The 137,804-nt window shown below is 58.6% G+C and overlaps 5 protein-coding genes across 21 annotated transcripts; 1 reads left to right on the plus strand and 4 right to left on the minus strand.

The window, feature by feature from the left end:
- Positions 1–19,860: 19,860 nt before the first annotated feature.
- On the minus strand, positions 19,861–31,758 carry CAPN10 (calpain 10). Of its 2 annotated transcripts, none has more exons than XM_060106914.1 (12): positions 31,515–31,758; positions 29,081–29,212; positions 27,744–27,940; positions 26,740–26,957; positions 25,073–25,214; positions 24,384–24,550; positions 23,896–24,116; positions 22,929–23,131; positions 22,588–22,843; positions 20,797–20,996; positions 20,504–20,549; positions 19,861–20,223 (listed from the first exon to the last, which is right to left on the minus strand). In XM_060106914.1, the coding sequence occupies exons 1-12, from the start codon at positions 31,638–31,640 to the stop codon at positions 20,194–20,196; spliced, it is 1,938 nt and encodes a 645-aa protein (XP_059962897.1). In that variant the 5' UTR covers positions 31,641–31,758; the 3' UTR covers positions 19,861–20,193. The 2 variants fall into 2 exon arrangements, with proteins under 2 accessions (XP_059962897.1, XP_059962896.1); XM_060106913.1 differs by having other exon boundaries at positions 20,797–21,027.
- Positions 31,759–39,156: 7,398 nt separating this feature from the next.
- On the minus strand, positions 39,157–49,150 carry RNPEPL1 (arginyl aminopeptidase like 1). 5 transcript variants are annotated; one of them, XM_060106383.1, is made up of 11 exons: positions 48,547–49,150; positions 45,051–45,191; positions 44,372–44,505; positions 43,751–43,867; positions 43,336–43,571; positions 42,996–43,109; positions 42,471–42,613; positions 42,011–42,119; positions 40,846–41,076; positions 40,631–40,773; positions 39,157–40,101 (listed from the first exon to the last, which is right to left on the minus strand). In XM_060106383.1, the coding sequence occupies exons 1-11, from the start codon at positions 49,072–49,074 to the stop codon at positions 39,808–39,810; spliced, it is 2,190 nt and encodes a 729-aa protein (XP_059962366.1). In that variant the 5' UTR covers positions 49,075–49,150; the 3' UTR covers positions 39,157–39,807. The 5 variants fall into 5 exon arrangements, with proteins under 5 accessions (XP_059962366.1, XP_059962367.1, XP_059962368.1 ...); XM_060106384.1 differs by having other exon boundaries at positions 42,501–42,613; positions 44,372–44,523; XM_060106385.1 differs by having other exon boundaries at positions 39,157–40,147; positions 42,501–42,613; positions 44,372–44,523.
- A 3,728-nt stretch (positions 49,151–52,878) lies between these two features.
- On the minus strand, positions 52,879–54,621 carry DUSP28 (dual specificity phosphatase 28). The gene is made up of 2 exons (XM_060106544.1): positions 54,118–54,621; positions 52,879–53,961 (listed from the first exon to the last, which is right to left on the minus strand). The coding sequence occupies exons 1-2, from the start codon at positions 54,508–54,510 to the stop codon at positions 53,851–53,853; spliced, it is 504 nt and encodes a 167-aa protein (XP_059962527.1). The 5' UTR covers positions 54,511–54,621; the 3' UTR covers positions 52,879–53,850.
- On the plus strand, positions 54,097–81,602 carry ANKMY1 (ankyrin repeat and MYND domain containing 1). 12 transcript variants are annotated; one of them, XM_060106537.1, is made up of 7 exons: positions 54,097–54,267; positions 54,851–55,030; positions 55,762–55,886; positions 70,676–70,844; positions 71,749–72,221; positions 73,666–73,882; positions 74,182–75,631. In XM_060106537.1, exons 4-7 carry the CDS (start codon positions 70,713–70,715, stop codon positions 74,623–74,625), a joined length of 1,266 nt encoding a protein of 421 aa, XP_059962520.1. In that variant the 5' UTR covers positions 54,097–54,267; positions 54,851–55,030; positions 55,762–55,886; positions 70,676–70,712; the 3' UTR covers positions 74,626–75,631. The 12 variants fall into 12 exon arrangements, 10 of the variants coding, with proteins under 10 accessions (XP_059962520.1, XP_059962518.1, XP_059962519.1 ...); XM_060106535.1 differs by having other exon boundaries at positions 54,097–54,256; XM_060106536.1 differs by having other exon boundaries at positions 54,097–54,256; positions 54,903–55,030.
- Positions 81,603–82,577: 975 nt separating this feature from the next.
- Positions 82,578–112,204, minus strand: GPC1 (glypican 1). The gene is made up of 9 exons (XM_060106811.1): positions 111,814–112,204; positions 89,888–90,046; positions 87,392–87,783; positions 86,627–86,792; positions 85,739–85,869; positions 85,533–85,652; positions 85,300–85,433; positions 84,765–84,940; positions 82,578–84,400 (listed from the first exon to the last, which is right to left on the minus strand). Exons 1-9 carry the CDS (start codon positions 111,977–111,979, stop codon positions 84,165–84,167), a joined length of 1,680 nt encoding a protein of 559 aa, XP_059962794.1. The 5' UTR covers positions 111,980–112,204; the 3' UTR covers positions 82,578–84,164.
- Between the last annotated feature and the right edge of the window lie 25,600 nt (positions 112,205–137,804).

Genomic DNA, 137,804 nt, shown 5'->3' on the forward strand with positions numbered 1-137,804 from the left:
GCCCTGTCGGCTTGCAGTGGAATGGAGCATCTCTCCCCACCTCCCTGCCCCACGGCCCTCCCATCTACTGGCCCTTCGGCCAGCTCCCTCCCAGTGGAGGGAGCTGGGGCTGCTTGAGGGGGGGGGGGGGGGGCGGGTCCTTTCCTCAAGTCCCACTGGATCCCCGGGGCTCCGAGAGGCCTGGCCCATTCTCGCTGCCGGCTGGCCTCAAAACCATAAAGGACCCTCCTCAGAGAAAGACTGGGAAGGACCCCGCTTCTGGCACCCACCGTGGAGCCCCCGGAGCCTTGGTGCTCAGGCTCAGACAGAGCCCCCCACGCCTCATCCCAGCACCCTCCTCTCCTGCTTTGCACCTGCTAGGGAGCCCACGTGGCAGGCCCGTGGGTGGTGGTGGTCCAGGCGCAGGTCTGAAGGAGGGTCTCTCCTGCCCCTGCCTCCCAGCCCCCCGCCCCTCCGAACGTTTGGGGTTTGAGAGAAAAAGGCTGCTGGCAACACCTGCAGCTGGGAGATGCTCACAAGGGTGGAAATTGGCATCACTACCCTATCTAGGTGAGCCTCCCTTTGAGGGAAGTGCCCCCCAGGAGGCGGAATCACTCCAGCGGAGGCTGTGGATGTGGCCCAGGGCCCCGACCGCACCGCCACCCGGAAACCTCACTGCTTCCGGGAGCCCCAGCTTCCTCACCTTGGGTGACAGCGAGGCCCCTGCCATCAGGGTCCAGGAGGGGACAAAGCCCTGAGAGTGGGGGATTCAGGACCCTGGCCAAGAAAGAGGACGAAGGACCCTGAGGACACTCAGGTGGGGTGTCCTGAGCCGGGCAGTGTGGCCACTGGCCAAGGGTCTTGACCCACCCAGGCTGTCCTCCCCAGGCTACATACACTCTGTGTCCACTCTGACCTCACTCTACACTACGGTCTGCCCCTCTTCTGTGCCCACCCTCGCCACCCCACACGTGGGCAAACGTGCTGGACTCGGCTGGCGGGGGGGCGGGGGCAGGGGAGATGGGCCAGGTGGGCATACCCAGCACGGGGGGAGCGTGCGCTCACATTGCGAGGCTTCACAGAGGGCAGGTCAGGACCTGGAGGTTTCTTGAAGGAGGAGGCCCTGGAGCTGGACCTGGAAGGTGGGAGGAGCGGAGAGGGGGAGGGGCTTCCTGGAAGATGGAAGGGCGCAAGCAACGCCTGCCTGGGCACTGGGAACAGAAGGCGGGAGATGGAGCCGACAACCTCTCTTGCACAAACCCCAGAACAGCTGGGCGGACAGGGGAGCTTGACTGCCCGAAGGGAGATGTGGCCATTGGTGCAGGCGGAGGGAGACCCTGTGCAGCAGGCACCTCCAGAGCCTGACGGGCCGGGTGGAGGCTGGTCTTCCATCGGGCCTCTCAGCCTGAGGCAAAGGAATGCCGGTCCCACCGCTCTGCCTTTAATCTAGTATGCTGATTCTTTGTTCTTCGTGGATTCTGCATTATCTCTGATATATTAAAATATTGCACTGAAGGACAGTTTATCTTGATTACTGACTTCCGTGGGGCCCCTTAGATGTGCCGGGCCAAGGCCTCACTTGCCTCACCCTGGCCCAGGCGCCTGGCCTGGAGCGGGGGGACCCGAGGGCCCTAGGATCAGCCTTGGGCCTGGCATCCCTGCAAAGCTGAGAGAGAAGGCGTGGGCTTCTGTCACTGCAGGCACTTTCTGTTCCCCTCTTCTCAGAAACCAGGCCTGGGAAACATCCCTCCCACCTCCCGCTGGTTTGGCCAAAAGCCAGCCTGGGGGCCCTGTCATCTGCCCCTGCTGTCACCGCAGTGGGGCAAGGCGGGGGTGACTGCAGGATGCCACGCGGGGAGTGGAGGAGGATGGGGGCACACCCCTCAGGAAACTGAGGGGCACGGGGACACGGCTGGGGGGAGGGAGAGGAGGTGGCCGGTGCAGGTCGTCCGCGGCGGCATCCCCCTTGCCCTCCTCCCGCTGGCCGGCAGCCCTGCCCTGGGCCGCTCGCCTGCTCTTCCTCGCAGTCCCTTCAGCTTTGTCCGGGGTCCTCACGCCAGCCACTCCTGAACCGCTGCCGGCCCTGTCCGCACTGGGCGGGCTGCTTCTCCCCCACAGGCCCTGGGCCCGGGGTTTCCCCTGAGCCGTCAGACCAACCTCAGCTCCCCAGAGGAAGGCCGGGAGAGGCAGGGGACAGACCCTTCCTGTCTGGGCTGCCCCTCGCCCCCTCCTCTCCGGCACCGTCCCCCCGTCACCCCACCCGGCAGCCGCTGGCCTCTAGGAGCCCTTCTCTGCTGGGTCTGCCCCCACCGCGTGCCCCCCCCAACCCCACGCCGGCCTGGTTCTTCCCAGCCTCGCTCCCTTTGTCTCCCTGCAGATTGGTCTCTCTCTCTCTCTCTCAGGGGCAGTAGATGAGCCCAGGCCCCCGGCTCTGCCCCCAGCCTCACAGCCCCTCAGGGGACCCGGCGGTGGGATCCACAGACCAGAGGCATGGCCAGATGCGGCCTTGTGGGCCCAACTGCCCGCCACCTGGGGAGAGCCACCTGGGCAAGGCATCCTTCTGTGACTGGACAATGGGAATCGGCCGGCAAGGGGACGAGGCCAGGAATCAGCCCTCTGTCCTCGGGCGCCTTCCTGGCACCTTGGCTGGCCTCTTGTCTGCTGGAAGTGCACTCAAGTGTCACTGGCTGGGCGACACAGTGGCTGGAATTGGACAGGAGCCGGGGAGTTGATCCTCATGGGGCAGGAGACCTGGGGTTCTCTGTACTAGACTCCCTACCTTGATATATAGTTGAGCTTTCCCATAATAAAAAGTTTATAAAAATAGAGACACAGGTGCGTGGCTGGGGAAGGGTCTGCGTTAGGTGGGCAGATGAGGTGGCCGGTCAGCCAGGGGGCATGGAACGGGAGGGGTTGCCTGCCTGAGTCCAGCTCTTCGGCCCGAGGTGCCCTCAACCCGAGACTTGCTCTGTGCCAAGCCTGGCACTCACCCGGCTGCCAGCGCAGGGTCTCGGGAATGACCCATGACTCATCTCCGTGCACTGCCCGCTGGCCAGGCGGAGAGGGGACGGCACCACAGAAGTGGTTTGAGGGGCAGGGAGAGCCAAGTCCTCGCCCGCGTGGGCGGAGGGGAGCGGGCGGGCACGCGGCAGTTGGCAGCTCTGCCACCCGCCTCCCTCCTAGACCCCACCTCCTGCCCGCCAGCCCCACCTGGCGCAGCTACAGACGCCGCCACGGCCAGCAGGGGCCCTCCTGCGGAAGGCCTCCAGCCCCTGCCCCTGTGGCCACCACCTCTGTCCTTCCACAAAGCCACTGCGTGGCCTCTGAGACCCACCCTGCTCACCCTGCCCCTCATTCGCTCATTCGTTCACCCACTCAGCAAATGTGGCTGAGCGCGGAAGGGTGCGGGCAGGAGGGCAGGACGTGCCAGAGCCTCAGCAGCGGCCCTCAGGGCCTGGCTGTGCCTGCAGACAGGGGGCAGGGAGGCCAGCTTCCATGGGCCACCTTTGGAAGGGGCCACTGTGTCACCCGCACGGGCTCGTGTTTCCCCCTCAAACGGTGGAGTCAGTGGGACGCAGCCAGAGAGGGAGAGCACCGGGCTTGGAAACACCAGGAAGGACGTGGCGGCCACGCCTGCCTGCCCTCGGCCTCTGGCCTCCACTGCCACCCGGTCCCCACCCGGCCAGTGAGCCTACGGGGGGCAGGCTCTGAGCGGCCCAAGGATGGCTGCCCTGTTTCCAGGAACGAGCAGGCACGTCGCGGGGGGGGGGAGCCTGTGGTCCTCTGGTCAGACAGCCAGCACTGCAGATGCTCTCCGGGCTCTGGACTGTCCCTCCATCTGTGACCACCACACAGGCCAGGGGCCCGGCGGACAGAGGCCATGGGTCCAGAGCACACACTCCGGTGCCCTGGGGCGGGCATCCCTGGCGTCCAGCCGTCCCGATGCCCCTGCTCTCTCACTGCAAGCTCCCCCACCCAGTCCCCCTCGTAAACCCCTGGTGTCCCCAGACAGACCCCGCCTCAGCCCTCCTATGCTCTGCAGCCCCTTCCTTACCCCCGTGCTCCCTTTGCCCTGGGACCCCATGGCGCCCAACAGAGACCAAGCCAGGGATGTCCAGTCCTCTCCCAGCTGGCTGAGAGCAGGGGCGCCCGACGGCCCACCGGGCCTCCTCTGGGACAGCTCCCAGGCTGCCCACTCTGCCTCCTGCCCTGAACCCCGGGACCCCTCCCGCAGGGGCAGTGGGTGGGCCATGGTGCTGCTCCAACCGCAGGTTCCTGCCTGCTCCAGGGCCTCCTTCCCCTTTCTCTGCCCGGGGTTTCTCTGCCTGGAAGGCAGCTGCTGGCCCCATGATAGCCCCCCACCCGGGACGCCACATCCCCGGGCGGCCCTCCAGCACCAGCGCCCCGCCTGGTCTCGGGCTTCGCAGCAGAGATGGCCATCCCGGCCCGCGCTGCCCTGCCTGGGCATCCCCTGCCCACTCTCCGCCCTCCTTCCTCACCAGGTGGCCAGTCCTCTGCAGGGGCCCCCACCGCCCAAGAGCAGCTCCCAGGCCCTGTTCCCGGCGGCGACCTCGGGCTGGGGAGTCCGATGGGCAGAGAGCAACCCAAGTGTGTGCCCAGCACACATCATCCTTGCCTTAAAGTCAGCAGCTGGATTCAGAGCAGGAGGGGGCGCGTCTCCCTTGAAAGGGTCCTGTCTGTCCATGAGGAGTTTCCCCCTTGCCCCCTCCCCTAAGGGCAGCCGGCCTCTAGCTCAGGCTGGTTTCAGCCAGTCTGTCTGGGGCGAGCCCAACTTAACAAGCACCCCACCCATCTATGCACATGTATGTATATACACATGCACGTACAAACACATGCAGGTACACACACATGCACACATACATACGCGTGTGCACATGTACATAGACACACAGACGTAATCACAGGCACAGATACATGTATACACACATATGTATACATGCGTGCATGTATATGTACATGCACACACACCACAGCAGTTCAGGGCGGTTTCACGGGCCCTACCCTCGCACCTGCTCACCCTCACCTGGGCCACCAACCTCTGCTCTTACCTCCCCCACCTGCCCGTCCTGGGCCCCTTGCTGCAGGCCTGCCACCCCACCCACCAGCTGTTTGTTTCCCCCCACTATCTGCTGAGCGCCCTCTGGCAGCCCCTGAACCAAGCAGCTGGTCAGAGTCAGTCTGCACAGCCCCATGTGGTGGGGTTGCACTTCCAGGAAGTCAGTACTGGGGCAGATTGATCAGACTGCAGGGCTGTGGAAAGCTGCTGGGGTTGCTCCTGTTTAGATAAGCGGCCAGGAGAGGGGTGGGGCCTGCAGAACCTGCCCTGGGGTGGTGGGGGCGGCTGGCTGCAAGAGCAGCTTCCGGAACAGGACAGAGCACGACTCGACTCGTGAGACCGGTCCCTAGGGAAGCGCTGCCGGCGGAGAGGATGGGCCCCTTGTCGGCCATGGTGCTGCGATGCCTCCCCGCTGCACTTCCCCCTCTGGAGAAGCCTGGCCTGAGTCTGGCTGACTGCTTGCCTCCCCTGGTGGCCCAGCCCTCTGCAGAGCCTGGCTAGAGGACAGTACAGTGCCTCGGGCCCACACGTTGTCCCAAAAGACGTCTGCACACACAGTGTCTGCTTCTCCCAACCCCTCCTCGCTCTGCCACTGGGATTTGGGACCCATCATGGTCAGCACATAGAGGCATCCTCTCTGAGGGCCCTCTGGCTGCCATGTTGTAGACCCAGCAGGCCCTGGCAGACCACCTTGTTCCATCTCCCAGCAGCATTTGGCAGAGATGAACCATCCCTAGTTCTTTACTTCTAAAGTGTTTTAATGAAACGTTAACTAGCTCTAAGTGCACACCAGGTACCTGTGCACAGGTAAGGAGGAGGCCCTCAGATGGCCTCTGAGGCCCCCTTGCATACTGTCTGCATCTGGCAGCAGGACCCAGGGCACAGGCTAACTGCTGGGCCACTGCCCTTCTGGCTCTGTGACGGTGGTGCACTCGCCTTATTTTGTTCTTTCCTCTCTGGCTTATCCTCTCACATCCCTGTTGTTCTCCGTGTGGGTCCCTAACTTGGGGTTTGCTGGGGTTTAGTCCTGGGCCCTTTCTCACCCCATCACACACTCTCCATACAGATTCACCCAGTCCTGTTGATTCAAGCATCACCCCTATGCCCTGACCCCTCTGCCAGCTCCAGCCCAGACCTCTGGACCACACATGGACTGTCCACAAGGCATCTTCTCTTGGACATATAACAAGCACTTTAAGCGCAACTTGACCAGAACTGACCACATCATCAAGCCCCTTCATCATACTCCCACGCTGTAATCTTGCTTCAAAGTTCCCCATCTCAGAGAATGATCCCTCTTGTTGCCCAGGCCAGATATTTGAGTGTCATTCTTAACACACAAATTTCCCCTCCCTCCTACATCTAATCAGTCATTGATAAGTTAAATATGCAGATTGTAAGTCCAATAGCAATCATTGAAAAGATAAAACAGGGAGGCATAATAAATAAACCAAAAGAGGAGATAAATGGAATACAAAACAAAGTACTCAATCCAAAAGTGGGAGGAAAAGAGACAAAGAATAGATGAGATAAATAGAAAACAATAGCAAGATGGTAGATCTAACCTAATCATATCAATAATTACATTAAATATAACTGGTCTAAACACTCCAATTAAAAGGCAAAGATTATCAAACTAATTAGAAAAGCAAGAAGTGACAATTCACTCTCTAAATGATATACACTTTAAACAGATAGATTAAAAGTAAAAAATGAAAAAAAAGTGAAAGAATGGAAGAAGATGTAAAATGAAAACACTAATCATAAGAAATTTGGGATGGCTGTATTGATATCTAAGTAGACTTCAATACAGGGACTCTTACTGGAGATAAAAAGGTGACACTTCATATTGATAAAAGGATCAACTCAGAAGAATAAATAGACAAATCCACACTTACGATAGGTTATTTTGACACTCCTCTCTCAGTAACTGAGAAAAAATTATTAAGGATATAGTAGACTTGAACAACATCAAATGACTTGCCCACACCAATGTCCACAGAGCAGCATACCCAACAAGAGCAGAATACCCATTCTTTTCAAGTGCACATGAATAGTCTCCAAAATAGGCTACATACTGGGCCAGAAAGCAAGTCTCAAAACAATTAAGAGGATTTAAATCATATAGAATATGTTCTTCAAATACAACACAACTAAATGAGAAATCAGTAGCAAAAGATATAAGCTATCTAAAGAATGCCCAAATATTTGGAAATTAAGCAACGTAAGTATAATAAGCTCAAGGTTAAATAGGTAATCAAAGGGAAATCAGAAAATATTTTGAACTAATTAATATGAAAACACAACTTATCAATATTTGTGAGATAAAGCTAAATGCAGTGTTTAGAGAAAAACTTGTAGCTTTAAGTGCTGATACTGGGAAAGAGAAAAGGCCTAAAATCAGTCATCTAAGATTTCACTTTGGGAAGCTAAACAACAACAACAACAACAAACTAAACCAAGTAAGTAGAAGAAAGGAAATAAGAAAAGGTAAAAGTAATATAATAGAAAAATAACAACAGAGAAAAATCAATAAAATGGAAGTTAGTTCTTTGAAAAGATCAATGAAGCTGGTAAACCTCTGGCTAAACTGATCACGAAAAAAAATCCAGATAAAAGATCATTCAATCCTTGATCAGCTGGAGGCAATGGAACTCAGACTGGATACAAACAGACTGACTTTAAATCCCAGTGCTTGCCACTTATACTAGCTGTGGCCAGATGATCTCTGTGTTCCTCTTTATCCGCATTTTGTAAAATACACATAATACAAGATTATGTATTGGAGCCTGAATCAAGATGGCAGAGTAGAAGGACGTGCTCTTACTCTCTCTTGCGAAAACACCAGAATCACAACTAACTGCTGAACAGTCATTGACAGGAAGACACTGGAACTCACCAAAAAAGATACCCCACATCCAAAGACAAAGGAGAAGCCACAATGAGAAGGTAGGAGGGGCGCAATCACAATAAAATCAAATCCCATAACTGCTGGGTGGGTGACTCACAAACTGGAGAACACTTATACCACAGAAGTCCACCCACTGGAGTGAAGATTGTGAGCCCCACGTCAGGCTTCCAAACCTAGGGCTAGGGCAATGGAAGGAGGAATTCCTAGAGAATCAGACTTTGAAGGCTAGCGGGATTTGATTGCAGGACTCTGACAGGACTGGGGGAAACAGAGATTCCACTCTTGGAGGGCACACACAAAGTAGTTTGCACATTGGGACCCAGGGGAAGGAGCAGTGACCCCATGGGAGACTGAACCAGATCTACCTGCTAGTATTGGAGGGTCTCCTGCAGAGGCGGTGGGTGGCTGTGGGTCACCATGAGGACAAGGACACTGGCAGCAGAAGTTCTGGGGAGTACTCTCTGGCGTGAGCCCTCCCAGAGTCCGTGCCACTAGCCCCACCAAAGAGCCTGCAGGCTCCAGTGTTGGGTCGCCTCAGGCCAAACAAACAACAGGGAGGGAACCCAGCCCCACCCATCAGCAGTCAAGTGGATTAAAGTTTTACTGAGCTCTGCCCACCAGAGCAACAGCCAGCTCTACCCACCACCAGTCCCTCCCATCAGGAAACTGGCACAAGCCTCTTAGATAGCCTCATCCACCAGAGGGCAGACAGCAGACGCAAGAAGAACTACAATCCTGCAGCCTGTGGAACAAAAACCACATTCACAGAAAGACAGACAAGATGAAAAGGCAGAGGGCTATGTACCAGATGAAGGACCAAGATAAAACCCCAGAAAAACAACTAAATGAAGTGGAGATAGGCAACCTGCCAGAAAAAGAATTCAGAATAATGATAGTGAAGATGATCCAGGACCTCGGAAAAAGAATGGAGGCAAAGATCGAGAAGATGCAAGAAATGTTTAACAAAGACCTAGAAGAATTAAAGAACAAACAGAGATGAACAATACAATAACTGAAATGAAAACTACACTAGAAGGAATCAATAGCAGAATAACTGAGGCAGAAGAACAGATAAGTGACCTGGAAGACAAAAATTGAAGACAAAGAAAAATTATTGAAAGCAGCAAGGGAAAAACAACAAATAACATACAAGGGAACTCCCATAAGGTTAACAGCTGATTTCTCAGCAGCAAATCTACAAGCCAGAAGGGAGTGACATGATATACTTAAAGTGATGAAAGGGAAGAACCTAAAACCAAGATCACTCTACCTGGCAAGGATCTCATTCAGATTCGATGGAGAAATCAAAAGCTTTACAGAGCTAAGAGAATTCAGCATCACCAAACCAGCTCTACAACAAACGCTAAAGGAACTTCCTTAAGTAGGAAACACAAGAAAAGAAAAGGACCTACGAAAACAAACCCAAAACAATTAAGAAAATGGTCATAGGAACATACATATCGATAATTACCTTAAACGTGAATGGATTAAATGCTCCAACCAAAAGACACAGGTTTGCTGAATAGATACAAAACAAGACCCATATATATGCTGTCTACAAGAGACCCACTTCAGACCTAAGGACACATACAGACTGAAAGTGAGGGGATGGAAAAAGATATTCCAGGCAAATGGAAATCAAAAGAAAGCTGGAGTAGCAATACTCATATCAGACAAAATAGACTTTAAAATAAAGAATGTTACAAGAGACAAGGAAGGACACTATATAATGATCAAGGGATCAATCCAAGAAGAAGATATAACAATTATAAATATATATGCACCCAACATAGGAGCACCTCAATACATAAGGCAACTGCTAACAGCTATAAAAGAGGAAATCAACAGTAACACAATAACAGTGGGGGACTTTAACACCTCACTTACACCAATGGACAGATCATCCAAAATGAAAATAAACAAGGAAACAAAAGCTTTAAATGACAAAATAGACCAGATAGATTTAATTGATATTTATAGGACATTCCATCCAAAAACAGCAGATTACACTTTCTTCTCAAGTGCACACGGAACATTCTCCAGGATAGATCACATCTTGGGTCACAAATCAAGCCTCAGTAAATTTAAGAAAATTGAAATCATATCAAGCATCTTTTCTGACCACAACGCTATGAGATTAGAAATCAATTACACGGAAGAAAATGTAAGGAACACAAACACATGGAGGCTAAACAATATGTTACTAAATAACCAAGAGATCACTGAAGAAATCAAAGAGGAAATCAAAAAATACCTAGAGACAAATGACAATGAAAACACGATGATCCAAAACCTATGGGACACAGCAAAGGCAGTTCTAAGAGGGAAGTTTATAGCTATACAAGCCTACCTCATGAAACAAGAAAAATCTCAAATAAACAATCTAACCTTACACCTAAAGGAACTAGAGAAAGGAGAACAAACAAAACCCAAAGTTAGCAGAAGGAAAGAAGTCATAAAGATCAGAGCAGAAATAAATGAAATAGAAACAAAGAAAACAATAGCAAAGATCAATAAAACTAAAAGCTGATTCTTTGAGAAGATAAACAAAATTGATAAACCATTAGTCAGACTCATCAAGACAAAGAGGGAGAGGACTCAAATCAATAAAATTAAAAATGAAAAAGGAGAAGATACAACAGACACCACAGAAATACAAAGCATCCTAAGAGACTACTACAAGCAACTCTATGCCAATAAAATGGACAACCTGGAAGAAATGGACAAATTCTTAGAAAGGTATAAACTTCCAAGACTGAACCAGGAAGAAAGAGAAAATATGAACAGACCAATCACGACTAGTGAAATTGAAAGTGTGATTAAAAATATTCCAACAATAAAGCAGAAACTAACACACCATTATAAAGCAATTATACGCCAATAAAGATGTAAAAAAAAAAATCTTCCAACAAACAAAAGTCCAGGACCAGATGGCTTCACAGGTGAATTCTATCAAACATTTAGAGAAGAGCTAACACCCATCCTTCTCAAACTCTTCCATAAAATTGAGGAGGAAGGAACACTCCCAAACTCATTCTATGAGGCCACCATCACCCTGATACCAAAACCAAAGATACTACAAAAAAAGAAAACTATAGACCAATATCACTGATGAATATAGATGCAAAAATCCTCAACAAAATACTAGCAAACAGAATCCAAAAACACATTAAAAGGATCATATACCATGATCAAGTGGGATTTATCTCAGGGATGCAAGGATTCTTCAATATATGCAAATCAATCAATGTGATACACCATATTAACAAATTGAAGAATAAAAACCATATGATCATCTCAATAGATGCAGAAAAAGCTTTTGACAAAATTCAACACCCATTTATGATAAAAACTCTCCAGAAAGTGGGCATAGAGGGAACTTACCTCAACATAATAAAGGCCATATATGACAAATCCACAGCAAACATTATTCTCAATGGTGAAAAACTGAAAGCATTTCCTCTAAGATCAGGAACAAGACAAGGATGTCCACTCCTGCCACTATTATTCAACATAGTTTTGGAAGTCCTAGCCACGGCAATCAGAGAAGAAAAAGAAATAAAAGGAATACAAATTGGAAATGAAGAAGTAAAACTGTCACTGTTTGCAGATGACATGATACTATACATAGAGAATCCTAAAGATGCCACCAGAAAACTACTAGAGCTACTCAATGAATTTTGTAAAGTTGCAGGATACAAAATTAATGCACAGAAATCTCTTGCTTTCCTATATACTAATGATGAAAAATGTGAAAGAGAAATTAAGGAAACACTCCCATTTACCATTGCAGCAAAAAGAATAAAATACGTAGGAATAAACCTACCTAGGGAGACCAAAGACCTGTATGCAGAAAACTATAAGACACTGATGAAAGAAATTAAAGATGATACCACGAGATGGAGAGATATACCATATTCTTGGATTGGAAGAATCAATATTATGAAAATGACTATACTACCCAAAGAAATCTACAGATTCAGTGCAATCCCTATCAAATTACCAGTGGCATTTTTTAAGGAACTAGAACAAAAATCTTAAAATTTGTATGGAGACACAAAAGACCCTGAATAGCCAAAGCAGTCTTGAGGGAAAAAAGCGGAGCTGGAGGAATCAGACTCCCTGACTTCAAACTATACTACAAAGCTACAGTAATCAAGACAATATGGTACTGGCACAAAAACAGAAATATAGATCAATGGAACGAGATAGAAAGCTCAGAGATAAACCCACACACCTATGGTCAACTAATCTATGACAAAGGAGGCAAGGATATACAATGGAGAAAAGACAGTCTCTTCAATAAGTGGTGCTGGGAAAACTGGACAGCTACATGTAAAAGAATGAAATTAGAACACTCCCTAACACCATACACAAAAATAAACTCAAAATGGATTAGAGACCTAAATGTAAGACCGGACACTATAAAACTCTTAGAGGAAAACTCTTAGGAAGAACACTCTTTGACATAAATCACAGCAAGATATTTTTTGATCCACCTCCTAGAGTAATGGAAATAAAAACAAAAACAAACAAATGGGACCTAATGAAACTTAAAAGCTTTTGCACAGCAAAGGAAACCATAAACAAGACGAAAAGACAACCCTCAGAGTGGGAGAAGGTATTTGCAAACGAATCAATGGACAAAGGATTAATCTCCAAAATATATAAACAGCTCATGCAGCTCAATATTAAAAAAACAAACAACCCAATACAAAAATGGGCAGAAGACCTAAATAGACATTTCTCCAAAGAAGACATACAGATGGCCAAGAAGCACATGAAAAGCTGCTCAACATCACTAATAATTAGAGAAATGCAAATCAAAAGTACAATGAGGTATCACCTAACACCAGTTAGAATGGGCATCATCAGAAAATCTACAAGCAACAAATGCTGGAGAGGGTGTGGAGAAAAGGGAACCCTCTTGCACTGTTTTGTGGGAATGTAAATTGATACAGCCACTATGGAGAACAGTATGGATTTCCTTAAAAAACTAAAAATAGAATTACCACATGATCCAGAACTCCCACATGATCCAGAACTCCCACTACTGGGCATATACCCAGAGAAAACCATAACTGAAAAAGACACATGCCCCCCAATGTTCATTGCAACACTATTTACAATAGCCAGGTCATGGAAGCAACCTAAATGCCCACTGACAGACGAATGGATAAAGAAGATGTGGTACATATATAAATGGAATATTACTCAGCCATAAAAAGGAATGAAATTGGGTCATTTGTTGAGACGTGGATGGATCTTGACACTGTCATAGAGTGAAGTAAGTCAGAAAGAGAAAAGCAAATATCGTATATTAACGTATATATGTGGAACCTAGAAAAATGGTACAGATGAACTGGTTTGCAGGGCAGAAATTGAGACACAGATGTAGAGAACAAACGTATGGACACCAAGGGGGGAAAGTGGCAGGGGGTTGGTGGTGGGATGAATTGGGAGATTGGGATTGACATGTATACACTGATAGGTATAAAATGGGTGACTAATAAGAACCTGCTGTATAAAAAAATAAATAAAATGAAATTTAAAAATTCAAAACAAAAAGAAAAAAACCCATAAATTACTAATATCAAGAATGAAGGGGCTTCCCTGGTGGCGCAGTGGTTGAGAGTCCGCCTGCCGATGCAGGAGACACGGGTTCGTGCCCCGGCCTGGGAAGATCCCACATGCCGCGGAGCGGCTGAGCCCATTAGCCATGACCGCTGAGCCTGCACGTCCAGAGCCTGTGCTCCGCAACGGGAGAGGCCACAACAGTGAGAGGCCCGCGTACCGCAAAAAAAAAAAAAAAAAAAAGAATGAAGGAGGACAGACACATCACTTAGATCCTACAGACATTAGAAGAATAATAGGGAACATTATTAATAACTTTACGCAGAGACATTTGACAACTCAGTTGAAATTCACAAATTCCTTGAAAGTCACAACTTGCCAGAATTTGTACAAGAAATATGAAATTTGAATAGCCTGTATCTATTAAAGTTGTTGAATTTATAATTAAAAATCTTTCCACAAAGAAAACTCCTGACCCAGATGATGTCACTGGTGAATTCTATCAAACATTTAAGGATGAAATAATGCTAATCTTAAACACTTTCTGAAAATAAGGAGGAACACTTCCCAACACATTTTCAAAGACAAGATTTACCCTCATAGCAAAACTAGACAAAGATGTTATTACAAGAAAACTACAGATTAACATCATGTATGAACGTAGACACAAAAATCCTTAATAAAATATTTTTAGCTCATTGAAGCCAGCAATATAGAAAACAAATAATCCACCATGCACAAGTATCCCAGGATTGTAAGGTTTATTTTAACATTAGAATGTCTATCAATATAATTCGCTAGATTAATAAAATAAAGGAGAACATAATCCTCTTAATAGGTGCAAAAAAATCATTTTACAAAATTCAATACCCATTTATGATAGAAACTCTCAGCAAACTAGGAATGGAAAACAGGTATGCTCAAAACCACAAAATATTGCTGAGAGAAATTAAGCTGTCAAAAATGGATAGCTACACCATGCTCATGGATCGGAAGGTCCCAGTTCTCCTCACGTCCATCTGCATAACCAAACCTATTAAGTAAGCATCAAACATCGCGTCCTGCGGGCTTTGCTTTCCAAGCAGCCCACAGCACTGCCCTGTCTCCTCCGCGCCCCCCGCCTGCCGGGACACCCTCCTGTCTCGCTTGCAAGAAAGCAGCAGCCTTCTGGTTGGTCCCCTCCCCACAGTCATTCCTGAGACTTCAGCCAGAGACAGATGTCAAGTAGGCACACATGGGGCTCACTGCCCAAGACGCGAGACCCCAGCTCCTGGAACGGCCTCGGAACCCTCACATGCTTCTCCAGCCTCAGCTCTTGCCTTGTTCCCCGAGCCCACTCCCCGCACTGCAGGCACAGAGAGCTTCTTTCCACTCTCTGAGGGTGCCCGGTTCTTCTGCCAGCCCCTGCCCTGCACCTGGCTGACCCCAGGCCAGTCAAAGACCACCCAGCCCCACTGCCACCCCCATGCGTCACCTACCACCTCACTGTCATGACTCTCTGGGTGACCTGTGTGCAGACGGTCCAACCTGAGTAGCCTCCATGCCTGGAGCTGCACATGCTCACAGAGGGGCTTCAGAATGAAGGGACTTGGGGAGAAAGGTGGTGGACAGGGATCGCAGATGCCGGCGGGTCCCATCCGTGGGGCTTGGGGGACGAGGGCTGAGCCCACAGGGACATGCACACGTATGCCCCGGCACCCCGGCATCCTATCTGCCCAGGCCCCGGAACCTGCAGGGGACCTGGCCCGGCGCTCGACAGCGCAGCCCCAGCCCAGCCCCAGCCAGCGCTGGCTCCTCAGCCGGCAGCCTCACCTCCTGGGTGATTTGTGAAGGGACCAGGAGTCAGCTGAGGACAGGTCCTGGCCCTGTGTGTGGGGGGGGGGGCGCGGGGGGGGGACGGGGCAGTGGGGTGGGAGGCGGGAGGCTTAGGAAATCGTGCACACGAGTGCCCCTGACTAAACCTCCACGGCCACTGGTCCCAGGGTCCCCGAGTGAGCAGGCTCCCAGGCCATACTCGGGGCTGTGCAGTCTGGGCAGATGCAGCCTGTACTTGCCAGAATCAGAGAGGAATGGCCTGAAGGTCGCTGCACAGACTGGACCACCTCCGGGCTGCAGCCAGAACCCTGGAGACAGATAGGGCCTCAGAGCTGCCGAGCTGAGTACCCCTGGGACTGGTGGGCCCAGGCTGCCCCCAAAGCTTGTCCTCTCAACTAGAAAAGACTCTTCCTCTGATGGAGCAGCCATGTCCTAGGCCACGTGTTGTGGTCATAAAAACTCAAAGTGTCCCCAGGAACAAAGTGACTTTTCCCTTCACTTCAAACGGCAGTAAAAGTTAGGTTAAATCTGTTAAACATTAGGGAAGAAAAAAAAATCAGTAAAACTAAAAGAGGCACATGGGACACGGAGCAAGGCATACTTATGAATGGAGAGAGGGGGACAGAGAGAGAACAGGGCCTGGAGCATCTGAGAGCCTTGGCCCTGGCCTGGCTGGGCCTGTGCAGCTCACTCGGGCCCCATCGTGCCTCCTGCTCAGGAAGCCCTGCCCCGCCGGGCCCCCTCCCTGACAATCTGCTTTCGGAGCACCAGGATCTCGATACTCACCCCAGAAGCTCTGCTGTCCCCAAGGCTGACCAGGCCTAGGGAGGGAGGGAGGATGGTGAGAGAGAAGATCCAGGATCAGGGCTGAGTAGGACTCGGTTCCCACCGAGGAGGCACTGCCTGCTATGCCTGGAGCAGGAAGTGATTTTACCACAGAACTCAAGCAGGTGGCTCAGGGCAAAGTCTGCTGGGAAAGCCTGGGAAAGGAGGCATCCTCACCTGCACACCCCCTGGCCTGCCCATCTGGGTCATCCAGGGCCGCGGCACATGGGAGGGAGGCGGTCTTTACCCAGTGGCATGTCCACAGAACAGGGACCCCAGGCAGGGCCTGGCTCTGGACACAGCCCTGGGCTCAGCACAGGGCACTCAGATTGGTGTGGGTTTCATGGAGCCCAGGTGGGCCCAGAGTAGGGTCCCAGTCTGTGTCCGTCAATATAGTGGAGGGTTGAAGCAGCAGTGGGCGCCCCTGGGGGCCCAGGCCGTCCCAGAGCCTGCGGGGGCCCTGCCTTCTGCAGTCCCCCCTCAACCCGAGGGATCCTGCACTGGGCCTGGGGGGCCAGCATCAGACATATATTAGACAAGGCCCGAGGTTTCTAACTCATCAGGAGTCCCACCATGGGCGGGAGGGGGCACGGCCACCGCAGCTGGACGGGCTCAGACCCTGGAAGACCCCAGGGAGCAGGTCCCCTGCCTTCACTCCCCTCGTCGGCAGACCTGGGCTGCGCCGGACCCAACCAAGCAGACGCATCCAGACCCAGGACTCCAGGGCAAACCGTAAGGCCAGAGCACGGACACGGGGCACCTGTCAGTGTGGCCAGGGCCTGGACAGCGAGGACACTGGAGCCCAGAGGACAGAAGCTGCTCTGGCGGTGGCTCAGCTAGGAGGTGACCGTGTGGAGTGGAACTGGGCCTGCCTGGCTCCTGAGGCGAAGGACCCCCTTCAGCTCGGCCGGTGGGCGGCCACTGTTAAGGGAGGATGTAACAGCTGGCACAAGCCTGGGGCCGACGGCAGGAGGGCGCCTGGTGCTTGGGGCACGGAGGGCACCCCCAATGGCGCCCTGCCTCTCAGTGCCCAGACTCTGCTTCCTCTGGCTCGGTAAACAAGGCCAGCGCCCACCACGCCAGCTGTGGCCTAGAAGCCCAGGTGGTGGGCGCCTTCCCATCTGCAGCAGCCGTGGTCCTGGCCTTCAAACGACCCTGCCGTGGGACCCAAACGGGGCCCTTGCCCAGCGAGGGACCACGACGCTCCCCAGATGGGCACAGCGAGGGTGTCCGGCTGAGGGGAACCGCGAGTCACCCCACAGGCTCCTGGGGAGAAGCTGGCAGCGTCCCGCCCTCTGCCCCGGGAAAGGCCCACCCCTGCCTTCTGGGGTTCTGGGAGTCCTGGTGCCTTGCCCAGGGTGGGAGGCCGATGGTGTTGGGGCAATTGGCAGCATTTTACTTTTCAGGCCCCTTTGGAAGGGTGGAGCTCCGCAGGGCCCCTGTCTGAACCCTCACGGGGTGAGACAGTGCACGGGCTTTCCCTATTTTCACGTAAATGAAGTGCCTCGAAGCAAAGCAAGTGGGGAAGGGAAGGGGATCAGTGGATGACAAGAGTTCAGACGCGGTGGCCCAGCTCGAGTGCGCCCCCTGGAGGCCTCCCCAGACCGCCCCGGTGGAGCAGGGAGCCCCAGGCTGGCCAGAAGGAGAGGTGTCCAGCACACAGCAGGGCCATCGGGTGAGCTGGCCGACTGCAGAAGGGCTTTGAGGCTGGGCAGGGACGTGTGGGTCTGGAGGCACCCCTCCACACCCCAGCCGATCTCGGGACCGAGCTCTTCAAGGCAGTGGCGGCTGCAGAGAGCACACGCACCCTGTGAAGGCTTAGAAAGTCCACTCCAGGGAAGCCTGCGGCCGTGGCTCAAGAATCAGGAGCAGCCTGTCTCAGTCGCTGCCAGGACAAAACACCGCAGGCTCGGAGGCTGCACCACAGACATTGATTTCTCCCAATTCTGGAAGCTGGAAGTCCAAGGTCAAGGCACTGGCCAATTTGGTTCCTGGCGGAGGCCCCCGTCCTGCCTTACAGAAGGCCGCCTTCTGTGTCCTCACGTGAAGCTCTGCTACCTCTTCTAAGGACACCCAAGTGGTAACCTGCCGGGGACACTGAGCCGGGCGGGGTGTAAACACCCTGCATTTAAGCCCCATGTGGGACTCTGGATGCACGTGTCAGACCTCCCCTCCTTCCCTTATAAACATCCTGCACCCAAACTTGTTTTCGTGTTGGCCTCCGAGGTCCAAGAAGAGTTGATACCGTGGGGTTTGGAGCTGGATCACCCACTGCGCCTGGCGACAGAGGCCTGCCTCTAGTGGCACAGGTGGTAGGCTCATACCATCCGGGGGTTTGAGATACACGGACAGCAGGGTGACAGGGCAGGTGGCTGGGGGCCAGGTGTGAGGCCGCCTCTGGTCACTTATGAAGAAGCTCCAGCTGCAGGGCAGAGAGAGCCAGGCCTGGGCCCACTGACTGCAGAGGTGGCTGGGCTCCAAGAGGAAGGACGCTCCCCCAACAGCAAGTGTGCACAACAGACTCCCCCAGATGCCCCCACCCACCTGGCCCTTAGGCCGTCTACTCATTGGCTGCGCTCAGGGAGAGGGAGGGGACGTCCAGACATCTGAGCACCACTAGGCATTCAGGTCCTGAGTTGACACTGACCTCTGGCGCATCCTCGTGGGCCCTGCCAGGGTGGGACACAGGAGGCTGTTGACAGTGGAATCTTGCCAGGACCGGCTCCCAGCAGGCAATGGCATCACTTCCTGGTCTCCAAGCATGTAACTGGGATTCAAACGCGCAAATGACCAACACCCTCTCTGGGGTCAGAGACGTCAGTCAGGAAGGCCAAAGGCGAGACTGAAACCATCACCACCCACCCCAGACAACAAATCACAAATGGTACCTTGGGGGAGGGTGGAGACTGGGACCCCCCGTTTGAGTCTCCGAAGACCCCGGGGTGGTCCCGTCAGGAGTGGCGGCCCCATCCCAGCTCCACTTGACTCAGAACTCAGGGTTCCCAGGACAACTCCTGCTCCCTGAGGGCAGCATCAGGCCCAGCAGCGCTCCGTGATGGAGCAAGTCAGGAAAGATGAGGAACAGCCCACATTTTTGAGGAATGGAATGGGCACTGGCAGTTTTTTCCAAGAAACTATGTTGTAATACAGGACAAAGAGACCCAACTGGCTAGACGCCCCAATCATGGTGACAACACGGTGTTGAAGTCAGAGGAGCAAGATGGGGCAGGAGAGAAACCAGGCCAAGATCGGGGCGCCAGAAATGGTTAGGGTTGAGGGGCCCAGGGGTCAGAGGCCTGCGGGCTATCCCCGCCCAAGTCAAGAGCCAAGGACCTCATCCTGCACCTCCTAGAAGGAAGCAGGAGGCTGCTGGGCACTGGCAGCAGCATTCGCACCAGAGCCCATCGGCTGGCAGACCAGATGACTAGAAGGCAGCCAGACGGGGGGCCCAGCGTGGACAGGGAGTCAACGGCAGTGTGCTGCTTCGGCCACTTGGGGACTCCCGTGTGCTGCCCTCCAACTGTCCCTTCTCACTACCCACCTCCTCCTTCCCTACACCAGCCCTGCCCCTCTCGGGCCACCTGGCCGCCCACCTTGTCTCAGCAGCCAGGCGGGAGCCCCTCACCTGCTCCCCCAGTGACAGCCAATGAAGCTGGCTGCCTGAACCAGGACCCAGTCGGAAGCTGCTCAGTGCTAATGTTTATTTATAAAGTTACGTCCTAAAAACGTTTCTAATAAACAGTTTTAAACAAGATCTGTCCCGATGCGCCGTAAGGCCTTTCTCCGGGGCCAAGGAGACAGGGCGTGGAGGATTTCAGGGAGGCTCTGTTGGCTCAGCGGCGTGGAACGAAGGGGCCCACCCTGAGTTTTTCTTGCCCTTCCTGCAGCACCTGCCGGGACGGGGGCTCTTTGCCAGGACCCGCTCAGGCCCAGCCGCCGCGGCCCTGGCGTGTGGGCCACTGGGAGCCCCTCAGACCCCTGGTCACCGGAGCCGATACGCAGGGTCACCCGGTTAGGCTTTCATCACTGCCACGAAGGAGGCCTGCGGGAGGAGATGGCGAGGGCTGGCGGCACTGCCCTGGTTGGAGGGGTGAAGGCCCGCCCTCACGCCCTCCGGGGGCTATCACTGCAGCCCCAGCTTCTGGGCCCCGAGCAGCTCTGCCTGGGGCTCTCAGGGGAAGAGACCAGGGCACCTCGTGTCCCAGGGCACAGCCCAGCCTTCAGGGCGGCCGCTGGGAGGAGCTAGGAGGGGGAATTAAGACCCAGGGCAGTAGGAGGCCCCAAAGCAGAGTGAGCTGGGCCCTCTCAGGCCCCGTACGTACCTCCTTGAGAAGCTGCCCCAGCATCTCCTGGCTGTGAATGGAGCGCCTGTGGGAGAAGATACCGCTGTCACCCCTCTGGGTCCTCCCCGCGCACCTGGAGAGGCAGCCACGCTCCAGGCCCGTCTGCTCTCTAGACGGCGCACTCTCCTCCCACAGGCCTCTGGGCTCTGCCAGGACAGTGAGAGCTGGGGTGTGGGGGGCAGGCGGGAGAGAACCAGGGGCACTAAGATGCGGAGGACCACGGCCCCCCGACCGACACACACACACACACACACACAGCCCCGGTGCCCCACCTGTCTATTCTGGTCTCCACGGTCACTGTGAAGGCCCCCTCTGTGTCCGGCTGGTAGGTGGAGGGCACGATCCAATAGGTCCCCTCGGACAGGTGGCAGAGCCGGCTGACCTCCTGGGCGTAGCAGTGCGGCACACAGCTCAGCAGAGGCTCCTGGAGCAGCCAGGAGGGCGCATCCTGGCCCCCGCCGTCCGCTGGGACCTGGGGGAAGCCCGGGCTCAGACCGGACGGCCTGCCCGTGGGCGGACCACATCGGCTGTGCCCACCAGGACGGCGAAGGCAAGTCCCCTATCTCAGCCTTGGCCTCGCTCCCTTCCCAGGCAGCACCGCCCTGGGCTGGGAGCAGCCCGGTGCAGTCTGCTTGGACCCCGTCACACATGCCAGGCCCCCGAAGCTGGACTCGCCGCTCACCGGGCCCCCACCACCCGAGGGCCCCAGCCTGGGGATCAGCAGAAGAAGGCCCGCCCTCACGTCCTCCGGGGGCTATCACTGCAGCCCCAGCTTCTGGGCCCCGAGCAGCTCTGCCTGGGGCTCTCAGGGGAAGAGACCAGGGCACCTCGTGTCTCAGGGCACAGCCCAGCCTTCAGGGGGGCTGCTGGGAGGAGCTAGGAGGGGGAATTAAGACTCAGGGCACCCAGGCCCCCACTGCACAAGCCCCTGCCCTGGGACTCATCTCTTTGGCCCTGGCACCGGCACTTTTTCGAAGCGCCGGGGGGGTGCCCCAGGGGTGGCCTGCAGTGGAGCGAGGCTCCAGAGTGCGTCCTCAGCCGTTGGGATCCTGAGGGCACAGAACCTTCCCAGAGGAGAGCCGAACCTCCCCTCCCCAACGTCGTCTGTACCGCAGGCTAAGCGTGCCCAGCCCCAGGACGGGCCCCTGATGGCATAGCTCCGGGCCATCCTCCAGCCCATGCCCTCCTCGGGCACCTGCTACTGCCCAAGCCCATCTTGAAGCGGGGTCCCCAGGAGGAGCAGGGGAGCCACACTGTCACCATGGGCTCTGGGTTTGCGACCTCGGACCTCTGGCACTTCACCTCCCCGCTTCCTCCAGCTACATGTGTGCTAGGTGCATCCTGCTCATGTGCCAGGAGGGGAAGAGCAGACTGAGGCCGGGGAAGGCGCTCAGGGTGGCGTTTGTGACTCCCTGGTGCTCGCCTGGCCTCCACTGTCTCCTGCCACCCTTAGGTAGAGCTTCAGGCCCACGTGAGCCCGGGGGGCAGCCTCTCCTCTGCGGGGACAACCGGCACACTCCTCCGAGCTCCCGAAGGCCGCCCCCCACTCTTACTGCCTGGGACTCGGCCCCGCACCTCGGCCTCGCTCTCAGCTCCTACCCCCAGCTCTGTCTTCTCTTTCTGATCTGAAGACCCTCACTCGGTGGCGCAACCGTCCATCGCGTCTCAGCAGGCGTGGGCCTCCCCTCCGTCCCTTTCCTGCTGGTCCCCAGAGCCCAGGCCCTCGCTGGTTCCAGACTCAGGCATGGGATTTGGGGTGGGAAGGATTCACGCGGCTTCAGGGGGCTCCTGCTGGACAATGGCACCCTCTGCGCCTTGGCGGGCCTCCCGGCTGGAGGTGCAGTGCTGGGGGCAGCTTAGGACACAAGTGTCCAGCTCTTCTGAGCCCGGGCGAGTGGACGAGGGGCTGCCTGAGCTGAGCTGTGACCCCCAGTGAGCTATGGACTTTAGGAAACCTGGAAATGAGTCTTGCGTGTGACTGGATGACGTGGACAGACCCCGGGGGGCCTCTCTCCCCGACCCTGGCTCACCCCACCCGGACGCCCGGGAGCAGGGGCGCCCACCTGGAAGATGTGGAAGCCGATGGGGAGGCCCTCGTGGTCACGGCAGTGCTGGTGCAGGGTGATGCGGACGCAGCGGGGGCCTGCGCCCTCCGGCACCAAGAGGGGGAAGCGGGGGTTGGTGGGGTAGGAGGCAAAGTTCCGGCTGCCCCCCGCCGTCCGGCCGACTCTCCAGGAGCCCCGCAGCCTCACGGTCTCCCACTCGCCCACGGGCAGGGCCTCCCGGGGGGCAGTGCTCTGGGCTGCCGGCTGGATGGCGCTGCCGGGGAGACAAGCACAGGAGGCGGCCGTGGCGCGAACGCACGCGGCCCTGCCCCAGTCCCTGGCCCGCCCGCCGCCCTCACCTGAGGGAGACTCTCCCACTGGAGAAGACCCGGAGCAGGAACCGCCCTGGCATGTCCTTCAGGAAGGTGCTGGGCACGGCCAGGTAGTAGCCCGGAGCGAGCTCACAGCGCAGGTGGACCTCGCGGTCGTACGCGTGGCACGCGGTGCCCGCCACAGGGGGCACGGACAGGGCCCTGGGCAGGCTGACCCGCCGCTTCTCCACCTGCAGGGGAGGCCCGCGTGCACCCGTCACAGAAGGGCCCCCCTCGAAGCACCCAGGCCTACAGGTCCCCCCAACCCCGGTGAACCCAGGGCTTCCCCTCAGCCCTGGGGTCAGCGGCTCCGTCCCACACGGGAGCCTGCAAGTCCTCCTGCTCTGGGAGGAAACAGACAAATCCAGACAGGGCTGCGCCTGCAAAGGCAGGTGGCTGATGCAACCTGGGGACTGCCAAGCAAACGGCTTGCCAGCAGTTTCTGCACGAGGAAAGCAACGCCAGGCAGGCCGTGGCCGCACAGGGACGGGGAACAGTGCGATGTGAGTTGTCAGACCCCGTCAGGACATACAGGGTTAAAAACCAAGCGACTGGGCAAGCCAACAGGCAGCGCGGTCCTCTGTCGGCCACCTTCCTGTCCCCTCAGTCTCCATCAGGAGCCACAGACCTACCCTCAGACAACCTACGAGAGCACAACAGCCCCATCCCCGTTTTGTAGGGAGGGGACCGAGGGAGGTCCCGGGCTGCCCCCGGCAGCTCTCCTAACACCTCTGCCAGCTCTGCTAACGGCTGCTTCTGTGTAGCTTGCCTTTGGTCAAAGGGTACACCCTGGGCCAGGCGGAGGGAGGTGAGTCCTGTGGACTCAGATCTGAGCGGGGTCTGTGGGAGGACAGCCGGCGGGGGCGAGGGGCACGTCGGGGGCTCCCGGGGCTCAGGCCTCCTCACCCCTGTGCCTGCATCCCACAGAGCGGGGTGCCAGGCCCGGGCGGGTTACCTTCCAGATGTGCAGGCCCACGGCCTGGTAGTCCCTGCCTGGGTGGCCCGCCGTGCGCAGCTGTGGTCTCTGCAGGACGGCCATGTATACCTCGCTGGGTTCGCAGACCCGCAGCCAGAACTTGGGGTTGCTGGGGAAGCCACTGTTGTTCCGGCAGCCTCCCGCCGACTGGCCCTTGACCCAGGCCCCGGGCAGCTCCTGAGTGTGGCACAGCGCCCTTCCTGGGCGGGGACCCCCACGTCAGCCGCAGGGACAGGGTCCCCCTCACGCCCCCTGCACTAGCAGGGGCCCCCCACCCTGCCACCTGTCCCCTCAGGGCAGGTGGGGATGCGACCATCGCTCCGCCCTGAAGAGAAGCCAAGGGGCAAGAGGGGTGCCCAGGCGCCCCGTGGTGGGACGCGGTGCCTGCTCACCCCGACTTCAGAGGCCAGTCCGTCCGGGCCACTGAGGCCCCACGAGGGCTCCCCCGGGGCGCAGGCCTCCCCTACCTGAGTGGAGGCTCTGCAGGTGGCCAGCCTCCGTGACAGGGAAGCCGATGGTGAGCTCGTCGAACTCCCGCAGGAACTCGTCCTCCTCCACCCAGAACTCCCCGTCCTGGAGCTGCGACAGCAACTCAGACTGGGCCACCGACTCCACCCGGCTCCACCCTTCACCCCTGGAAGGAACCTCCCTTCAGCCGAGGCCTCCCGCCTGAGAGCCACAGCAGCGCCCAAGCAGCAGGGCGGGAGGCGCCCCTGCCGGGCTGAGTGGATGACAGGGCGGCGTGGGGTGCTGGTCCCGCTCTGCGACCCTGGGCCGGGTAAGGGGAGCGGTCCCGGGCCAGGTCTCGAAGCTGAGCTGAGGACTGGGCGCGGGCGTTCTGTGGGTCTCTGTCACCCGCAGCCCAGCAGGGCACCCGCCAGTCCGTGGGTGCCCTCAGGGCAGGCCCCGACCGCCCCGGGTCACCTGGGTCGCAGGGCCCAGCGCTAAGCCGGCCTCAACAGGCCATCTGGGGCCGAGCACAGAGCACGGTGGCCCATGAGCAGGAGAGCAACCAAACCCTGTCCTGACCACGGCCCGGCCTCAGACACCAGGCGCGCATGCCGTCAAGGCGGCTCTGGGCTGCCCCTCGGGCCCCACACCCCTCCCCCCGCAAGACCAGCACGATGACCCAGAGTGCACCCTCGCCCGCACTCACCCCTCTCTCCAGGGCCCCTGCCAACACCGCCGGCCCCAGGGGTTCTGAATCCGCAGCAGCAGGATGCTCTGACCAGCCTGACCCCGGAGCTCTTGCAGGTCCGAGACAATGAAAGCATGAAACTCCCCCAGCGCCCTGGTACCTGGGTGAGGAACAGCCAGGAAGTCCTCAAACCGAGCAGACGCACAGGTCCGCCTCCTTCCGTGGGGCGCCCCAGCCCACCCAACTGCGGCTGCACAGGCACCCGGGTCCCCGCGGGCCACCAGGGGCTCCTTTCCTGACCGCTGCAGACAAGTCGGCTCACGAGTGGCCTTATGCAGCGTGAGTCACAGTGAAGGACCTGGGTTTAGACTCTGGCTCGGCTGCCACCAGGCCTGACAAGTCATTCCCTTCTCTGGGCCTCGGTCCTCGCTGATGATGAGGGAGGTTCTCAAAAGGGCTGCTCCCAGCACTGTCACGGGCGGGTCTGTGACGCCAGAAACTAGAGAAAAACCTCTTCTCGGCGAGGCCTGCTAGGGGTCAGGGGTGTCAGGTAGTGTCTGAGCAGAAACCGGTGGGGAAGGCTGGAGGCCAGCGGGAGACCCTCCACCCGGCCAGAGGCCTCGGGGCAGACAGGCGCAGAAGTGGAGGGGCCAAGCCGAGACTGGTGGGAGGGCAGGTGGTGGTCCAGACCACCCTGGAGCTGCCACTCTGGGGGTCCCGCCCACGTCCCCAGCCCCCTGCCACTTCGGTGGGCTCCAGCTGCTCTCCCTCTTTGCCTGGGGGTTCCCCCAAAGCCTGAAGTGCCTAGAATTAGCCTTACCCCACCCTGGGGGCAGCTGATACTATACAGGCCACCCTCTGAGGCAGTGTCTCGCACAGCGTCCCAGCACAGCACTCCGTGGGCTCCCCTCACCCCCAAAGTGTGCTTCCCCAACCCCATCCTGAGGCCTGCAGGTGGGCAAACCAGACCGGGGATGTGCTAGCCCTCACGCACGTGCCGGGCAGCGTAACAGTCAACACATGGCAGTTTATTTTGATGTTCTTATTCTTCGGACAAAAATCCCATTAGGAAAATAATCCTAGATATGAAAACAATTGTGCATAAAGATATCCACTGCGATGTTATTTATAATAGCATAAAATAGGAAAGACCTTCAATACCCAACATCAAAGGAAGGGTTAAGAAGAGCGCAGCAGATACACTAATAACATAAAACATTGACAAAGTTTACACAGCGAATGGTATATAATATAGAATATAAAACATATACATCTTTCTGAAAAAAAAAACTGAGAAAGGGGACTAAAAAGTCAAAGGTAGTCAAGTCTGAGTGATTTTTTTCTTTCAACGGATTTCTTTCAATGAGCAGATATATTACTAAAGTGAAAACCTGAGTGTCGATTTTGCCAGGTTACCAGCTGGGCCAGAGATGGTGCCACCACCTGGTTCCCAGTGACCCCAATAGAGGCTCCCGTCTCCCCATAGGGGTAAGCCCTGGTCAAGGGAAAAGGGGACACTTCCCTCCAGAGAAGGACGGTCAGTAGGGAAGGTCACACACTCAGACACCAGTTCCAAAGGTCCTGCTTTCCACTGAGCCCATATAGGACCACAGTAACAAGCTCCGTACAGGAGGAGAGGGCTCAGGTGTGCAGGCCCGCCAGGCCGCTGCCCGCTCCCGCCCTACCTGTTCTGGGGCTGAGCACCGAGCAGCTCAGCAGACAGCGGTCCTTCAGGCCGAGCAGCTGCCGACAAGTCCTACGTTCCGCGCCCCTGGGCCTGTCCTGCTGGCCGCTGGTTCCTGCCATGTCCTTCAGGTTCCACCTTTCGGCCAGGCCACCAGTGAGGTCCACCAGGGCGTCAGCCACCTGTCCCGCCCACAGGTGCTCATAGGACCCGTAGACCCTGGGGAGACAGCCAGGAGGGCGTGAGGCTCCGGCACCAGGCCCCCTGCCCCTCTCCTGCCCCTGTGGTCTGCCTTCTACCCACCTCAATCGCCTCTCTCTCCTCCCCTCTTTCGCTCCCACCCTGTCCTCACCAAGTCCAGACACAAGCTCGCCTCCAAGGCCATAAGGGACAGCACCCCGCAGGGCCCTGCGGTCTCTGCCCCTGTGGGGCACCAGCGGGAGGCGGGCACAGAGGCTGTGAGCTCCCACTCCTGCGTCTCTCATGATCAAGGGCCTCGGCCCCGCCAGCGGCAGCAGTGGAGGACCCCCTCCCACCGCGGAGGCCTGCCTACCGGCCCAGCGCCTTTCAGCGCGGCCATCAGCACACTCGGGAGGAAGTCCTTGGTCTCAGGACTACGATAAACGAGCATATGGTACCTCGGTGGCCTCATTCCTTCCCAGCAACCTGCACAGAGGCCGCCTGTCCCCAGTGGTGACACAGATAGACGGAGACATTTCTCTCGCTTGTGTTTGAGGAAAGAGAGAGGAAAACACACACCCTCTTTCTGGAGGCGAGGCCTTCATGCCCGACTTTGAAATGAGGGCAGGGAAAGAGGGAGTGGGCAGAGGGGAGAGCAAACCTCAGGCCAAGCCTCAGGGTTTCTGTCTCTGGACGGGTCGCCCCACCCAGGACTGGCCACCAGGCCCTAGCTGCTGACAAGGACGCTGCAGCCCAGGGCGAGCAGATGTGCTTCCAGGGCCCCCAGCCCGCCTGGCCCGGCCCCTCCGCCCCCAGCATGCGTACTTGGCGTAGACCTTCTCCAGTAAGGGAAGCCAGAACACATCCTCCCTCTGGCACCGGGAGAAGCAGAGTCTCCCTGCAAGACAAGGCAGACGGTCATCTATGGTCACCTCCACCCAGCGTCCAAACTGCCAAACTCGACAGGTGAAGGAGCCGCGGTACGTCTGGTCGAGCCAGCTCGGCTGTCCCGGAGGAAAGACCTGCCGCGCGTGGGGAGAGGCAAAAGGAGATGGTGAGAGAAGCCACCACGCGGCGCGCTCCCAGCATCCCGAGCAGAGCGTGACCGTGCGGAACGGCACCCTCCCGTCACGCACAGGATTCCACCTCCCCCGACGCCTGGCTGGCAGTGCTTGTGCAAAAGCCGCTCACTGGACAGAAGACTAATAGACCTTTCAATAAAAGATGCTAGGGCCACACTGAGTGAGCCGACTGTCTCCCAGAGGTCAAAGTTGACCATTATGTCCTAGTGTCCCCAATAAGCACGTGACCTGAATCCAAAACAAATGTGACTTTTATAGGCCTGAGTGACCCAGTTCTCGACAGAGTGGCTGGTGGCAGGTCACCACAGGCACAGCGACCCCCTGGCTGGAGCCTGGGACCTCAGAAACTCTGACAGTGCCTGGCCCGCTGTTCACTGCTGGGTTTGTGATTCTGGCCTGATGCTGAGAGACAGAACGGGCTCTGGACCCAGACGGCCTCGTTTGGGCCTGGCTCTGCCCCTTACTAGCTGGAAACATGACAGTGGTTTTAGTGCCCTCGTTTGTAAGAAAGGGTCAAAGCCAGCAAGGCCTGTGAGAATGAAAGCGAGCAACTGGGGTGGGCTTAGCACAGGGCCTGGGACATGGGAGCAGCTCGGAAAGGGGTCACCACCGTCAACACTGTTGCCTGTATTGGTGACACTTAGCGAGGCCGTGAGGGCTCCTGGGGAAGGAGTCTGACAGGCCTTCTATAACTGTGGTACCAGCTTAGCATCGGAAACAGTTTTAATCACCTTTTGCCAATTTATATTCAAAACCTGTTAAAAAAAAAAAAAGCAACCGCAACTAGCTAGGAAGCTTACTCCAAAGCAGCATAGGACTTCTCTGCCAACCCTTTCCTACCCTGGGCTGGCATGTTTGTCTTTTTATTCCAAATGCCTGCCTGACCCAGGGCTCAGGAGATGGCAGAGCAGGGCAGAAAGCATCCCTGCTGGCCCCTGTGGGAGGGGGTCACTGCGTCTGCGCCTCGGAGCCCCCGAGGGCCGAGCCCCACAGAGCAAGAGCTTGGCTGCCTCCTGCTTCCTTCCAATGCGGGCAGACAGGAAGCAAGGGTCGGAGAAGAAGCCGCACTGTGGCAAACACCTGGTCCAGGAGGTGCTGGCTCTTCTGCAGGGCGGCGCAGGCGCACAGGAACCAGCAGTCCCCTAGCAGCCCTTGCTTCACCTGTCCTTCCTGAGCGCGATCTGCAAACAGCTGGGGCGTGGCGCAGATTTCCTGAAATAAAGAAAATCGTCCAGAATTACTTCATGCCTGTGGCTAGCTTTAAGACTAAGAACACAGGATCTATGTGAGAGGGGCTGGGGAGGAGCTTTTCTGGTCATCCACATTGCCTAAGAGGGGACGGGAAGCAGCTGGCTTCTTGCAGCCAGTATCCGTCAGCCCCTCCTGGCTTCAGATCATCGCATCCAACTTAGATTCTGGGGTCCCTGTCTCTGTCCACCTTCCTTAATTGGCAAAACTCCCAACTCTGGATGAATCCTACCCCGCCTTTCATAAAACAGTGCAATGTTGGTCTAGAAAACAGTTTCACTTTAAATTCATAAAGGCAAGTCTCAAGTGGGTCCTCTATACTGTTTCTCTAAAAGGCTCAATTTTCTACACCCTAGACTAGTTTACCCCTTCTCCTTCCTCCTTCTCTTCTCAAAACACCCTCGTCCCTCAGAGCGGATGGCCTCACCTGACGCTCCATCAGACCCCCCGACCCGACCCCGTTCCTGCCCTCAGTATCTGATCGCTCCCGCGATCCCCGCCTCCTTCCTTCTCTGCAGGCAGGATCCCACCAGCGTAAGGCACGGGAGAGGACGTCTCCTCTTCTCTAAGATGCTGTCCCTGGGCACTATTTCCCCTCTAGGCCCCTCACTGACCGACTTCTCAAAAGAGCTGCTGCCCTACTTCCTCCCTCCGGCTTCTTGCCACATCTCGTTGCTTCGGAGCCAGCCATGCCCCCAAAACCGCTTTCATGAATGTCACCTCCGTGTCGTCACCTCCAACGGCCATCCTCTGTCCTTGTCTTTCCCAACACTCGGCAGCATCAGAGCAGTGGCTGCCCCCGCCCCCAGCAGTCCCCTCCTGGCTTCCATGATTCCAAGGGCTTCTGGCTGTCCTTTCCCCTCACTGCCTGCCACTTCTCAAGTCTACCTGTCAAGGCACCTGCGGTTCCTCAAGGCTCGGTTCCAAGCTGCCTCTTCTTCTCTGCCCGTACTTTCTCCTGAGGTACCCTTCCAGACCCTGGACAGTGAGCCACCTGTTACGGTCCCAGCTCCCAGGGGAGCATCTATAGCCCAGGTCTTCCTGAGCTCCCGACTCTCATATCCACTTGCCTACTGTCAGCTCCGCTTGAACCTGTGAGAGCAAAACCCAAGCCTACATTTCCACCCCTAGCTCTCCCCCACGTCCCAGTTTCCCCAGCACATCAGCCGGGACCATCATCCCCCCAGGTGCTCAGGCTAGAAATCTAGAAGTCATTCTTGGTCGCTCTTTCATCCTCACTATCTACTGCCAATCGGTCACTAAGACCTATCAATCCCCCCTCCAAAATCTCTCTCAAATCCATCCACTCCAAAGCCCCATCCCAACGGCTGTCACACTAATCTGAGCTCCTTCATCTTTCTCCAGGACCACTGCAATGGCCACCTGCATTCTTGCCCCAACAATCCATTTCACACCTGGCAGTAAGAGTGAGCTTCTTAAAACATAAATCAAATCGAATCACTCCTCTACTAAAAACATTCTAATGGCCTCCCATTGTCCCTAAAATCCACCCCCCCACACACACTTTTTTTTAACCCAAATTCTACCGGCATGGCCGATCAGGCTCTTTGGCCCTTGGCACCTCCATGCCCAACAGGCCCCCTCAGTGTTGCCCACGGAAAGCACCTCAACAGCCAGAGCCAGGTCTGGCCTTCTTCCAGGGCTGGTGCACGCAGATGTCCCCACTAAGACTGCATACACGCAGGGAGAGACTGTTCCTTGGACAGTCTTATTCAGCTGATACACCGTTTCTAAAGATATCAGCATAGCACTAGGCCAGGGCATCCCTCTAAACTGCCACCTTAAAATAATTACATCTGAAAGTTCAAGTGCACGAGGTCCAAGACAGGAACATGCAGAGCAAAACGGCTTTGCTTTGTAGGCTCAGCCTGGCCCTTCCAGAACACCATGAGAAACAGAACGAGACCGCCTGTGGCCAGAAGAGCCACGCAGACTAGAAGCTCTTCAAAGCAGACGCAAGTGGGGCTGAGTTTGCGTCTGTTAAAACGCCCCTCTCGCTGTGCCTTGAATCTCCTATTGAAGGGAGCTCTCGCAGGTAGGGGCCGTAAACTCGGGTCCAGCACACCCCGAGTGGGCTGGGGAGGGGGCCTGGGAGCCCACTCAGGAGGACAGCGGCGGTAGACCCTGCCGACCGCCGTGCACCCAGCCCCGGCTAACCCCGGCCGCCGCGCTCGCACCCCTGCAGGAAGGAACACCTGGAGGCCTGGCGCGAGACCCGTGAGACCCGCGCGCCCCCCTGCCCCACCTGGGGCCGCCTCCACGTGATTTCCTCCCGGAACTGGGCCAGCGGCGTGGAGAAGCTGGAGAAGAGTGAGGAGTCCGAGGCCGGGAAGGCAGCGTCCCGGAAGAGCTCCCTGGCCGGCACCCGCATCTTGGGCACCCCGAGCTCCCATCTGCTGCCGGCGCCCCGGTGCCGAGCGCAGCCGAGGGGGCGCGCAGCCCCGGAGGGAGCGCGAACCTGCCGCGGCCCCGCCTGCCTCGCGCCTCCCCCGTCCGGCCCGGCCCCCCAGCCCCGCTGGACCCACAGTACCACCCGGCCCCGGTGCCCGCCCGCTCCGTCGCCCCGGTAACCGTCGATCTAGGCTGCAGCCAACCAGGCGCGTAGCCCCTGATCACATGACAGAACGGCCCAATCCCACTTGAGCGTTGGGAAGTCCGCGCCAGATTCCCAGCCCCTCAGGGGGCGTGGCTCTCGATCTAGGCTCCAGCAAAGCCGGTTAGTCGCCTTGGCTGCACTTCTCTTTCCACGGCCGGGGGGCTCGGGGGTATCTCAGCCGAGACTCACACCTGGGAGGCCGGCAGAGTCTTGTCCTCGGGCCGGTGTGGTTCGGGTCGGGGCGTCGGGACTACCTCCTGAGGCTGAAGGGACCAGAGAGGCAGTCTCGGCCGAGGTCGGGCCACGAACTACAGGTCCCAGCATGCCGCGCTGCCTCCAGAATGCACTTCTTCCGGCGGGGGCGGTGGGTCCGGCCACCTGGTGTCGGGAGAGCCAATGAGAGACGCGGGAAGGGGAGCCGTGGGCCGTCAGGGACCGTGTGGTGTCCGCCACTGTTGTGGTTGTGTGCTGGGGTCCTGGGGAATGTTACGGCCCCGGAAGGGCCTTCCCAGGCCTGGGAGGCTGCCTCAGGGCAGGCTGGGATCAGACGCGCTAGATCCTGAGCCGGGCAGGCGATGAGGGTGGAGCATACTCCTGGTCCCCAGATGGCCGGGCATCTGGTCCTGGTGGGCTGGACAGTGGCCCTCTGGTGTTGCGGTTATAGCTCATGGCCGCTCAGTGCTGCGGGTTGGTGAGGGCAGTGACTTAAGGATCTGCTCAAGGATTCACCTTTGCTGCAGGAACCTGCCCTTCCCCGTCCCCATTCCCAGGAAGGCAGGCAGGCAGCCAACCAGAGGCTTATTCTCTGACTGCCTCTCCAAGCCTGCTTCACTGTGGCTGGAGCCTTCACAGAGGGCCGCACAGGGGAGGAGATGGGGTGGGGTGGGGCACAATCCTTCTAGGACAGCTCTCTGATACCTGCTAGAGCTTCTCAGATTTTGTATCCCCAGGCCGCTTTTGCCCAGCCTCCCAGATAGGAAGGGTGGTCAGATCGAAGCCCTTCTGCAATCCGATCCAAAAAGTCCCTACTGATGAGGAGAAACGGAGCCCGGTCCAAGAGCCCCTGCCCCGACCTTCTTGCTCCAGAGCCCCCGGTTGCTGTGACAGCTGCGCCTTCTCCCTCCGAGAGGCCCAGCAAGGCCTGCACGAGCAGCAGCTGCTAGTGGTGGCATGATACGGGCCATCTTGACCCCACCGGGCCCCAGACCCCTGGTTTGGAGGCCTAGGGTCCTCATCTCTGCTGAGGTTCTAGAGAAGGGAGTGACCTCGTCGTCTGACATCTCTCTCTGGGATGCTCACTTCATGACCCTTCCCCCCCCCCCCCCCCCCCCGTGGTGCTGACTCTCCCAGATGTTTATGGCAGGCTGGAGGCTGCACCGTGGCTGGATGGAATGAGGAATGGCCTGGGCTCTGCTTCATGTGGGTGTCCTGGAGGACTAAGACAAACTTCCCTGACCTGGGGTGTTGGGCGACTGGTCTGCTCCAGGTAACACACTGGGGTGGTGAGCAGCGGGCTGGGGCCAGCCCAGGATCTGGACTCGAAGTGGGGGCCTCTGCTGTGCCACTTACCCAGGCTCGCAAGCTCTGGAGAGCAGGCAGTTTCCTGTGGGCATGTCGGTGTCCAGAGCTGGGCCCATGCCCAGAGAAGGGGCCAGGAGACAGTTGGCGCTGGGTAGGCAGCAGCCCAGGTCTGCGGTGTTGCTTTGTGACCAACACTGAGATGGCATGAAGGCAGCTCTCCTGTCGGCCTGCGGGCACAGCTCCTCCTGGGCCACACTGACCCCTACAAGCCCTGTGGTGCCATTCCCCACCTCTGGGTGCAGACATGACCCCTTGGCCAATTAGCAGTAGTCCCCTCTCCCTGCTGGGCCCACTCCCCAGCCCTGTGCAGAGTGGAGCCTCTGGCCTGTGGGTATCAGGAGGCGTTGGAAGCAGCCTGGGGTGGAAAAATGAGGAGGTGTTCTGGGGGCAGCTGGTGCACAACCCCAGTCTCCACAACCGCAGGTCCTGGGATGGGCAGTTATTTATAAAGTCTCATCTCAGGGCCCTCGCTGTAAGGCGGGAACACCAGCTCCATGTCATAGCGCTGTTTGACGGTTACAAGTGAGACATCGGGAGGCCCCGTGGAGCTGGAAGAAGGATTGGCCTCGGGCCCCTCAGGTTAGGAAGCTCTTGAGACATGTTCTCAGTTACACTGACACGTCTGAATTGCAAGGCGGTTTCAGGCCCACAGAACAGTGAAGGCCACGTGCCACCCCAGGCAGCCCGAGATTGACTCGTGTCCCGGGCCTGCGGGCAGTGGGATGCCTGTCTCTCTGAGCAAGCCCTTCTCTCCGGGACTCTCCTCCTGAGGGGACGGGACAGATGGGAGGTCCCCTACCTTAGCAAGGCCCTGGGCCCGTAGGACCAGCCTCCACCACGCACATCCCAGAGCTAACTCTGGCCTCTGAGCACTGAGAGACGGTGGGAGCACGGGTGTCCGCCCCAGCGGGGCCGGGAGGCATGCAGAGCAGTAGTCCAGGGCCCCCGAGCCAGGAGCACCCTGAAGTCACCTGAGCGAGAATCACCGGAAACCTGGCCCTGCTGGGCAGCTGTCCCAGCTGCTCTCTGGGCCCGTCTCCAACTGCAAAACCCACAGCACAGAGGCCCTGGGGCGGGCTGAGGATTAAGTCAGAAACAAGGCTGGGCCTGGGCCGAGGGGCAGTCAGTGAGGGCCACAAATGTGGAGTTTCTCTGTGGGATGGTCTTAGCTGGGGTGGAGTGGGAGTGGGTCCTGGAAGCGTGGGTCTCTCCCCTGCCCGTCTAAAGGTTCCAGCTGAAGGAATCTCCCCAGGGAGGGCTGGAACAAAGCCATCTGTGTCTTTCCTGCAACCTGCAATCAGTTCAACAGAAGTGAGGAAGGTTCCGCCCCGAAGGGCTTGAAGGGTCAAATGCATTTGACAACAATGAGACGTGGAGTTTGTATGATCCTCACGCATCTCAGAGGTAGGTGTCACTGTCCCATTTTACGACAAAGAACCTGAACTTCAAAGGGAGGAGGTGGCAGCCCAGGACCCCACAGCTATATGTGGGACGGAGCCAGCGTTCCGAGACCAGGCAGGCTTAGGTCGCTTTGCTTGCTGACAGAGGAATGGATTCTTTTGGGGGTGATATTTTAGATTAAGTTTGGGGTTTTTTTAAACCTCATTGTTAAAAATAATACATGCTCCTTATAGGAATTTTCCCCCTTAACTACTGCTCCAAAATGGTCCTGTGTTCTTAAATTTTATTTTGAACACAATACAGGTAATTTCTTCCTTGACTTCAGTCCTCTGAGTTAACTGTATTTCCAAAGTGGGATATTTTCTGCACTGCGGGCATTGCATTCACTTCAGGTCCTGGAGTCTGTCCCTCTCTGCTTGCTCATGCGTTTTTTAACAAGGGAGGTTTATCTGGGCCTGGGTGGGTGGGTGGTAGCGCTCTCAGCACCCTGCCCTGTGCCCATTAGAGCCTCTAGCAGATGCTGGGCTAGCCCTGTGGGCAGCCTTGGCACACCCCATGTTCAGGGTCCTTGCCCTGCTCTTGGCCTTCACCCTCCCAGGGTCTGGTCAGTGATTATTTAGAGAGAAAGTGAAGAAAAAAAAATACAAACCCTTAACAGCTGACATCAGATTGCTCTTGGTGACAGGACAGCCCGTGTTAGCGAATGTGGGTTAGGGAGGCTGCCTGGGGCGTGGCAGCCTCAGGTGGCCCAGCCCTGCAGGGGAGGTCTGATGGTGGGTAGAGGCGGGCAGTGGCTAAGGAAAGGAGGCTGGAGTCCCGGATGTGTTGAGAGCAAGGATGCCTTGATCACTCTGAGCTTCTTCGTGCGGCCCAGTCTTTCCATGACCCCGGGTCTTGGGCGAATTCTACTGCTTCGCTTTTCCTGTGCACTTTCTCTTCGTGAGGCCCTTAGCTGATGCTAGGAGCGCTCTTTGATGCTCCAATCCGTGAGCCCTGTCTTCATTATGACCATTCTTCTCGGGTTGCATTTTTTTTTTATTTAAAAAGTTGTCCCGGGCTTCCCTGGTGGCTCAGTGGTTGAGAGTCCGCCTGCCGATGCAGGGGACACAGGTTCGTGTCCCGGTCTGGGAAGATCCCACGTGCCCCGGAGCGGCTGGGCCCGTGAGCCATGGCCGCTGAGCCTGCGCGTCCGGAGCCTGTGCTCCGCAATGGGAGAGGCCACAACAGTGAGAGGCCCGCGTACCGCAAAAAAAAAAAAAAAAGTTGTCCCTTTAAGAAACTTCCAAGGTCTCTGACTGGTTCTTTTTCCTGACTCCCGGTCATCTCACAGGTGCCTATTCCTGTCTTAGGGTTTAATTCAAACCACCCCCACCCCGCCATTGTGTGGCTGAGACGTTAGTTGTGTTCTGATTACTTTGTTAGCCCTACTTCCCTGGAGGTCAGTTTGGGCCGGTGAGTGTTGGCCGTTGTGCACATGGTTGGTGCTCTCCTGGGTGGGTGCTTGACTGGGCCTTACCTTTACATCTGAAGTTCCACCCAAGGCATCTGGCCTGAGAGAGGGGGGCTTACCCCCAGTAAGTCCCAGTAAGAGTGGGGGAGGGGAGATAAATGCCCCCAAGGCAAGTCTGGACTGCACAGGACACGGCTTGAAGGACTCAAGATGCCCATACCTGGACTCCAGAGAGGCTCCAGGCAGCGCGGGGCTCTAAGCCCAAACCCTCACGCGTCAGCTCTCCACACACCATCTCTCCTCGCTGCCCCACCTTCCTTGGCCCCAGCAGATCCGATGCTCACGGCCACTCCCATCCCCATCCTGGACATCACCCACCTTGGCCCCATTCTCCTGCCTGACTGCTCCCCTCTCTGTCCCAAAAGTTCTGTCTCCCAGCACTGCCCGCAGCCCCTATGGTGGTCAGTACTGCCGGTGGCCGAAACTCCCCACCTCCATGCACGTGGCAGGAGTGGACAGACGGGGCGCGTGGCCCCAGCGCGTCTGACTGCTGGTGTGAGCCCCTTCACAGCCCCACCTCTGGCGAGGTGCTTTCGTCCGTCAGCATGGGTCCTTGAGGAACGAGAGACAGGAAGCCCACACCCCCGCCTGGCCTGAAGCAGACACGAGGCACGAGTGAGAGAGAAAACGTTGTCATTTAAAACACTGGTATTTTAGGGACTTCCCTGGTGGTGCAGTGGTTAAGAATCCACCTGCCAACGCAGGGGACATGGGTTTGAGCCCTGGTCCGGGAAGATCCCACATGCCGCGGAGCAACTAAGCCCGTGCGCCACACTACTGAAGCCCATGCACCTAGAGCCCGTGCTCCGCAACAAGAGATGCCACCGCAATGTGAAGCCCGTGCACCGCAACAAAGAGTAGACCCCGCTCGTCGCAACTAGAGAAAGCCCACGCGCAGCAACAAAGACCCAACACAGCCAAAAATAAATAAAAAATAAAATAAAATAAAACGTTGGTATTTTAGAGCTGTTTGTTGCCAGAACACAGACATTGGCCCCAGAATAGGTGTGAGGCTGTATCAGGACATAGGATGCAGGCTGGGGGCTGGCATGGGCCCATCACTGGAAGCTGTGGTATGCAGCCACAAAACATTTGGTAAAACTCAACCGTGACGACCCATGAGGCAAACGATGTCCAAAATAACTCACAGGTCTGATGGAAGAGGTTGGGAAACCCTGGCAGCCTGTGTTGGTCACAGGCTGCGTTTGGCAAGACACCATGAGAGACGGGCTGAAAAAACATTCCCGGTTTGCAAGCTGGGAGGAAAAGGAATCGAGAAAGGCAGGAATGCAGGGACTCATGGGGTTGAGAGGCCACCTGCTCATCCCAGAGGGCAGATCAGAGTCAGGACAGTGTGGCAAGGACAACACCGAGGTGTGGGTGTCACTCCAGTGAGACTGTGGGGCTTGCTTCTGAGGCTTGCAAAGTCGGGCGAGGCCGGGGGTGGGGGAGCGAAGCAGGCGGCTCGGGTGTGGCTGCGCGCCCACAGAGACCACGTCAGGACCTTGGGGGACCACAGTGCTTTTGAGAGTTGCACTGCCAAAGAAACCAGGAAGCTGGGACTACAAAGTTTGTGACTCGAGACTAGAAAATGGCCTTGGTGGGGAAGAGGCCGAGGAAGCAGTTCCGCCCCCCGAAGAGGGCTTGACACATGCCACAGTCAGGCGTGGCCAGTTAGACAGGAGGACGACGGATCCTTCCCAGGGCAGAGCCAAGGGCCACAGAGAACCCAGGACTGGGGGAGCCTGGCCCAGGATGGGGCCCCTGGCGGGGCCCCGAACGCTGCTATGGGGGGGGGGGCCGCTGGCGTGTTGCTGCTGCCACCTGATCCCTGTTCCCCGTGGGCAGGTGACTGGCCTTCCAGCTCACGAGTGGCTGGGCCACGTGGAGCCCCACCGGGCCCTGCTGCTGGGACAGCCCCCCGAGACCTTGGGCCGTGACTGGATGGGGCCAGGTCACCTCCTGGCCGCGGCAAGGGGGTGCGGTGGAGGAGTTGCATCTTGAGTGCAGGAAGGAGAATCAGTGGGACATCTGGTGACCTGGGGGCCGGATGTGGCAGGGCCAGGGTTGCTGGCCCACCATTGGCGGTCCTCCCACGCCCTGGCCCCTTGGGTGGGGGGGGGGGCTCTGTGGCTGGGTCCGTCCAGTGGATCAGGTGACATGTCACTGCGGGGCCGGAGCGTGTAATGCTGGTGGGAGACCCACACCAGAGGCGTGCTGCCCCATGAGCCCAACCCCGCGGGCAACCGGGAGGCCCAGGGCCCGACCACTGCCCTTTGTCGCAGTGGCTGCATCAATCCCAGCGCCCACAGCTTAGCCATCCTTCGTGGCGATGCCCCAAGTGGAGTCCCCAACCTCACTCCCTCTTCCAAGCCCCACCAGTACCTGCAGCCTCGACTGCACCTGTGCTTGCAGATGTCCCTCCTTCTCCATCCCCCAAAGTCACACTCACCTCTTCCTTTACTCCAGTTTGGGATGGGGGACCACTGCTGAGAAAGGCCCACAGCAAGGGTGGTGACAAGTGGCCTCCCTGCTTTGGTGTTTGGGGGTCCGGGAGGGGAGGGGCTGGGGAGGGTGGAGGGTGCCGCTGGTGCTCAGACCCCCAGGGCTGCCGGGCAGGATTGGGGGCTTCCGAGGGCAGAGCTGGGATGGTCAGGAGGGGCTGGGGGGCAGAGAAGAGCCTCAGCCCTACCCAGCCCCCCCGGCCTCTGGCCTGCGTGTCTGGCGGTGACCAGCTCAGGACCCCGCCCCATGGCAGCTGGGCAGGTGTGAAGGAGCTGGGACGAACAGGCCGGGAGGTAGTTTGCAGAGTGGAGGTTTAATGGGACAGTCACGGTGACCCTGCACAGTGGTCGCCCGGGGGGCCTGGCTCTAAGCACTGGGCTCCCCAGGCCTCTTGCAGCAGGGTGGGCCTAGAAAGAGCACCAGCGCCGCCTGCCCCTCCCTGTGTGTTATTGCTGCACTGGCCCCAGGCAGCCCCAAGACAGACTGTCCTGTCCCACTCCCCCTGGGGCCTGGGATCCCGTGTTCCCTGAGGAGCTAAGGCTTTCCGGGGGGCCCCTCCCCAGGGACATCCACCCTCTCCTCGGTGTCCCTCGCCCCCCACACGGAGGGCATGTCTGCGTCCTCTGCCGGAGGCCAACCGAGGCTGCCATCCCCGGGGGTGGGGTGCAGGGTCCGCGGGGAGGAAGCACGCTGGAGGGACAGCGTGGCCCGGGCCCCTGGCAGATGTAAGGCACGGTGTGGCGGTCGCCATCGACCCAGGGGCAGCGCCTGGCAGTCAGTGTTGAGACAGGAGGGTGTGGCGTGTGCTGGCCGCTCCAGGCCTGCAGTGCAAGAGGGCTGGGGAGACCAGGTCCCCGGGCCTTGGCCGGCCCCGGGGGTGCCCCCAGAGAGCCTGCAGGAGGGGCGCGCAGGCCTAGCAGAGCTCCCGGCCAGGCTGAGGCGCGGTCACGGTGGGCCGGGGCCCAGAAGGCACAATCGTGGTGTCGAGAAGTCAGGGCTAGGCAGACACGTTGACATCCCTGAGAGAGATGGCGCTGCCGGGGGCCTCGTCCCCGAGCAGCAGGGCTGGTGCGTCCGCGTCCGCCTCTGAGTCCGCTCCGGCCCCGCCTTGCTCCACGCTGGGCTCTGTGCCGGGGCCCAGGCCCTGGGACAGGATCTGCTGGATGGTCCGGCGCAAGTTGGGGTGCAGCCGGCCCTGCGTCTGGTAGAAGACCTCCAGGGCGAAGGACTTGAGGGCGCCTGTGCAGAGGTCCTCATACAGCGGGATGGTATACATGCGGGACATCTGCGGGCGGCCGCTTGTCACACTGGCCGCTCCCCGGCCCCTCCCGCCCGCGGGCCCCAGGGCTGCACTCACACTGCCGCAGGGGGGGACCCACTGTCCTTGCCTCCACCACTGCAGGCCTCTGTAGAGGCCCCATCTCCAGGGAGCTCGGGCTAGGGGGACACTGCCGGGGGACAGCTCTGGGGAGTGGGGAGGCCGGGCCCCTGCAGGCCTGGGGCCCTAGGGCCTCTGAGGAGCTCAGATGCCCCAGCTGTCCACGCCCAGGGCCCAGTGGGCCCAGACCCCCACCCCAGACTCTGCTCCCAGCCTGGCCCTTGGGCACCGCCTCCCCAAGGGCCGGCGGGGTCTGCGCTCTTCCCCCCACTGCCAGCCCTGACGCCACGTCTTCCCCACCCCATTCTCTGGGATGCCCAGTCTGAGTGGGTGGGGGCGGGGGGGGGAGGGGAGAGGAGGGGTGGGGCGGGCCCGCTCTGGTGGCTGCACCTGGCTCTCAAGGAAGCGCCGGACCCTGTGGAGGTCGGGGTAGTAGTCGTTTCGGACGACGATCTGCAGCCAGCGGATGCGGATCTCGGCGTTCATCGAGTCCAGCAGGGAAGAGTAGCACTTGGACAGGCTCATCACCACCTCTGCCGGCCACAGGCAGGTCAGGCCAGCCGGCCCCTCCCCTCCCCCACCACCCCGGTGGCTGCAGGACTCACCCTGGGGCAGCGGGGACCCATCCAGGAGCCTGTCCAGGAAAAGCGCCGTCTGGAAGGTCCTCCACTTGGAGATGTCGATGGTGCTGGCGGAGGCGGCCGCCTGGTCCAGGGGCTCCGCGGTCCACAGCTGGAAGAGGGCCTCCACGGGCCGGGTCAGGCTGGATCCCTGAGACAGGTCAGGCTCGGCCAGTGGGGGGCCCGTGGCATTCAGCCAGCGCTCAAACTCCAGCCCTGCAGGGAAGACGCCACCCTGGGGTCCCGAGCAGGCCTGCCCAGGAGACCCCAGACCCCGAGGGTGTGCCTGGGTGTGACTTTCCGGGGCCTGGGAGCCCCGAGGGTGGGGGCCGTCTGGGGAGGCCGGGGTCACCTCTAGCCCCTGCCGCTCCAAACCACTGCGGTGGCTTCGGCGAAGGGGTACACAGAGGCTCGAGCTGGTGACTGAGGGACCCCCGGCCCCTCCATGCCTCTCCTGGGTAGAAGACAATGAGGCGCTGTAAACCCATGGAGGGGAGGTGGCAGGATAGGCTCTGCCCCACGAGTGGGTAGGGAGCACCACCCTGGGTAAAGCATGTTCCTGCTTCAAAACCCTGGAGCTCGGCAGCCGTGGGGGCAGGTTCTGCCCATCGCCCACTCTCAAAAGCCCTCGGAGCACTTCCCAAACCTTCCCAAACACAGGGTCCCCCTGCCCACACCTCCCAGCCACACCTCACTGCCCTATAGCAAGCCCTGGCTTCTCCCTAGACGTCAGACGCTCCAGTCTCTTCTTTGGCCCCCAAGCCCTTGGACCAGGGACAGCCCCACGAGCCTCACAAGCAGGCCAGCTGCCTTCAGCTAGCTCTCAGGCAAACCTCTCTCCGTGTCGCAGATCCTGCCCCAGGCCCTTTGCACAGCTTCCGGGGACCTCTTTCGGGGACTGCTTAATCAGGTCTGCCTGGCCTAAGTGCCACCTCCACGCTGGGAAGCACACCCTCCTCTCTGCTCCTATGGTGTCCAGCCCGAGGCCACACTGTCCAGCGAGGGTGGCTGCAGGAAGGACGGATGAACCCGAGGGCAGTTCTCCCAGGCAGAGGGGTCATCTTGTGCGGTGGAGCCCACACAGCTGCCGCCTCCCTGGCAGGCCGAGGCGCTGGCCGGCTGCGGACCCGCGGCGGGCGGCGGGCCTCACCTGCCCGGCAGTCCACACTCTGCTCCTTCAGCTCTGGGAAGAAGGTCAGGAAGGAGTCCAGCAGGTCCTGGGCTACCACGCTGGTGAACTTGTACTTCTCCACGTAGGCCTGCTGGGGCAGGGGCAGGGCTCGGCAGGCCTCGGGGCTGGGCACACCATCACCATCCCACCACCCGCCCCGCAGCTGGGGCCTGCACAGCCGGAAGGGGCCCCTGCACGGAGGCGTCTGCACAGAGCGGTGCGCAGGGCCCAGGGCGGCGCGGAGGCACCCACTGCTGCCACATGGGCCCCGTCAAGTGGTCAAAACTGGGAGGGAGGGACAGAGAGGAGAAAGCACCCCAGGCACTGCCCGGAGAGAAGGCTGCGTCCCAGCTCCGCTCACAGGCCCCCGCCACTCCAGCCTCACCACCAGGAGACAAGGGCAGCCCTGGGCGCTGGGGCAGAGATGAGGGGGGCGTACGGGGCCTGTCTCGGGGAGGCGGCTGCTCACTCGGAGAAAGCTGTCAAAGCGCTGGGGATCCCCGCAGAGCTGGGACAGGTAGTACACGAAGCAGTAGCCCTTCTCGTAAGTGAACAGATTCATCAGGTGGCTGGGATTCACTCCTGCAAGGGGAACACCCGTGGCTCTGGGCAGTGCCCCGACCCTCCCACGTCCCGAGGGATGGGGGCAGGATGGTGGTCAGGTGCTGTGTGGAACGGGAAGCACTGAGGGCCTCCGTCCCTCACATCTAGATGTCCCTGAAGTGTGGAGATGGGGCCCGCCCTACCTGGGGGGCCTCAGTGGAGACCTCGGTCCACACACCACGGTGACAGGTGCTCAGAGCCCGTGAGAGGCAGTGGCAGGCTGTGGGGCCCCTGACCTGGCCTCTGCGGGGAGGCCACGGTGGGGACAACGACGCCCGGCCAGAGTTAGCCTGGGGTCGGCAAGGAGGCCCTGCAGGATGACGTGTCCAGGGCCCGGGGCAGGGCCGGCAGGAGCGGGTACCTGGCTCCAGCTTGACCTGCAGCTTGCTGACTGGGCTGTCCTCACCAAGGAGCTTCATCTGCCTGTGCAGGGCGTCCAGGCGGAAGGCTGTCTCCAGACAGGTGAAGGCAGCACCTGGACGGGGCAGGTGCGAGGCTGCTGCCCTTGCTGCTCCCTGCTCTGAGCTTTGTGGAGACGACCCCTGGCCACCCGGCTGGACACACGCACGGCAGGGGGACCACGCCCCGTGGGCCAGGCTGGGCTCCCAGCCCCGCACACAGTGCCCGGATGGCACTGGTAGCCCAGCCTGCATGAGGCCACGGCGGTACCCCCGCCGGCCCTCCCCCGGCCCGGGTGGTACCGTAGGTCTCGGTGGTGATGCGGCGCTGCGCATAGGTGGCCAGGCCCTCACTCAGCCACATCTCCTCCCATGTGGCGTTGGTGACGGCGTTGCCGAACCAGCTGTGGGCCACCTCGTGGATGACGTCGATGATCAGGAACTCGTCACTCTCCAGGATGGAGGAGATGATGAAGGTGAGGCAGGGGTTCTCCATGGCCACGATGGGGAAGGAGGGGGGCAGGAAGACGATGTCATACCTGCCCAGGGTGGGGGGCGACCGTGAGAGGGCCGGGGCCCGGGCAGTGAGCATCACTTCCTTCCCAGGAGGTCAGACAAGGCCCCCCACCATGGGCTCCCGTTGCTTCCCGGTAGGGTGGGGACTTGCCCTCTGACCCCTCTTGCAGTCAGCCAGGCTCCCAGGGGCCCCAGGACGTACCTGCCCCACAGGTAGGGCCCGTAGAGGCGCTCGGCTGCGCTCAGCCACTGCTCCACTGCGCCTGACAGCTTGCTGGTGGCCGTGGGCAGGAGGCACGGCTCAGCCCACACGCGGCTCCTGTCACAGGGGCGAGGGTGGGTGGGGGCCGACCAGCCCCCATCCCTCTCGCCCCACTAGGCCTTCCCTCTGCTTCTGGGCTCCAATACCACCTGCACCTGGTCTGGCCTGGTCCACCGCCCAGCTGCTGCCCGCTGCCCTGCCTGACTCACTGCCACCACGCAGGCCCTCCCCACAGCGGGGGCCGGGCCACACGCGAGGGGCTGCTGGCTCCTGTCTCTGAGTCGAGGGGGCCCGCACAGGCGTGAGGCTATGTCCAGCGGCGGCCCGGCCCGGCGGGAGGACCAGCTTGTGCAGCCCAGCCTCCAGGTCTGGGGGTGCACAGGAGTGAGAGAGCTCCTCTCTCACTGGCAGGGGCGGCCCCGGGGAGTGGTGCCATGGCACGTGGGGTCCTCCGCCGGGCGGCTGCAGACGCGGGCCGCACACCCGGCCCACGGTAGGACCTCCCTGAGGCCTGGACTCCGGGCAGCAGCAGCAGCTGCAGGAAGCAAGAGGTGGCCCTACCTGGGCCCGATGTCTGCTGGCTGGAGGTCCCCGGCCACGAGGGCCACGAGGTAGGCGGGCACGGGGTGCTCCATGTGGAAGCGGTAGACGCCCTCCTCCTCCACGTAGGTGCTCTGTGTGGCACTCATCAGCACCTGCACCCCCGACGGGGCCTGTGTTCGAGGAGGCCCCACCCATCAGGGCACCCCGTGTCCTCGATGGGGAGCCCCACGCCCCGTCAGGGCACCCCGTGTCCCCAGTGGGAACTCCACAGCCCGGTCAGAAGCCCCACATCCATGGTAGGGACCGCCACGTCCCCGATGGGAAGCCCTGCCACCTGGATCAGGTAGCCACGTCACTTTCGGGGACCCTCTCAGCCCCATCAGGGGTCCCCCCCCCACTATTCGGGGAAACCCACGCTCCTGGTCTGCACACCTCTTGCCCCAGTCGGGCGTCGGGTGGGCATAGGGGTGCTGCCACGCTCAGGCCAGGAGCCCTGGGACCCAGCGACTCCGTCTGTGCCCTCCCCTCGTCAGGGTCCTATTGGCTCCTCCTGGGTCCAGGACCCCGACCCTATCAGGCTGCCCCCTCCTGCACAGCGAGGAGGGTGGGCTCCTCCTAGAGCAGTGGTCCCGGTGGCAGCTGGGGCCAGGCTCGGGCAGGTAAGAGTGCGGAGCGGGGCCTGCTGGTGGGCGCTGACCTTGACGACGGCCGAGTAGGTGCACTTGACGGCGGGTGTGTCGAAGCACGGGAAGAAGGAACGGTTGCAGACCGAGTGGCCCTGGGTGAAGACGAAGGGCTTGGCACTGCCGTAGGTCAGCTCTGGGTCCAGCCACCAGATCTGCAGTGGGCGGTGGGCAGGGTATCAGCCGACGGCTCCTGGGCTCTGGCCAGTGACGCCCTCCCCATCATGTGGGCTGAGGTCTCCTGGAGACCAGAGCTGCTGGCTGACGGACCTCACTGTACCAGTGAGGCGGGGGCCCCCGAGGCACATAGGGAATGGGGGGAGCCTGGGGGCCCTGCCCCACAGAGAGCAGCACGTGGGGACGCCAGAACACCCCTGCCAGCCCAGCCTTGATTCCTGAAAGCCAGGCAGAGTTCCTGGAGAGGGCAAGGCCTTGGGAAGTGGCCCCAACCCCCCTGTCCTGCTCAGGCTTCCAGGCCCAGGGCTGCTGGGGCAGCGGCTGGAGAGGGAGGGAATAAGGAAGGGCCCAGGAGGGGATGGCCTGACTGGGCTCGTCCAGGGCCAACAGCAGCTCCTGGGCACCATCGCTTGCCCACCCTGGGCAAGCAGGGCAGCTGACACAGAGTGTGGCCTGTGCTTCGCCACCAGGGCCAGGCCTCTCTCCAGGTGGGAGGCCATGCACCCAGGGAGTCCCCCAGCCTGTGCCCCTCACGCCAGCTGCCAGAGGGAAATCGAGACGGTCAGAGCACCCGAGTCCAAACTGTCACAGGCAGGCGCGAACCCGGTCTCAGCCAGGAAAGGGAGCCAGGAATGTGGACGTGTGGGGAAAGCAGTGCTTCCCGGTGACCCCCACGTACGCCTGAGCCCAGGGCCACCCCTGGAAATGGGGCAGCCTACAGGGAGGGACCCCCCGTGGGGAGAAGGGCTCCCGGCCGGGGCCTGTGGGCAGGGAGCTCAGGCTGGGCTCGGGGGGAGGGCCGCTGGGGCCACGGCCGGAGCACTGTGGACAGACCCCGCAGCGGCCACCGGCGCCCAGCCACCCACCTCCCGGGTGGGGCAGCACAGGCGGGTGCCTCGCTCATCTGCAGGACGGACGGGGGCCTCCGCACAGGACCTGACACCACACACGGTGTCCTCGGGAAGGACGGCCGTCGGGGGTGGGCGTGGGCTCAGGGCGGGAGTGGGGAGGATGCCCTTCAGGGCTTCTGCGCAAGGAAATGGCCCCCGCCTGGAAGATGCCTCCACTGCACAGTGCCGGTGGCCCGGGGAGGCCACGGGGGGCCGAGGATGGGGGTGCTCTTCGGTGCCGCGCCGCCTACCTGCTTCCATGCCTGCCGGACAGTTGCCCTCTCAGCCAACCTCCCCCCAGATGCCAAGGCCAGGCCCCACCCCCACTAGGGAGCCCTCCCTCGCACCCTCGTGCCTACCACTGCCCCCAGCCTCCCTAGGGCCATTTCAAGACACTCCCTCTCAACTCCGGCCAAACATTCCAGGGTCTCCAGGAAGGTCAGCACGGAGCCTGGGGGAGCTCCCCCAACCCAACCGCAGCCATTCTGTGGGGCCCCAAATCTGTTCTCACGCCCCCTCTGCCAGGATGACACGATCATTGAAGCCAACTGGACTGTTCCTCGTCCACTTCAGTGACCGAGCGCACGCAGGTTCTCCCAGGGCCGTTATGGAAGGACCCCAGCCCCCTGCAAGTGACAGGTCTGAGCAATCCAGAGCTGACGGTATCCACAGTTGCTGGCCACTGGGAGTTGTCCATGCTGAGACCACAGAGGTGGAGGACCCCAGACCCAGTGGGGCTCCCTACCCCGCAAACCCCAGACCCCAGACCCAGGAGGGGGCTGCCTCTCCTGCAGACCCCAGATCTTAGCAGATGCCCAGGCTCAGCAGGGCTGCCTATCCAGTTCCTGCAGACCCAGCCAGACCACTGTCAGCGTTCACAGACGTCTTCAAAACTTCCTTTGGGCCGCTATGTCTCTGTCCTCTCCCGGTGAGGAGTCTGCAGTGGTATCTTCCTTTTCTGCTGACCCCCAGGGCTGCCCCAGATGTTCAGAAGGCCTGTCTGGGGAGCCTGTTCAAAAATGCAGACTCCTGGGCCCTGCCACAGAGCTTCCTGGGGCTGGGACCCAGGAATCTGCATTTAATGAGACTCCCCCCACAGTGGATCCTTCTGCAGGTAGCCCTTGGCTCATGCTGGGGACAGGCCCCCATGGTCAGGCTGCTGGGGATACGGTCAGGCCAGCAAGGGTGGCCTAGTCCCACCACTCTGCCAGTCTTGGGTGGACCAGACACATGGGCTCCAAGTTCGCAGATCAAGGTCAGGGAGGATCATACCCCTTTGTTCTCACGGCTGTGGTGGGAGGCATACATGCCGCTGTCAGAGACCCAGGCTACCCCAGCAGATGCCAAGCCAGCAGGCCAGGGGCCAGGCCAGCACACCCACGGAAGCTCACAAAGGAGGTGAGGTGGCAGCTGAGGGCTCCTGGGAATCATGCAGGAAGCCCGTAGGTGTGTGTCTGCTCCAGGCTCTTCCTGTCCAGGTGTCACCTTGATGGCTCCTGACCTGATGCCTCTGTGCCACCGGTGCATCACCCTGTCCATTTACCTGCCGTGGGCACTGACACATGGAAACTTCTGCGGGCTCCCAGAGCTACGTGTATGGTGTGTGTGTGTGTGTGTGTGTGTGTGTGTTTGGAGGGGGGCAGTGTCATCAGTGTGCTGTCCACATGGAGACCCAGGAACCCCCATGCTGCCAGAACGGAAGGCCCTGCTCCATCCTGAAAGCCCTCTTATGGTGGAGGGGTGCTGCAGCCACAGCACCCAGCCTGGGCCACCCAGCCTTCCTGCTGAGCCCCTGGGGCGGCAAGTGCTCCACGTCCAAAGCCCTGCAGAGCCTACGTGTGTCTGTGTTGGGGACACGGGGCAACCCTGCCGCCGCACCCGCCAGTCCCCACAGGGCCTGAAGCATTAGAGCCAACCCGGGTCTCTACGCCTCCCACTCCGGCAGGTCCGTCCCTCTTGCTACCTCCAGGGAACAGTCCTCTGAAGGCCAGGTCACACGGAGGCCCTTCCACATCTGACACTGCCTGGCCTGCTTCTCAGTGCCAGGCTCCCTCACATGTATGGCTTGGCGTGTGCTCACCAGAAGCTCTCCCTGTCCCCAGGCAGGGACAGCCCCTGCACACCTGAAAGGAGAGGCTTCTCGTGGTGGCATGCTGTACCCTGTCCCCACGGTCCAGGGCCAGCACCCAGGCTGTCGCTCGGTCAAAGGTTCCTAAGGGCTCCCCGGGCACCAGCTGGGAAGCACTGCAGGCACCTGGACAGGACTCCGGAGCCAGGTGGGGAAGTGCCAGGCCGGCCCCATCTCTCCGCAGGTGCCTCAGGCGCAGAGCCCACATTAACGCCCCCCTAGCCTGGCGGCAGCGCGGGGAGAGGCCGCCTGGAAACGACCCGGCGACCAGCCCACCGCCCCAGAGCCCACCCTGCGGGGGTGGGGGGAACTCACGGCGGGGGCGTCGGTCGAGGTGTAGCGTAGGATGACCTGGAAGGGCTGGTGCGCCTGCAGTTCAGGCGGCAGTGTGACGGTGAGGGAGGAGCCGTAGTCCGTGAAAGGGTCCACCCTGAAGGCCAGCGGGCAGCATGCGGGCTCCGCGCCGGGCGCCTCGGGGAAGGCGGGCAGCGGGGGCGGCGGCGCGGGACCCGGCCCGGGTGCAGCGAAGGCGAAGGCGCAGGGTGGCTCGCCGGCGGCGGCGGGAGCGCGGCGGAAGGCGGCCGAATGCAGGCGCAGGGCCGGGTGCGCGTCGAGCACGAGCGCGCGGGGCGCGGGTCGCCGCGCGCACAGCTCGAGCACCAGGCAGCCGGCCAGCTCGCGCGCCTCGGGCCGCAGCTCCAGGCCCAGCTGCAGGTGGCGGAGGCGGAAGAGCTGCGCGCTGGAGGCCGAGGCCACGTCCAGGGCGGGCGGCGGCTCGGGCGGCGGACGCGCGGGCGCGGCCTCGGCGCCGGGCGCTTTGCGGCAGCAGCACTGCGCCGCCATGGCCGCCGCGCTAGGTGAAATCCATGGGCGGCGGCCGCTCCGGGCCGCGGGGAGCGGGTGAGGGGCGGCGGCGGCGGCGGCAGCGGCGGCGGCGGGGCGAGGGCACAACAGGAAGTCGCGCCGGGAGCCGCCCGGCCCGGCCCCGCGCCGTGCGCCGCCCCGCTCGGGCTCCGCTCGGCCGCCGCCGGGGGCGCTGTGCGCGGGGAGACCGGGGAGCCGGGGGCGCAGTGAGCGGGGGCGCTGTAAACCGGGAGAACGAGGAGCCGAGAGCGGGGCTAGGGCCGCGAGCCCGGGGCGCTGTGCGGGGCGGGGGAACAGGGGAGCCGGGGGCGCTGTGTTGGGGCCGGGGCCTATGTGCCAGGGCTGGGGCCGGGAGTCGGGTGCGGTGCATGGGGCTGCGGCTGCCGTGTGCAGGTGGCCGGGGCACTGTGCTGGGGGGTGGGGAAAGCGGGAGTCGGGGGTGATGGGCGGGGCGCTGTGTGCTCGGGGTCCGGGGCGCGCCGGGCGGAGGAGTGGCCCTGCGGTCTCCCCACCCCTTTGCGCTTCCTACCCGGCTCGCGTCTGGGAGACCCCGGGAGTCAGGATGCCCGATCCCTCAGCGATGCTGCGGGCCAGGTTCTTGGGGCAGCGACTGCTGGGACACCTGGGTCAGGGAAGCTGAGAAGTGTGGCGTCTGGAACTCAGTGTTACTCGTCCATTCGGGAACCTCTGGCCCCAGGAATGATGGAATGATTTCCATACACCCGAGCCACTCCCCTGTGAGACCAGTGGTCTGTGTTACGTGCCATATGGTACATGGCGGTGCTCGAGAACCTTAAGGCTGTGCTGTCAGATAAGTGTAGCTGTTTATATTTAAATTAAATTAGAAGTTCAGTTTCTCAGTTGCACTAGCCATATTTCAAGGTCTCCGTGTGTGTTTGGAGGATAGTGTCTGGCTAGTGGTAGCCATCCTCGACAGAGCAGATATCCCATCATTGTAGAAAATTGCGCTGGACAGTGCTGCCTTGAGGCCTGTTGGGGCCCTGGAGGAAGACTGTATAGGTGAGTGCTGGGCAGTAACAGGACCTGGCCTGCCTGTCCCCATTCTACCTCGCCCAGGCCCGTCCAGAGACTTAGGCCCGGAGGGGATGCCTGCAGACCAGCGAGGGTGCTCAAAGAGGGGGATCTCGAAGTCATGGAACCAGAGGGGCCACCAAGATGTTGCTGTCATAATCACATAAGAAGTCAGACCCTTAGGGAGAAGGGGCTTTTTGGCCTGGAATCCCACCCACCTCTCTCCCCTGACCAGTCTCCCTGTGGCCAAGTTGGGGCCTGACTCAAAATGCACTTGACCTCGACGGCATCCCCGAGTAGTGTTTGATCCTTCTGGGCTCAGTATCCCAATCTGTCACCCATGTGACCCTGCCTGCCCTCCTCCCCGGGTGGGGGCCTGGGTGGGAAGGACGCCTGAGTGGGAGGACACATGTTCACTGATTCGGAGCACCGGCACTGAGGCATCTCTTCGGTTTTTCCTATGTGCCATCTTAGCTGGGGGGACACAATCTCCTTGTCGGGGCCCCACCCCAAACTCGCCAGTCACCTGGAGGAGGGGTTTCAGTCCTGCGTCCGAGACTCAAGAGGGAAGAGAACTGGGGTCTGATCAGTCCTCGAGGCCTTCAGGTGGCCCAGCGCCTGCCCAGGTGCCAAGGGCAGAGTGCTTTAGATGGCACTTCCAGTTTGACCAGCCTTTTGGAGCCACCCACCCCCACCAGGCCGGTGGGGCTGGAGTCAGAAGACCTTCAAGAGGACTGTGTGTGGGCACCCACACTAGCCTGCCCTAGGCACCCGCAGGCAGGTCTACCAGCCACCTGTACACTCAGGGTAAGTTAACATCAGGGGGCTTCTCGCCCTCCTGGTCCCCTGGACTTGGGTGAGCAGGGATTGGGTCTCATCCCTTCTCTCCCGGGCACCTCCCAGCAGCCAGTTCTGTACACAGAAGGGGTGGAATGGGGCAGTCCTGCAGGTCCAGAGGAGCTGTTACCACTTCTGCCCACCCCCCCAGCGGGGGCGGTGCCTTCCACCCCACATTTTTGTAAGGAACCAACACAAGCCAGTCTTACAGGAGCCAACAGACCTGTTCTATAGTATTAAAGGCAGCCCACCAAGGCATTTGTGAACTGTGAAGGCCACAGGGCTCGTCTCCACTCTCCACCCTGTCCCTGTCCTGCAGAGGACAGTGCCTTCAGTGCTGGGGGACGGGGGCACTGCCTTGCTGACAAAGGTCCAGGGTGGCTGCAGTGTAGTCCTCCTCTCACCCCACCCCAAACCACTTAGGAGAGAGGAACCTGAAAGTCGGGACTGCTAGAGGCTGGGGTATCTCCCATAGGACTTTTCATACACCAGCCTTTTGATGATCAAATCCTGGCTGGCTTGGGTGGGCTGATGCAGCTGACACTCCACCTGCACCCCAGCTTTCCCCTGATGCACGTGGACTAGGTACCCCTATTCAAGTGCGCTGGCACTGGGAGGGGAGTGGGTCCCTGGCCTCACTTGCCAGTGGGTGGACACGGAGGCAGGAGGGCTTCCAGGAAGCCTGTGGTGTTCAGATGGGGGCTGTGTTGTCCCTGGGTCGGAGGTCCTAGGCATACCTGGGCCTCTGGTGGCAGCCAAAGTTGGATGGTTCTCAGAATGGAGCTGGTGGGACAAAAGGCTGATGTGACCCACAGATGTCCTTCAGCCTGGCCCAGGCTCTGACATCCTGGCAGCCCTGTCACCCAGGGCCGGGTCAGCAGGTGAGGGGGTGTGCCAACAAGGATGTCATGAGCACACAGGGTACAAATGTGGGCTCGGGTCCTGGCTCCTGACCTCCTAGCTGGGCAAAGTGCTCAGCTCACCCGAGGTTACAGATGGAGACACTGGAGCCTCACCTGCCACGTGGAGGCGACAGCAGGAGCTTGTTTATGGGTTGATGAAAAAGTGACATTAGCTGTGAGGGGCTTGTGGGGAGTGAGTGGCAGCTGGCAAGCCTTCCAAAAATGTGTGAAAGTCAGGTTAGCCACGAAGAGCTGCATTTGGGTTATGACGAGGGCTGTGGCTCTTGGATATGGGGGCTGCTGTCTGGTGACATCGCACCGGGCTGGGTGCTGACCTGCAGGGTGTGGTGTATGCTCTGAGCCAGGGACCATCACAGCTGGAAGCCCAGATGTGCAAGAGGGTTGGGGAGGAGGAAGACCCTTTCACAACCGCCCCAGTGCCTCACTCACAGAGTGTGAGCTTCCCATCCCCACAACTTTGGGCTCTGCTGGGTCAGAGGTCTTCATCTGCAGGTAGTATGCTTCCATTTGGGGACACACCTGGACAGGAGGCTGAGACACTTAACCATTTGGGGCTGCACAAGCCTCAAATCAGGAGTTGTTCTGCTGGGTGAGGTGACTGATCCTGACTTTTTTTTTTTTTTTTGGCCGCACCATGCAGCTTGCAGGATCTTAGTTCCCTGACCAGGGATTGAACCTGGGTCCCAGGAGTGAAGGCACCGACTCCTAACTACTGGACCACCAGGGAATTCCCTGATCCTGACTTTCAAGGGGCAGCAGGGCTTTGCTGCTGCTCAGGGGGGCCAGGAGGAGTATGCTGGAACTCAGGGCATTCTCCTGATGCCTCCCAGTACTCCCTGGTTGTATGGCAGAGGTCACAGAGGCCACAGCGCCAGTGTAGGCAGGACCACTCAGGGCTCTTCAGGATGAAGGCTCCAGACACCTGACTAGGAAAGACCAGGACCTGAGGCATTGGCTGAGGGTCAAGGAAAATGATAAACATCAACTGCAGTATTTTATTCATAACCTTGTTATGTATATATTTGTATATTAACCAGGGATTATATTATCTGTAACTCATATGTGTTACCCAATTTTTCCTTTACTCTTTCCCCACTATCTTATTTAAGGAGTGTTGGTGGTGATTAATTTTCTAGTATAGTCTTTAGGCTGTAGTGTGTCCAAGCGGGGTGCCTCTGAACCAGAAGAGGAATCAACAAGCTCAGACACATGGGTGGTCACTGCATTGTTGACATGACCTTGGCTGCAGGATGTTAGGCTGGGACTCACTGCTATTGCTGAAACTGGGAGGCCAGTAAGGTAGGAGGTGGGTACGGACACTGAGACCCCCAAGGGTGCCCACATTGGGTGGTCTGTCACACAGCCTCGAACCCTCACTATGTGTCACAGCAGCTACAAGTCTGGAAACTGGGCCTTCACCAGCTGGATCCCATGTTGCGTTTTGTGATGGGACCAGTGTGAGGTTTTGGAAAGCCACTGTGGCTCGAGCAGGTGGCAGGCATGAGGTTCTGCCAGCAGCCCCCCAGAAGTCACCCACATCAGAGTGGCAGGCAGCCAGGAACAGGGTGGCGGGTCTCCATGACTCCTGTGCTTCCCCATCTCCTGACCTTGGCTCCTTGGCCTCCATCTCTCTGTAGTAAATGTGTTTCTGGCTAAAATTCCTCAAGTGGTTTTGATGTTCCTGACCAAGCTCTGTCTAATAAACCTGCTGACCAGGGGAGGAACGGTTCTCAGTTCTCTCCTCGGCGGACACACCCCTGCCCTACCGTCAAGGGGGGACAGAGACCTTCAGGAAGTTGCAGAAAATAAAAAATCCGTGGGACGTGAGGCAGGAGAGGACAGACCACCCTCCCGTCGGTGCATGAACTACCTCTTCCCACCCCGAGGCTGCAGGAGACGCCAAGCGCCCCGCTTTGGGGCTGGGCCGTCCTCAAGGGCTGACCCATTAGGGCTCAGTCGGGCCCTAGGGCTCCCCGGGCAGGCGGGACCACGACTGCAGGGCCTCCTCGTACTTCTGAAGCTGGGACCAGAAGCCCGGGTTGGGCTCGGCCACCGGGCGGGCGCTCTTCACAGTCTGCAAACGAGAGGCTTTGGCTAGACACCGCGCAGCGTTGGCTGCAAGCTCCACTGCATCCCCAACGCCCGGAGGCCCCGCCCCAACAAGCGGGCCCTCCTCGAAGCCCCGCCTCTTCCCGCCGGAAGCCCCGCCCACGAGAAAGTCCCGCCCTACCTGGAAGGCCTGCTCCCGCGTGAGGCCGCGATGACGCATGAGGTAGGCGGTGCAGACGGCGGCCGAGCGGCTGCGGCCGTTCTTGCAGTAGACGAGGCAGGCACCACCGGCGCGCAACGCGGCTTCCATGGCGGCACAGGTAGGCTCCAGGTGCGCCAGCAGATCCTCAGCCGGGTCGTCGAATACGGGCACGCGCAGCTCCGTCACGCCGGGTGCGCGGGGGCCGGGCTGCTGGCGCGAAACGTTGACGCACAGGGTGATGCCCGCGCGCGCCAGCAGCTGCGGGGCGGCCGCGGCCTTCGCGCTCCCGAGGAAGAGCGAGGGGGTGACGCGCACGAATGGCGGCGGGGCTGCCTTGGCGGCCCCGCGGCGTCCGGCTCCTTCCGCGTCCATGACCGGCCCTTGGGCCCCCAGCCCGGGTGTCTATTTTAGGCCGTCGGGAGGCCGGCTGGGCGCCCCCGGGTCCTAGAGGCCTCCGAGGGGCGCCCCTCCCCTTCCCGGGGCGGGCCCTGTAGTGGTTGTGCACGAGCGGGCACGCCCACGAAGCCCTGGCCGCCTCCTCATTGGCCAGGTCTAAACGGGAGAGGCCTCCTCTGATTGGCTGAGGCTGGGGGTTGCGGCCATTGGCTGGCCTGGTGGCCATCGGTAGAGTCTGATTGGCCGCAGTGAGGTGGGCGGGTTCGGGTTGCTGGGAGGAATGGGCCTCCCCTCGCTGGATACCAGAGCCCCGCAGGTTGCAAGCCGGGAGATCTGAGAGTAGCTGGTGCCTGTCCCCGCGAACGTAGAGGTTTCCAGCTGGTCGGGGCTCGGGGAGGTGCGCTTCTCAAGCTGTGACTGATGTGCAGAGGAGCAGGCGACCCCGTCACAGAGTCTCATCTGGGCACTGACCAGTATCCTCCGCATCGTTTTGTAGGTAGGCCCCTTAATAACTGCTTCTCTTACAACCGCATCGCCAGGTGAGGTGCCCTTTAGTATAGCTTTATGTATATTCCTTTTTGTTATCTGTTTCCTAATAAATCACCCTGTGTAATTTCTGCATTTTATTTTCCCTTTTATTGTAAAACATGGTTCATATAAAATAAAGTATTTACCGTTAGCTTTTCATCATTTTTTCATAGACCAATATTTTTGTTTTTATTTTTCTCAATTATTATTATTTTTTGCGTTACTACTGTAACTTTAAAGAATTAATACCCTTTAATTACACAGTTGCCATGTAAGAAGCCCTCTTCAGTAGATTATTCTGAGGTCCATTGTCTTTCAGGGGCCGGTTTCAGTGAAAAGTTAACTGTCTTCCAGTTCTGCATGCATCTAGTTATTGCCATTTCAATTCTATTCTAATAATATGAAAACATTTTTTCTGGTTCATCTGCATCATTTACTTAAGATTTGCGATCCGTTCTATCAGAAATTATTCTCCAGTACACCCATGCCCACCCCCACCCCCCCCCCACACACACAGAGTACTCAATAAACCTGACAAAATGAACCGATACAGTCTCTCTGGGTGACCTTGATTCTCTCCATTCTAGCCAAAGCCACCAAGCATTGGTAACTGTCAGATCTTTTTTGCTACCTGGGGCTCTCCCTTTAGCTAAAGATTCAAATGTTGGTGTGTAACCAGGTCTTCACTGGTCTTCACAGGTCCAGACATCACCTATGTAGAGGCCTTCTCAGCATCCATTTCCTTCTTCTGTGGCCTAAGGAAGGATTCTGACTTTCCTGGGATGGAATTCCCATTTTTCCCAGAGTTCCCGGGAGCCATCCAAGTAGGTGGAGATTCCCTGTCCCCCAGCTCCAGAATCGGGCTTCTGATTACGTCCAGTGAGTGACGCCTATACCCCCATGATTGCTTCAGGAAAGGGCTTGGGCTGCCATATGAACCAAAGAGGAAAGAGGGTCTTGGAAACCTCTGTCCTCTCCTTATGACCACAAAGGGAAGCCAGCCTTGGTTGAAAGCACAGCTGAAGAAACGGTCCTCGAAGATATTGTTGGACCACTGACGCAAACCAAACCTGAAGAGCCTCCAACTTCTGGACTGTTTGGTTTCCTGAGCCATCCAATCACCCTTTACTGTTGGATATTTGAGGTGGATTTTCTGTTCCAAGGCCTCTTAACTGCTAACCTCAGACTCCTTCACACCATTGAGTTAATGAATCGGTAACAAGTCATCCTGAGTATCTCAAATCCATTCTCTCCACCTTGATTGCTGTGTTTACCCTTCCAGCCTTCCTCACTGTAGCCGGAATATGCTTTTTAAAGCGGTGCTTTTCTGAATGTTGGTCCTGACTCAGCAAGTTGTGATCCGTTAGTGGGTTGTGAAATCAATTTTGTGGGTTATGACCTATATTTTATCTTTAGTAAAATGGTATAGAAAAGAATAGACTACATGAAAATATTAGGGTGCGTGCATGTAGCAGAGTGAGTTTTTCCTCATAATTTTTTGAGTTATGTTTGTACTGGCTCATGATATGAAATGGGGTATTACAATGGGTCCCAGGCAACAAGTCTTGAAACCTGTCAGAGCACACATCTGACTGCACCGCCCTCCTGTTTAAAAATGTCTTGCTGCTTCTGTTTTTAACCTGGCATTCAAGGCTCCTCCTGCTTTGTCCTGTCCATCATTCTTTCTCTCTGTTCCCTTGTCACCTACACATTGGCACTGACCATCTACCTCGACAGGGATTAAATTATGAGCCGCTGCAGCTGCTGACCTTCAACACCTCCTGACAGGGATTCAGGGCAGAGATCAGGAATGTGGCGCTCTGTACTCTAGGAAAAACTGGCAGAACAGTTCTTCAGATGGTTAGATATTTTCAGGAGAAGATTTCATGAGCCCGCTTCTTGCATCTCCTCTTATGTAGAAAAGCACTAAAATCCTTCATGGTGACATCTGCTCCTCGCGACGAGCAGAAAACTTCTGCAAAACATATGTGCTTGATTGCATGTACTCCCCCTTCACCAACATCACATCTGTACTGACCTCCCCGCTACCTGTTCAGAGCAGTTTCTCCGAGCTCTCTGAAATGCTGCCTCCTGGGGTATTGTCCTCATTTTGCCCCCCAAAAAACTTAACTCATAATTCTCAGGTTGTGCTTTTTCTTTTTTCAGTCGACACCACCTGCCCACCACACCATGGCTCAGTGGTTTTCAAAGCGTGGTCCAAATTTCAGCAGCATCTGGGAACTTGGTAGCAATGCACATTCTCAGGAGTCCACCTACTCAGGACCTGCTGAACTGGAAATCCTGGGAGTGAGACACAGGAAGCTGTGTGTTACCATGCCCTCCATGTGATTCCGATAAAAGATAAAAACGTAACCATCATTTAGTTGATCTAAAAAGTCATTTAAAGCAAGATTTTTACCCACTCCCTTAAACATTGTATTTTGACCTACTACCTGTCATGTATATCCACTCACTTTCCTCTGATGAGTCATGAGCACACATATACATCCGCTCACTTTTCCCTGTGGGTCAGCTGAGGCGTTACTCAGTGGCACTTGGTGCCCGGCCGTGACTTCTGGATTCCCTTGCTTTCCTTCATGTGAACTTAAAAGCACTTGAGAAGCGATCAGCCAGTAGAATCCTTTTGGAATTTTTAAAAATATTTTTTTACTCACAAATCTTTTACAGTGCCTCACATGCATCTAATTTGATTGCAATTTTTAAGTGGCTTTTGTTGACTTTTCAAAGCCTTCAACTGAATTTTAATAGAAATACCACTCTTCTTCCCCATGCACAAGTCATCAGCCATATTTCACTAAATTTCATAACTATGATAGCAGGTTCAGCTGGTATTTTCAGATTTGCTAACACCATCACCGGTCATTTGAACAGCTAACTTGCTGAAAGCCAGTCGTCTAAAGGTCAGTTTGCTGAACTACTAATTTGCTGATTTTTACCAAGTTTATTCACCAAAAGCTTTAAAAACTAATATTCTTGAATATTGTCGATGAATTTAATATATTTTTCCTATGAAAACATTCTTTTGGAATATACTCTTCAGCATCATTATAAGACTTGTATCAGTTTGTGGAAATAGGGCTTTTTAATCTTTGTATGCCTGGTTTTTAAAAATACCAGTGCATATATTCTTATGAACATAAGCAGAATTTCAGCATTTCATACTGCATTTTTTTCCAGTTTATAGAATTTTCCAGAACACCTTTTTTGGGCCACATGTTAGTATTTAGAATTGTTTCGCCAGCCTCAGGAAGTTGTCAGATTTGCTGAAACAAATAGTTTTAGCTGCTGTTCAGTCAGTCTTTTATTCTGGGTGATATGTGAGTTTCCTAGAGTCAATGTAACAAAGCATTACAACAAACCCATAGGCTGAAAACAATGGAAGTGTATTCTGCCCTCTGTGTTTGTGTCTCCAGATCTCCCTCTCCTTGTAAGGACACTAGTTGTTTGGTTTGGGGCACACCGGAATCCAGTCTGACATCTTCACTTGATTGCATCTGTAAAGACACTGTTTCTGTATAAGGTCATTTACAGGGGTTAGGACTTCAACTTACCTTTTTTTGGGGGGGGGGCACTGCTCAACTCAGCAGGTGGGATGGTTTAACAGGAAGTTTTAGTTGACTGCTTTTCTTTCTCTTTTCACAAACAAATTTTAAAGACAGCACGGTTTGTCTCTGCTTAGCTTCGCAAGCTGCAGTTGGAGCAAAGCAAAGACGGGACCTGAGGGGAAAGGATAAGAGGTAGAGAGGGGATCTAGGAACCAAGGTGGTGCTGGGGGGCTGAGAGGGGAGCAAGGGAGAAGAAAGAGGTGAATTGGGAGACAGATCGCAGGGTGGAGGAAGTGCCCCTGGAACCCTGGGATCCTGGCACAGCTGCCTTCCCACCACTCCAGCTCGTGGGGGAGGGCCTGGTCATCAGGTTTTCGTATCCCTTTCCCCTGTTCCAAGGGGCAGTCTGTGTCGAGAACCCCAACCCCTGCGCCTCCAGAGAGCCCCTCCTCGCTCGCCCTCCAGGAAGCCACAACTGCTTCAGTGGCAGAAAGGCCTCATGCTCTTTCCCACCCTTGTATTTTTGCACATACTAGTCCAGTTCCCTGAAATGCGCTCTCTCTTCTGTTGAGAGAGCTCCTACTCATCCTCTGAAACCCTACTTAGGAATCTTATCCCCATGAAGGTTTCCCCAGTGACCCCTCGGTCCAGACAGCTAACCCTTCTCTCCCAGTGACCCTCGGCACCTCCCTCACCTTGTTCCCCAACCAGGCTGTGAGCTCCCGCTCGGTGCCTTCCACAAACACTAACTGAACGGAAACGACCAGCTTTGGAGTCAGGCAGGGCTTGATCAAGTATTGGCCCTACCACGTCCTAGCACGTGACCATGGACAAGTTAATTTATTCCCTGTGCCTCAGTGTCCTCAGGTCTCACACGGGGCCTCTGCGTTCTTCCTGGGGGGCGTTGGGAGCTTTTAGCGCTATGTCCCCTGGGGAGCCCCTGACCCAGAGGCTGACCCGTCGTCCTCTGCTTGACTGCAAGATGGGTGTCTGAGGTGGAGACCGCCGGCCCAGGCTCAGCAAGCCGGGTGTGAGGGTCTGCAGGGCACCGGGTGCAGGTCGGGGTTGGCGGCGGGCGGTCGTGGCCCTGGGAAGGAGGAGCCTGCTGTCTGTGGCCCCAAAACGTGGACCTCCTTTAAGGTCGCAGGAGGTTCCTGTGGTTCTAGGGACACCCCTGGGGCGCTGGAGGTTGTTTCCCTGGGCGGTTCCAACAGGATCAGGGCGTCCGCCGTGTTAGGGGAGAGGGCCTTGTTCGTCTGAGGCCCATGGTGCTGTGGGCGGTTCTGGGGGCGCCTGCCAGGAACCCTGAGGGCGAATGTGGGTCCCCGGCTTTGCTCCCAGGTTCGAAGAGGAGAGACATGGAAGATCGTTATTCCTCAATCTCATATTACGAAATCCCAAATGCTGGCAATTCTGAAAACCAGGTGGAGGAGGGGGGCAGTGTGTCTGCTGCTGCCGGGACCCCGGAGAGCTCCATGCTCGGCACCAAAAGGCGTGGGAACCCTCCCCAGGGTTGTTCCTTCTGAGGGTGTGGGAGTCTGTCCTGGCCCCTCTCCTTGGCTTGTAGATGGCTGGCTGCTCTCTGTGTCTTATCATCATCTTCTCTCTGTGTGTCTCCCTGTGTCCAAACTTCCCCCTTGTAAAAGGACATCAGTCACATTGAGGTCACTTTCATAACCTCATGGTAGCTTGATCGCCTCTGTGAAGATGCCGTCTTCAGATACAGGCACACAGTCAGGTCCAGGGACTTAGAACTCCCAACATATGAATTTGGGTGGGGGGAGGGGGAGAGGAACACAATTCAACCCATAACTACAGGTAAGAAAAAGAAAAACCAATTCTGAGCTCCCAGACTTTATCGTTGTTGCATGTGTGTCTATCCTTCCTGGCTTCTTTCTACAGACGAATAACGATCTGGCAAAGAGAGATATTTGTGTTTGCAGCAGGCCAATCCTTTCTTCGTTGGGCAGGTGCTTTGTTAAGCCTCTGTGGCTCGTGGCTGGCATTTGAGGCTGGCTGGTGGAGGGGCTCAGTCTGAGGGTTCCCATGCGTGAGCAGCCCAGCCAGGCCATCAGCCTGACGGAGGCACAGGTCTATAGGCCAGAGACACCTAGAGAGCCCTTTAGAGTTGGGAAGGAGGTGGGGGTGGGTGTGAGGGGGTGAGAGGTGGGTCTACTTTTAAGTTAGTGCTTTCATCTAGCAAGAGCAGGAAAGAAGCAAACCTACCCTGGCACATGCTCCGCCCCCTGCTGTGCACCTGCCCATCCTGGCATCCTCCCATCAGTCTGTCCATCTTGCTAGTCAGCTTGCTGTCCCTCAAGCTGCTCTCAGATCCCTCCCCTGGCCCAAAGCTCCCTGTCCTTGTCCAGATGGAGTGTCAAGCCAAGGAGAGAGGCCAGGGGAGGGGTGCACTCTGGGCTGGGGGAGGAGACAAGGCCCCCCAGTGCACAGTTGGAGTGGGGCAGCCATTGGGCTCCAGGCAGTGGAGCTGGCCTGGGCTGGAGAGGGCTGCCTAGCCCGGGCTCCAGGGCACTGCAGCCGTTACCCTTGCCAGACAGACATGGCTGCACACTTAGTGCACTTTCCACTTCTCTGTGACCCTGGTGCCTCAGTTTCCCTCTCTGGAGAACAGGGATCGCTGTGCAATTGGCCTCGGGGGTTGCTGGTTGAAATAAGATGGTGTGTGGATCTCGGTACCCAGTGGCCCTGAGACCTTCAGCCAGCATCGGTCTCCCCTCCCCCTGCTCTTCATCTTCCTAGATTCATCCGGGAGGCCCCGGAGGGAGAAGAGGGGGAGCCCGAGGGTCCCCTTAGGGAGCAGGCCCTGAAGGAGGCCTACATCGAGCTTATCTAGGGTGTGCAGGATGGCAGGACGGCTGCATCTACCAAGGAGAGTTCGGCCTGGACATGAAGCTGGGATGCGGAGGATTCTCTCGGCCCGCGGGTGAGGCAGGTAGTTCCTGGTGCTCCCCTCTCCTGCCCGGTTCAGCCAGCCACGGCCTGTCCCTCTGCTTCTAAGAGGCACGTGCTGTGAGCTTGTAGATCCACCGATGGGAAGGATGCTAGGCAGACGTCCTTCCTATTTGAGAAACACCCAGAGAGACTTCTGAGATCACGTCTGGGGTTAGCCTGGGTGTCCACAGGCTGCAGCTCGGGAAACTGTGACTTCAGAAGATAAATTCTTATTCTAGGCAAATATTTTAGAATTGCGACTTACTGTCGTGAGTGGTATATTTGTATTGATGAAATTGCCTTGTGTTCAAGCTCAAACAGAAAAAGTGGATCTTCCGAAAGGTCAAAGTGCACTTTTGCGCCCCTGCAGCAGGCAGTGCCAGGACCTCAGTGGGGACTCTGAGGGGCCCGTGGCAGAAGCTGTTGGCGCCACCTGGCGTCCCCAGGAAGGTGGAGCAGCCATGCGTGTGGCAAACCCGGGGGTGTGCTGTGGCCTGGGGGCTTAGTGCGCCTCCCCCAGTGGGAAGCTGGCTTCTGAAGGCTTCCCAACAAGGTGTTGCATCCCTGCCAGCTGCACGTGTGCTGGTGGAGGATTCTGCCCTGCTTGCAGGGTTGTGTGGCTCAGTGGAGACTTAAGTGCATCTTTTGCTTGCAGATAATAAAAACCGTCTGGAGGCGCTGTAGGGGTGTGTGCGTTTGGGGGGGGGTTGGAAAAGCATCAGAGGGCAGGACACCTGGCACTGAAGCTCTTCTGGGAGGCCAGCGCTGGCTGGCACAACCTCCTAGGGGCTCTGCCCCTCTCTCTTCCAGGCTTGGTTCTGCCTCTGGGGCCTCGGTTCACCTGGTTTTGGTGCCCAAGGCTGGGGGACCTCGCCCAGCCCCTCACCGCCTGCACTTAGTCTCCCGAGTTCAGGGGAGAGCGGGGCAGGGAGGCGAGCGGGCGTCTTGGGCTGGAGCCTGGGGAGCGGTGGGGGCAGGGAGCGGGCAGCGGGAGCAGCAGCAGGCAGAGGCGGAGCTTCTGGGCCCCCCGCCCAGTCCCACCTGGAATGCGCCCCCAGCTCGGAGGAGCCTCCAGACCTCATGTGAGGACAGAGGCCGGGACCTGAGCCTGTGCTGAGCCTCTGCCAAAGAATGCACGGCATCGTGACCCCGATGACCCAAGCGTGGATTTTTGTTCAGCATCTGTTTCTTTAGTCCTTGGCTAGTTCCTCTTTTACCCAACACTGTGGTGTCCAGTGGCCAGACAGCCCACGTTCCCAGCTATGGTAGGTTGGGGCCCACTGACGGCTCCTCCTGGCCCCAGATCCTCGCCGTGCAGGGGGACCACAGCAGGTGGAGCTTTGTCACTGCCTGGGGGGACGTCTGGGTCCACCGAGCAGATGCTCCTGCAGCCATGGCAGCTCCTGAACCAGAGAGGCCAGGAGGACGAGAGGGCACGCAGGCCGAGAGCAGCGGCTTTAAACGTGTCAGCTGCCTTTGAGGAACGGGCCCAAGCGCATCAGTCTGGCTGGTCAGATGAGGCTCCGGCGCTGTGTGGAGGAAGGATGGAGAGGTTCCTCCAAAGCTGCGCCCTCCTGGGAGGGGACAGAAACCCGCTCTCCTGCAGGCGAACCTGAGGAGCCCCCGGGGGGTGGATTCTCCTTACAGCTCTACACAAATGGTCTGCAAAGTGGGACTTTTTTCGGTTGGGTAGACTCTGATAGGCGCCCCCCAAATCATACAAAGGGAATGACTGTGGGCAGCAGATGGGCCGTCCCCCGCCCGGCGCCTCACTGCTCACTGTGTCCCCGCACTGGCCAGGAGGAGTGACTGGCAGGACCAGGTCCCCCCACACGAGCCTGGAAAGGACCCTTGTAGGCGGCTGTGACTGCAAAGTCCACCTGCGGGGGTCACGCAACCTCAGGCTTGGCTGGATCCAGCGACTCTATCAGGCCCTCTCTCTCCCATCTCCACGTGGGCGGCCAAGTTTGACCTTATGCCGTCAGGCAGAAGGGGGTGGTGTCGGTGTCACTCCTTCCTGCAAGAGAGAAAGGGCCCTAGTGGACACTGGTGAGAGTCGGGGATGCGTCCCGTGGCCAAACCCAAATCAAGGCTGGAGGCGGGGATTGGGAGCCCTTCGCTTCGCCAGGCCTGGTCACGTGTGCCAGGGTCTGGGGTCAGTCCTCCATCCACCTGTGGGGACTCGTCTCCGTCACCAGAGGAAGATAAGGGGCGCTAAGCAGGCCGCAGTCACCGTCCCGCAGGCGCAGGGTGGCCTGTGAGCACGGCCGCCGGCCGCCTGAGTGCCCAGCCTGCCTGCTTCTGGCAGAGAAGGCGGCTGTCTGACTCGCATGAGAGTCAAGTCTAGTGACTGAAAAGTGCTCGGAATGGACATGGCGCTCTGTTTTCCTCCTGGGGCCCCGGTAGAGGGTAACCTGCACCACACTTCCCCCCCGCCCGGGGCTCGGGACTGGAGCACAGACGGCCCACGTCCATGGCCTCAGGAGCGAGCAGTCTTAAGTCAGGGCCACGCCTAGCGGCCCCCCACTCGCTGGGCCAGCCTGCTGCCATGGACCTGAGCGGGGGCGACGGGGTGAGAGCGGAGCCTGGCCTGGGGCTCCCGAGTGGAGACAGCTCCCACCCAAACCTAGGCAGTGCCGACACCTCCCCAGACTCCCCCGCCTGAGCCGGGCAGGAGGGAGCGTGGCTATCGGGGGGCCGAGCGCCTGGCACCCACTCTGGATGACCTGGGTGACCCCTGGCACTTGAGGGGGGCCTGGTGGCCGGCCCTCTGTGAGCCGAGTGCAGCCCCACAGTCCCCGTTCACTGCGGCCCAGGCCTGGAGGCTCAGCTGGGAGGGCATTCCGGAAGGTTCTGGGGCGGGGCGGGGAGGCTCCTCCAACAGAGCCTCTACGGAGCTCTCTGTTCACAGTCCTACCACGGGCAGTTCTGCTGGGACCACCGCCACGGCCTGGGCACCTACGTGTGGCCGGATGGCTCCAACGCCACCGGCACGCTTTACCTCGGCGCCCGAGAGGGCTACGGCACAACGTACCTGAAGGAGAGGCTCTTCCAGGCGAGGGGACGGCCCTGGTGTTCAGGCCACTGGACAGCAGCACAGGCGCTCCCGGGGAAGATGGTTTATTTGACGAGAAGTAGCTTTCTTGGTCTTAGTGAGTATAATAGTATCATCGTAAGGCACAGTCATGAGGTGCGTGAAAAGAAAATGAAAACAACAGGAGAGGAAAATGAAAGCTGGTCGTTGTTCTGCTCCCTGGAGCAGGGATGCGCTAACAGCACATTGTGTATCCTTGGGTTGAACAGTAACTTGGGCTTCCCCGGTGGCGCAGTGGTGGAGAGTCCGCCTGCCGATGCAGGGGACGCGGGTTCGTGCCCCGGTCTGGTAGGATCCCACATGCCGCGGAGCGGCTGGGCCCGTGAGCCATGGCCGCTGAGCCTGCGTGTCTGGAGCCTGTGCTCTGCAACGGGAGAGGCCACATCAGTGAGAGGCCCGCGTACCGCAAAAAAAAAAAACAAAAAAAAACAAAACAGTAGACTCACCGAAAATAGTCACCTTTGTACACGTAAACTGGCTCAGTCTACACTTATTGCTTTGAAACTTGCCCTTTTTCCTGGAGAAGATTCCTGGTTTTGCAAATAGAGATACCTCCCCCGCCCCCATCTTATTCATTCCAGTAAAAGCCACCCACTTTAGCATACCGTTCTGGAAGTTTTGACAAGCATAGAGCTGTGTGACGACTACCACAGTCAAGGTGCAGAACAGTCCCAGCGGCCCCAGAACATTACCCCGTGTGCCTTTGGAGCAGGTCTGCCCTCCCACCCCCAGCACCCAGCTGTCGCGTTTTTGCCTATAATTTTGCCAGGTCATAAGATTGTCATCTGTGTCTTCTGTGTTTATGGTTTTAGCTCTTACCTGTAGGTCTGTGTTTGAGTTGATTTTTGTGTTTCGTGTGAAGTAAGGCTCCCTCCTCCTCCTGCACGTGTGAATGTCCAAGTGTTCCAACTCCATCTGCTGAAAAGACTCACCTCTCCACTGCCTAGCCTTTGCATCTTTGTGAAAAATCACATCTGGAAACTATAAAGCGTCGGTGAATGTAAGGGATGATTATTGTTCGTAATGGTTGGCTTTTTTTTTTTTTTTTTTTTTTTTGAGTTGTAAGAAAACTTAGCAATTGCCTGATCCTTGGATTTTGAACCTGGGAACCTTGGATTGGAGGTGTAGATTCCCAAACTCCCTGAAATTGTGTGCAGAAATTAGTGGGAATGGGCATTTTAGGGGAATGAGGATCCATCACCAGCAAGTTCTCAGAGGGGGCTGTGACCCAGAAGAGTTAAGAACCACAATTGCTTTGTCACAAGGAGGAAACTGAGGCCTAGATGTCATTTGGGACCTGTCACTACCAGTTTGAAATCTCTGTTGAATCCCTGGAATATGTGAGCTGTTCTCTGCATAGTGGATATTCAGGGTAACGACACTCCACTGTACGGCTTCTATTCTGAGTCTTTTCACCATGGGTTGCCTGAAGGGTGGTTGACGCATATGGTACGGTGGCCCCCAATATAAAGCAGCTGAAAGAAGGAGTGGATGTGTTCTCTAGGGTCAAGAAGGCTGTTTCATCTTTGGGCCAACAACTTATCTTCTGGTGCCTGCCGACCTTTCTGACTGTTTCACTGCCCATTTTCCGTGACCACGGTTGCCATCGTTGCTTGCTTCTATTTTATATTCTTAGTTTGTGTGGTTGGTAGTGAGCAGGCTTAGTTTTAAACGGTGCTGCCAAGTCCAGCTAATTAACGGTGCAGGTGGGTTTTTAGCAAGCTGGCTGACTGGACAAACTGAACCATGCATGGAATTCCTGAAGATGTTTGGGGGTTCGTCTTTATTAATTGAAGGTTAACATTCTCTGACAACTTTTGTTAGAACTTCGGCTGAACCTCAAAATCAGGTTGCAAGTGTTTCAAACCTTAACTTTTTCCCGGCCTGCTTTGTGTATTTGCTTTGCTTGCAAGTGTGTTTACTCAGATGGCCAAAAGGCCAGTCTTTGCTTCTTTGTTAATTGTCAGCTGCTTTTATCAAACTCCAGGCCATTATCCAGCAAACGCCAGAGAAATGTTTGAACACTTGGATTTCAAACATTTTTTTCAGTTTGTGGAGTGGTGCTTACCAGTGGTACAGTTCTAAGCAAGCAAACACAAACCCACGTAAGTGTTTTGTCTGTTAGGTATTAGCCGGTTCTGCTATTTCATACAAACATCTGGAAAAAATCCATTGGCTGTTCTCTTTACCTAGAGGGCAGAGACAAAGGATCTCAGTTCCAGAGAAGTGACTGTTTTGGAGAAAGATGTGTTGGTCTTTTAGCTCTTTTGTAATTAAATCTGGATGTATCTCAGAAGAATCTTAAGACTGTGGTGATAAGATGCTTACCTCAGGAGAAAGGAGGAAAAAAACAACTGGAACCCAAAGCTTGAAATTCTGTGACAAAACATGAGCTGTCCAGGATAGGAGGTTGAAAGGGTTTCACTACAGCGTTCTGCTCTCGCTGGAACAGATGTCTTTCAGTGTAGTCACGGTGTGGACTCCAGATTTCCAGATTTTCAAGAACTGGATCTGGGACCTGGAAGAGATTATCAAAGTGTGGCAGGAACTTGGGAGCTGGATTTTTTTAGTTTTGAATTTGGGGACTGTTGTCCTTGCTCTGAGCAAAGAGACCATGACAGCTGCGCTGTTACTGGGCATCCGGAGACCCGAGGTTTCGCCAGACCCTCAGTGCAGACGCTGGCGAGGCTCCACCCAAAGGGAGCTCTGCCTACAGATCTGACACCTGGAGTTTTGCCCATGGTGATTCTACCACCTTACTACTGAAGAAGACATCATTCCAGTGGACCACTGTGACCCAGGAGGCATCCAGCGAATCATCATGATGTGGCCTTCACCTCCACTCCTGTCCTGTTCTACCCAGATTCGGCACAGCCCTTTGTAGGGAAGTCAACTCCTCAAGCCAAATAGCTGAAGCTATTTTATCACAACAGAGGCTCAGTTTCTTCCATGAGTGTGCATTGCGTTTCTTCAGTTAAAGCCTTCAGAGACACATAATAAATTTGGACCAGGGGATTTTTAGTTATCAGCACTGTCTGAAGCATGGCAACATCTTTTTGAGAACCACATCGGACCATGCCCCACTATCTTAAATGACTGAAATTCAGGAAATATCTAACCTGCACCCCATTCTTTTTCTGTGTCAAATCTGTAGTAGCCTGCTGAATGAGTAAGCAGATATTCTGACCCACTGGGATTAAAACAAAGGCACAGGGCTTCCCTGGTGGCGCAGTGGTTGAGAGTCCGCCTGCCAATGCAGGGGACGCGGGTTCGTGCCCCGGTCCGGGAGGATCCCACGTGCCGCGGAGCGGCTGGGCCTGTGGGCCATGGCCGCTGAGCCTGCGCGTCTAGAGCCTGTGCTCTGCAGCGGGGGAGGCCACGACAGTGAGAGGCCCGCGTACCACAAAAAAAAACAAACAAACAAACAAAAAAAAAAACAAAGGCACAGTGAACTCACAGCATCTTCTTTGGGATTACTCAGGAACCAGAACTTTTCACACAAATGGAAGAAATTCTACCAAAGAATCCGTTTACCTAACAGCATCTCACAAAGCTCCAATCAGATTCCACAAAAGGCCTCTTGATACATCCAGCACTTTGTGAGCAGCTTATTCTTGTTGTTAAACCAATTCGATGGTTGGTCTTCCAAAGGCTTTGTGGCCATGAAGCCCTTAGAATGAAAACTTTATGGAAGCCCAGAGTAAAGGTGAAGCTGCTCTGGAGGAAGCAGAAGTGGGGGCCTGCAACCTGCCACAAGCATCTTACTTTACCACCATGGCGACATCTAAGGAGACTTCTTTACAACAACTGGAATTCTTCAGAACACAGTTTGAAAACCACTGCCCTAGACAACAGTATGTTCGACCTGAATGGCATTCTGTCCTGTACCTCTACCCAACACCGCCCATGTTCTGTTGATGCTGAACATTCTTAGGAATTCTTACTGTGGGTAAACTCAGAAAAGTGCAAGAAGATGGGCATATCTTTGCCCCCCAGAGTAGTCACATGGGCTGAAGGTGGTATCAAATGGACATAGAGTAATAGCCCTCTACCTGCAGATAGACTTCCAGTGATTCCTGGATTTGATATAGTCAGAGAGCAATTCATACATACTCTACACTGACAAACCCCCTTACCCAGCTTCTTTCACAAACACCAGATGCTCTAGTGGTGCTTGAGATACATGGCCTTGAAGTCTTGATCCTTCTTGGATACATGAATCACCAGGTATTGAAGCTGGTGTTGATGTCGTCTCATTGAGGCCATATTAGACCAGCTGTACATTGGACCTCCCATCCTCAGCCATGGTACTCTACTTTGTGTGCAAGGGATAACCATAAACGATGAAAGCAGAGTTCAAAGCCTGGCAGCATTACCTAAAAGGGTACCAGGTTATTATTCATCTTCTCAAACTATGTCACTGTCACTCAACCAGTGGCAGTTACACTACTTCTTGGTTTTTATTCAGTTTAACTGCTGTTTCCAGGATAAATGAACTAATAACTTTTTTTTTTTTTTTTTTTTCGGTATGCGGGCCTCTCACTGTTGTGGCCTCCCCCGTTGCGGAGCACAGGCTCCGGACGCGCAGGCTCCGGACGCGCAGGCTCAGCGGCCATGGCTCACGGGCCCAGCCGCTCCGCGGCATATGGGATCCTCCCAGACTGGGGCACGAACCCGTATCCCCTGCATCGGCAGGCGGACTCTCAACCACTTGCGCCACCAGGGAGGCCCCTCGAACTAATAACTTTTGAAAAATCGCTAAAACAATTCCTCCATCACTGGCATATCTGCCTATTCTCCAAAATTATGAATACTCAGCTCTAACTACATGTAATACCTGATCCACAAGAGACAATCTCTGAACATCCTTTCTCGTGTGTGTGATTTAAAATGTGGCCATTTTGAACATTTTCTTCCAGCCAATGAGAGATTTTAAGATGGGTCTTCTGATGTCTGGTACCATTAACTGTTGGTGTTAATGATGTTTGGAGGTAGGCCTTTTGACCAGGCCATGATGGCTTACTTGGTGGGCATCTCAAATTGCGTATCATCTACCTTTTTGCTGGAAATGTAGACTGACTTGAAATCTACAAAGCCTGCAGCTAAAAAATTTTTTTCCTTTTTTTTTTTGCGGTACACGGGCCTCTCACTGTTGTGGCCTCTCCCGTTGCGGAGCACAGGCTCCGGATGCGCAGGCTCAGCGGCCATGGCTCACGGGCCCAGCCGCTCCGCGGCATGTGGGATCTTCCCGGACCGGGGCACGAACCCGTGTCCCCTGCATCGGCAGGCGGACTCTCAACCACTGCGCCACCAGGGAAGCCCTGTTTTGTGATTATGGAAAAATATGTTTTTTCCAAGTCAAATCCGGCAAGCAGGGTCCACCCCGAGGAGTCTCTTCTCTTCCTTCTTGGCCCCTCCCTGGTCCTTGGTGATCACCTTTGTAGTTTTATCTTTGTGTTTACAAATGATGGGCAAGCGTGCACACACGATCCACCCCGCAGGCGGTGCGCTGGGCGCCCTGTCCGCCACCTGCAGTTACACCTGGTCCCAGAGGCAGCCTTGCCCTGTCCCAGCGACTCCGGAAGGACTGATGACGCGGGGCTTCCCTGAGTCTCTGGTGCAGCCTTCCTCACTGAGGGTTCCACGTTTTTGCCGGGGATCTTCGGGGTGCATTCCTAGAAGTGGGATTGTTTGGTCAAAAAGAAAATGCATATTAAGAAGAAGTTTTAAGCCAATGGTGTTTTGCTTCCTGTGGACATCTCCTTTATTTAACCGTCGAGGTTCCTGGTGTTACTCTTTGCTGTTCACATACACTTGTGAATATATTACAGCACTGATGAGCTGGGATTACTTCCTGTGACAGACTCCTAGGAGTGGGGCTTCTGGGGCAGGGGTAGGAGCTCCTTTGGGCTCCACAGACCTGGGGGGCAGCCACTTTTCCAACCACCTGCCTCCCTGCCCGTGCCCCCTTTTCATGCCCCACCTCCAATCTTTCTTCCAGGCTCCCACCTCCTCTGGGACACTCCGGAGCTTCCCGGATGAACGAGCACCGCCCCCCTCCACCAACCACTTTCACAGACTCTGGTGGCATTTCTCGCCCGTCGCCGTTCCCGTTCCACAGCTTCTCCCGGAAACACCCGCCGCCCCAGCCCAAGCCTTTGCACCATGAGGTCATCCTTGCACGTTTTATTCCTTCATTTCATTTTCTGCCTCTTGGTCTGGACTGCCAGCTTCTTGTGGGCACGGCCTTATCCCCACGGTGCCCAGCCCCAGGTTTGAAGCCAGAGATGCTCCATGGGCCTGCTGAACGACGGAGAGCCCCAAGAGCAGGGCTCACAGGTGAGGGGTGAGGACACAGCTCCAGGGGGTGACATGTGTGTCCCCAGTTTCAGGCCTCCGTGCCTTTGCCTGGGCGTTTCCTCTGCCCACCCGGAGACCTCCAGGCACCCTTCAACACCACTGCAGGGAAGGTGCAGCCGCTCCTCCCCGCCGTGCTCCCTGCACGGAACTCTTGTCCCCGGGCTCCCTTGCCACTCAGAGCTTCTCCCCGAGGCCCTCCTGGCTCTCCCCGCTCCTCACGTCCTCTGCCCGGCACTGACACCGCCGTCCCCAGCAGAAGCATCAGAAAGGCCCAGCGATGGCTGCACTCTGCTGGGTTCACGGGGAGCAAGGCTGAGCTGCTCTTCCTCTTCTTCCTCCTCGGCTCACACCTGCCGGAGTCTGACTCGGCGCCTGGCGCTTCTACCCCGAGTGCTGCTGTCCCAGCCTGGTGGGTGCCTGGGCTGGGCCCACCATGTTAGAGGAGCAGGGGCTGCCCTGAAACTAGCCCATGCTCGGCATCCCCGACAGGCTTCCCTCGTGAGACCCTCAGTCACGCGCTGCCTTCAGTGCTTTTGTCCTCCATGCGTCCATTCCGACCCTGTGCCTGGTGCATCCTCAGCCTCAGTAAATCTTTGTTGATTGAGTGAATACATTTCTTAGGAAGATGCTTTCTTCTTTTGATTTTAAGAAACTGGTCTCAGAGTATAGGCCCTGCTGAATATTCCCTTTTGCCCTCTGAATGTTGTCCTGCAGGGGCTGTACAAAGCAGTTGAACGGTTCGGGCCGGGCGTCGAGACCTACCCAGACGGCAGCCAGGACGTGGGGCTGTGGTTCCACGAGCACCTCATGAAGCTGTGCGTGGAGAGGCCCGGCAGCTTCTCCATCCGCAGCTACCCCGAGTTCTCGGGCTTTGTCGCGCACATGCCTGCCGGAATCACCCTCTCAGATGAGGAGAAGCTGGAGTGGGCCCTGCAGGAGGGGCGGGACCCGTTCTCCTACGACCGTAAGCGGTTTCTTCTGAACGACGGCCTCACTCTGCCTCCAGGAACGCACATCTGCTCCGCTGGCGACAGCCATCTGCCCGTGACGTCCTCTTTCCGCAGAGACTTGGATGCCCGCATCTCTCTCAACGACATCCCTCCGTTTGCTGAGGACGGAGAACCCTGGTTTATCAAAAATGAGACCCCTCTGATGGTCAAAATCCAGAGGCAAGCTTACAAGTTCAGGTAATCAGGCCCATCTTCATTCCTCATCCTCACGCCTGGAAGGCCCTCCTGTCCTCTGACAGGTGCGCACTCAGGCCTGGGTTCCTGAAGGCCTCTGGCGCCTGGCCCAGCAACTGTCGGCGTGTTTTGCCAGACTGATCTTGTTTGACTGACTGATGCAGCCCAGTGATGAAGGGGGAGGTGGGGAGCCTGGCCTGGGAGCTGGAACGCACTGCCTGAGTGCCCAGGGCTGAGGGGGAGCAGGGCAGGAGGAGGCCAGGAGGCTGGCTGGGCCTCTGGCTTTTCCAAAGATGGCTGGGGAAAGATGGAGCTTCTCTGTTGGTCTCCAAAGATCCCCCCCTCACGCCCCTACAGCTCTGGGAAAGTTAGCAGCCCCTTGAAGAAAACTTATCTTTTAAGTTACAATTTTCGAGAATATTTTAATCCCTTTCCTAAACTTTGTCCTCAGATATCTGTGAACTATTTTAGAATGCATGTTTTGTGAGCACAAGTGCCTCCTTATCCATGCATCCATCTACCCATCCATCCATCCATCCATCTGTCCGTCCATCCATCCACCCATTCATCCATCTATCCATCCATCTATCCATCCACCCATCCACCCATTCATCCATCCATTCATCCGTCCATCCATCCACCTACCCATCCATCCATCCATCCACTCATTCATCCATCTGTCCATCCATCCATCTATCCATCCACCCGTCCACCCATTCATCCATCTATTCATCTGTCCATCCATCCATCTGTCCATCCATCCATCCACTCATTCATCCATCTGTCCATCCATCCATCCATCCATCCATCCACCCATCCACCCACCCACCTGTCTACCCATTCATTCACCTGTTCATCCATCCATCCATCCATCCATCATGCAAACATCAGCTGAGCCTATAATTGCTGATGATTGTTGAGTACAGAAGCCACCATTAATCCACAGGTTCTTGACTGTGAAGGAGGTTGTGTGCACACAGGAGGCCCCATGTGTGGTGAGCAGGCCGTGGGACTTGCATGTTCTCTACTCAAAAAGAAAAGTGAATGAGCAGAGATGGGGTGTGGGTGCTTGGTGTTGAGTGCCAGACCCATGTGTGTGCCTGGCCTCCCTCCCACCCAGACGCCTTCTGTGAGAGCCCCTTTCCCAGAGCACATGGGTAAATCATGATGCATGGGGTCTACTTGCAGCTGTTCCTGCCAAGGGAAGATGCTTACTTAGCCAGAGCATCTTCACCTGTGGGCAGCATGTCCCATGGTGGCCAGCTAGCAGTGGGGACCCAGGGCTCAGGGTGCCCCAGGAGCGGACTGCAAGCAGGGAGAAGAGGGCCAGGGTGGTGCCGGGCCAGGCATGAGAGAGGAAGTGTGGAAGGGAGGGTGGGCCCCCTTGGTGGCAGGGGTTGGGGTTCCAGAGCCGGTCTGCCACCACTGAGGCTCCCTGTGCCACCAGGAATAAGAGGGCTCACACCAGCTGGAACATGGGCTCCATCCTGGAGGGGAAGTGGAGTGGCTTCACGCGCCACGGGCCTAAGGAGCGGCTCTCCAAGGAGATGATCCTGAAGGCCCAGGAGGGGAATTACGACTGGATTTACGGGATCCTGAGGGACAACCTTGCCAACCCCGATGCGGCCGGCGCCAAGGGCTACACAGTGCTCGCTGTGGCTGCTGTGAGTCCTCCCCCGCCCAGCAGGCTGCAGGGTGACCTTGCAGGAGCGCTGACCTAGAGGGTCCTGGGAGATGGGTCCCTCGCATGGGTGCAGCTGTCCCCTCTCCCCTTGCCGCCCTGTGAAGCCCCCAAGTGGGATGGATGTACGGGGTCAGATGGGATACGGGTAGGGGCGGCGTGCCTTCCCCAGGCGCAGCTGAGAGCAGGTGTCCTGCCTTTGAGCTGGTATGGGCCTCCCTGGGCTCCCAGCCCTCCCTGAGGGCGCCTGCTGTCCTCACCAGGTTGGCCTCCTCCCTGCAGGTTCACTGTCACGTTGACATTGTCAGCCTTCTGCTGGACAACGGGGCCGACGTGAACAAGTGCACGGATGAGGGCCTCACGCCCCTCAGCATGTGCTCCCTCCTGTACTACCTGACCGGGTCCTTCAAGCCCAATATTGCCAAGAGGACGGTGCCCGAGCCCCAGGTCAGCTCATGGGCCCCCGCGGCCCGGCCGTGGCCCCTGCTGACAAGGGCACCATGCGGAGGATGGCACTGTCCATGGTCCAGTAGGTCGCGGGCTGGTCGCGGGCCCTGGAACCTTTTCAGGGGGAGCTGCGTGCCCGGTTCCACCGGGAGGGCATTTCTAGACGTGGGTGGTCTGTGGGCCCCATACCCGCTGGTCTGCAGGGATGTCCCTGCCTGCGGCCTCTGTGCCCTCCCTCTGGGCTTCAGGGACAGGTGGATGGACTGGCCGGTTGCCTAGCATGGGGATGGAGGGTCTGGAAGTGGAGAGGCACAGGCAGGCGCTCACACTCACTCACCCACGGACACGCACTTATACACACTTGCCCACACACGGTCACTCCCCATGACCACACGGATGGATACACACACACACACACACCCCGGCACTGGGAAGCTGTCACTGAAGCAGCTGTTTCCCGTCACCAAGTCCTGACGACACACAATCTCTAGAGGGCCGGGCTCCCCTCACAGTGTGGGCTCTGATGTGGCCAAGTACAGATTTTTCCTAAAAACATGTTCTTTATATGAATATGCAATGGGTTGTTTAGTGTTACTTTTTCCATGTATTACTAAGTACTTAAACACATTTTTCAGTCTTAATCTGTAAGACGCAGACGTGGATGGATAGAACCCACGTAAACAAAGCTCTTTGTGGGCCTCAAAGAAGTTTATGGGTGCCAAGGGGTCCTGAGGGCAGGCCATTTGAGCACCGCTGCTCTAGCCTGGCCCGGCCCCTCTGCTGCCACAGGCTGTGCGGTTGGTCAGCGAGACCTGCCAGGCCCCCGCCTGCCCCAGCACTGGGCAGTTCTCCACGTTCTGCTCTCCGCTCGCCTCCGCCCTGCCCCACCCCACCCCCAGCCCCTGCAGGCCTCAAGGACCGTGAGATAACACTGAGCACGTCAGCACACGTGTGATGGGGCTGAGGGGCGGGGGGGAGAGAGAGATTGAAGAATAGTTGAAGAAAGAGTGGCTGAAAACTCCACAAAAGTGCCGAAAATGTTGATCTATACATCTTAGAAGACAAAGGAATTCCAAAGGGTAAATGCAGAGAGATTCACAGACACATGATAGTAAAATTGGAGAAATCCATGGCCCATGAGAAAATCTTGGGAGCAAGAAGAGAAAAATGACTCATTACGTATGAGAGGACCCCATGAGAGTAATTGTTGACTTAGAGGCTGGAAGATAGTGGGATGACATTCAAAGTGCTAAAAAAAAAAAAAAAAAATTCAACCAAAATTCTTAAATCCAGCAAAACTATCTTTTAAAAATGATGGCAAAATAAAAACATTCCCTGTTCAACAAAAGCTGAGAGAATTTATTGCTAGCAGACCTGCCTTAAAAGAGATTCTAAAGGAAGCTCTTCAGGTTGAAAGCAGCCAACTGAGAATCCTATGTCCAGAAAAGGTAACTTTCAAAGATGAAGATGAAATAAAGGCATTCCCAGATAAACAAAACCCACTAGTAGCCTGGCCTTACAAGAAATATTAAAGGTGTTCTGAAAGCAAGTGATCAGGTGAAAATTTCTGTTTACATGAACACAAAGCACCAGCAAGGATGATTATAAAAGACAGTATAAATATTTCTTGCCTTTCCTTATCTTATTGAAATAGCAATTATATAAAAAAAACAGGTATATAGTTTCTACTTCTGGCATGACAGCATGAGGTGGTCCACAGACCCACTTCCAAGCAAGACTGTTGAAAATTATGATAATTTAAAAATCCAACCATTTAAAGTCTTGGTAAATGGTCTAAAGATCATAGAGCATAACATTTATTGAAGAAAATCAAATTTGGTAAGAACAGAGAATCTGTGGTATTCAGATCTCCCTTTCCCCTCATCTCTGAATATGAGGGCTGTCTTTCTGGGAAGGGTAGATGTCAGCAATTCTCATCCTGTCCCCAGCCACCTGACTTCGGTGCTAAAAGTTTATCAATTTTGTTTATCGTTTCTAAAACCCAGCTATGTTCTTTATTGATCTTTTTCTTTCTTTTCTTTTTTTTGTCTCTATTTCATTTATTCCCACTCTGATCTTTATTATTTCCTTCCTTCTACTAACTTTGGGCTTTGGTGTTCTTTTTCTAATCTTTTAGGTGGAAAGTGAGGTAGTTTGAGACTTTTGTTTGTTTGCTTGAGGTAGGCCAGTATTGCTATAAACTTCCCTCTTAGAACTGCTTTTGCTGCATTCCATAGATTTTGGAAAGTTGTGTTTCTATTTTCATTCATTTCAAGGTGTTTTTTATTTTATCTTTGGTTTCTTCATAGGCTCAATTTTTTAGTAGCATGTTGTTTAGTCTCTACATGTTCCCCCCCCCAAGTTTTCTTCCTATAATTGGTTACTAGTTTCATACCATTGTCAGAAAAGATGCTTGATATGATTTCAGTCTTCATAAATTTGTTAAGACTTGTTTTGTGGCCTAGTATGTCATCTATCCTGGAGAATGGTCCATGTGCACTTGAAAGGAATGTGTTTTCTGCTGTTTTTGGATGGAATGTTCTATAGATATTTATTAAGCCTTTTTGGTCTAATGTGTCATTTAAGGCCACTGTTTCCTTATTGATTTTCTGTCCGTATGATCTGTCCATTGACATGAGTGGGGTATTATGGTCCTCTGCTATAATTGTATTACTGTCAATTTTCCCGTTTATGTCTCAGTATTTGCTTTATATATTTAGGTGCTTCTATGTTAGTTGCATATATGTTTGTGAACGTTACATCCTCTTCTTGGATTAATCACTTTATCATTATATAATGCCTTTCTTTGTCTTTTGTTATAGACTTTGTTTTAAATTCTGTTTTGTCTGATATGAGTATTACTACCCCAGCTTTCTTTTTATTTCTATTTGTGTGGAATATCTTTTTCCATTCTTTCATTTTCAGTCTGTGTGTGTCTTTAGTTCTGAGGTGAGTCTCTTATAGGCAGCATATGGATAGGTTTTTTCTTGTAAATCCATTCAGCTACGCAATGTCTGTTTAATGGAGCATTTACTCCATTTACATTTAAAGTGATTGATAGGTATGTACTTATTGCCATCTTGTTACTTGTTTTCTGGTTGCTTTTGTAGTTCTTCTCTGCTCTTCTTTTGGTCTCTCTTCCCTTGTGGTTTGATGATTTTCTTTAATGTTATGTTTGGTTTCCTTTCTCTTTTTTTGTGTGTATCTATTGTAGGCTTTTGGTTTGTGGTTACTGTGAGGTTCATGTATATCTCTATCTCTATGTATCTATGTCTATATCTATCTACATATCTCTGTATTTATCTGCCATCTATCTAATTTGTTTCAAACTGATAGTCATGTAAGTTCAAACACATTCTAAAAACTCTACATCTTTTTACTCCCCCACTCCACATTTTGTTTTTGATGTCATATTTTACATCTTTATGTGTATCTCTTAACTCCTTATTGTAGTTAATTTTGTGACTTTTGTCTTTTTTTTTTTTTTTTCTTTTTGCGGTATGCGGGCCTCTCACTGTCGTGGCCTCTCCCGTTGCGGAGCACAGGCTCCGGATGCACAGGCCCAGCGGCCATGGCTCACGGGCCCAGCCGCTCCGCGGCATATGGGATCCTCCCAGATCGGGGCACGAACCCATATCCCCTGCATCGGCAGGCGGACTCTCAACCACTGCGCCACCAAGGAGGCCCCTGACTTTTGTCTTTTAACCTTTGTACTAGCTTAAATTTTAAGTGGCTGATCCACTGCTTTTACTATATATTTGCCTTTACCAGTGAGATTTTTTATTATTATTTTATTTATTTATTTTATTTATTTTTGGCTGCATTGGGTCTTAGTTGCGGCATGTGGGATCTTCGTTGAGGCATGCAGGATCTTTTGTGGTGGTGAGCGGGCTCTTCATTGTGGTGCGTGGGCTTCTCTCTAGTTGTGGTGTGTGGGTTTTCTCTTCTCTAGTTGTGGTGCACAGGCTCCAGGGTGCATGGGCTCTGTAGTTGTGGCACGCGGGTTCCAGAGTGCATGGGCTCTGTATATTGTGGCAAGCGGTCTCTAGTTGAGGCACGCGAGCTCAGCAGTTGTGGTGTGTGGGCTTAGTTGCCCCACGGCATGTGGGATCTTAGTTCCCTGACCAGGGATCAAACACACGTCCCCTGCACTGCAAGGCGTATTCTTTACCACTGGACCACAAGGGAAGTCCCAGTGAGATTTTTTTCATATATTTTCTCATTTCTTGTTATGGTCTTTTCTCTTTTGCTTAAAGAGGATGCTTTAACATTTCTTTTAAGGCTGGTTTAGTGGTGACAAACTCTTTTAGTTTCTGCTTGTCTGGGAAACTCTATCTCGCCTTCAGTTCTGAATGATAATCTTGCTGGTAGAGTATCTTTTGTTGTAGGTTTTTCCCTTTCAACACTTTGAATACGTTGTGCCACTCACTTCTGGCTTACAAAGTTTCTGCTGAAAAATCAGCTGATAGCTTTATAGGGGTTCCAGTGTTTGTGACTCTCTCTTTATCTCTTGCTGCCTTTAAAATTCTCTTTATCTTTACCTTTTGCCATTTTAATTATGATATGTCTCGGTATGTGTCTCTTTGGGGTCATCTTGTTTGGGACCCTCTGTGATTCCTGGACCTGGATATCTGTTTCCTCTTTCAGGTTAGGGAAGTTTTCAGCCATTATTTTATCAAATACATTTACTGCCCCCTTTTCTCTCCCTCTCCTTCTGGGACCCCTATGCCGTGAACATTAGTATGTGTGATGTTGTCTCAGAAGTTCCTTAAGCTGTCCTCATTTTTTTTTTTTTTTTTTTTTTTTGCGGTATGCGGGCCTCTCACTGCCGTGGCCTCCCCCGCCGCGGAGCACAGGCTCCGGACGCGCAGGCTCAGCGGCCATGGCTCACGGGCCCAGCCGCTCCGCGGCATATGGGATCCTCCCAGACCGGGGCACGAACCCGTATCCCCTGCATCGGCAGGCGGACTCTCAACCACTTGCGCCACCAGGGAGGCCCGCTGTCCTCATTTTTAAAAAGAATTTTTTCTTTTTGCTGTTCTGATAGGGTGATTTTCACTGTTTTGTCTTCCAGGTTGCTTATGTGTTCTTCTGTATCACCTAATCTGCTGTTGATTCTCTCTAGTGTATTTTTCATTTCAGTGTCTTCCTCAGCTCTGATTGGTTCTTTTTTGTATTTTCTAATTCTTTGTTGACGTTCTTACTGTGTTCCTATATTCTTTTCCCAAGTTTGGTGAGCGTTTTTCTGGACCATTGCTTTGAACTTCTTATCAGGTAAATCACCTGTCTCTGTTTCATTAGTTTTTTTCTCCTGGGGCTTTATCTTGTTCTTTCATTTGGAACATGTTCCTCTGTCTCATTTTGTTTGACTTTCTCTGTTTGTCTCTGTGAAATTATGCAAAACAGTCACCTATGCTGGTCTTGAAGGCATGTCCTTGTGTGGGAGTGTCCCCGTGCAGTCTGTGTGTGCCCAGTGGCTTTGGTGGGAGAGCTGGGTCTGAACTGAGCATGGCCACACCTTCTGGGGTGCACTGGCAGCTGCCACACATAACACCTTATACACTATTCCAGTTACCCCATTGTCCAACGTTCTCAGGGTGCTCTCTCTGGGTGGTAGGTAGTTTTTGGCATGTTGTAATTTTTAAATTTGCTGATATTTTTTTTTCTTATTTGCTGGGGATTTGCTATTCCCTCTCTCCCTGGGGGAATCACATTCTGCCTTACATTGGGCGAGCTCTGTGGGTGCTTTTGTATCTGCTCCTGTCATCAGCTGAGGACCAGTGGGACTCTGATGCTGCTGGGAGATGCTTCTGCTCAGAGCTCTGGCAGCGAAGCTTTCTTGGCCCCCACTGGCCAGCAGGGAGAGCTTTTTGTTCCTTCCACAGTCCAGGCCATACAGGGCTGCCAGCTCCAGCTGCCTGTCCCATGCCTGTCTGCTCACCTGTGATGCCCAGAAGGGAATGTTTCTGCATCTGATAACCACTCACACACTCACTACAACCACACAGGGCCTTTCTTTTTTCTTTTTCTTTTTTTTCTTTTTTTAAGTGCATCAGACGTAGCTCTCCTGTGACCTCAGGTAGCTGTTGATTTTATAAACACTTTGATTTTGCCCAACATTTCAACATGTCTGCCAGGAAGTGGGTCATTTCAGCTGAGGCTACCATGTTGCTGTGACTTCTTCAAAGTAGACATTTCTTAATATTTTCTCCTGTTTCTTGATATTCTCACGTCGGGACAGTCGGTCTGATTCCCCAGGTCAACGCTGCTGCATATTTTGACATCTTTGGCAAGTTCCTTGCTGGTGTGTTTCTCTGCTTTCCCAGGCTGGGTATAGAAATGGGTTTATGCTAGAAACTCTGTAGGTACCTGTCCTTATTTTCAGGCCACACGGAGAGGAGGAAAATGTTTAGGGTCACTGAGGTTTCACTTTCGAGGGTGGGGTCCTGTCTAGAAGGAGTCCTTGCTGTGCAGAGGGAGGGTCTGCTGGGGTCTCCCGGGATCCCACCCATGTGCCCCATCTTTGATGGCTCTGTCACGTGTCTTCACTTTCTAGTAGGGACACAGATGCCCTCATTCTAATCCTTCCATTATTCACTAGGGTCTTATGGTTGGGGAGTCACTTCTCCATCCTGGATGTGACTAGCACTTTGATTATAAACATCATTTCTAGACAGAGGGCTTGTCTCCAGGTAAAGGAGTGCCGCGTGTCACCTGGAGGGCAGCAGAGAATGCATTCCCGCATGTGTATGCAAACACTGGTGTATCTGAGTGTGTGCATGTGTGTGCACTGCAGACACACACGCTGGCTTTGCCTAGGCCACCCACAGGTAGCTCCCTGTGGAGCTGGCTGATCTCTGCGTGGGTTGGTCAGGATGTCTGTGGCTTCCTGGATCCCCATGAGGAATGAATGGGGCCCAGGAGCCAAGGAGGGGGAGCCTGTCACTGCCCAGCACCTGGCCTGGGGTGGGCAGGGCTTGGGAGCTCAAGGGTGGTCTGGGGCCCGGCCCAGGGCAGGGAGGGCCCAGTGCTGCAGGGACAAGGCAGAGAAACCCCTGAGGTGGGCCCCCTCCCTTCGTGCTCCTGACCTGTCGGCTGTCACCTCACCTGTGGACTCCTTTCCCCCACAGGGAAAATACATCCAGCTCTGTTCACAAGGAAACCCTTGAAGCAACGTGGCAACGAGCCACGAAGTCTGAGACCCTGAAGCTGCCACGCAAGTCGAGGTGCTTATATTCCACCTACAGTCACAAGTGAGCGTCTGGGCGCCGACCTGCGTATACGGGGCTCTAGGAGGAGCTGGGGCAGCAGGAACTGGGACCGCCCCAGGACTCGTGGAGGGGTGGGCAGGTGAGCACGCGGTTGTTGCCCGGCAGGTGTCCAGGGAGGCCTGAGCTTCGCCCCAGGCCCAGCAGGAGCTGCAACCCCTGCGGGACTCCCTCCGTGGAGCTGCATTCTCCTCCCAGGGTGTGCTGCCTGACCCCCCGCCCCAACCCCGTGCTGGGAGCCCAGCTCCCTATGCTCATGGGGCCCAGGGTCCTGGCTGCTGGTCCTTCAGTGCTCCAGGGCCCCAGGTGACAAGAGAAGCTTTGCGGAACGTTTGACTGGCAGGCCATCGTGGGCTGCGACACACAAATAAAGTGACCCTCAGTGGCTGCCGCCTCTGTGTTGCAGCCTCTGGCTGAGGGGCCGGGCCCTGCCCTCGGGGCGGTGCTGCAGAGGCCGGTGTCCAGGTGGGGCTGCAGGGCCCCCAGGGGGCAAAGGTGGGTCTGGAAGCTTTACTCAGGGATCCCACGGGACTGCCTGGGGAAGGGCAGGGTGGCTGGGTGAGGGTCCGTGCTCTGGTGAGAGAAGGTGTGGCAGGGCTCTCTCTGTGGCGCTGGGGGCTGACTGGACCATCAGGATGTCCCACCAGGCTTGACCTCAGGAGACGCTGGTCCCCATGCTCTGACCTCCTGGGCATCTCTGAGACTACTTGGCAGGAACTGGTAACGGGAACCTTCCTGGGCCATGTGTCCGGATGTGTGTGTACAGAGTGGGGGCGGTGAGGCTGGACGGCAGGGGGACCCCGGTCGGGGGCAGGACATGCACTGCAGCCGTGGGCCACACCGCCAGGCGCGATCTGTGTCTGAGCCCCTCCTGACCTCCCAACCAACCACGGCCTGCGGTGCACGGCCCACGGCTCACCCTTGCAGCCAGGCTGAGCACAGCGGGATCACTGCAGCCACACGCAGTCTCCAGCCTTTTATTCATACGAGGACTCAAAGAACACACGTCGCCTGCTGACGCCGTGCAGCACAAGGAAACAGCAGGCCTGGCCGCTGCCTGGCCAGTGACTGTGGCAGGGCCGCCCCTTCCAGAGATGCAGGTAGGGCAGGGCCAGAGTGCAGACCGCTCTGGGGCCGTCCATGTGTAGCTCAAGGGTGGGTGGTCACTGCCCCAGAGCCCCTGAGAGTTCAGCTAGCCCTCACTCGCAGGGAAGGAGGCCCCAGGCCCAGCCCCCTGCCCAGGCACGACAGGGTTACGATGGGGTGGGTGTGCCTGTGAGGCTGGGCTGCCGGCGCAGTGCAGGACCCCACACATCCCAGAAGCCCTAACCAGTGGCCAGGGGACCCCCAGCCCCGTGACGAAAAGCAAAGCAGCGCAAAGCAGCCTTCTCAGGGCCCGGGGGCTGGTTAGGACCACTTTCCCTGGCCATGGTGGCTCAGCAACCCCCAGACCCTCAAGGACCACCCTCCCTTGCCCGGCTCCCTCTCTCGCCAGCCCCTCCCCAGGCCCTGCAGACGGGAGGGCCCAGGAGGGTGGGCCCACAGGTGTACGGAGGGGCGTGGACAGCCTGAGTGAGTGGGGGTGCGCCCAGACCCCAGTGCCACGGACGGCCGCCCAGGACCTTCAAAAGCATTTCGGGAGGAGCTGAGAAAGCAGCTCTCGGTGAGAGGACGGGAAGCGCTTGAAGAGTGTACACGTCTGGAGAAGCCCTTAACTGTCAGAGCTCCCCGGGCCCCGCAGCTGGCGGGGTCAGGGAAGGGGTGTCCCTCCGGCCTGCAGAGCCGGGTCTCGCTGGCCCTGAGCTAAAGTTTCACCAGCCACCCAGCATCCCTGTGGCCAGGTGACAGCCAGGGGTCACCTGCAGCCCTGGTCTGTGTCGCCCTGAGCTGGGACTGGCCCTGGGTCTGGGCGGAGACGGGCCAGGACAACGGCAGGTGGCGCACCTGCACAGCCCAAAGTCCCCGTGTGGGCCGCGGGCCCACGTGGATGGTCAGGAGCCGAGGCCCAGCCCTGCACAGACGCAGCTGAGAGGTGGCTGGGGGGGTGGTGGTCAAGGTTCATGCGTGATCTCAAAGGTCCCGTTAGACCCTGGACGGCGGGAACCCCGACGCCCTCTCAGGGATTCTTGGGCGCTGGGGGTGGGCCTGGCTTTCAGACACCTGGAGCCCCCGGTGCTCGGCGGGGCAGGCGGGAGAGGAAGGCACGGCTCGCGCTCCGGCGGGACACTGCTCGGGCCGCCTCCTTGCAGGCCCTGGTGCTGCCGTGATGGCGCAAGAGCTGGGGCGAGAGACGGCACTGGCATCCCCGAGGTCCCTGAAATGCATGGCTTTTGGGGACGCTGTTCCCTGCTGACCTGAGGACCTCATAGAAAACTAAGAGCCAGGGTGGCTGGCAAAGCCACTCGCCTGGCCCCCAGCACAGTCAATGCCGCGGTTCCTCGCCGACCCTTCCTGTCCCGCCCCGGGGGCTCTCGGCCGAGGGAGTTCAATACCGTCTGGTTCGAGTTTTGGCAAAGTCAGTCCTTGGCCTCGGTCCCTGGGGCCGGGCAGTTACCGCCACCGGGGCCTGGCTGCTGAGAGCACCAGGGGGAGGACGGAGAGGAGCAAGAGGCACGTGCAGGGCTGGGGGCAGCCCGTGGCTGACGTCTTCTGGCCCTCCTGCTCGGAAAGGCCGGGCAGGGCGTGGCTCAGGGGCGTCCGGGAGCTGGAGCTCTTCTTGCTGACCCTCCGGCCACACTCGTCATCTGGGCAGCCCTCGCCGCTGCCTGAGCCGCTGCCGTCATCACCTGGGGAGGAGAGGAGGCTCCAGCGGGCCCGCCCAGCCCTGGGGGCCCCGAGAGCCGCGTTCCCCCACCTGGGCCTTGCGGGCCGCTGATGCCAGCTCCACCCTGACCACAGCACCCCGACCCCCTGGGCCTGCCGAGGCTGGGAGGCCATCCGGGCCGGGTCACAACTGTGCCTGGGGACAAGGGGCAGGGGGACTTTGTGACCACACCCGGGCAGCGGCAGCGTCCTCAGAGCCACTGTGGAGGCCCAGGGGCTGGGAGGGCCCCGTCCCCTGCACCCTTCCCCAGCTGGGGGTGCTCCCTGGCGTTCCGGCACCAACCCTAGGCTCTCAGCCCCCAGGCCCACCCTGGGCCCTGCTCTCACTGGCGTCCTGGAAGTCCACGTCGTTGCCGTTGTAGGCGCTGCGCAGACGGTTGGTCATGATCTTCAGCTGCATGATCTGCTGGCGGATGGTCATGTCGGGCTTGGTGATGTCCACCTCCACCTCGGGGTTGTTGATCTGGTTGGCCAGGCCATCACCCATCACCTCGGGGAGGTACCTGGAGGCCGGGAAGGCAGGCCCTGGGTCACTGCCCTGCTCCCCGCACAGGGGCACTGCCCCGGCACGCCTGCCCACTCCCCTCCCCCCGTCAGGGCAGTGGCAAGCCTGAGACCCCCCCAGAGGCTTCAGGGGCCAACGGGAGCCCGTGCAGACCCCACCGCAGCGGGGCGAGGATGCGCTGAGCACGGCGCCTGCTGTGGGGAGCTGGCACAGGGCGAGGACTCAGCCCTCATCCCAGCTCTGGGTCCCGCTGGGTGTCCCACGTCAGGTATGGCCCTATGCACACAACATCTGGTGCCCTAGACCGGCGAGGGGCCGTGGAGGAGGGATGGACTGTGTCAGCCAGGGGTCACCTACCGACCCTTGGCCACCCCGTTCCAGCAGCGGTCATCACTGGCCGCACTCATGGCCAACTTCTCACTGCACAGCGTCCCCGGGAGGCTGATCCAGAAGTCCTGGGCATCTCGGAGCTGGGCCTTGGCCTCGGAGACCTGCAGGGCAGCAGTCAGGCCACCGGGCACCCCGGCGCAGCCTGCCCTGGACCCCCAACCGCGCCCACCCGGGGCCTGCCCAGCTGAGGGGCCACTCACCAGCTTCTGCAGTGTGCCCGCGGGCGGCTTCTCTGGCAGTGCCAGCTTGCCCCGGCGCCTCTTCTCCTCAGGCTCGGGGCCCTGGGGGTTCACCTTGGGGTTCCCGCAGCCCTGGATGACCTTGGGGGAGAACGCAGGGGTCCTGGAAGGGTACGAGGCTGTATCCGGGGCGCCCCCCCTCGCCCACTGCACGCCCCTGCCCGCACCTTGGCCGTGAGGGTGTCGCTGTTGTCCTGTAGGGTGCTGATGGCCTCTGCCAGCCACAAGTGCACGCCGCCGATGACGCTCTCTGCGCCCGTCGGGCCCCAGAACTTGTCTGTGATGAGCACCATGGAGTCTGGCACAGGCGTGAGCACACACACAGGGGGCACTTTGTACGTACGCGCACTGGCTCACCATGTGCTACCATGCACACGGCAGCTTGTACGAGACGATATATCTGCATGCCGGCTCACTTCAGGCCAGCCCGTGTACACGTTAGCGCCTGTGTGTGTCGGCACACGTGCAGGTTGAGCACGTGTGTAAGCTTACGCCTGTCGGCACATGTACACCTGGCCCACCACACGCCTATGTTACCTCACACATTTTCATGTTGGCTCGAGGCATGCCATCACACATCCATGTTAGCACGTGTCTCAGCATGAGTGTGTGCTGGCCCACGTGTCAGCACGCGTTAGAACTTACATATCTCAGTATACAGGCACGCTGAGCCCTCCCGTCAGCCCACGTGTGTCGATATGGATGCACGCAGGCTCACCTCACAGCAGCAGGTACACACACTGTGGTACATCTGTGTTGGCACAGCTGCTTGGTGACCCACGTCACGTCGGCACACCTCAGAGCTGGCCCACCCCAGGGCAGCAACACACACGTTAACTCACGCACGTGTTGGCACGTATGCGCTCGGTGGGGAAGGGCAGGACTGTGACCCCTCGGGGCTCCCTCCCGGGCAGCTGCCCACGTTGCACTCTGTTCGCGACATTCAGGGGGCATCTTGTTCCTCGCCCCAGGGACTGCCTGCTCCAGAGGACAGGCCCGGTTTTGCATGCCCCCAACCCCCCTTCCCGCAGGTGGGGGCGGCAGTGGGAGCTCACCCAGAAGGTTCCTCCACTCGGCATCCAGGTCGGCCTGGTTGGCCAGGCAGCCCTTGAGCACGTTGCGGCAGTAGTCGGGGCAAGGCCGGGCGCCGGGCACCCCCAGGCAGTGGGCGCAGTACACCAGCTTCATGACGGCCCGTGAGCACTCCGGGCTCAGGGGCACCTGGGGAGGCAAGGCAGCCTGAGCGCCACCCCGCAGCAGGTGTGCAGCCCCACAAGGCGCGCCGAGGTCCTTCTCAGATGACCAGCAGGTCTGCTGGCCGTGGTGGGGCTCCGTCTAATAAGCGATACGCTCACAGAGCCGCGACTCCCCGGGGCACGGTGGTCACGAACCCTCCCAGGGAAGCGGGAATACCGCCCACCACGCAGTTGAATGGATGGAGGCTGGGGGTGACTCGTTAGGGACCCCAGTTGGGGTGAAGGTGGCTCACGATGCCCTCCCACACCCGACGCTGGTGGGTCTGACGCGAGCGAGCTGCCCGATGGGGCCAGGCATCCCCGCCCCAGCCTCGGAGCACGCATTTCCCTCATCTCCCGTCTCCCGTCCACCTGACCCCTGGAGCTGGCTCAGCATCCAGCCGCGGCCCTCCTCCCTTCCCTTTCTGCCCGGGACCGGCCTGGCAATCGCTGCCCGGAGCAGAGCTCACATGCTGGATCCTCCCACCCGCCCGGGGCCGGGGGCGGAAGGAGGCACGGGGAGGCCCAGAGCCCCGGGGTGGGGGCGCGGGGATGTGCGGCAGGGGGCGGGGCCTCCGCGCGCACCTGGGCCACCTTCCGGACCACGTCGCTGGCCACGCCCAGGCCCTGCACAAAGGCGCGCGCCGCCACGAAGGCGCGGGTGGCGCGCAGGCGCAGCTCGCGGGGGGCCTCCCCGAAGGGCCGCAGAGGCTCGGCCTGCTTGCCCAGGCAGTCCAGGTAGTCGTCGGGCAGCAGCAGCTGCGGGTGCAGCTGCCGGAAGAGGCGCTCGAGCAGGCGGGCCCAGAACTCGGCCAGCGTCTCCTCCAGGTGCAGGTTGGCGCCGCGGTAGTAGAGGCGCAGCTCGGCATACAGGTCGCGGAAGGCCTTGGCGTTCTGCACGTACAGCTCTCCGAAGGCGCCCGGGAAGGCCTCGTGCAGCGCCCGCTCCGAGTCGTTCAGCAGGCGCTGGAAGTGATCTGCGCGCGGGAGGCGGGTGTCAGGCCTTCCCGGAGTCCCCTGCCCACCCCGCGTGCTGTGGCAGTGCAACCGGCATTAAGGGGGCTCCGCCGGGGACCCCCGGTGCTCTGAGAGTCGTCAGAGCCTGCACGGGCCCTGGGTGCCCGCTCCCACCCTGGGTGCCCGCCCCCACGGGGCTCTGAGACCTCCCCCTCCTGGCCTGGGGCCTGGGCATCCAGAATCCATTTCTGAGCTGGGCCTTGAGCAGGGGACACACGGTGCCTCAGAACCCCACGAGATCACCTGGCAAGGGTCTGTGTGGAGGGGCAGGAGGGTGCTCTGAGTCGGGGTGGGACCCACTGGGGGAAGAAGGCCCAGGGTGTCCCTCGCCTGCTTTCCCTCCCAGCAGCTCTCCTTGCGTCCCTCCCCCTCCCCCAGCCTCTCTGTCACCCAGCCAGGCCCCCTGCCCTGGGGGTGTGCCTCTGTGCACTCTCCACCCTGCCCACCTCTGAGGCTCTCCTGGGCTTTCTGCCCTCCCCCTCGTCCTTATCTCTTTTGGACACCCTCCCTCTGGTTTTGGAAGCTGGCCAGCCTGAGGGTCTGGAGAGGGTCTCCTGCAGCCCTCGGGATGCACCCAGAGTCTCGGACGGGGGTGCCGAGGTGGGGCATGAGCGTGGGCCGCAGACCCCTGTGGTTTTGGGGAAATACCTCTGTGCCCCGTGTGCTGAGAACGAGGCCCCCAACGCCGTCCACCCCTTTCAGCAGGGAGACTGCAGGGTCCATAAGCACACAGACCGTCCACTCAGACGCTTTCTCGAGAGCTGTGGCCAGCCCTCCCCACACAGGCCCAAACTCGGGTGTCCAGGGACACAGGGCCAGGTTGGCTTTCCTCTGAGGCGTGGTGGACATTAGGCCTCTGGCCCTCGGACCCGTGTCTACACTCACCCCACCCAAGACCCTCCTGCAGCTCCGGGGGTGCCCCTGCAGCTCCCCAGGTGGAAACTGGGAAGGAGCAGACAGTCCAAGTTCCCGTCCAGCTCCCGCCACGGGACTGCGGGTCCTGGTCCCCACCCCAGCCTCCGGCCCACATGGGCAGTCTGTAGCTCATCACTAGCCCAGCAGCACACGGGGTGGTCACGGGGCCCCCAACCCCATGGCCAGCCCCCAGCCCCATCTTTTGAGCAGGGTCCTGCTCTGAGCCAGGCCCCTGGCAGCCGGCCCAGAAGGTGTGGTGCGTGAGCGTGGGCCCCGCATCCTGGAACACAGCCACCGAGGCCCGGCTAGACGCAGGTCCCAGGCGCACTTCAGACAAAGGCTCTGAGACCCCTGCCGCTGCTGGCCAGGTAAGGACTGCTCCTGAGGCACGAGGGGCGGGGGGAGCCAGAGCAGGCACGACAGTGGGGCTGAGGCGCGGGGCGGGAAGGGGCACGCAGAGGGGCGGGTGCAAAGGACTCTCGGGGTGGGGGGGGCACAAGTGGGCCTGGAAGCGGATGAGGAATCGCTTTTAACACAGATCAGTGTCCCGAATGGATGCTGTGCAGGCTCTGACATCAGCTGTGACTTCCGGGGCCCCTCCCACCGGCGCCCGCCTTCCCCTCCGAGGTGCCTGCTGTCAGCGTCACAGCGTCCTCCCACCATCCCTTGTTCAGGGGCCCAGACACGACGAGAGAGCTGGTGAGGGGCTGGGAATAGATGACTGACACACACAGCTGACCTGGAGGCTCGAGGGCCATGGCAGGGGCCCTGAACTCCTCGTGCCTCCACCCGGCACCCTGCAGTCCCGGCCTGTCCCCCAGACCTCAGTTCTCGCGCTGAGCTCCCCAGCTCCAGACCACCTGGTGGCCAGTGCCAGCCTGTCCCTGGCAGGTGCCTAGGAGAGCTCTGGAGGGCAGAGGGTCCCCTCTGAGGGCCTGATGGAAAGGACAGGCTGGCTCTCCCCAAACGTGCATGCCTCGGGGTGGACAGAGACCTGCAGGTGACTCCGAGTTCACGGATCCCCCGCTCAGGCCCCTGCACGCGGCCAGTGTTCTGCTACTACGTCCCCTCTGACCCTGCCTCACTGCGAGAGGCCCCCAAGTGCCCAGCCCCCCGCCGTGAGTGTCCTGCGGCCCCGGAGCCCCTCACCGTCAAAGCCCCGCAGCTGGGCGGCCAGTGTGGCCTGCAGGGCCCGGCCGCCGTCCAGGAGCGCCGTCTCCAGCTCGGCCCGGCTGCGGTTGGCCAGGTTCTCCTCCATCTCGCTGGTGCAGCAGGTGTAGCCCTGGGGGCAGATCCGCAGGTGCTCACCTGTGGGGTGGGGCTGGCGTGAGGGAGAGGAGGGCTATGGGAGGGAGGCTGGGGGGCGGGGCACCAGGAGAACGGGCCTCGCGGGCGGTGGGCTCTCCTGCACAGAGGGGACGTGGGCAGCACACAGGTGGGGCTGCCTGCCAGGGTCGGGGGAAGGCAGGCCCGGCTCGGGGCAGCGCTTAGGGTGGGCCGTGCAGCTCTCAGCACAGGACACAGGAGCAGGGCTTCCTTTGCAGAATCCCACCTCCAGCCCCCTGGGGCAAGCCCCAGTGGGGATGGGTGTAAAGCAGGAGTGCAGAAGGCTGAGCCCCAGGGCAGGGCTGGTCCTGCCCCAGGGGTGCTGTCCCCACTCAGCTCCTTCCAGCCCTCCACGCCCCCTGCGTGTGAGGAGCGCCGCCCCAGGGACCCTGAGCAGCTCAGCTCACGCCTGGACCTCAGCACAGAGAGGCCTCAGGTCCTGCGTGGGGGGCACGGGGGGCTCACAGGAGAAGTGTCCAGGCCTGCCCGGCGCCCCTCCCTGGGCCCAGGCTGAGGACAGGGAGAGGAAGGGATCCCCGAGGGGCGGGGCAGGACAGCCCCAGCCTCCCCGACCCCAGTCCGGGGTGCCGGCTCCCACTGAGGACAGCAGGCCCTGCATGCTGGGCAGGCCACCCACCCAGAGCTCCGGGCCGGCCAGAGGCAGTGGCCCTCCAGGCCGAGGCCCACCCCGTCAGGACAGCCCGGGCACAAGTCTGCTGGGGCCCTGCTGCGAGACCCGCACACACCCGGCAGGACACACCGAGCCCCTCAGGGGTGTGCACCCTCCTCTGTACCCTCAAAGCCACCATCACCCCCGTGCCACCGCCCGGGCGCGGGCTCCCGGCAGCACTGCTTACAGCAGCGCTAGGATGTGACTGAGGTTGCTTCCACCACGCTCGTGGTGCAGGGCGCACCTTTGAAACTGTGCTGGTCCCAGTTCTGAGGTGGGTGTTGTGAACCCACTTTACAGACCAGGAAACTGAGGCTGGCAGAGATGAGAGTTCCTGTCCGAAGTCACATAGTCAGGGGCCAAGTGGCTCAGGCCGCTCGATTTCAGGCCCCCACGGCCACTGGGCTGCCTCAGAGCCCCCCAGGCCCACTCCCCACAGGCCGCAATTCCTGCCTCTAAGCAGGGCAGGGCACGGAGGGAAGTGGACTCAGGGGTCTGACCTGGACACAGGCTGTGTGGGGCTGGGGTCGAGGGCTTGCCCGGTGCAACCAGCACGGTTGCAGGGGGTCGTGGAGCAGCCTGGGCAGAGATCTCTGGGTCCTGAGGCTGCCCTGAGGGGTGGGGGGCTGCAGGGTGGGCAGCGGCCTCCAGCGGAGGCCTTGCGGCGGGGAGAGGGGTGGGTAACACCAAGTCATTCTCCGCAGGCTGAATTAACCCTGAAGAGCCTGCGGGGGTGGCTAGGTCACACTTAAGTCTGAGCGTCTTCCTTTCCTACACACGCCCCGGGGAAGCAGGGACAGGTGCGGAGAACACAGTCGCCCTATGGCCCCTCTGCAGCTCTGTGCCAGTCAGTGTAACAGCCAGAAGAGGGCAGCGGTGCCCCAGGCACGGTGGGAGGGGGAGAGGGGCGCTGCACACTCGGGTGGCACTGAGGGAGGCGTCAGGGGTCGGTGGGGAGGAAGGAAGGTGGGGGGGCAGAGGCGGGAAGCGCAGCTCCCTCCCTCTTTTCCCTCACAAACCTGCCCCCAGCTGCCTCGCCCCCGGGGCCTCCAACCCTGCTCCCAGGGCCTGCTGTCTAAGGGGCCCTGTGGCCTCCACCCTGGAACAGGGTTGACTGTGGGGTAGATGTCAGAGCTCGTGTGCCTACGCCCTGCAGAGCCCCAGGCCCGCGGGGTGGGGAGTCAGGGGTCTGGGACCTGCCCCCTGCCCCGGGGCGAGTCAGGCCTTTCTGGCCACGTGCGGGCCTCACGGGAACCAGCTGGGGTGGAGGGACAGAGCCTGGCTCCCCAGGGCCTGGCAGAGAGTAAGCACCCCCATCCCTGCCCTCCTTCCTTCGGGGGGTGGGGTGGGTGGGCACCTCCAGGCAGGGAGGGCTGGAACCCGAGGACGTCCCCAGAGACAGTTCTTCCTCAGCTGCCCTTGCTGATGCTGACCCGTGGCCCTGGACCATCGCCAGCAGGGGGCAGCTCACAGAGCAGGACAAGGGTCCTCCACCCGGCGTCCCAGCTGGCAGAGCCGGGCAGATACTGGACCCGTCTGCCTGATGGTGGAGGCTGTGCAATAGGGCCGTGTGCACCCAGCCTGGAGGGGCCTGGGCCCCGACCGCCCTCCCCCTGGCCTCCCCTCCAACCGCAGGGGCCAGGAGAGCACCCTTGGCGAGGACCCTCCCCTGCTGCTTGGGACCAGCGGGCGGTGGTGGTGCCGGGCTGGGGGTCGGGGGCTGAACTGGGGACATGCCCTGGGGCTGGGAGTGGCTGCAGGTGCCAGCCTAGGCTCAGCTGTGACAGGCACCCAGGCCAGGCTGGATGGGTCACGGGGCAGTGGCGGGCAGACAGGAGAGGCAGGAGGGTGCAGGCTGCCGAGCTGCAAGCACCTGCGGGCCACAGGGGCCGGCGGCCTCCCCAGCTGGCTGCCCTCCCTCCCGAACCTTCCATTCCTGAAGGCAGGAGAGAGGCGAGGACAAAACACCCAGGACCCCCTTTTCTAAGGCCGGCTCCTTGGCACTGTCGGGCCCACCCACCGCTCACAGCCGTGAGCCGCCCCCCCTCACCCTTAGCCTCCCTGCCCCTCCCCCGCCCCCGCCGCCTCCTTGCGGCACCTCCTCAGCCCTGCCTGGCCACCTCGTCCAGCCAGCCCGGTGACCTGCGCTGTTCCGGCCGCCCCAGCACAGCCCCCGTCCCTCCCTCCCTCCTCGGACACACACGGGAGTGAAGACACGGAGCCAGAGCCCGGGCGCCGGCCTCAGGCCCCGGGCAGGCTGGGCTGAGGGTCCCCGAGCCCGCGGCAGGGCAGATGCGGTGGCTGGTGCTAGTCGATGGTCAAGGCACTGGCCCAGCTCGGCCTGGGCCCGCAGGTCATCTGTCGGTCCTGGATATCAGCTGGGCAGAGGTGGGCTCTGCAGGGCACCTTCCCAAAAAGCAAGTCTGTTCCCTGATCTAAGCCAAACGGTTGGAGGAGGGTGGGGCCTGCCAGAGAGGAGGTGAGCTCCCTGACCCTGGAAGTGTGCAAGGCAGGCTGATAAAATCCCCCTCTTGTCATTTCAGACCTCCACCCCCAAACCTCACCTCTTCTCGGCTAAATGCCTGGAGAAAGGGGGGCACTCGGGCCAGGCAGGAGGGCATGGCTGGTGTCCCGTGCATCTTAGAGCTGCCCAGTCCACCCCTGCGGTCACCCCCCCTCCGCCCTTTCCCCTCCCCACTGGGAGGCATCAGCCTATCTGCTCTTCCCACTGACCCCTCCCATCTGCACTGAGGCTTCTCCCCCAGCTGGCCAGTGATGGCCCCTCCTTTCTGCCTCAGTCTGTTGCTGCTTTTTCAACAGCAGACTACATCCTTCTAGAACTCTCCCTTCCCTCAGCCTTTGGGACACCTCCTCCTCTCGTGATCCCGGGTTTTTTGGGGGGAAGAGGGGAGAGCTCTTTCATGGCAGGTTTGCTCCCCCATGCCCAGTCTCTTTAGAGCCTCTCCTCTAGGCCCGGCCCCCAGGTCCCAAGTCTCCAAACCCCCAGCCGCTCTCCCCAGGTTAAAACACCTGCACTCGCTTCCTAACCGCCCCCACCCCCAGCAGTTCCTTCTCTTGCTGGATGGCAGACCACGTATCCGCCTTCTTCCCCCCATACTCAGACCTCCTGGGGTCACCCCAGATTCCGGCTTCTCCTCAGCAAGTCCCATCAGCCTATGGCTTAAACACCTTTAAGCCTCACACCTCCTGCCACCTGCTGACACAGCCGCAGTTCCTCCTAAGGGCACAAGCAGCCTCCTGATGGCGTTCCCACTCAGCAGTCCCCCCACCGGCTCTGCAGACCCAGTGCTTTAGCCCAAGACCCCATCCCAGCAGGGATCCCCATCACCAATGCTGGACGCAGACCTCATCCGTCCGGGCCCAGCCTGGCAGCCGCTCCTGACTGGTGGCCCTAGAGCCCTCCCAAGGAGGCTGCAGAGGGAAGATGGCGCCACACCAAGCCCACCTCTTCAGAAGCTTCTGCAGCTCACACGAGTACGCAGACCGCCTGCTCAACTTGCCTTTACAGCCACGTCCCAGATGCTCCGCACCAACTAATCCTGCCGCCCCTAGAATACTCTCGGCAATTCGGTGTAGGCAATTAGCCGCCCTGGCCTCCCAGGACGGTGCTGGAATGCAGCTCTGTGGACAGTTCTAGGCACCCTGGCCTCCAAAACACGAGGGAGAGGCCCAGGTCTGGAAAAGCAGTTAGGGGGCTGCGTCCCTACCCCTCCCTTCTTCTCAGCTCTGGACCCCAGCCGGCCTGCTGAGGGGGTGGGGCGTGCAAAAGGCTTTCCCTAAGCACGTGACCCTTCTTGGGACAACTGCCCATGCCCACTCCTGCTCCTGGACCCCTTCCAACTCCAGTGGGCGTTGCAGGAGCCTGCTGGCATGTCCACCAGCCTGCTGGTGGGGGGCACTGGACAAATAACCCGAGGTCCCCTGGGCACCACCCAAAACCTGAGCTCCAGACCTCCTTTCCTCATCTCCTCACCCCGCCCCCCCCACCCCGGCCCCGACCAAGAAGCGTTTGTCCCTGGCCAGTCTCTGTGGCAGGGTCACCCTGAGCACCTAGAGTCTATGCAGGGGGCAGCCTCAGACCCACCCCGGACGGGACATTTCAACCACCATCCTCCCCCGCTCCTAACGCGGCGACAAAACCCGTAGCCCCTCCCGCCCCGCCCCCAGCGCGCTCCTCTACCCCTCGCCGGCCGCCTCTCCGCCGGCCCTAAGCGCCTCCACCATTCCGGCCACGGGACAGCATCACCAAGGCGGCCCTCTGCCGCCGCTGCGGAGCCTCCGTCACGCACGGGGACCGAGTCTGAGGGGTCTCGGCTGCGACACCTCTGCGCTCGGCGGGAGGGGTCCGCCCCTCAGGCTCGCCAGGGCTCCCGCTGCCCAGGGGCTGCGTCGCTGGCGGCGGGACAAAGGCCGAGCGCCCGGGCGCCAGTCGCTGCCGGCCAGGGACCGAGGGCCCCACGCCGCGGCGCAGGAGCCGGCGCGCGAGGGTCTGGAGCGGCGGCCGAGCTCCTGGCTCCTGGCGCAGCGAGCGGGGGGCGCTGGCGCAGTGGGCGCGGCCGCGCAGAGAGCAGGGGGGCCGCGCCGCCGGGGCCTGCGGCAGGCGAAGGGGGGCGGGCAGCAGGGCGACGCGATTGGCGGGGAAGGGGCTTGCCGCAGTGGGCGCGGCAGGCCCTGGCGGGGGTGGCAGGAGAGGGGGCTCGCAGGGGCTGCCGCAAGCGAAGGGGAGGGGAATGGGTTTGACGGAAGAGGAAGGGGGGCTTGCTTGCAGGAAGAGATGGGGGCGGGGAGGGGGGCAGGGGCGCCGCGGGGATACAGCGGGAGGCACGCGAAGATGGGGTGAAGGTGGGGAACTGAGGGGAGGAGAGGTGGATTGGTGATGGGCGCACTGAGGCTGAGGGATCGATGGGGTGGACACGGACACTGGCGGGGGGCTCATGATGGGAAGGAGGTGGAGAAATGGATGACGGCGCAGACGAGGGCTTGTGGTGAGGGTGAGAGTGAGGGCAGGGTAGCATGGACTGAAGGTGGGGTTCTGGCGGTGGTGATGGGGGACGACAGGGCTGGAGATGAACATGGCTAGGAGGAGGGAGTGGAGGTGAGGGTGGCGGGCCTGCGGATGGAGATGCGGTGGGCTGGCGGAGATGGAAATGGGTATAGGGCGGGCGGCGGGCTGGGCCCGGGCGGGGTCACCGGCTTGGATCCCAGCTCCGCGGACGCCGCTCGGGCTTAGCCCGAAACCCCTTCTCGGCGGCGGCTCCGGCGGCGGCGTCCCCAGTGCGGTGGTGGCGACGGCGGTGACGGTCCGGGCGGGCGGCGCGCGACGCCGGGTGCGGGTGCGTGGGGGTCTAGGGGTCCGCCCGTGGAAAGGCGGAGGAGCAGGATCGGGCTGGAGGGCTTGGAGGAGGCGCGCGGAAGCGCAGCCGAGCGGGACCGCCTGGAGGACTCCGCGGCCGCCTCCCAGGGCGCCACTGCAGCCGCACTGGCGCGCACCGTGGAGGGCGGCGGCTCCCCGTGCGGCGACGCGCCTCCTCCCGCAGCCCCCGCCCCGCTGCGCTCGGCACCGCCCCCGTCTCCCAGGAAACCGCCGCGGCCGCCCCGCACCCTTCCCGCCGCCGGCTCGGCAGCCGCGCTCAGCCCCCGAGCTTCCCACGGCCAGGGGCCCACCCGGTGCCCGCCAGGCTCCTGCCGCCCTGCCCTACGGGGGGCTGCTCCCCATCTGGAGTCTGGTGCGCAGGGGAGCCAGGGCCCATCCCAGAATGGTGATGGGAGGGGCGTCAGCTCTCTCCTCCGAAGGAGAGTGGCAGCCCACTGCCTGAGAGTCCCCTCTCCGCATGACAACGACCAGATCCCTACTGCTGTCTGGGCACTCAAGGGCCACCATCGGTCACTCCCGTATCCTCTCCCCGCCCTCTCCAGCCCCCAGCCTCTGGCCTCAGGGACCTGGGCCTCCATCCTAACGTCCTGATCTGCTTCCCTAGGAAATATCAGACCGCGCCTGGCCACGCCCTCCTCTGGCTCAGCCACCTCCTCCTCCTGGATCACCCTGCCACACCCAGGACCAATCCCCTCCACTCGCTGCAGCCCCAGCCCTGCTCCTTGCCTCCGCAGTGCCTGACAGACCCACTGGAGAAACCACCCACTGAGGCCCCCCTCCCCGCAGTGCCGCCGCGCCGGGTCCCCCCCTCCCCCGTCCCCACCCCGGACAGCCTGCACAGGGACACGGAGACACGTGCTGCACAGGTAGCTCTGGAGCGAAGTGCCCTCTCCAAGGCGGCCCAGAACACTGAGGGCCCCCGAAGAAGGGGGTTCCACCAGGTAACTCACAAGGCCGCTCTCTGCTGCCTGGTTCCTGCTCAGGGACCCCCCCCCCCAGCAGGCCACCCTGCCGGCAGGCACCGGGCTTGGGGGTGCCTTGGCGAGGCGGTGGGCCCCCCGGATGTGGGCCTGGAAGCAGCTCTGGCTCAGAGGCCAGGCCTCTTCCCACTGGCCTCCCCACAGTGCTTCAGGGTTCAGGGCTCACACCGTGGCCTCAGAACAAACTGGGGATGAAGGGGCGTCTTCTGTGCCCGTGACCCCAGGTCTTGGTTGCAGGGCAGGGGCCTCTCTCATGGATCCTGGGAGTGAGATGCTCCCTGGAAGCCTCACCCACCAGGCCAAGCTCAGCGCTGATTTCTCATCCTTGGCCCAAGCCAAGCTGCAGAGGACACTCACTCAGGACTCTACATAGCCATCCCTGACAGGGGCTGGGTGGGAACTCCTGGGCTCCGTACAGCTCTCCCATTTAGCTTGTCCGTCCACCCAACCTCTGGGCCAGGGGGGCAGCCCAGGAGATGGACTGATGCTGCCTGCCTCTGCCGTGTCCACCGGGGAGATCCTGGAATAGCAGAAGGGGACACTGCGGCCCAGGGGTCCTCTCAGCCAGTTTCCCCCGAAGACCCAACGTAGGCCCATCCATCCACGCCGGGAAGGCTGAACAGGCAGAGGGCACAGACCCTCAGCTGGGCCAGAATATAGAGCAGACCCCTGGGTGCCACTGAGGGAGCCCTCGGGGGCAGGCTGAGTCCCAGGCCCACGCCCAGCACCGGCTCCATAAAGGGGAAGGAACAGAGAGGCTCAGCCGCTCACCCCCAACTGAGCACCAAAGCCTGGCAGCCATCTCCAAGGTCACGGCCATCCCCGCTGGCATCCAGCTCCGATTGGCTGCTTCTGCTAGCCCCTCGATCTCACGCACCCTTCTCCCTTGCCCTACTCTCTTTCAAGGCCCATTCACCTCTCCCTTCCTCCAGGAAGCCTTCCAGGTCCCTCTGGGACAAAGCACCTGCCTAGCCTCTAACCTCCCTGAGCATGGGCAGCCCTCCCTGGGGGCTTTCCGACTGGCCACCCTTCCCAGCAGCAGCAGGAGAGCTGCTCGGCCTGCTGGTGGGAGCCTCTTCTCTCGCCTCTCTGCCCAGCACCCACGCTGGACCTGGTGCTGAGTAACAAATATGTGTAAAGAAAGGGTCTCTGTGCAGTGCTGGCATTCAGGGAAATGAGGCTTAACACCGGCGCTGCCCCACAGCCGCAGCCGCAGACCTCCCCCTCCCCTGGAAAGCCAGCACCTCCCCGACCCGAACCCTCCCCAGAGGCGGCATGACAGCCAGCTGCGTGCTGCTGTGAGGGGGGCCTGCGGGGGTGACTTCACAGTCCACAAGGACTCCCTTATCCTTCCAGAGGCCCCAGCCACCTCCTGATGAGATGGAGCTCTCACTGGGTGCCTGCAAGGGTCTCAGCCATTTCCGGGTTTGAGAATCCTTTCCTCTTCACGACAACTGCTCTCTCCCATTCTACTGCTGCCAGCGCCACACAGGGAGCTAGAGTGACATGCCCAGGCGACTCATCTTGGAGTGCTGCAAGGGACACAGAAGAATCCTGGCCTCCCCCGCCTCTCCCATCGCAAGACCCCCCTTGATTCCAGTCCCAGGGGAATTCCTGAGCAGGAGGGCGGCGACTGAAGCAGGAGCAGACACGCTCTGCCACCAAGCGATACGCAGACGGAGCCACCCGGAGGGCCCTGGAGTTCTCAGGTGGGACGGTCCCCAGCTGCTGACTCAGCACGCCCGCCCAGGCAGCACCTCCGGGCTCAGCACACACCCAGCTCGCCGGTGTCGGGGCACCGAGCCCAGCCCCAAAGGCACGACTGTGAGGGCGTGCGCGCAGATACAGCCAGGACACAGCTAACTGTGCATTTCAGATACACGATGCATTATTTTTCAGAATAGAAGTATCTGGCCCCAAAGAACTGAAAGCAGGGACTTGAACAGAATCTTTTCCACCCCTGTTCACAGCAGCATTATTTGCAGGAGACAAAAGGTGCAAAGAGCCCAAGTGTCCACGATGGGTGAACAGATAAACACAACGGGGCACGTCCATGCAACGGACACCATGCAGCCCTGAGTCACGAAGTGCCGACACACACCACAACGTGGATGTACCCTGAACACATGATGCTGAACGCGAGAAGCCCGTCTTGACACGACAAATACTGTTATGCTTCCACTTAAATGAGGTCCCCAGAGGAGTCAAATTCATAGAGACAGTAGAATGGTGATTACCAGGCATGAAGAGAGGGGGGTGGGGGGGGCGGTGAGTGTTTAATGGGTATGAAGTTGGGGAAGGTGGATGGTGGTGACGGCTGCACAACAGTGTGAATGAGCCTAATGCCACTGAACGTACACTTAAAATCATTAAAACGGTAAATTTTATTATGCATATTTTACCACCAAAAAAGCACACAATCCCCCCTCCCCAATATTTGGGACATACTTATACTAAATATGTGGAGCATACTTATACTAAAAATGTATTTGTTGTTTATTTGAAACTTAAATATTCAGGACATACGCTATAAAATTATTAACTATCTGAAATTGCAATTTAACTGGGTCTCCTGTAGTTTTATCTGCTAAATCTGGCGGCCCGGCCCTTTGTGGGGCGTGGGGAGAAGCCTGACCGAAGTCACTCAGGCTCCCCACCGGCAACTCCCCGCCACACGTGGGCATGCACACATGTGCATTGTCTTGCAGGCTCCCTGGACGAGGGCCTCAGACCCTGCCCACGCCAGCGGCAGGAGGGCAGAGGTGGATGTCAGAGCAGGGTCCGCCTTCCCACAGCCCCCGGCCTCCTTGGAGAATGGTGGGCCTCACCATCTCAGTCAACAGGAAGATACAATTATCCCCATCTCACAGATGGGAAGACTGAGGCTGGGGGGCTTCTGAGACTTGCTCCATGTCTCAAACGTGTTGCCTAGTGCTGGTCTCCTTCCACTGGCCCGAGTGCCTCCCTGTCTTCACTGAAGGGAAGGAAATGAAAGTGCTGGGTGCCTGGGGGCCCACCAGCAGCCCAGAGGTCCCAGGTACAGAGATGAAGGCTCCTGGAAGATGAGGGCAGAGTGGTGGCCTGGCCACCCTGCTAGCCTGCACCACCCCGTCAGTGGCCAGAAGCTGAGACCTAGGACACCATCAGGCAGCTGGGCAGGAGCCCGTGGGGCCAGCGGCCATGCCCCCGCCACCCCCCCACCGCACGGGAGGGACACCTGTCGGGACACTCCTGCCAGCAGCACAAACCCACCAGAAAGGGCCCCCACCAGCCAAGCACACAGAGGGCTCCCAACCTGGAGCAGTCGGGTGACCTCGGCATTTGCCCGCTTGTCCGGCTCCCCAAAGATGGGACCCTGGCCTCTTGTGGGTCCTGGGGGCCAGTGGGAATGGGTGGGCCAGCCTATTTCCTGACCTCTACAGCTCAGTCTCTCCAGGGTGGTCAAGCTGACGCATGCATCAGGGAAGGGCCAGGTCTCTAAGCAGGCCGTGAATTCTGCTCCCTTAGGCACCCAGTGTCTTGGTCTCCGCTCTGTTCAGCCACATCCAGCAGGCAGAGGTGGGACGGTCCCGCCCAGGGCAGTCCGATTCCTGGGGCAGACAGCCCCATCCCCAGAGAGGGGTCAAAGGGGCAGTGACAGGCCCCACATGACCTGGGCAAGGAGAGGCCCCTTCTGATGCAGGCTGCCAGGCCCCTAGGCTGGCCGTGGGCTGACCATGAGTGGGGTCCTGCTGGCACTGTCCTCCCCCCACCCTCTAATGTCTCTGTAGAGCCTGCAGGGCCTTCTGGGCCTCTGCTTGGGACTCATGTCTGAATACCAGCTGCCACCCTCCAAGGCTGCCCCAAGAGCCCTCCTGGCTGGCGGCACGGCCCTGTGCTGGGGCGGCACTCCCTCATCGCGGGCTGCCCCTCCAGGAGGGGCCTGCAGCCAGCTCTTCTTGCAGTTCCCAATTCCTCAGGACCAGGGCCAGCCAAGGGGGAACACGGGACACCACGACACAGCACCACCCAGGAAGCAGCAGTAGTGACCGGGGAGCCCCTCCTCTCCCGCCGGATCCCTCTGACCCCAGTGCTGCCCCTGGGCCTGGCCGGCGCAGGCTGGCCTCCCTCCCCACCAGGGGGCACTCTTCCCCACAGCCACCTCTGGAGAAAGGATGGGCCTGTCCCCTGCCGTGATGCCCCCCAGGACACAGCCCCATGCTGAGCACTCCACACGAGAACCCAGTTTCACAACCACTCCACACAGCAGGTGTTGCTACCATCCCCATTTTACAGAAAAGGATTCTGAGGCACAGAGACATTCAGTAATTGGCCCAAGGTCACACAGCAAGGGAGCATGGCGCCAGACCTGAACCCTGGCAGCAGGATGGCTGGGTCCAGGAGACCAGGTTTTGGCTTCTGCTAGGGCTCCACCTCTTTCCTAAGACATACGCCACTGGGAATGGCCACTGGATCCAAAGGACAGGACACTGGCCCTGGGCTAGGGGTGTGGCCTTGAAAACTCTAGGTAGCAGAGGAGGTGGGGGCTGATTCCTTGGGCCAGGAATGCCTGGGGTGCGGGGCCCAAGGCAAGAGCCCTGCAAGGGCAGCGTGGGACCCTCGGGCCAGGAGGGGAGCTGTGGCCGAGCAAGCGCCTCAAGCCCTCAGGGAGAATGGGGCGAGAAGGCCACGGCTCACAGCGAGGGTGGCCAAGCGGCATGTGGGCCAGGGGCCGCCCCAGGCTGGGAGGGGTCTTCGCTGTGCGGTCAAGGAGGACATGTATGATTGCAAACCGCATGCGTTGTGTCTAAACCCACACATTGTTTCTCGTCACTTATAACTTACAAAAGTAACACGTGGTCACCGTGGCCAGCAAAGCTGCAGCTCACGTGAAGCCTCTGACACCCGTCCAGTCCCTGCACGGATGGCATTGTGGCTGCATTTCAGCACTGAGGACAGCGTCTGGCACACAGTAGGAGCTCAAGGAACACCACCGAGTGACTCAGAGAGACTGATCTCTGTGTCCCTATCACCCCCACCTGCAGGCAGCTGGCCGGGCCCCCGCTCTGCCCCAGGGCTCCCGTCCGGTTCGCTGGCTCTCATGGGGCAGACATGGGGCTCCACCGGCCCTCCCGCCTTGGCTGAGGGCCCAGCCTGCTGCCCAGAGGCCTCCTCTTCTCTGGGCCCTGGGCCTCCTTGGCCACTGGCTGAAGACTGCGGACCCGTTCACAGAATAAAGAAGTAATGAAGTAAAAAATTACACAGAGGATCACGAAGGAAGCTAGCTGCAGTGCTGCAGCCGTCGGAACATTATAAACAGGCGCGTGAGGTGGTGTCCATACACTTTCCTATGAACATCCTGCAGGCCTGATGCCCATCAGAAACTCAGAGCTGTGGTGCGTGGAAACGGTACTTTGAGATATTTGCTACAAATGTAAAGGGACATGAAAAAATCAGCAGTTTCCACTGGTGACCAAGTCCCAGATTCTAGAATGCCATCGTCGCCTTGTTCATAGTAACAAGAAATGCTAAAGGTTAGCAAAAAAGATTTTCTTTCTCAGTCAAGTTCACAAACTCCCTGACTTCTAAACCTGGGCCTCTCCAGGGCACCCTGGGGAAGGACCCCAGACTCAAATGACCTGCCTGCACCCCCCCGTCTGTCCACCCCCGTCTGCCCGTCCTTCTGGAGCTGACTCCACCACCGGCCCTGGACGGCCATCCTGGCCCCAACGCAGAGGGGCGCCCCCTCCCCTCCGCTCCCTCGGCCGCTGGCTCCATCCTGCCTAGAGCTTCGGTTCAAGGGCTTCTCATGGGGTGGGACTGGCGTTTCGGGAAGCCACCTCCCGCCTGTTCAGGAGTGTCCTGCACTTCATGGGGTCCCTGGCCTCCCTGTCCCCTCCCCTAAATGCCGTGACAACCAAAAACGCCCCTGGGGAATGGCTCCCGGTTGGGAACACCCACTTTATCCTGGGGCGCTTAGCTGTGTGTCTGACCTGCAGCAGCTCCCAACCATACAGTGACGGGGAGGTGGCAGTCTCTGGGTGTTAGGTCACTGGAATGGAGACCGGCAAGGTGCCTGGAGTGTCTTGTGGGCAGCCACTGCCAGGCCAGGGGAGGAGGGTCAGGGACGGCGGGGTTAAATGTTTTAAGAGCCTCGTCCCTTTAAAATACCCCTATGGGTCCGGTGTGTCCCAAACTCCATAATGAAGGGAGATGGGAGTGAATACCTCAGCCAGTCCTGAAGCAGGTGGCATCATCCGTCTCCCCAGGGCCTGCAGATGGTCACAGGTGGGTGGGATGTACTTTCCGTAGCCCCAGACACTTGAGGACGCACACAGACATCACACATGGCTCACCACAGGGCCCAGATGTCCACAGGTGGCCCTAGGCGCCAAGGATGCGCTTAGACACAGACGAGCCCGGACGGCCACCCTCAGGTTCAGAGAGCGGTCCTCGGCGCTGGGGATGGTGTCCGAAGGTGTGCACAGGCCACAGACCTCCACAGGTTCTGGTGCTGATGGTGAGCCCAAGAAATGTCCCCACCAGGGAGGCACAGGGCCACAGTCACTGCCAGGTGCACCTGTCCAGGGCCTGGCTGCCCGCCTGAGAGGGAGACGTGTTGGCCTATCCCTCAGGCTGCTGGGAGCACTGCAGCCAAATCCACCCCCAGGGCCAACAGCTGGGGCGCAGACGAGGCTCAGGATATGGCCAGTGGCTGCCTGGCTCTGGACTGCGGCGTCTGGGGGGGCCTTGCAGCCCCAGCTGAGTTTCTCACTAGACCCTGACCTTCTGGGGGAGGGGCCCACAGCCTGAGGGTGAGCACAGAGCGGATGAATGGATGGATGGGTAGGAGGGTGAAGGGCCTTGCCTCCTGCCTGGCCAGCCTCTCCTCATCCCTTCCAAGCAGGTGGGGCGGCGGGGCTCGGGCGTTTGGTGCCCGTCGGCAGGACCAGCTCTGAGCTTAGGAGGCCCTCCTTGAGGTGGTGACCTTCTCTTCTCCTGCCAGCCGGCCAGCCGGGCCCTCCTGCAGCCCGAGTCCTCACGTGCGCCGCTCTCAGGCCGGCTCCTCTCCCGGACACCCCACCCAGCCCCTCCTGGGGCTCGCCCACCTGTCCCAGCCTTGGAGCCCCTCAGTCCTCTGGGGTCTGCCAGGGACCGTCTTTCCTTGTACCTGTGGGAGCTCTGTGGCCTCCCCGCCAGCTCTGTCCTCTGGCTGACCTCACCCCTGCAGCCTGGAACACATACCCAGCACCTACGGACAGGGCCACACGGATGCCCCCCAGCGCCCCGATGAGGCAGGCTCGCGTGGGCTCGCCCCTGACCTCCTCCTCTCTGGGGGACCCCCTCAATGGGTGGCACCATTGCCCGGTGCCCACACCAGGTACCTGGGACAAACCTGGGCCAGGGCAGCAAGGCCACGGAGAAGAAGCTACTCCAGGGACAGGGCTCTGAGCACTGAGGACCCCTTTCTGGGACCCAGCTTCCCCACCTGCACACTAAGTGGTTGCACCAGGTGGTACTTGGCCTGCCCTGCAGGCACCCTGTCCTGCCCGCTCTGGGAGGCTGGGAGGGGCTGCCAGGCAATGGGCCAGCGGAGGCCAGGGCATGGCTTAAGGATGCAGGGCCTTGGACCAAGGCTGGGGCTGGCTCTTGGGCACTTCATCGGGTGGGAAGGAGGGGTGAGGAAGGCAGGGCCCAAGCCGGGGCTCCTGCAGGGCCTCCGCTTGCTGGCCTGCTCCAGCCCAGGTGCTCTCCCTGGCCCCAGGCCCTGGTCACCCTGTGCATCCTGTCCACCTGTAGGGCCCTGGGCTCGGCCACACTGCAGACACCCGAGCTGACGGGAGGTCTGCCTCATGGTGCTGCTGGCTGGTCCTCACCATCTCCCGGTGCTGGACCCCATTTTCCATCGCCTCCCTTCCTGCAGCCCCGGACTCGGCCAGGTCGCAAACTGCTTGGCCTCCCCCTGCTGGAGTCCGACCCTGCACAGCTCTCCTCCTCCAAGATGCAGCAGGGGCGGCAGGCAGGGCGCTGGGCCTCCAGGGGGCCGAGGTCGGGGCAGATGGTGAGGGAGCAGGGTTGATGGAGTCCGCCGGGCCTGCCCTGTCATCTAGCCAAGCCTCTAGAACCCAGGGAGCACTTCGCACAAATCGGCAGCCAGCGTCCTCGGCTGGGCCATGGAGCCAGGAGCCAGCTGCCTGCCCACCTCCCCTCCGCACACCCTGCCCCGCATGCTGTGTGCCCTGCTCAGGGGCCCTCGCACTTGTTGGGGGGGACCCCCAGCCTGTCCACGGCAAACTGGTGCCAGCGAGTCACAACTCTCCCAGACAGGTGCCCCTGACCCCCATGACGGTCTTACAGCTGGGCCTCTCATTGCCCACCCAGGTTCTGGGACGTGCCACAAGTGAGATGCATCAGCGGGTCGGCAGTTACCAGACTCTGAATGTCAGAATGAGTGGCCCCCGGCCCTCCTCTCTGACTCAGTTGGAGAAGTTAAGGCCCATGGGGTGCAGAGCTCTGGCCATTTTCCTGAGAGCCTTGCAGGCTGGTGGGGGTGAGGAGCAGGCTGAGGATGGTCTGACACCCTCACTCCAACACCAAGGCACCAGTGCACGTCTGAGCCGAGACCCTGAGCCTATGGCATGGCCCTGTCCTCAGGAGCCACACACCGAAATACCCAGAGCCCAGGATCCCCGCCCACTGGACAGGATGCGCCCAAGAGTGAGGTGCCACGCCTGCAATGGGCTGAACCATGACCCTCGTTCATATGTCAGAGTCTAAACCCCCAGGACTTCAGGAGGTGACCTCATTTGAGCGTGGGGTCTTTGCAAATGTAACTGGTTGGGCCCCTAACTTGATAGGATTGGTGTCCTCATTTCCATAAAGTGAAATTCAGAAGCAGACCAGCACAGGGACATCTACTCACAAAGACAAACCCAGAGACTACAGACCAAGGACCCCCAAGGATCGCCTACAACCCTCAGAAGCCAGGAGAGGCCCTGGAACAGCTTCCCTTTCACGGCCTCAGGAGGAACTAGCCCAGTGACACCTTGATCTTGGGACTTCCAGCCTCTGAACTGCAAGACAATAAACTCCTGCTGTGAGGCCACCTAGCCTGTTGCATCTGTGCCAGCAGCCAGGGGAAGCGGACACATGCCTGACCCCCAGCACCCAGCCCAGCCTGGCACCATGTGGGCAGTGTTCAGCACACTTACTGCTGAGGTTGCCCAGACTTGGGGAGCACCCTGGGAAAACAGGGAGAGCCCTGGAGAGTAGTGGGTGTGTTGGGGATGCCCGGGAAGCTGAGCAGCAGGGCCAAGCCCTGTAGGGAGGATAGTGATGGGCGTGTGCCGAGGGTGGGCATGGGGAGGGCCGACCTGGCAGGAGGGGGGGGCACGTGTGCCAGGAAGGTGAGCCAGCCAGGAGCTGGTGGGAGCCAACGCTGAGGCCACAGGCAGACGAGGGGCTGGGGTGGGTATGGCCTGGCCCCCTCAGGGGCTCCTAGATCTACCCAGGATTCCTGCCAGCAAAGCTGGTATGCACCCCTCACACCCAGAGCTTCCCTTGCACCCATGGTGAGACCAAGAACAGTCAAGAAAGCTGGAGGCCCCAGCCCTGCTCCCAGTGTAGGGGTCACAGCTGGGAGGACAGGACAGCCCCCACCCCACAACTGGGGACAGGGCGAAGGGCCTGGGGTTGGGGAGGACTGCAGCACCTCCGCCTGAACCATCTCCGCCCAGAGACTTCAGGCAGCTCAGAGCACCTGCCCAGGCCTGTTCCTAGACACACATGGCAAGAAAGCTGCCAGCTGGTATGGGGTAGGTGGCCCCGGGCTGGAGCCCTCACCCTCCTGAGCCTGTGTCCTCTCCCGAATGTGGGTGATGACCTGACCCCACCGGGCTGTGCTGACGGCTAGATGTGGTCACAGCTGGTGTCAGGCACCAGGCAAGGAGACATCAGACAGGCAAGGCCTGGGCCCTGAGTCTTGGTCTGAAATCTTCCTGAAGCAAGCCAGGACCCAGGGAGGAGGGTCTGGCTTATAGGAGAGCTGACCAACCTCTCACCACCTGGGCATGTCCAGGCCTGGGCCCGATTTGATACCAGCGTGGCCTTGGGTGAGCCCCTCTCCTGGCCTGTCTCCCTGTCCAGGACCAGCCAGGCTGCCACCTGTGCCCGTGCATGTGGGTGGCCTAGCACAGGCCCGGTGCACCCACACACCCGCTGTGCATTCCTCCCGGCTCCGAAGCCCACCTGCCGCCTGGCGGGAGTGTCCTCAGTCCCTCTCCTGGGAGGCCTCAGTGGCCCTGCAGCCCTGTCCACCACGGGCTCACGCTGTTCCTTATTAGGGCCAGCATGGAACCAAGACCGACCTGTCTTGTCTTCTGGACTCATCTACCCCTGGATGGGACATCTGTCCATGACTCCTGGGGGACTTGGCCCAGCATGGTGCTGGGGACACGCCAGGGGCTGCTCTTAGGGTCGGCCAGCAGCACACAGCTGGGCCATCCTCTGCGTACACCCCGGGCAGGGTCGCCTGATTCACGCCCCGGAACAGCCCTCTCCAGCAGGGCAGGAGCGGCAGGCCTTCACTGGACAGGCTCCCGGGACCAGCTCAGGGTGAGGCCCGGCTACACGGAAGGCCGAGTCACCGGCAGCAGTTGAGGTGGGGGCAGGGCGGCCCCGGAGAAGGCACAGGAGGCGTTCCAGTTAAGAGGAGTTCTAACCCGGCCTAAGCAGTGGAGTCTACGACCAGGAGAAGGCAGCTGGTGGCCCATAAGGGCCTGGCCTCGAGGCCCCATTTCAGGCCTCCAGGCTGGGGTGGCACGAGGCTTCCAGAGAACACAGAGCCCAGGACTGTTCAGCAGTTAATGCCACCGGCTTTGGGGTCAACAGACTGGGCTCTCGACCTCAGAGCTCCACGTGGGCCGAGCCCCTTGAAGAAAGCTGTGGGGCTTCTCGGCCTCAGTTACTTATCTGTGAAGCAGGTCTGCAAAGACCCCTCCTCATCCGCTGTACCAGCTAGACAGTCACGCGGAGGGACCCACGCTGAGTCTGGGTCACGGTGAGGGCTCCCAAGTGCCAGACACCACTGCCTGCAGGCCCTCCAGGGGCCTCTAGGGCAGGGGGCAAAGGGGAGGACACGCCTGAGGCGGCCGCAGAGTGCATGGCGTCCACATGCTCCCCTCCTGCAGCCTTCCGGTGGTCGTGACTATTCCCGTTGTCACACGTGAAGAAACAGAGGCACAGAGAAGCCAGGTTGGGGGGGGTGGTGGCAGGGAGGCTGACGCAGCAGGGCTGGCATCTGAGCCCAGGCCCACGGAGGACGTCCTGCCCCGCCCCTTGGATGTCCGGCACTGCAGCTCCAGCAAGGGCCAGGCCGCCGCATCGTGCAGGTGGCCCTGTCGGCTCCTGGCTCCCCTGGGCCCCCCTACCTGTGGTTCTCCGCCCCCCACCAGCCCTGCCCTCACGCTGGGGATGATGAAACCTCAGCTGTTCTAGTGGTGACGGGACAGGGCAGCAGCTCAGCTGGAAGCCACGGACCACCCTGGGGCCCCAAGCCAGGCGCATGGGGGCCTCTGCCCTCTGAACAGGACTGGGTGCACACAACCGCCCGGTGTGAGGCTGGACTGTACGCAGATGGCCTGCGAGAGCCGCGCAGCTGACGGACAGACTCAGAGGGCTCTCTCGGCCTCGGGCAGGACGGCTCAGAGAAGCAGCGGTTTCCGCTGGGAGGCTAAGGGGTGGCCCTCGGTGGGGAATCCACAGCCAGCCGGGGTCCACGAGCAGAGGGGCTGCCCCCGGTCCGTGTCGCACTGACAGGCCCACGTTCCCCTCTGACCTCCATCCCCAAGGTCCAGGCCCCTTCTCCTGGGCCCAGGCCCTCCGCCTCCCAGTGCCCACCCACCACGGCTGGCATACAGCAGGCCGTGTGCGGGTCTCCAGCAAGTTGTGACTGAGAACCTACTTTGTGCCAAGAACTGTGCCAGGTTCTGTGGCTGCTACAGAGAACAGTACAGACAGAGGCGGCCCCTGCCCCCAGGGCCTCAGTGAAGGGTCAGATACACGACAAACCGTGTCAAGTGTCAGGAGGCTGAGCAGGTGCTCAGGAGGCATCTGGGGACCAGAAGCAACCCCACCGGCAGAGATAGAAGATGGCAGGCCCGTGTGCATGCACGCGTGTGTGCATGTGTGCGTGTGCATGTGCGTGTGTGTGCGCGCGTGTGTGCATGTGCGTGCGTGAGATGCAGCACGGGGCTGGGCTTTGCCCCAGTGCTGCAGAGGGAGCCAGCTGGAGGGGTCGCTCCCCCTCACCTTCCATACAGTGCTCTGGCCGGAGGGAGGGCTACCTGGGCTGTGCAGCCTGTAAAAAGGGATGACCGTCGTCCTCACCACGGCCACGCCTGGCCGTCCATCCAAAACACTACACAAAGCCACGAACGGAAGCCCCATGCGCGCTGATGGTCCCTCCTCACGAGCCCACACCATTTCTGCTCTCCCGGGCCGGCACAGGCTGAAAAGGCCACCCAAAGGCCTAGGGCCGCCCTCCCTCCCTTCCAACGACTAGCAAGCATTGAGTCTCTACCCCACCAGCTAGCCCAGGCGTCCACCCCCGGGGCTCCCCAGGCTGGAGAAGTCTGCCTGCCGGCTGGCAGGACAGGAAACCAAAGGCCGGATCCCCGAGAGCAGCGTGTCACCACGGGGCCACCAGAGGGCGCCCGTTGCACGGAGCCCGGCCAAGTTGCTCGGAGAAGGAGAGGACAGGACTGGCTGCTGCCTTGGGAGGTCACTGTTTCCTTCACCCCACGTGGCACCGGCACTCTCCTCGGTGCCTGGGCCCTGCAGGGCACTCTCCAGTTCAGGTGCTTATGGGGGAGGATGAAGCCATAGGGGGTCGGGGAGAGCAGCTTCCCAGAAGCCCCTGGAGCTGGGACAGAGGAGCCACGGGCGCTGGTCGTTGTGGGGGGGGGCGCAGTCCAGACCCCTGGGGGGTGGGCAGCACCTGAAGCCCTGGCTGGCGCGGTGCTGGGACAGCTGCTGGGTGGCCGTACAGCCCCCCTCCGTCACGTGCACAGCAAGGCACTCTGCTGGTCCCGGGTCCCCAACCCACTGCAGCCCCAGCCCAAGGAGGCCAAGGCCCAGCCCCAGCGCCGGCCCCACCTCACCTTCTCCAGCCCGCCCTGCTCTCTCCTGGCCCCTGACGGTTGCCCAGACTCTGCCACTCTGTCTCTCGGCCTAACTGGGACAGGGCCTGTGGATGCGGTCAAGTTTAGGACGGTCCCGAGGACACAGCGGCCGAGTGGGAGTGGGCGTGTGAAGGAGAGCTGTGGGGCGAGAGGACCCTGGAGCGCCGTCTAAGATCGGGGCTGGGTGAGGGCAGCTGCTCAGCTGCCCTGAGACCCTGGTGTCCAGGGGAAGGGATTCAACCGAAAGGCCAGGAATTCCCAGGCATGAGCTCCTCTGTTCGCATGGCGGGTGGCGGAGCTTATGAGCCAACGTGTGCTGGCCCCAGGCACCCAGATGTGCCCCCCAGACCTGTTCCCTAGGGAGGGTGGCGGCCCTGACAATGACAGAGGCACAGGAAGGCCTACCGCGGGGGCCTTGGACCCAGGGCAGGGGGCTGTCAGGGTATCAAGGCAGCCTTCTGTGGGTCCTGCCCTGCTGGGGGCAGGGGTCCAGGGCCTGGCTGCCCCCTCCCATTCCCCAGCAAGACACGGCCATGGCCTTGCCCCTCATACTTCTCTCTCACTCAGAACTCCTGTGGCTGTGGTCATTCCATGTCCCCCGTGTCAGTACTCGAATGCCCCCTCCCCACCCCCGCCCCAGTTTGGGAGGAGTTCCCCACGGCAGGAAGCTGGTCTGCTCCGCTCTCATCCACCGTGTCCCAGGCACCCTGAACAGATGCGCAGACCCACGGTGGTTCTGGACACGTTTGCAGTTGGAGGAAAGAGCCTGGGGGGTGTCTGTGAAATCCTTAGTTTGCAGTTGGAGGAAAAAGCCTGGGGGTTGTCTGTGAAATCCTTAGACCTCCACCCTCACTCCAGTCCCCAAAGCTCCTCAGAGGCCTGCAGGGAGGGTGTGGGCAGGACTGCGGGCAGCTGCAGGGCTGAGGCCGCCTGGGACGGCGATGCTCTTACAAAGAAATGACAAGGCCCCTGGGCGGGATCCAAGGCGCCGACCACCTGCAGCTGGACTCCCCGCCCGAGGCGGCCCTGAGTGCCAGGCGAGCACAAGTTCCCTGGGCAGGAATCCCTGCGAGGTGATGTTCCCTTCCCGGTGTCAGAGGTCGAGCCTCTCCACCCTCGCCCCCGCCCCTCCCGGAGCGCACAGTTCGCTCCCGACCTCCCCGGGGCCCCTAGGCTGCCTCTGCCGGGGACCATCGGGAATCCCCGGGCCGACCCGAGGCGCCTCCCGGAGAGGGCCGCACAGCCGGTGGAGTCCCTAGCCCATGGCCGCCGTCGGTTGCGCCCCGACAGCCGGCCCCGCAGCTCAGCCCTGCCTGTCCCGGAGGACGCACCGAGCCGGGGACCGCCCGGTCCGCCGCCCGGCGAGGACAGCTCCGCGGGGAAGGGGCCGGTGTGCGTGTTGGGGGCCGGGGGGGGGGCGAGCGGAGCAGAGGAGACCCGGGCGGAGGGAGGGCGGCTCGGGGCGCGGAGGCGCAGGGCGGACGAGGGCAGAGCGGGAGAGAGAAGGGGGCGCAGGGGAAACCCGGGAGCGCCGGGTCACTCACCCGAGATCTCCGCCTGGGGCACGTCGCTCAGGCTGAAGCCCTTGGCCCCGTAGATCTGGCGGACTTCGCTGCAGCTCCGACTCTTGCTGGCAGGGTCCCCGTGGGCGCAGGCGGCCAGCGCGACGGCCACGCACAGCAGCCACCAGCCTCGGGCCCGGAGCTCCATGGCGGGGCCGGCGGCGCCCCCGGCCGGGCCCGTGCAGCCCCCGCCCGCGAAGGGCAGAGCCAAGGTCCCGGCGCACTCGGCTCGCGGTCCGGAGGCGCCGGCGGCAGGGGAGGCGGAGACAACAAAAGCCGGCGGCGGCTGGGCGCGGGGCGCGCGGGGCGCGAGGTTCGGCCGCTCTCTCCGGCGGCCCAGAGCGCGGCAGGCGAGCGCGCAGTCCCGGCCCGGCCCCTCGGCGGCCCGGGAGAGGGGCGGGGAGGGCCGCGCGGGGCGGGGCGCGCAGGGGCGGGGCGGGGCGCGGCGCGGGGGCGCGATCCGAGGCGCACGGGGCGCCCCTCCTGCTCCCGGGGCCGCCCGGCTCGCGCGGATCTGTTGACTGCTGGAGGGAAGCGGGGTGGTCGGGAGCGCGCGGGCCGTGTCCGGGGTCCCCGAGGGCGGGCCCTCCACGCCCAGCGCCCCGGGCGGCAGCACCACCTGTGGGGGCGGGGGCGGGGGTGCTGAGGCAGGGCTTCCCCCGCCGGACGTGACATCACGCCTTCCGCGCGCCTATCAGGGGCTTCCCCGCCCCCAGCCGAAGTCGGCATCCCTCCCGTCTTCCCTCTCCTCGGATCAGGCCGTTCCTTGCTGCACCCTGGCCGCGTGCCTCGCGCGTCCGCTCCCACAGCCTTGGTCCCCTTTGTCCCCCGCCCGCACCTGGCCTGCACCCCTTTATGGCCCCTCGCCCCCGCGCCCATTTCAGCCACCTCTCCCGCGGCTGCAGCTCACACTTGATTTTTTTTGTGGAGGAGAGTGGGGGCCTGTACGTGGGAAACTTCAAGAGTCTAGACCTCACGCGCGCCCGTTCCTGCGTAGAGGCAACCAACGAGTTAGTTGAGATCGTCAGCGGGTTTTGTGTCCCCTCCACGTGATGCTTTGGAAGCTCGAGAAGCGAGCGAGGGGGGCAGAAGCTTGTCCGTTGACTTGGGCCGCTGGGCGGTGGCAGGTGACCTCTTGGGGAAGGGATGGCGTCGGGCCGACAACAGGTCAGATTGCTGGGGGCTGAGGAGAGCGTGACAGTGAGTGAGGCGGCGGGGGACCGTGCAGGGCAGGTGGACAGTGCTGGTAGCCACAGAGGATGGGGATGCGGGCCGTGGGAAGTGAGGTGAGAGGCCGGGGCGGGGAGAGGGGCGCCGGGAGCTGAGGGCGCCTCCGTTTCTTTCTTCCCGGCTGCTGCACTCCCCCACCCCATTCCTGCTCTCCTGATACGTGGGCAAAGGCCCCAGAGACCACCAGGCCATGACCCCAGATGCCTGATTGATTGAAATGGGGGGAAAGCAAATAGGCGCCCTTGGAAGAGGACCCCAGGATAACCCCCATGTGCCTATAAGGGTGCCCAAACCTTGAACCTGGGGGCTTATTGTTTCACCTCACAGCAGGGGGAGCTTGTCCACTGTGGGCAGGAAGGAGGGCTCCATGCCTCCCCTGGGGTTCCCAGAGTGGTGGGCTCAGCAGCCTCAGAGGGGGCTTGCAGCCTTGTACCCCCTTGCCCAGAGACAGAGTCATTGTGTGAGAGAGGGGCTGGGAGGCCTCTACCCCAGTGTGCTGGCCTCTGGCCCTGCTCATGCACCTGCCACCCGGTCATGCTGGCGACTCACAGATCCCGCACAGCGCTCGGGCCAGCCTGTTCCTGCTTGCCTGTGCCTGGCACAGCTGCCTGGATGCCTCCCCTGTGCCTGCCTGGCCCAGGCCACCCCATGCCTGGCTCAGGCCACCGGGCCCCTGCCCCTGCCTTCTCTTTAGGAGCTCACCTCCAGCCATGTGCTTCCGGGTCAGGCAGGAGCGGAGTCACACACACTTACTGTGGTTGTTATGGGGATCTGTCGCCTCCTCTTAATCTGGCCAGACGGGGAGATTTCTCAGGGTGGCGTCAGCGTCCAGTGCGTTTCTGAGCCTCCAGACAGTGGTATGGCCAGAATGTCCACGTGCCATGCTCACGTGGCTGGTTTTCAGGACATGGTGATCACGGGCACGGCCCCTGCACACGCCCCTCCCAGGTGTACGATGACTCCGTCCCCTAGAGAAATCCTCACCACTGCCTGCAAGGTCCCTGTGTCGTTCCCCTTCAGAGATCACGACCCTCGCAGCCAGGGCCCTTCCCCTAGTGTCCCCTAGTGAGGAGACATGCCCCCAGCGGGATCCGAGCTCTCATTTCCCTGATGTCGAGGGGAGCCGGGTAAGTGAGGCGTGCAGTGTCCCTTTGGAGAATGACTGTAAGGAAAACTGGGAATGGCAGCCGGGCACCCTCCCCTCCCCAGGGGTGCGGGGCTCTGGCTGTGTTCCTCTTGGTCTCCTCCACGTTGGGTGGCTTCGTGGGTGCTCAGCCTCCATGCACTTGAGGGGGCCAAGGGGAGGCCAGGGTCCAGGCTGGGGCGGAGGTTCTTCCCAGGGCACATGCGTGCCTCCCCACCAGGTGCAGTTTCTTGCCAGTTTTCCATCATCAGGACACTTGATGACTGAAAGTGACAGCCAACGTGAGGAAAGGAAATGCATCATCTTGGTAGCTGGCACTAGCTGGCTCGCTGGTCCTGTCCCGGAGCGAAAGGAACAGACCTGAGTTCAAATCCCGGCCCTCCCACTTGTCAGCATTGTGATTCTGGATGTGGCACTCAGCTTAGTTTCCTTATTTCCTCTGTGAGGATCTAGGAGGGAGGTCTGTGCCTGTGCAGGAGAGATGCTGCTGCTGTGACCCAGCGTGGACCCAACTCCTGAGGGGCCCATTCTCAGGGCCTGGGAGGAGGCAGTGATGAAGGCCCTGCCACAGTGTTGGCCTGTGGCCCAGAGGGATGGCAGGCGGGACCATCCTCCCGGCTCTGGATGAGGCCAGCACCTGCCAGAGGGCCTCGATGACAAGGAGCTGGAAGGCCAGGTGTGGAGGCAGCTGACTGCTAGGTGGTCACAGCTCGAGGCGGCTCTGCCAGGTCATGGGGCTTTGGGGGCCTGGAGAGGAGATGCCTGTGCACCTGCAGTGTTCCTTCGCCTCTTCCATCCAGTCGTCTGGCCCGCAGAGCCTCCTTCCTTGCTGCCCCACCCAGGGGAGTGCTTATGTTGTACAGATGTGGACACTGTTACTGGGAGAGAGAAGGCGCCCCATCCTGGTGCGTGAAGCCCAGAGGAACTGCCCCAGTGCCAGCTGCTGGGACTCCGCTCTTCCTGAGACACAGCTGCTTCTGCCAGGCCCCCACTTACCGCCCCGGCCCTGCCGTTCAGATCTAGTGCCCGTCTGGGGCAGCCCAAGGGTGAGGGATCCCCACGCAGCCTGGGCTTCGGGAACCAGGGCCGGGTCACACTGGGGAGGGCCTTGTGAGCCCACATGTGGCTGCTGTGGTTCCAACCAAGACCACCACGTCCTGCTTTGGGGCCCTGGTCTGCCAGAGGTGCGGGCACAGGCGTGCAGTGGAAGGAAGGGAGGAAGGAGTGAGTGGTTTGCTCATGAAAAGGAAGTGGCAGCGTCCCTGAACGAGTGGGTGTGTGATGGGGGCTGGATGTGCCCTCTGCTTACACCGAGGGAGGGCTGAGAAGAAAGGGACCATTTAGAGTCATCTCGGAAGGGGGCCTGTGCTCTCCCACGTTTCCGTCTTCTCGAGGAGTGACCCCGAGTCCTGGAGGGCAGCACCCTGCCTCCCACTTCCTGACTCTGGAGGGGTCAGGGCACGCTGGGCCCTGGCTGCTCAGAAGACATGGGGAGTGAGCGGGTTGCCGGCTCCACACATTAGGGCTGCCGGCCTGCTGGCCTCCACCCCTGGATCCCCGCGGGCGGGTGCTCCCCGTCCCCAGCTATTGCGGAGCAACAGGGGAGCCCCCAAAACAAGTTTTCAGATAGATTGAGCAATACCAGCCACGTGTCTGCTGACGACTGTCACTGCCCACCGTGTCCCTAACGAGGGCCCCATCTTGTTGGCAGTAAGGCACGGGGTCAGAGGGCACTGGGCAGGACAGCTAGGCTGCCACACCCTGACCCACTGCGGCCCCGGAGGTGTTGTGATGCCCTGGGAGTCAGTGGAGGACACAGGGTCCCCCCACCTCTGTAGGGCACGGGAGCCCCAGGCAGCAGCCTGAGAGAGGAAGTAGACGCCACGGGGTGTGGCTGATAGAGGGGAATGTGACACTGGCTGAGCAGAGGCTTCGCCAGCGGGGCGTCCTGCAGACGGAATCAGGGTCCCTGACAGAGTTCCCCAGAGCCTGGGGGTGGGAGGGGGAGCCTCGTGGATGCCACTGGTTTACTGCAGCTCCCTGCCTCTGTGGGGAGGTGGGAAACACTTAGAGTCCCTCACTCGTCAGCTCGGGAATGCGTCTCTTGTCCTCATAAAGGGTCTCGGCCCAAGGCCACCCCGGGATTGCCCCAGTGTGGAGACCCAAGAGTTGGCCCCAACTCTGCCCAGACACTCAGTGGGACTCTGGAGGCCCCCCAGACGTGGGCCTCGTCCCCAACCCCCAGAAGATTGACTCTGCTCTGAGACCGAGCTACTCCCCAAGCCGGGGCAGGGGCTGCCTCTCGGGAGGAGGCCCATGCTGAGCACCGTGGGGTCAGCAGGTCAGACAAAACATGGGTGCTCTTGCTCCGCAAGGGTGGTCCTACCTGTCCCCCTACGCCTCGCTCCAACCCCTGCCAGGCTCAGACTTCAAGGCAGACTTGTTGGCAGCCTGCTCAGCTCTGCGGGGCCCTTTGATCCTCCAGAAGCCTGGGCAGGCCTCTCGTGCACGCGGGGCTCGCTGGGGAGGAGCTGCGCGGGCGGGGCGGCCCCTCCGCAGCCCGTGCCCAAGTCTGGGGTCTGCGCACCCACTGGAGGAGGAGGCCCCACCCTCAGCCCTGGGCCCGCCTGGCGCACTCTCCCCTGTGCCGCCTTCCTCGCCCCGGCTCCTTGGCCCGTCCCCTGGGAAGGGCTAAGCCGGGACCTGGGGTGTCCAGGCACCGTCTGCCATGTTGGGGCGAAGCTCTCCTGGCAGGCCCAGGCCACTGGGAACTTGCTGCTTTCCGGCTGGGCTGGCCGGCTCTCCCTCCCTGCCTGGTTCTGTGTGCCCCTCCGCACCTCTTCCCTCCTGGACCGTCGCTGGCTTCTCATCTTTTCTTTCTCCAGTCCATATGGCCAGGCTGCCGGTTCTAAAACCAGCTTCTACCCAAAGCCCGCAAAGACTCTGCCTGCAGGGTGATGCCAGAGAGCGCTCGGCCGCTCCTCACTTTGCGGCTGACCGGCCGACCGTCACATTAAACCAAACCAGGCCACTCCCTCAGCCCCAGACAACCCTGGCTCACTCCCGGAATCTTCCCCTCATCTTGGGGCAGGTCTGAGGTTGCTTCCAGCCCCAGAGGTTTGGGGCCGAGGATGTATGTGTCCACGCAGATGCAGCACCTGAGACCTCGAGAAACCTCAAGGGAAGTCAGTCTTCCGCACTTGAGGCCTTCCAGCACCTTCATCACCCGGAGAGCCCTCAGGGGTTGCTGGGTCCCCAAAGCAAAGAGCAATTTCCAGGGCTCGATCAGGTTCGAGGCATCCTCTGAGAACCCCGTGGAGGACTCGCCTCTGGGAGGAGCTGGCCCAGAAGGACCAGGGTCCACCACGTGGCCGAAGGAGGACCCAGATTCCAGTTGTCATTTTTAGGAAGAGACAAATCGGCATCTAAAACAAGGCATCACCTTGTTCTTTGGATGTGACCTTGCTCACTCACCTAGATGCTCCCTGAGCTCCTGTAGGCGCGGACCCCATGTTCGCCTCGTGGGCCAGGATCCCAGCAAGCCCAGGACACGATGCTTCCTCTGCACCACGCGGCCGCTGAGTGGTGCTCCAGGAACGGACCTCTCTCTGACTGGCTGTCCCAATCTTTGCTGCTCCTGACGAAGGTACCCCGGGCTGCAGGGCCGTCGGTCCGAGGGTCTTCCCCAGGGAGTCCGCCTGAGAGAAGGGGCTGAGTCGGCAGGGAGGACGGGAGAGGTGGCCAGGCTGGGGGCCCCTGTCAGCCAGCCTGGGAGGGGCAGAGAACAGTGGGCAGGTGGCTCTGGCCTCAGCGGCCTTGGTGGGCAGCCCACGGGCTGGGGGCGGGGCCTGCACGGCGGGCTGAGGAGGCCCCCAGCCACCCAATGCTCAGACCACCACGCGCTGTGTGAAGCTGGGGCCGGGGCAGAGCCGGGGGGGGGGACGGAGTGTGGGCCCACAGGGAAGTGCTTTCTCCTGGGGGGCCCTGCAGCATCCAAGGAGCAGGGTCTTGCAACCTTGGCAGGTGCACCGAGTCCCAGGGTGGGAACTCGGGTCTTCTGGACCCCCAGGGGAGGCACTGGTAGGTGGGGCTGAGAGAAGATTCCAGCCGCCGTGGTCTGCCAGTGACGCTTACTCTCTGTGCAAGAGTAAAAGCCTCCTGGGTGGGAGGGGACATCTGACGCTGAGCCAGGGACCCCTACCCCTGGAAACGGGCGGAAGGTGGGAGGGAGGGGTAGTCAAGGGGCAGGCTGCTTCCAGAGTCAGGTGTGCGCTGCTGGGAAGGACGGCGTGGCGAGCGGTTTGGCCTCGTCCTGCCCTGCTGTCCTGGGTGCAACCCAAGGTGAGGGAGGGTTCCGGCCCTGGCCCTGCTCACAGGAGGCTACAGCCCCCCATCCCCCAGCACAGCAGGGACATCCCCATGGATAAAAGAGGCACCGGCTGGAGCAACACGGCTGAGGAGTTGGGTGAGAAAGGGGAGGCTGGTGACCACAGCCTGCAGCCATGACCTGGCGTTTGGGTCGTTCCTACAGCCAAGCTCAGCCTGAGTGCCCCAGACCTGGGCCAGTTCTGGATGAGCAGGACATGGCCATGGCCCACCTTTGCTGGGAGGCAGGGGGCACTGGAGGTCAAGTGTCTCCTCTGCGGAGGCAGTTGGTGGCTTAGACCGGATGGTGACATTGACCAGCTTGCCTGTCTCCTTGGTGCCTGCGCTTCAGTGAGAATCTGGCAAAGGTGTCCCCGAGAAGGGGACAGATGGGACAGCCTAGCCCTTCCCGAGAGCCCCAGATCAAAGGGCTCCCCAGGCCTGAGGCTGGGGCTGGAGCTGGGGAGGGTGGCCTGAGGTGCCTGCCCACTGTGCCCTCAGCCCCAGGAGCCCCAGAGCCAGGTCAAGGCAGCCCCTGGAGGTGCTCCCTGGCCTGCAGACCCAGTGCCCTTGCCTCGTCCCGAGCCCTCTCCCCTCATCCCTTCCAACATAGCCGGTGCCCAGCTGAGCCACCCCAGGAGGGCACTGTGTCTTTTACTTTCTCCATTATCTCATAGAAAAAATGGGCACGATACAAGGTTGTTGCCTGAATAGCCAAATAACCTTAAAAAGGGACAACAAAGTTGAAGGAGTTACATTTCTCAATTTCAAAACCCACTACAAAGCTACAGTAATCAGATAGCATGATACAGGCATAAAGACATAGACCAATGGAATGGAAATTAGCCCGTGCATGTCTATGGTCAATTGGTTTTCAACAAGGGTGTGGAGACCATTCACTGAGAGAGAGAATATTCCCTTCAACAAATGGTGCTGGGATAATGAAGTTAGACCCCTAGCTCACACCATACACAAAAATTAACTCAAAATGGATCAAAGACCTAAATGGGAAGAGCTAAAACTATAAAACTCTTAGAAGGAAACAGGGGCCGATCTTCATGACCTTGGATTTGGCGATGAGTCTTTAGCTAGGACACCAAAAGCACAGGCAACAAAAGAAAAAAATTGATACATTGGACTTCTTCATCAAAATTAGAAACTTCTATGCATCAAGGGACACAGTCAAGAAAGTGAAAGGACAACCACAGGGTGGGAGAAAATGTTTGCAGGTTACATCTCTGGTACAGATCTAGTGTCTAGATCTAATGTGTATATAATATAAATTAACTAAATATATAATATATGTACATATTTTACATATATGTATATATATACAAGAACTCTTACAACACAACCATAGAAGGTCAAACAACCCAATTAAAAAATGGGCAGAGGACTTGAGTGGCATTTTTCCAAAGAAAATAGGCAAATAGCCAAAAGTATATGAAAAGATGCTCAATATCGTTAGTTATTATGGAAATGCAAATCAAAACCACAAGGAAGTACCATTTCATACCCACTAGGATGGATATAATAAAAAAGATGGAAAATAACAAATGTTGGCCAGGATGTGGAGAATTTGGAACTGCCATACATTGCTGATGGGAATGTAAAACGGTGCAGCCACTGGGCAAAACAGTTTGGTGGGTCCTTAAAAAGAAAAAGAGAATTACCATTTGACCTAGCTATTGTACTCCTAAGTATATATACCCCAAAGAACTGAAAGCAGGTAGTCAAACAAAACTTGTACACGAATGTTCATAGCAGCGTTATTCACAGCAGATAAAATGTGGAAACAACCCCAATGTCCATCAGCTAATGAGTGGATAAAGCAAGTGTGGTCCATCTACACAATGGAGTATTATTCATCCATAAAAAGAATGAAGTGCTGACACAGCCTACAACCTGGATGAACCTCGAAATCATTACGCTCAGTGAAAGAAGCCCGTCACAAAAGCCACCTATTGTCTGATTCCTCTTATACGAAATGTCTGGAGGAGAGAAATCCATAGGGGCAGAAAATAGGTTGGTAGTAGCCAGGGGCTGGGGCAGGTGGTGAATGTGGAGTGACTGCCAATGGGTGTGAGGCTTCCTTTTGGGGTGATGAGAATGTTTTAGAACCAGAGAGAGGAGGTGGTGGTTGCACAACATTGTGAAGGTACCAAATGCCACCGAATCGTAGGCTTTAAAATGGTTAATTTTATGCTATGTGAATTTTACGTAACCCGCGCCCCACCAAAAAAAAACCAGGGTTGTCATTCTTTGTAAGTCTGATTAATTTGAGTGAAGCCTAAGAGCACACCTGGCATGAGTGATCCTCCTGGGACATTCTTGTGATAAGCTGTTGTGACAGTACTTTCCAGAGTGGGGACAGCGAGGGACACTGGAGTTACAGGGAAAGGAGGCAATCTGGTAGTGTGTCCTCGCTTTAACTCCAGCCCTGGTGGGAACCTGCATTTGTCACCTCAAAGGCAGGTCCCCTGGGAGGGAGGGAAGCGGTGGGGAGGGGAAGCGCCTGGCAAGAGAAGAGCTTCTCAAGCTCTGAGTTTTTAGTTTGCCACCCACTGGGAATGGATCTACCCTTTTATAACAGACAAGAGCAATGTCGTCGCAATGTCAGGTTCCCATAGAGGCTTCTCCGTGTGCCACTGACTGGTCACCACCAGGTCATGAGCCACAGCAGGCCGCGGAGCTCACAGCAGGAGCTGGCGTATCCATCCTCCAACTGCCCTCTGAGCCGGCAGCCAGCCCAGCCACAGGTGAGTGAGGCTGCTCCCCGACACGCCCCTCCCCTGACCCTCCACCTCTGGCTCCCTAGCTCAGGGACTCCCAGGGGGGATAGTCGCCTTAGCTCTGACCAGCACAGGCTGGCCCTCTCCTGAGTGTTCACACCCTGCACGTGTCCCTTGTGCCCTGGTCCAGGCCACGAAGACCCCCGATGTCCTGCTTCTTCATCCTCAGGGGCCTTTCCTGTGGGGATGGGACACGCCCCTCAGGGCTGCGTTCAGGATGAGGCTCAGAGCAGTGGTCGCCGGCCAGCCTGCTTGCTGACCCTCCCATTGCCTCAGAGAGACCCCCAGCCTCAGGCTCCTTCCCACCCTGCCTGCAGATTTTCTGGAAGGAGCTAGTCTCACCAAATGACCATTTCTACGTCTGAACCTTCAAGCTGTCCAGATTGGGTATTCTGACTTAACTGCAATTGTGGAAAACGCACTTCAGAACCAGAGACCTTGCCAGCCCCCTGCCCACCCCCCGCAGTGGTCAGAAACCCCCGGGGACACCAGGCAGGAGCTGGGTTGGGTGCCCCCGGCGCCGGGAGTGCAGTTGTTACGTACGGGGTAGATGGAGGGCCTGGAATCCTGGGACTTAAGGTGACACGCTTGGTCTGGACAGATGGGTCCACCTGTCCAAACCAAGGAGGGTCTCCCGCAGGGCCTTGGGTAGGGGGACTGTTTGCTGCAGCCCCTGCTGGAGTGGGCAGAGGTGCTGGGGTGAGAGGTGGCCGAGCAGGCTGAAGCCCACAGCTCTCAGCCAAGATCCGGCGTGCATGACCAACAGCCAGAATTGAAAGCTTCCTAAAAACTTAAAAAAATTCTCTAGTAGCGTATGTATATGTGATTGCTATAACTCCAAATTCAGAAGTGTGTGACGAGAAATTAAGTTCCTGTTCACACCCCAGATCACACCCTCCAACCAGAGTATTGAGGTTAACACTGCAGGCATGCCCTTCTAGAACTTTCTCTGGGTCTTATCTGGGCATCTGAGAGACCCTAATAGTTCACGTCTATCAGGCATATTGTTGTGGAGCAGTTTTAACTGAACCCTAAGTCCTGGTGGTCATTTCACATTCGTATGTCCAGATCTCCCTGTCTTCCCTGTTTGTTTCCTCTTTATTCTGAAAAGTGGCTGCATTCTCCTTCTATTTGACCATGCCTCTGCTCGAGAGTTCTGTCATTTCAGACAAATCCACATTAAACCCCACCGTTGAGTCCATGTGAGCACACATGAGTTCTTCTATAGAACAGATGATCAGAAACATGTCTGCTGAGTTATGGGGTGTGCACTTTAATATTTTAAATAAACATGGCCAAAGTGTCCTTCCGAAACACCCAGCCAGGTGAAGCCCCTTGTCATGTGCGACAGGTGAATCTCACGAATGTTTCCATCTGTGCTTCCCTAGGACTGGGAGGTTGAGATGTTCTCATAAGTTCGTGGCACCTTGCATGTTTCCTGGGGCCCATCTATCCGAGCCCTTTGCCATCTTCCACCTTTGTTGTTGGTCTTTCTGTAATGATATTTGAGGAGTTCTCTATGGATCAAAGACTGGTCTCTCACCTGGAGTCTCCGTTGCAGATTCCACCTCTACCGCAACCATGTGGATCAGTCCACATGAATTCCCACTCACGCAGGTGTGTTTCTGGACTCCCATCCTCCCACCTCTGTGCACGTTTCCGTCTCACTGTTTCAAATACCAGAGTTTAATAGGACACATATTTCTTAAGTTTCAAAATTTCTTGGCTATTCTTTCAAATGTTCTCCTCTGTAAGAACTTTGGGCTCGACCTTAAGTCTCATGAATTGCCCTGAATGTGTAGGCTAATATTGGGAGAATTGATTTTTTTCCTCAAAATTGAGAATCTTACGTATTTCAAATTTCTCCCTTTATTCAGTTTTTTTAAAAAATTGCTTTTCAATGAAGTTTTATAATTTTTATCATGTAGGCCAGCGGTCCTCAACCTTTTTGGCACCAGGGACCAGTTTTGTGGAAAACAATTTTTCCACGGGCTGGGGGTGGGGGGATGGTTTCACGATGACTCAAGTGCATTACATTTGTTGTGCGCTTTATTTCTATTATTATTACATTGTAATACATAATGAAATAATTATGCAACTCCCCATAATGCTGACAGGAGGCGGAGCTCAGGCGGTAACGCGAGCCATGAGGAGCGGCTGTAAATACAGATGAAGCTTTGCCCGCTCGCCCCCTGTTCGCCTCCTGCTGTGCGGCCCGGTTCCTAACAGGCGATGGACTGGCAGTGGTCCATGGCCCGGGGGTTGGGGACCCCTGATCTAGGCCTTTTACCTTTTTTTGGATTTATTTTAAGATTTTTTTGGCTCTTGTGACATTTTTGACAATATATTTTCATCAGTCATTACTGTACAGGGAAGTTAGTGACTATTGAATGTTGCTTTGTGGCCTCACAACTTGACTAAATTATATAACTGGTTCTAACATTGATATATATATATATATATATATATATATATATATATATATATATATATTTTGGGCTGCACTGCGCAGCTTGTGGGATCTTAGTTCTCTGACCAGGGATCGAACCTGGGCCCTCGGCAGTGAAAGTGCTGAGTCTTAACCACTGGACCCCCAGGGAGTTCAAACAGCTTTTCAGTTGGCCCCCTTCTGATTTCTCCATAGCACCTACAGTTAGTCATGGCTTGATCTTTTTATTTTCAAATATTTATGGCTTTCAGTTCTTTTTTAAAGTATATATATTACTGCCTTGCCTATGCTCTCTGGTGTAATATTGGTAAAAGATGAAATGTTGTAAAAATATTGGTGGGACTTCCCTGGTGGCGCAGTGGTTAAGAATCCGCCTGCCGATGCAGGGGACACGGGTTCGATCCCTGGGCCGGGAAGATTCCACATGCCGCAGAACAAGTAAGCCCGTGCGCCACAACTACTGAGCCTGCGCTCCAGAGCCCGCGAGCCACAACTGCTGAAGCCCGTGTGCCTAGAGCCCATGCTCTGCAACAAGAGAAGCCACCGCAAGGAGAAGTCCTTGCACCGTGACGAAGAGTAGCCCCTGCTCGCCGCAACTAGAGAGAGCCTGTGCACGGCAATGAAGACCCAGCACAGCCAAAAATAAAAATAAACAAATAACTTTATAAAAAAAATATATTGGTAACGATGGAGACCCTTGTGTGCTCTCCTGACTGTAAGGGGGATGCTTTTAAAGTTTTACCGTTAATCATGACTTTGGCTGAAGGTTTTTAGAAGAAATCTTTATCAAGTTCGGGAGGTTTGCTCCATTCTTTTCTTGCTAAGGAATTTCCAAGTTTTTAGTAGGAAAGGATGTGAAATGCTTTCAACACCTCTAAGATGATCATGTTTTTTCTCCTCACTTCTGAATACAGTGGTTCTGTTTATAGATTCACTGATGCCGAGCCACCCTTCTGTCCCGGGATTACACCCTACATGAAATGCAGGTGTTTTCAACCCCATCCTGGCTGTGGTTTGCTGAGGTCCGCCCCCAAGCCCTCCGGTTCTGATGGTCTGGGTGACGTCTCCTGCCCCGGGGCTCCCTGCTGGGCTCAGGGCAGATGGCCACAACACTGTGACTGTGGGGTCAGAGGGGCATCAGTGGCTCTGTCCCCCGTGTACCTCTGGCTGCTGTTCAGCCAGGGTGTGACGGACAGCACCTGTCGGGCCTGGCCTGCCTTACGCAGCTTCTGGTGCTGTGTGTCCCACAGTCTGGAAAGTTCCCTGTAGAACCCTGGCCCCCTCCTGTCCTGCCCCGGGCTTTCCGTGGCCTGCTTAGTGTCCCCAGTCGTCATTGCCCGTGCTCACGGCGGCACCGTCCTGCCTTGGGGAGGCTGGTGTGGCCTTTCCGGGGTTGCCTGGAAATGGGTGGGGTCTCCAGGAGGGACTCCACGTCCTCGGACTCCTGCTCGAGTGAGTCACTGAGCAAAGGCCTGTCTGGGAGCCTCCAGTGTCCTATGTCTTGTGTGTCCCAAATGGGTGGAGTCACCCAACCCAGAACCCCCCATGCCCAGCAGCTGAGACCCAGGGGTCTGCAGCCTCTCCCCGCACATTTTTGTACAGTAGGTCCTTTGGAATTTTGAGCTTGGGGGCGCACGGCTGAGCGCCATACCAGGGCTGGAGGGCGGAAACCTCCCCTCATGCAGTCTGGGCGCTGGCCTGTGCCTGACTTTGTGGGCCTGGTGTCCCCAGCAGGCCGATGCCCCCGGGCAGATCTGAAGAATGGGTCACATGGTGGAAGTGGAGATGTGCATCCCTTAATCCGAGCAGAAACCACTGCTCAAAGCTGTGGACACTTGGCTCCCGGCCCCGTAAGTGGGCTGGTGCCTTGTCATTACACAGAGGTGTGTGGCTCGGCGGCTCCCTGGGGCATGGCACCCGCCCATCTGCAGATGGTATAGGCCCTGCAGGGTCCCTCCTCCGCTGAGGGCCATGGAAAACCCACGGATGGAGGACACACGGGGCTCGGTCAGGGGGAGCCCTGGCCGCACAAGTCAAATGGACCAGACAGCAGATCCTGCCTGCCTGTCCCAAGAGCTCAGCCAGGGGTCCTACCCCTCTGGCGTCTCCCCTGCCTGGGGTCTGCTCACCCAGGAGGCCACCCTTCTATCCTTTGTTTTCCCAGGGAACCCCCCAGAGGGCAAGATGCAGGTCAAGCACCAGCCATGATCCCGAGGCCCTCATCCTTCCCCAGACCCCACCGTGGTAGAGCAGCCCCTTCCCTGTTAGCCCCCGGAGCACGGAGCAGAGGCCACCAAGGCCCTCTGGGCCCTGTGGGTGGTGTCAGCAAGTCTGTCTGTCCTGGCACACGGAGTCAGGAGACCGTATTGGGTCCCTAGCCTCTGAAGTGGACGGGCAGGGTGGGGGGCGGCAGCTCACAACCCAGGACCCCTCACCGGCTTTCCCCCTTCCACCCACAGCTGGGGTCTGGCCCGCTGGCTCCCGGGTACCGGCCCTCAGGCCTGGCAGCCCTGGGGAGGGGTTCTGGGCAGGGATCACCGGGCCACCTGTGGCCTGGCCGGCTCCCAAATCCCTGCAGAGACAGCACCTCATGGACGGATTAAAAATAAAACGATAAAATAGAAAATGACCAAGCTCAGAGAGAGGCTCTGCGAGGCCGTTGGACCCGACGTCGATTCTCCAAACCATGATTTTGATGACGCGGCAGAAGCGGCAGACAGACCGGGCTTCCCTCGAAATGCACAGTGGCTTGGCGTCTTGTCTCTTTTTTCTTCCTTAAATTACAGGAGGAAGGAGAGCTTGGCAAAGTATAGTTTGGGACTTGCCAAGCCCAAACTATTTGAAAAGAAGGAAAATCACAAGATTTTTGCCCAAACTCTAAAAAGACTTTGATTCTGTTTGAAATTGAGGTCTGTGCAGATGGCCTGCTGGGCGGAGGTGGAGCCTTGGCCCGGTCCCCCGTGTGGCTGCAGTGTGGCCCTGGAAGGTGGCCTCAGTAAGGGGACCCCGCTGTGCCGTTCTCCAACTAAGGAACCTGAGTCCCAGAGGGCCAGTGGCCAGAGCTTGTTTAGGTGTTTACAGACCCTTCTCCATCTTCACCGCCCTGCCAGCAGAGGCATTTGTGTTCAGAGGAGCAAGTGGGTGACCTCCAGCACCTCCGCCACATGTTGGGGCCCCCCCGGGACAGCAGGACCGGTCTCCCTGCAGCAGCTCTGGGAGGTGGGGTCCAGGATTTACCCGGCCCAGGCAGGAGGGAAAATCCACACAAGACTGTTTCTGACATCAGTGACAAGTCTGCGGTCCCTGAGACCAGCCTCACGTTCTGTAATTCACTAGAAAGACTCTCAGAACTCACCAGAGCTGCTACACTCAGGGTTATGGTTTTTCCCAGGAAAGGAGACAGGTTAAAGGCAGCCATGGGGAGAAGCTGAGGGGAGGACCTGGGAGAAACGCTGGACAGGAAGCTTCCACTGTCTTCTCTTGGAGGTAGGACGGCCGGCCTCCCCACATCCACGTGAGATCAGGGCCTGGAGCACAGCCGATCGTGGGCTCACTGCAGCCCGAGTCTGGAGTTTCTCCGGGAGCCCCGCTATGGGAGCACGATTCATTGACTGACTGATGATTGTCCAAGTGGCTGACCTCAGCGTCCAGCCCCTCCTGAGATCAATTGATACCACAGGACCCCAAGACTGCACCCCATATCACATTTGTCACCGAGGTCCCCAGGTGAACAAAGACACCCCCACTAGGTGGTACCTTCCAAGGGCTCAGGGCTCACCTCCTGGAAGCTGGGGCCGTGGCCAGACCTCGTTTTGGGCGAGGTTAGATTCTCTGCTACCCGGGCCTGCTCTGGGGCACATCTGAGGGATTCCTGTCCGGACCAGCACGCTTTTTCCGGAGGCATCTCCGCCTCCTGTGTCTTTCCATGTTGTCCCCCCAATCCTTCTCTGGGGCCACCCTCCAAGGGGTTCCCTGGATGGGGAGTGGGGAGCAGACCCCTGGGGGTGTGCGTGCGGGGGGCTCCAAAGCCCCAGGGGCCTTGGCCTGGTTTGGGGTTGGCCTGTCTTTAGGGCTGGCTGTGGTGCCCAACTCTGCATCAGCGGGGCGGCGGGCAGGCAGCATCCCCTACGCCCTGAGACCACCACAGCCAACCCTCCTCCCCGGGGTCCCAAATGCACAGCCGATGGAGGTGGGGCTCAGCCTCAGGAGAATGGCCTGGAGCCCTACCCAAGGTCGGCGCAGGACTGGGGAAGAGGAGGCCAACAACAGCTCCCTGACGTCACCCCGCTTCTGGAGAAAGAATGGGAGCAGTGAAGCAGACTGTTCCAGAATCTTCCAGAAGTGAGGCTCCATCAACCCTGGGTGATTGAGACCTGGGACTGCCTGCCAGTGATCGATGCCGGGAGAGGGGCCGGACTGCCTGGCCCGGCTGCAGGGGCCCCCCTGCCATGTCCCTCTACCACCCTGGCCCAAAGCGCCAGACCCAGACAGGGAGAGGCTGAGGCCTCAGGGTGTGTGGGGCTGCCCCCAACTGGCTTCGCCCTTGACCGGCCCGGCCTCTTCCTCCCCTGGTTGCACTGCCTCCTTCGGGGCATTGATGAGGTTTGGCTCCGTCAGTGGTTTGCAAACTTTACTTTTAGCAGAAGATGCTTAATTGAAAGAAGAGCTTACCTGGACCCCAGCTCAGTCTATAAAATGGACAAGCCCGAAGCTCTTCGGGCTGTTGCAGGAAGGCGGCCCTCACCCCGCCCTTGCAGCCCCGCCGTGCCAGAGAGATGGAACCAACAGCACCTTTATCATCAGCCGGGAGGTGTCTGGGGGTCTGCCCGGGTCCCAGGGGTCACCTCCGTCACTGAAGCCAGCTGACTCGGATGCTGGCCTGTCTACAACCGGCTTCCCAGCAGCACCTAGATTCCTGTGCGATTGAATCACTGGCACCAAAGGTTAGCCAAGGGTCACATAAACTGACCACTGCCCTCAGGACGCCCAGGCTCCAGAGCACTGGGACCCACCTGCAGATGCCTCTGCTCTCCACAGCCATGGCGTCCCCGCTTACCTGGACCTCGGGACCGGGGGAGGACTTGGCACACCCTGGCCCCATGCTTGCTCAGGGCTCTGCCCAGGAGTGGACTGGGACCTTCGCCCCACCGGGCCCTCCTCCAGGAGCCTCAGCTCTCACACGGGGGAGCAGTCCCCAGTGATAACAGAGAGAGAAGGGACGGGCGGAGGTCCACGCAAGTCCCTGCCAGCCCAGGACGCGTCTTGAGAGCCTCTCCCTGGCACGGTGGAGTGACCTGGGGCTCACCCCACACTGAACCCAAAAGCCCACGGCCCCCAGAGGGCTCTGAACCTCGAAACCTGCCCATGGCAGACATTCCAGGGCAGAGGCCTGTGTGTCGCTTGCCTTCCATGTGAGGCCACTGCCTGGTCACAGTCAGGCGAGGGCAAGGCTGGGGTCCAGTGTTCAGACTCAGCCCGAGTCCTTCCAGCCGCTGTCCACCCTGCCGACCATGAGGGAGCCAAGCTCGACTCTTGTGGGCCCCGCCCTCTCCCCTCTTGGACCCCGGCGTCCATCCCTGGCGAGCTGGTCTCGGCCTCTCCCTGAGCCTCCCCTGCCCTGGGGGGTGGGGAGCAGGTGCAGCTGGGCCTCAGGCCTCTCTGCCCCCCGGTGGGAAGGGGAGAGTCTGCAGGGGGAGGACAGTGCCTGCGACGCTGAGGTCTTGTGGGGACGACTGCTGTGACCTCGTGGCTTCTGGGCCCTTGGGAACTCGATGGCGGAGAAGAGCTGCAGTGGGACTCCGAATCCCAGGGGTTCCTGACGTAGCCCCCCGCCACACACACGCAGGAGATGCGGATACAGGCCACATCCTGCTTGGGAGGTAGGGGGTGGCTACGCCGTGAGGAGGAGGGCTGGGCGGTAGGCCAGGGCCCTCAGGAGCCTGTCAGAGGCTGGGCCCCAAAGCCAGGGCCTGAGCTCGGTGGGAATGAGCCCACAGCCCTGCTCAGGGGTGGCTGCAGCTGTGGCAGACGCCCTCCCCGCTGGGACCCATCTTCCCGCCTGCTCGCCCTCCCCTCCACAGCCTGAGGCCTGGAGGGAAGGAGCGGCCACCCCGTGCCCCATATGTGACGGCCGTGGGGCTGGGGCGAGGGGCGCTCCGGTGGGCGGCCCAGGAGGACCCCTGGTGAGGCAGGCTGCCTTCCCTCTGTCAGGTTGCAGAGAACTATACCCAGCGAGGGACGAGAAAGGGGAGAAATGTGGGAGGGCAGGGGTGCCCCTGTGGGGTGCTGATGGGAGGGGTAGGGACACGCGGCCGCCATGGAGGGTCTGGGATGCCATGGCCCTCGTGTGGCCTCAGAGCATGGTAGACTCCAGTGGGGCTCAGTGCCCTGCTCCCCCAACCCCTCCTGGCTGGGACCTGCAGCTGGACGAGAAGGTCTGAACAGGCCACAGGCTCCCAGGGCAGGCCCCGTGGGCCCTTTGTCCCTCCCAGGTCTGACCTGCCCTTCCCCTCCTGGAAGGGCCACCCCTCTTTCTCCAGCCAGTAGCACCGTGTAGAGCTGTGCCGGGGGTCTGCGGAGAAGGTCTCTGGGTGGACCCGGTGGGGCGCGGACCAGAGACAGGGGGCTAGAAATGCAGCTTGGAGGCAGCGGGGTAGGGCCGGGGGCTGGGGGTCATGGAGGCTAGTGCCCCTGAGCGCCTGAAGGTCAGCAAGCGGGGACAGCGTCCCATCACTAAGCTGTGCACAGGTGTCCACTGTTGAGCAGGGCCGTCCCCTCGTCCTGCACAGCCTCAGCCTTTTCTGTGTTTCCAGAGGAGGTGAACAGACCCCTCCCCTCCACGGGGCAGCACCTCAGCACTCCCAGTCCTGCCAGGGTGTCTGGGCCCCAAGCTGTGGCTTAGGCACCCCACTTGCCCTGCCTTCTCCTGGGGTAGGATGGTGGTGGGGAGATACCAGCTAACAGACCCTTCAGGGGCACGCTGGGAGGGGCAGGAGGTTACAGGGGGACCACGAGGATGGCCTGGAAAGAATTGGGGTCTCTGGTTCCCAGGTCTCTGCTTCCCACAACAGAGACGGGCTGGGGTTCCTGGGCCCAAGGGCAAAACGTGTGCATGTGGCCCCAGGGCCAGCCGGGCCCAAGGTGGCTGCAAGGAGGGAAGAAAGGGGGTGGGAGAGTTCTGCTCTCTCTCCGGAGGTGAGGACAGCTGGTTCCTGCCCTGGGGGGCCAGTGAGGTGAGCCCAGGAGCGTCACTAGGGTGGGTGGCAGAAGGCAGGGCAGGGGGCATGTTGGGGAGCTAGAGGGGGAACTGGGGACATTCCACTGTTTCTTTACTGGTTCATTCTTTCTTTCATTCATTCATCTAGCATTATCTGACTCCTGCTCTGTGCCAGGTGCTGTGAACCCCAAGAGACTCCCCCAGCTGGAACCTGATCTCCCCAGGAACCACTAAGCATTATTTAAAACGTTTACAGTTAGCGTTTCTGAGTAAACAGTAAATCCCTTGGTCAGAGTTCAGAGGTGCTGGGGCTTGTGCAGGGCCACGTCTCCTTCTGCTGGTGTCTCCCCTCCTGGAGGCCTCTTGAGGGTTTGTGCGTCTGTAGTGGGGCACACCTAGACCTGGACCTGCAGCCAGGACACACACACATGGAGCTGTGCACTCGTGCTGTCTGCATCCTCCGCATGTGCACATGCCTGTGCGCGTGTGCACACGGCTGCCCCAATTGTGGTTCCCCGCACACTTTTGCCCCAGTGTGCGGTATGTCCTGTGCGCACGGAGACATGTGGACATGAGGGTGTTCCCATTTTTTGGGCCCAGAGCCCTCAGCCCCGGGTCATTTCATAGGCACGCAGGGCTGGCAAAAGGATTCCCTCCTGACGGGCAGGGTGGAACTTTGGGCCGAGGTTTCACCGGGACACCCCCTGGATAGAGGATGTAGAAAGGAAAGAGCATGCAAACTGCTTCTCGGTGCTGTCGTTTTTTTTCAACTTTTTATCTTGAAGTGATTGCAGACTTACTGAAGAGCTCCAGGAGACCCTTCACCCCGCTTCCCCCAGGGCTGACATGATGCAAGGTACAGTGCCTTTGTCCACACGGACACTTACCCTGGTGGATCCTACTGACTAAATGACACACACAGGACATGCTCCCCAGGACGGAACATGCTGGGTCTCCAGGGTTCCCTCTGCTGTCTTTCCCTTCGCCCCATGGTACCCAGTGCAGGGTTTACATGCAATCCCACCCCACTCCCAAAGGCAGTACTCCCAGCCTCATTTTTGGTGTCCCGAAGGCAGGCTGGTCACTGTCCCCTGATGCAGAGGACACCTGCCTGGCATCAGACAGAATCAGGGGCACAGGTGGTTTCTCCTGGCTCACCTGCCCTTCCATCGCCGCCGGATGGGCACCCCATGCCCTGCGCCACAGAGCGGCTCTCCAAGCCCCCTGGGTGGCCCCCAGGACTCGGCAGGGCCTAAGCAAGCATGACCCCTGTGTCTGGACTCCTGGGGCTTCCAAACCGCCACGTCAGCCCCATGGGGTCCTGAGAACTTGTCAAAACGCTGCCGATTTCTGCTTCCCAGCTTGGGGGCAGCTGTACGTCTTGTCCGCTGGATTTTAGCTCCCGGGGCTGTCCTTCCACCTCAGCTCCTCCAGTGGCTCCAAAATGATGATTCTGAAGCCTTATTCATGTCACGGTGGGAGTGACATTCTCTTGTCGCTTCTTCCATCCTAAGCAGAAGAAAACTCCCCTTAAGCAGTTACTTTTTACCATGTTTTTACGGCTTCAGATTTTGTCTTGTGTAGAGAGGCCCTCCTCACCCTGAGATAAGGAAATGTAATGGTCTCCCAGGGATCCTTTGAACATTCATGCTTTCATTGTATTTATATCTTTGACTTTTCTGGTGTCAAATGTGAGATCTATATCTAAGCTTTCCCCCAGCCAGCTCTAGCTGTCCCAGCATTGCCTATCATACACCGAACAACCCAGGTCTCCCCACACAGGACGTGGTCCGCATGTTTGGGTTGATACCAGGAATGCCTCGTCCAACATTTATCTGCTTACACGCGTGACGGTACCACCTGATTTTAATTATGATGCTTTAATTTAAACTTTTCCTTTTCTATTTAAAATGTTTTATTGGTATTTTTATTGGAATCACATTAATGTTTTAGATGAAGCTATGGAGAACTGACATCTTTATGATGTTGAATCTGTCTACGCAAGGGCATAGTCTGACTTTTTATTCATTCAAAACATATCTCTGTAAAAATTTTCTTCATGTAGAATTTATTCCTTAGGATTTTATCAGTCTTGTTGCTATTTCAAGTGGGATCTTCTCTTCTGTCTTCTACAATTTATTATTAGGGGTATTGATGAAAACTACAGATTTCTATATATTTTTATTTATTTATTTATTTATTTATTATTTTTTTGTGGTATGCGGGCCTCTCACTGTTGTGGCCTCTCCTGTTACGGAGCACAGGCTCCGGACGCGCAGGCTCAGCGGCCATGGCTCACGGGCCCAGCCGCTCCATGGCATGTGGGATCTTCCCGGACCGGGGCACGAACCTGCGTCCCCTGCGCCGGCAGGTGGACTCTCAACCACTGCGCCACCAGGGAAGCCCTATATATTATTTTTGTACTTAGTCATCATGCAGAATTCTCCTTTGGCTTATAACAATGTTTAGTTGATTTTATTTGTTTTTCCAAGTATACAATCATATACTCTGAAAATAGTGTTAATTTTACCTTTCTTTTTTCAGTTTGAATGCCCCTGGTTTCTTTCCTTTTCTCACCTGTGCAGCAATGCCAAACAGTAGGGCGGATGGTGGATTTGTCTTGCTTTGGTCTTAGGGACAAAGATATTTATTTCCCCATCAAGCATGATGCTCGTGTGGGGCGGAGGTGTCTTTATCATGTGAGGGAGGTTTCCACCTATTTCTACTTCGTTACCTTTTGAAACTTTAAATGAGAATGAATGTTGCATTTCATTAAACATCTTCATCAAATCCACGAATTGTGTCAGTAACTGCCCCCTGAAATAGGCCCTGCTTCTCATGGAGTCTGATGCTCCAAAAGTGCAAACAGGCTAGAACCTGTTTGCTTGCATTTTATTTAGGATTTTTGCATGGGTCTTCATAGAAGAGATCCATCTTTATGTACAATATACATTGGATTTTGACATCAGTATCACGTTTACCTTGGATACAATCAGAACCTGTCTGTGTCTGTGCTCTAAAGCTGTGTGAATGATGTTGGAATGATCTGTTTTTCCTGCAGGGGGGTTGGGAAGAATTTCTTGGTTACACTGCCTGGGTCTCGTACTTTTTGGGAACATAGCTGCTTGACAGATTTCTCTTTTTCTTCTGGCAATTGTTCTATTTAGGTCTCTCCCTCACCCTTGTTAGTTTTAGTAAATTATGTTTCCTAGGATAAGTGCTCATTTTATCCATTTTCCACATTTATTTGCATAGAGTTTGAGGAGGTAGCAAGTACTTTCTCCTTGCTGGGACTGCAGGGCCGCTGCTCTCAAGTGGCTGCACTCCTGGAAGGTTCCTGTTTAAAAGGAGAAGGACTCATCTGAGGTGGGGAAACGGGGGTCTCACGCACTGCCGGTGGGGGAGTGAAACGGCTGCAGCCGCTTTGGAAAAGTCCGGTAGTTCATTCAAAGGTTAAGCAGACAGCTACCACATGACCCGGCAATTCCACTCCACTTGAGTATATACTCAAGAGACATGAAATCACATGTTCCTACGGAAACTTGTACGTGGATGATTACAGCAGCATTACTCACTGCAGCCGGAAGGTGGAAACAACCCAAGAGTCCAATGACGGATGGATGGATGAACACAGCGCGGCCTATCCATACAACGGAATATTATTCGGGCATAAAAAGGGCTGGAGTTCTGATCCGCGTTACAACATGAGTGAACCTGGAAATCATTACACTAAGTGAAAGAAGCCAGTCACACGAGCCCACATGTTATGTGATTCCATTTATATGAAGTATCCAGAATAGACAAATCTAAAGAGACAGGGAGCAGATTTGTGGTTGCCGAGGGCTGGGGGGTGGGGGAGTGTGTGGAATGGCTGCAAACGGGCATGAGGTTTCTTTGGGGGAGGGTGACGGTGTCCTACAGTTACATGGTGGTATTGGTTGCACAACTCTGTGGATATGTTACGGTATGTAAATTATAGCTCAATAAAGCCATTAAAATGGGGGGTGGGGTGGAAAGTAAACAGCCTCAGCACACGTTCTTATCATCCTAACACGCAGAGACAAGCCAGGGGCAGGAGGGTGTAAGGGGTCATTTGAAACAAAGTGCGTTGTGCCCGACTAGGAACCTTGAGGGAAATGGACTCAAAGTGGCGTTTTGGAGACAAATCTCATAAAATAATTTATTGAAAATTCAAACGAATGTAATCGTAATCCATTGTAATCCTCCACCCTCAGCCCTGCACCTCAGGTTTCAACTTCGTTAACGTGGGGACGGGCAGACTTTCAGATACTCAGAAGGCTGCATTCTGGGGTTTCTCAGGCTTGGCACTGTCGACATTCTCTGTGTAGAGACTGAGCCGTGCTTCATGGGATGGTGAGCAGATTCCCTGCCCTCCGCCCACCAGACGCCAGGAGTCCCCGAGTCGTGACAGTCACACATGTCACATCGTGACATGCATAGCTGTCTGGAGAGGTGGCCGTGTCCCCAGGTTGTGCGAGTCGGGCGGGAACCCGTCCCTGGCTGAGAACTGCTGCTACGTCCTAACACAACTGAGATCTTGCTGTAACTTCTGGAACCAAGGGGCAGCTTCCTCTGGAGACATGCACAGGCCAAACCTACCCCACCCTACGGGGGGGACCATATATTCACTCTACCAGCCAGGTTCCGGTGGCTTTTCTGCTAGTTTTTCACCATTATGACAAAGGTTCCTGCCATATGCATCCTTGCGCAATTTTTTCCTTAGGAAAAAATTCTCAGAAATGCAGGGTCAGAGGTCTGCATATTTTAACTTTGGACGCACGTTTCCAGAAGTCCTCCAGGAAGAGTTTGTCACAGCTCCCAGCGTGTGGAGGTACTCTGGGCAAGCATTAGTAACTGCGTAGCCAGTCTGAATTTTGGTTACCTTATTCAAGAACTAAAACACAGCATCTGACGGAAAAGAGCAGTTTCATAGCAAGAGATCACATTGGGTGTTAAAACACCATTTTGTAAATCTCTTCTTGAATTTTTTCCGTCTTTGATATGCGGAATTGTTTCCCACCTCTCAGACGCTTTAATTACTCAGGGTTACTTCGACTCTGTGTGTTTTGGAAATAGCTGTCATTCTAATCTTCCTTGAAAACGGCTCACAGAGAAATCTTATCAGTTCAATGTGCGGCTCCTGAGTGCCCAAGGTGCACCGCCCTGTGAGGGCTCCACATTTTGGAAGGAAGTTTATAACAAAGAGAAGGAAATCATGATATGATTTTTCTCCCTCCCCAGGTGTATCTCAGATGCTCGCTGTGTCGTGTCCCAGCCGTGCTTGTGCACGCGGGGGGCTCACACGCACAGTGCTGCGCCCATGCTGCCTGTTCCCTCCAGGTGCTGCCCACCAGCTCCCCCTTTCCTGAGAGCTGGGGCGAGACGGGGCGGGGGGGGCCGGAGGCTGGGATGCTGAGCCAGCCCAGGACAAGGGATGCCCTCGGCGGAGGCTGCGAAGAGGCAGGAGGGCGGGGAGACCAGGAAGGACGGGTGAAGGTGTGCTCACGCAGGTGTGAGGCTGAAAGTGAGGCTTAGGGTGAGGGGTTCTGGAAGAGGGGAGACCCAGGTGCGTGGGGCGGGGGGGGCGTACCTTTGGGGAGCTCCTTCTCCTCGGCCTGGGGCCCCTGCCTTGCCCACAGAGGGCCCCTGGGGTGTAAGGGGCGGAGTCCGCTTTTGCTGGGGAGACTCTGCCTGAGCCACTTGGCTGGTCTGACCCCCAGGCTCTGATTAAACGCCTGTGCCCAGGGCGGCCTCTGGGAGACAGCCGGGCCCCCTGCCCACGGGCTCCGGGCTGTACTGCGGGCCGGCGCCTCGGGGTCCCTGACTGAGGGTGGGGATGTGTCCCTCGTGGTCCAGGAGGCCATGGAGGTGCAAAGTGGGAGCCTGTGCCCATCCTCAGTGGGAGCCCTTGCGGAGCTGGGGTGTGCCCGGACTCCAGGTGTCTAGTCAGCCTCCCGGCTGTCAGAAACCACACTGAGCTGCCCCCCGCACCCACCCCCAGCCCCCCAGTACTCTCTGAACTTACGCTCACTTTTCCTGAAGTGTGAAATTGACGTGTCCAGTGGGTGAGTTTTCACAAGCAGGAAACACCCGTGAGACCAGCACCCAGATTGAGATGCTGAGCACAGCTGAGCCCTTCCCAGGCACGCCCTGCCCTCCGCGGCTGAGGCCGCCCCCGGTCCCCAGGGGTGTGCGCCGCTCTCTGGGCTGCACTTACTTAGGGGAAGCAAATAGCACCAGCTCTCGGGCTTCCTTGGTGGCGCAGTGGTTAAGAATCCGCCTGCCAATGCAGGAGACACAGGTTCGAGCCCTGGTCCGGGAAGCCACATGCCGCAGAGCAACTAAGCCCGTGCGCCACAACTCCTGAGCCTGTGCTCTAGAGCCCACATGCCACACTACTGAAGCCCGCATGCCTAGAGCCCGTGCTCTGCAGCAAGAGAAGCCACTGCAATGGGAAACCCACACACCACAACGAAAAGGAGCCCCTGCTCGCCACAACTAGAGAAAGCCCACGTGCAGTAACGAAGAACCAACACAGCCAAAAATAAATAAATAAATGAAATAAATAAATTAAAAACAAACAGTACCCGCTTTTGGCTTCTCCTCCTTCTCGCCTACTCTGACAAATCCCCCCAGGTCAGTGGCTTAAATAACACACTTTCATTCTCTCTCAGTTCTGGAGGTCAGAGGTCCAAAATCACTGTGTCTGCAGGATTGGTTCCTTCTGGAAGCTCCACGGGAGAATCCGTTCCTGGC

Source organism: Mesoplodon densirostris, chromosome 8, assembly GCF_025265405.1.
Source record: "Mesoplodon densirostris isolate mMesDen1 chromosome 8, mMesDen1 primary haplotype, whole genome shotgun sequence".
NCBI classification, from domain to species: Eukaryota; Metazoa; Chordata; class Mammalia; order Artiodactyla; family Ziphiidae; genus Mesoplodon; species Mesoplodon densirostris.

Coding starts and splice junctions, on each gene's coding strand:
- CAPN10 (XM_060106913.1), bottom strand. CDS start 31,640: ATGCGGGTGCCGGCCAGGGAGCTCTTCCGGGACGCTGCCTTCCCGGCC. Junction 27,941..29,080: donor GCCAGCACCTCCTGGACCAG/GTGTTTGCCACA, acceptor CACGCGCGGCAG/GTCTTTCCTCCGGGACAGCC. Junction 26,958..27,743: donor CTGGAGAAGGTCTACGCCAA/GTACGCATGCTG, acceptor CTGTCTCCCCAG/GGTCTACGGGTCCTATGAGC.
- RNPEPL1 (XM_060106381.1), bottom strand. CDS start 49,074: ATGGCGGCGCAGTGCTGCTGCCGCAAAGCGCCCGGCGCCGAGGCCGCG. Junction 43,572..43,750: donor GGGCCCTACCTGTGGGGCAG/GTACGTCCTGGG, acceptor CACCCTGGGCAG/GTATGACATCGTCTTCCTGC. Junction 40,774..40,845: donor TGGGTCCCCGCTGCCCCAGG/GTGAGTCCTGCA, acceptor TGTGGCCGGCAG/AGGTGGTGATGAGCCTGTCC.
- ANKMY1 (XM_060106533.1), top strand. CDS start 54,245: ATGGCGGCACAGGTAGGCTCCAG. Junction 54,268..70,675: donor GCGGCACAGGTAGGCTCCAG/GTGCGCCAGCAG, acceptor TCTTTCTTCCAG/GCTCCCACCTCCTCTGGGAC. Junction 72,222..73,665: donor AGGCAAGCTTACAAGTTCAG/GTAATCAGGCCC, acceptor CTGTGCCACCAG/GAATAAGAGGGCTCACACCA.
- DUSP28 (XM_060106544.1), bottom strand. CDS start 54,510: ATGGACGCGGAAGGAGCCGGACGCCGCGGGGCCGCCAAGGCAGCCCCG. Junction 53,962..54,117: donor CGCGGGAGCAGGCCTTCCAG/GTAGGGCGGGAC, acceptor TCTCGTTTGCAG/ACTGTGAAGAGCGCCCGCCC.
- GPC1 (XM_060106811.1), bottom strand. CDS start 111,979: ATGGAGCTCCGGGCCCGAGGCTGGTGGCTGCTGTGCGTGGCCGTCGCG. Junction 86,793..87,391: donor TGGTCCGGAAGGTGGCCCAG/GTGCGCGCGGAG, acceptor TTGCCTCCCCAG/GTGCCCCTGAGCCCGGAGTG. Junction 85,653..85,738: donor GCGACACCCTCACGGCCAAG/GTGCGGGCAGGG, acceptor TTCTCCCCCAAG/GTCATCCAGGGCTGCGGGAA.